The sequence below is a fragment of the Betta splendens genome, chromosome 14, assembly GCF_900634795.4.
Source record: "Betta splendens chromosome 14, fBetSpl5.4, whole genome shotgun sequence".
NCBI classification, from domain to species: Eukaryota; Metazoa; Chordata; class Actinopteri; order Anabantiformes; family Osphronemidae; genus Betta; species Betta splendens.
In genome coordinates this window covers 998,704-1,139,648 of record NC_040894.2, presented here as the reverse complement: position 1 = coordinate 1,139,648, position 140,945 = coordinate 998,704, and the positions used below count along the sequence as shown (strand labels likewise).

Genomic DNA, 140,945 nt, shown 5'->3' with positions numbered 1-140,945 from the left:
GAAGCAAAGAGCTTTTTGTTCTTTTTATTCCAGCTGAGAGCTGGATTTCTAATGTGAAGCTCCTGTTTCATCTTCACGGGCTGTTCTGCAGGAAGGAGGCAGTGACATGCGCCGAGGCTCGAACTCGATTTAAATATCACCACAGCTTTTAGGAGCTTTGTAACCGTCCGTTTGTTATGCGTCTCATGAAACCTGGGTGAAATTCAAGCTTTAACATTTAAAGGACGACAGGTGCTTTCATGTTTGTCCTTAATAATGTTGATAATTACTGTGTTTTAAAAGATTCTTATTGCTTCAGCCTGTGTGTTTGAGTGAAGCACATAAATGCTGCTTTACGTCCACTCCTGCTTCTGATTTCACCTGTTGATCAGTTCAAACCTCTGCAGATTGAATTCCCTGTTTTCTACATTACCATTGTTTTCTGACAAGGACAAGACAAACAGCTGAAGCCGAGGAAATTGCACATTGTGACGTTTAATTTGAAGTCTCCGGCTTCATTCACGGCTGTTTGTTCTGTTGCTCACTTGTTAAAGTCTTAACTCTAATCTGCATATTCCTTCCAGTGCGGTGACGTGCGCTGCCTTTAAATGTCTGGATCGATCGGACGGGAGGGTTCTGACGCTGCGTTCTGTGGTTTCAGGGGCCGAAGGAGCCGTGTTCAGCAAATCTGTGGAGACGCCACACGTGAGGGCGGAGCCGTTCAAAGAGCTGCGGTGAGGCATTCATTCATTCACTCATCCACTCATTCACTCATGCATTTTGAACCTAGATCTTTCTGGACGTCAGGGTCTTTGCTGACGTGCTGCGGCTGCAGTGCAGTAGAGACGCGGTTCACGGAGGCCTCGGCGCTCCCCCGTGGACACGCATCTCACTGACTGCCTGTGTGGGCGCTGGAGGATGTCTCCTCGGTGTAAATGTCTTGTTTATCATCTCTGCTGTCAGATGTGATGACAGTCCATCAGAGCAGAGAGGGAGGGAGAGGAATGTTTATGGAGGTGAGAGAGAAAGACAGCGAAGCAGAGACGGGATGGACTGAAGTCAGAACCACACTCAGGGTTTGCTTGTTTTAGGTCGTCACTTCATTTTGGCCCATTTGACCGCGTGTCGGTTCCGATATAAACGACACCTCCACTCAGGTCAAGGTCGTGATGTGGATCATGACCGTGTGATCCACAACCGCAGGGAAGTGCAGCCTGGACGAGACCTCTTCTGAAGCCAAGGTCACCAACGGGCCCCAGGAAGCTCTTTTATCCACAGCACAAGGAGCCGCTTTGATCTGCAGTGAAGGGGAAGCGGCGCCGAGTAGAAGGAGCATTTAGAAAGACGGGAAGGAGCTGCTAAAAGTACAAAGTGTGCAGATTAAATAACTAGAGGCAGAGAAGTCACGAGTGACAGCGGCAGGACTTGAAAGGACAGTAAAGGATGGGAGAAAACAAAAACAGAATATAATGTAGGGAGGAATGAAAGGAGGAGACAAGTGGGAGCGTGGAGATAATATAAAGGAAGAAAAATGGCTCCATGTGTCAGAGGAGCTCCACAGGAAGTAGGCGTTGGTAGCGAAGGACAAATATCTAATAAGAGTATTTCAGCGGTTTGTGCACAGACTGAGCTGAGATTCATCAATCACTGCTGGTTTCCTTTCAAATCGCACTTCAAACAGTGAAGAGCGACTAAAGAGCGACTAAAGAGCGACTGAAGAGCGGCTCGCGATCGCTGCCGAGCGCCGCCGCCGCTGTGATGTGACGGCTGCTCCTCTTCTGTCTGTGTTGAAGGGGCGTGAGCCCGTCCAGGATCTAATGGGCCCGACCGACCCGCTGGCAGGTAGCGGTCCAGGAGTCAAATCCTGTTTGTGGGCATTGAAGAACCCACACACACGTGCACGTCTGAGAGGAGAACGGACCTGAAGCGAGAACCTGAACCTCTGGCTCAGTTCTGGAGCCGTGTCCAGTGGAGGCGGCCTGAGGTTCCGGACGCTGCTGGACCCGTGCAGGACCTGAGTTCTGTTTGCTGACTGGGACCAGAGGCTCCGTCGTCTTCTGTCCGTTTCTGGCCTTGTTTCACCTCCTTCTCGCCTCGTTTACGCCTCCTCTCACCGTTTCCTGACTCGCGCTCCTGTTTGACCTCATTTTGATTTGATTCTTTGCTCTCTGTTCGACCTTTTTTATTTCATGTATCATTTCATTTAACTGCAGCCGCCATATAAACACTTTGCAGATAAGAACACTTCAACATAAAGGAGGCAGAGAACCCATTCCTAAAAATGATGGAAGCTGGAGTTGGACTGCACCATCACTCGCAGGAAACAAGGAGCGTCAACGCTGATCCTCGTCCTCCTCCTCGCCCTCGTCCTCAACTTCCTCCTCCTCCTTGCCCTCCTCCTTGTCCCTCTCCTCGTCCTTGTCCTCCTTGTCCTCCTCATTCTCCTCCTCGTCTTTCTTGTCATCCTTCTCCTCCTCCTTGTCCTCGTCCTCCTCCTCCTCGTCCGCCTCCTCTTCCTTCTCCTCCTTGTCCTTGTCCTCATTCTCCTCGTCCTCCTTGTCCTCCTCCTCCACCTCCTCCTCCTCCTCCTCCTTGTCCTTATCCTCCTCCTCCTCCTCCTTGTCCTCCTCCTCCTCCTCATCCTCCTCATCCTCCTCCTTGTCCTTATCCTCCTTATCCTCCTCCTCCTCCTCCTTGTCCTCCTCATCCTCCTCCTCCTCGTCCTTATCCTCCTTGTCCTCCTCCTCCTCCTCCTCATCCTCCTCCTCCTCCTCCTTGTCCTCCTCCTCCTCCTCCTCCTCCTCATCCTCCTCCTTGTCCTTATCCTCCTCCTCCTCCTCCTTGTCTTCCTCCTCCTCCTCCTCATCCTCCTCCTTGTCCTCCTCCTCCTCATCCTCCTCCTTGTCCTTATCCTCCTCGTCCTCCTCCTCGTCCTCCTCCTCCTCATCCTTGTCCTCCTCCTCCTCCTCCTCCTCCTCCTCCTCATCCTCCTCCTTGTCCTTATCCTCCTCCTCCTCGTCCTCCTCCTCCTCGTCCTCCTCCTCCACACCTGCAGCTCATCTCACTAACTTAGTGGTGTGTTCTTCACCTGCTGGACCTGTGGAGCGATCAGCTGCGGTGGCGTTGCTCAGATTGCCATTTAACCTGCGATCAGCCCGTTTCAGCGGCTCACAGCTCCTATATGTGTTACACCAAACTACTCTGACCACTGTGTTCACACGGTGCAGGAAACTCAAAGTCAAGGACGAGGAGCAAAAAAGCTGAGAACTTACAAATATCAGACCTCTGACGTGTGAAAAACCTGCAGTCACTTCTGTTGTTATCTGAAAGCAGCAGATATGAGCAGTATGTTATTAACCTTTGATCCCTGTGCTAGATATGAAGTGTTGCCAAGACACAGCAGAGAAAGGATAAGAAAAATAGAAAACAAGAAGAACTGGATGAAACTTTATCGATCGCTGCAGGTAAATGAGGTCACGGCAGCCGAAGAAGTAAAACGTGAAACAGGAAAGAATCAAACTCAGAGGAATGAAAGCAAAGCCGAAGCTCGTGAAGAAACGCAGCGGGTTCAGGTTTGACCAACACATCGGGTCGGGTCTCGCCGCAGACGGGTCGACCCCGTTCCCATGACGACCAGACAGCAGATACAAAGTTGTTTTGCTCAGTATTAAAGATTAATGGGACGTTTTTAGAAACAATTTGTTATTCAAAGCAGACGCGTTAGATTGCTGCCTCTAATGTGACAACGCTTAACGTGAATACTAATGAACAGTGTCAGTTCTATTGATGAAGCCGAAACAAGGAGATGATGAAAGTTCTTCCAGTTTAATTAACATGAATGAATAAAAAAACAACACAATGATGAGGTTTTAGTTTATATGGCTTGAATTAATTATCGTATTTTCACAGAGTTGGGCTCAGCGTTGATCTATTATACAGTTGTAACAATGTAACAGCTGACGATGATTATGTTGATAATACTGATGATGATGATGATGAGGGTGATGGTGATAGTGATGCTGCTGCTGATGTGATGATGGTGATGATGCTGCTGATGCTGATGATGATATTGGTGATGATGAGGATAATGAGGATGATAGTGATAATGCTGACGATGTGATGATGGTGATGATGATGAGGAGGATGACGATGCTGCTGCTGCTGCTGCTGCTGCTGCTGCTGCTGCTGCTGCTGCTGCTGCTGCTGCTGCTGCTGCTGCTGCTGCTGCTGCTGCTGCTGAATTGATGATTCATTGGTGATGATGAGGATGATAGTGATGATGCTGAGGATCATAGTGAGGATGGTGAGGATGATGATGCTGAGGAGGATGATGATGATAAGGAGGAGGAGAAGGAGGATGATGATGATAAGGAGGAGGAGGAGGAGAAGGAGGATGATGATGAGAATGAGGAGGAGGAGGATGATGGTGCTGAGGATGCTGAGGGTGAGGATGATGATGATGATGATGATGATCCATCATGAGAGGCAGCCGATGTCAGCTGATCATGACTCCTCGTCGCGTCCAGCAGCTCCTCCTCCACTCGGCGTCCACTCGGTTCCTTCTTCTGACTCTAGCTTGTAGCACTGTGACAATGTGACAGCCCGCGTCAGCCTTCCATCCTGTGCATGTGGTAACACCCAGACAGTGGCTTGTCTACAAACATCCATGAGACCCGACTAACGATGCCTCTGCCCCCAGGTTGGAGTCTCCCACCCGCTCCCTGATGATGGAGGCTCCTAAAGGCATCCAGATCCTGGCCGAGGCGGGCGACATCCAGGCCATCTGCCGCAACGAGCTGCGCCTGGAGTCCAAGGATGGAGAGGTGCGTTCACGTCGGTCCGGGGGCAGCAAAGTGTGATGCTGCTGAGTGTGTGTCTGAGCCCGTGGACCAGCTCTGTCGGAGCCGAGTGTTTTCCTCCTCTCTTCCTTTGCTTTGCCTCCCACCATCACGCTCTGATTCCTGTTTGAGCCTTAGTTTTCCATTAATCCGTTCTCCTCCCACTTTCCCCTCCCTCTGTTTGTCTTTAACTTTGCTTATTTATCAGTGCTTTTATGTGTTTGCTCATCACGCTGCTTCTTTCTTCCTCTCCTCTCGCTCCTCGTTCCTCCGACCGTCCCCTGATTCGCTACACACATCAGTCCTCACATTCATCACGGTCGGCTGCGCTGATAAAAGGATTTCCCTCCTTAGGTTGCTCCAGTCGTGTCATGTCAGATCTGTTATAATCAAGGAAGGAGGATTAGGGAGAAGAAAGTGTTTAAAAGTTTCCCACAAAAACAGTTTCATACATTAAAACAGCTGATAGGAGACTGATGAGAGAGAGCGAGCGAGAGAGAGAGAGAGAGAGAGAGCGAGAGAGAGAGAGGGAGGTGCCCTTGGATTCAGCCCGGTCCCATTCACAGGAGCCACACTGGGGTCCAGAGCGTGAGGTGTGGTCAGACCCAGTACGGCTTTCCAGCGGTTCCACTCCACCCGCTGCCTCCGGTGCTGGAGGATTTGTCCAGCAGCAGCTGTCTGAGCGTTCCGGGCCATTTGGTTCCGATGCCTCCCCGAGGCGCCTCATAATGGCTCCTTTACCTTTTTACGGCTGGACGGCCCGGTCTGCTCCGGTCCATGTGTGTCAGCGGGAGGCACCAGACGCCCTCGTTCACTTGCTTGTGTTGTTCTCAGTTATTACAGCATCCGTGGTTTTTAAAGATCACAGAATGTGGGTTCTACGGCGTGGAAGTACCGGTTGTGCCTCCTGTCACCAGGCGATAGCTGGCGTCAGATAAAGAGGCTCCTGGTGCGTGTCAGCGGTCCTTCACTGCAGCCCAACACAAACGGAGCTCTTCATGCAGGCTGAGCCTCCTCCCCCCGGCTGCTGTCGGGTCCCAGAGGCCTTATTGTCCAGTTTAGCACAGGAGAGAATTAGGAGCTCAGCTCAGAGAAGCCGGAGAATTTGCTTTGAGAGCAATTACAGACGAGAGTCGTGCGGTTCAGCCGAGGTGAAGATGAAAAGCAGGAGATGAGCTTTTAGTTTGCAAAGACAGAAAATGAGCCAATCTCCGGGTGCAGAGCCATGAATCTATGGAGATTAAACACACAGAGCAGAGCTTTTCTGGACCTGGAGGTGAGTTAAGATGTGGCTGGTTCTGTGCCAAATGTTACACATCCTCCTGAGCGGGCCGGGTCCAGCTGGGCTCGGGCCAAACACATTCATTTACAATCAGTGCAGACAGAACGTCCATTTAGCCCAGACACCAGCAGCAACACAGTGAAGAGTCAAGCAGACGCTCTGTAGTTTACACTGCAGCCACTGGCTCCAGGCTCCAGCCTCCAGCCTCCAGGCTCCACAGCCTCCAGCCTCCAGCCTCCAGGCTCCAGCCTCCCTCCAGGCTCCAGGCTCCAGCCTCCAGGCTCCACAGCCTCCAGCCTCCAGCCTCCAGGCTCCAGCCTCCAGCCTCCAGGCTCCACAGCCTCCAGCCTCCAGCCTCCAGGCTCCAGGCTCCAGCCTCCAGGCTCCAGGCTCCAGCCTCCAGGCTCCAGGCTCCAGCCTCCAGGCTCCAGGCTCTAGGCTCCAGCCTCCAGGCTCCAGCCTCCAGGCTCCAGCCTCCAGGCTCCAGGCTCCAGCCTCCAGCCTCCAGGCTCCACAGCCTCCAGCCTCCAGGCTCCAGCCTCCAGGCTCCAGCCTCCAGCCTCCAGGCTCCAGGCTCCAGCCTCCAGGCTCCAGGCTCCAGCCTCCAGGCTCCAGGCTCTAGGCTCCAGCCTCCAGGCTCCAGCCTCCAGGCTCCAGCCTCCAGGCTCCAGGCTCCAGCCTCCAGCCTCCAGGCTCCACAGCCTCCAGCCTCCAGGCTCCAGCCTCCAGGCTCCAGCCTCCAGCCTCCAGGCTCCACAGCCTCCAGCCTCCAGCCTCCAGGCTCCAGCCTCCAGGCTCCAGGCTCCAGCCTCCAGGCTCCAGGCTCCAGCCTCCAGGCTCCAGCCTCCAGGCTCCAGCCTCCAGGCTCCACAGCCTCCAGCCTCCAGGCTCCAGCCTCCAGGCTCCAGCCTCCAGGCTCCAGCCTCCAGCCTCCAGGCTCGAGGCTCCACAGCCTCCAGCCTCCAGGCTCCAGCCTCCAGGCTCCACAGCCTCCAGGCTCCAGCCTCCAGGCTCCACAGCCTCCAGCCTCCAGGCTCCAGGCTCCAGCCTCCAGCCTCCAGGCTCCACAGCCTCCAGGCTCCACAGCCTCCAGGCTCCACAGCCTCCAGGCTCCACAGCCTCCAGGCTCCAGCCTCCAGCCTCCAGGCTCCAGCCTCCAGGCTCCAGGCTCCAGCCTCCAGGCTCCAGCCTCCAGGCTCCAGGCTCCAGCCTCCAGGCTCGAGGCTCCACAGCCTCCAGCCTCCAGGCTCCAGCCTCCAGCCTCCAGGCTCCAGGCTCCAGGCTCCAGGCTCCAGCCTCCAGGCTCCAGGCTCCAGCCTCCAGGCTCCAGGCTCCAGCCTCCAGGCTCCAGGCTCCAGCCTCCAGCCTCCAGGCTCTAGGCTCCAGCCTCCAGCCTCCAGGCTCGAGGCTCCACAGCCTCCAGGCTCCAGCCTCCAGGCTCCACAGCCTCCAGGCTCCAGCCTCCAGGCTCCACAGCCTCCAGGCTCCAGCCTCCAGGCTCCAGCCTCCAGGCTCCACAGCCTCCAGGCTCCAGCCTCCAGGCTCCAGGCTCTAGGCTCCAGCCTCCAGGCTCGAGGCTCCACAGCCTCCAGCCTCCAGGCTCCAGCCTCCAGGCTCCACAGCCTCCAGGCTCCAGCCTCCAGGCTCCAGGCTCCACAGCCTCCAGGCTCCAGCCTCCAGGCTCCAGGCTCCAGGCTCCAGACTCCAGCCTCCAGGCTCCAGCCTCCAGGCTCCAGCCTCCAGGCTCCAGACTCCAGCCTCCAGACTCCAGCCTCCAGGTTTCCAACCAAAACCCACTTCTCCTCTCTCTCTCTCTCTCTGTCCCCAGATCTCTCTGGACGCTCGGAGGATCCGTCTGATGAGGCTGCCTGAGGGCAAAGCCTCCGCCAGCTCCTCGTCCTCCGGGACCAGGCAGACTGTCTACGAGGTGTGCGTTTGCCCCAACGGGAGGCTCTTCCTGTCCCAGGCCGGAACCGGATCCACCTGCCAGATCAGCAACAGCGTCTGCGTCTAGGACTCTCCGTAGACGCTAGGCTGAAGGAGCAGAAACAGACACATGTGCACCTCGCAGCCTCTAGGACTGGTTCACAGACCGGACCGGGCTGACGGAGACCGACCACACGATACCGAACAATCGCAGGACAGATCACACGTTTACGCAGACGCCAACAGCCAGTGTTCCAATGCAAAATAGATCTTTCCCATCATTTTATACAAATGGGAAAAACCTTTGAAATCAGCGTTTAGTGGATTATGGGAAACTAAATTTCCCCAGTGAGCCACACAAAACCCACTGGGAGCCATTATTAAAGTTAAACTCCACCATTAGAGGCTCGACCTCAGTCACACTGGGAATAAACAGACCAGTACCAGAGGCCCAAACACTCATACATGGTATTTATTGACGTACACACACACACTCACACACACACACACACACACACACACACACACACAGGTGGAAACCGAGGTTCCACCAGAGCAGACACTGATCTGTTCCCTTTCTCCCTCCAGAGCATTCAGTACCAGAACCACTAGGGTGATCACCGGACGCCACGGGCCCCATGGCTGCGTCTTCAGGCCCACTGCCGGCGCCTCATGGGCCGCTGGCACCGGAACTGGAGGCTGAGGATGGTGGCTCTGTCAAAGCAGGGTCCGTCCCTCCAACCCTGCATTCTGCGCCGTCACTGGGCCTGAGTGATGCTTCCTTTCAGACTAGCTGTGCTAACTAGCTATGCTAACTAGCTATGCTAACTAGCTATGCTAACGATGACGACCTCCAGCTAGCGTTTGACTTGACGTCTGACAGCGCCTCCTGCCGTGTTTGCGTCACATCGCGGGTGAAGGTGTCAAACCGGGACCTGCCGCCGGTAAAGGTTCTCGGTTCTCCTCCCTGTTGTGATGTGACGTAGAATCGGCTCCGTCCTCCTGGTCGCCCTACCTGTTTCTTGCACTGCGACGTTCTGAGGAGCCAAGCGCTCTGTTGAAGGAGGGGAACTGTGCCTGTGCCTTATGTCCATGCACTTGTGGCAAGAAGAAGCACATCACAGAGACTTTCTGTCACGTGACCTCTGGTTTCAGTTCACTTTTGTCCGATTCACCTGCTCTTCTGTACGAATGCAAAGACCTTCAGCCGCACTGCGCCGGACGTGGCCGTCCTCGTCTTTGTGTTTGACCACTTCCCTTCTATATTTTGACTGATGCACTGCTAGTTCTTCTTTGTGTGAGCACATATTGTGTGTGGAAGCCTTTGTGTTGCCAGGTCTGACTGCCCTTTGGCCCACGGCCTTCGACCGGCGTCAGTAGCAGGTTCCGCTGCTCCGGCCGTGGGATCCTCTGCTCAGAGGAGGAGGAGCTCGTTACGGAACCGGAACCTTGTTATATCAGAGGCTTTTGGCCAAATAGCCCCCTGCTGTCCCAGACCCCCCCCCCCCCACACACACTCTTACCCAGGATGCATCTGAACGCCGGGTGGGAAACAGCATTTTGTTTTGCTCCACGTTATTAAATCGTCAGGTTCCAACCTCGTCGCTGTGTCTCAGCTTCTGTGTCTGTACATAAAGACAACTTTGAGTAATATTTCACAACAAATTGAAGCTGATCTGATGTATCTGTTTTTCAATACATGTAGAGAGAAATATGTCTTTTTATACGGTTGTAGATGTAAATACTGTACATGAGGCTGGCGAAGCACCAAAACTCAGACGAGGCTTTTTTCTAATGCACATCAGTGTTTTGTACTAAAAGGGCAAAGGAAGCTGCCAGCGCTGGCATGTGGAGCGACGTCTGCCTGTGGAGAACACGCGGCTTTGTTTTCACGCCTCCTCCTCCTGTCGCTGCGTCTCCTGCGGAGCTCAGGTGTGTCACGCACCTGCTGGCTTTGACTTTAGGCTTTTTGTTGTTGTTCTTTCGGGCCCGAGGTCTTTGCATTCTCTTCGAGTGTGTTGTGTGTAGATTTGTGAGCTTTCTTTTTGTTCTTCAGCGCCACAGAACACGTCGAAGGATTCTCACAGAAGCAAACACAGAAACCAAAAGGAAAAAAGCCAGGGAGGAAATAAAACTAGGGGTTGACTAGAAATGAGCAGCTTTTCTAGAGCTGAAGCAGGAAGTGGCACAAATCCACCGAGTTCACAGGGAAACACAGAAACTGATTCAACCTCATGCATCAGTCACAGTGAGAGAACAAACGCATTAACTAACAATTATGCAAATTGCAGACATGACGCTTTGACTCGGTGGACTGTGCTGCCGACCGGGCTGGGCCGGACCGGACCAGACCGGGCCGGGCCGGGCCTTGTGTGCGCTGTGCTTTTTGGTTTGCCGTCTGTCCTCAACGCTTGCATCCTTTCTCCATCTTCAGTCGAAACTGCCGTCCATGGAGGAGTTTTCAGAGATGCCAAAATAAAAGGCGTTGTTCAACCTGGTTGCAGTTTGTATTTGATTCTGATTCTTCCCTGAATAATTCTGCGTATAAAATCAAAATGTAGTTTTGTGGTTCCAAAAAAATAAGACATCACTGACTTCAAAAACACACACGCACACACACAGACACGCACACACGGACACACACGCACGCACACACGCACACACAGACACACACACGGACACACACATCTCATCCTGACTCTTTAGCTTTGTTTACAGTAGCTTCATGTCGCTGACTGACGGAGCGATGAGACAAATGATTCTGCTCTAATGTTATGACATTAATTCAGATTTGTATGATTGACTCCAACTTATTCATCTGTCTTCAAAGACAAAACCATTTTACTGAGAAACTGAAATTATACAAACCTCGGCTCATATTTCTGGGCTAGAGTCAGTTTGCGAGTGACAGTTTCATTTTAAAGATTAAGACCTGTGTGTTCTATTTGATGTTACTCCTGTAGCGGCTTCTGATTGTATCAGTGATGAACAAAGCAAACGTGCATCATCCAGTACCAAGTCACCGCGTTCGCTCTGATCTGATCTGGTCACTGACGTCTTCATCATCTTCACGAGTTCTGTCGTTTGGCTAGAACATGAGTAATCATATGTGTGAAATTGGTTTCCAGAGAAATCCGAAGCTTTTTATTTGTCTTAGAGCATAAAAGCAGTCGACAGGCAAATAAAAAGCACTAAAGCAAACAAAACAGGAATCTGTGCTTTGAAAGGGTTCTACCCTGCAGCTTTTTGTCTGCCATTAATGAGGCCTTTTATTCCAGAGAAGAACGGAGCTGCCTGTTTGGCTTTTAAGACACAAATGCAGAGGGTTATTTAAGTCCAAGACTTTTTGCCTCCGAGTGTGAAATGGAAATCGTACAAGTCCAAATCACTATGGTCACAGGACGCCTTGGAGCTGAGGCAGCGCTTTGGGGACCCACCTGTCACAAGGTCAAACATTCGATTCCTCAGCCAATAGATGAGCACTCAGCACAAAGTCACATTTTCTGAGGGAAGTGTGTCTTCATTCGTCCGTTTTGCTGCGGGTTCATCTGCGCCGGGACTCCTCTTGTTTCAGCCTTATCAGCCCAGTGAACTCGCCCGCCTCCGCGGGTTAAGCCGCGCTCTTTGTTTGGCTTATGATGGCGTCGCAGAGGGAGCGTTTGATCTGGAGGCCTGGAAAATGGGCTTTGGCGAGTCGCCTCATTAGCCAGCGTTGCTCAGAGGAGGCTAAACTTGAGCTACAGATACGCTGCAGCAAATGATAATCTGGTGTCATTAAAGCTCTTGGCCTGTGTCTAATTTGGAGCTGCTTTAGTTCACTCATATTACTGCATGTGAGTGGGACGAGCCGCTAATTGAATTTCATTTCCCCTTATTTTCTTGTCTAAACAATGTTTGACAAAAGCTGGAGGTTACAGCATTTACACAGTGGCACAGTCGTCAAGGTTCGACCTGAAGGTTTTTACCTGAGAGAAGTAATAAATCCATAAAGACCAAACCGCGTCACATAAGCAGCTACTGCAGCAGCATTAGCAGCACAGGTTGCGCTAGCGTAAGCGCTAACAAGTTCTGCCCCGCTGTAACAACAACCAATGTTTTGGTGCGTTTCTCTTCCTAGATGTTTCGCCCTTAACTGTAATAAAGGGTGTTTGTGAGCAGGTTAATCAGGCCTGTTTCTGTGTGTATCATCAGCATAAAAACACACTGATGAGACACACAGAAACAGCAAAAAGGAAGCGAATAGCAGGAGCCAACAGGTCAACAAGCATCTCCTGACTCCAGCATTCAGAACCCCCCCCCACCGGTCGGATCACGAGTCACATTCACACACGGTCAAAGCAGCGTGATGCATTTAGGCACTTTACGAAGTGTGAAGGTCGCGTGAACCTTTGTTTGCAGACGTTACGCGTGACGTCAGAACCTTCAGCTCTGACACTTTGGACTCAGCAGCTTTTTAAAGCCCGTGCAGCTCAAACAGCTCGTTTGCTGATTCTTGCTGACTAAACAGCTGTGAAGCTGCAGCTACTGTAAAACCTGTGAATGCTGCTCATTTTTATGGCCTTTCAGCGACCACAGTTATTTTGAGGGAGGATCGATGGGGCTGTGCTGGACTAATTAGATGTGGCTTTGTGTGTGTCTGTCTAAAGTTAATGGAAGCTGGTCTGTCATAACACACAGTTCTATGGTTGTCTCAGGTCTGATCGTCTAACTGGCCTCTTTTCTGAAGCTTTGCTAATGAACAGGCTGTGATGAGCTTAGGTTGGAAATCCAGCAACCTTGATATATTTTATATGGTATTTTAACTTTAAGTATATTTTAACCTTATACTTTATTGTCTGCAGAGGAAATTCTTGTCCACAAACACTGCACTTGCTGAACAATAGTAGAGATGAAACATCACCATAACAGTAACAAGCGTACGAGAAGTGACAGTAATAACGATGAAGACGACAGCGCGGCATCGCTGATCTGGGTTTGATTTAGTGATTCAGTGACTGAGATGAGGCTTCGTCCAACGCCGGCTCTGCACCTCAGAGTTCAATGTATAATTACATAGAGAGAAGCTTGAGCCCCTCATGTCTCTGCTGCAGTCTCATTGTATTCCCAGATTCAACAGCTGGATCTTCTTGCCTCTTGTGCAGTGACAAACACACTCAACAGACATTTTTCAAACCAGCCCTTTTCAGCTCGAGTGAATGCATCGTTGGACAAGATGCAGAGGCGAAAGACATGTCCAGCGCAGCAGAGAGGGACAAAGAGGCTTTTATTGTGAAGGGACGTCAGCGTTCAGTGTGCACATGCGACATCTGCCATTAAAACACAATGAAGTCTGTGTCTCGTAGACAATAGGGCTCATTACTCGCATCTGTGTGAGTCACTGTAAACGTGTGCGTCTACATTCAAACCTTGTTGAGGGGATTCATGGGGGAGCTGGGCTTTAGGGAAGCACCGGACCGGACCTCCACAGAATCAGAACCAGATGGCCGGACAGACCTGAGCCAAGCTAAGCCAGACAGCACTGAACCGGACAGAACCGAGCCGAGCCGGACAGAACCGAGCCGAGCTGAGCCACCAGCCTGGCACAGAACGAAGCTGCGTTGAGGGAAACGTGGTATAATCTGAATAATTGGTTGGAACTGCAATCACTACTATTATATTTTTAAACTGTGGTGTGTTTTCCCTCATGAACAGAAAAGCTGTTGAGCAAAGTGTGACCACACAAACGAGGACGTGAAATGTGTGAAGGAGCTGTAATAAGCTGTGATCACATGCTCGCTCCCAGCATAATGTGTGAACGTGTGAATGTGCCGTTCCCTTTTAACTTCCTGTCCTCTTCAAAGCCTCATCACCAGCGCTGCAGCGAGAACCCAGCACGTTTTATTAGGAACCATCTAACATCGTTGTTCAGACCGTATTTATTTTAATGGTGCCCTTGAAAAGTCAGTGTCCCGTGAGCGCTTTGGTTCACAGCAGTGAGTCCAGTGGTTAAAGGAGCCCAGACGAAGTCCAAACGACGAGCGCCTCCTCATTCACCGAGTGTGGGTTTGTTTGGACGCAGGACGTTCCCTTCAGAGAACCTGCGCGTCCTGCAGTGAGAACCTCTGCGTGCACAGCGGCTGGTTCTGTTCTGGTGTCTGGGCCCGTCCGTCTGCAGCCGTCAGGCTGGCGGCTCAACCCTCACCCGGCATTAATTGAGTTCACAGGCACATTATGTCGCTGTGGGGAGACAACAAAAGGCAACAAAAACAGGCTTCTCGCCATCATTTGTGTCCCTGCGTCGCCTCCTGACACTGAATAGTAAGAGAATATTAGTGGGAGATTAAGATGAATTTCTGAGGAGTTTATTTTTCCTGCGTCCCACATTTGGACGGACAGACGAGTTTGAGTGTGAGAAGCTGTGGAGGCGTCGATGCAGGCGAACGTTTGGACGAGACGACGGAGCAGGAAATGAGAGGATCTGCTGGAATGGGAGCGTTAATAACTGTCACAGCAGAACCTATTATGGGCCTGGTTCTATGGCCTCCGACCCGCTGCAGCCGCGGGTCCAGCTCATTCTCATCTGCTGCGTTGAGTCCAGCTCACATGCGCTGCCCACAGAGCCGTCAGAACAGCAGCTCCATTAACGTGTAATTAAAGCCGCTCACAGACAGGAAGCAGCGCAAACGGAGGCGCTTGTTCAGAGAGGGGCAATAATTTAGTGCGCACGCACGCACGCACGCACGCACGCACGCACGCACGCACGCACGCACGCACGCACGCACGCGCGGCGATGGAGCTGTTTCCTGTATCAGTGCAGACAGGAACCGGAGGGAAGGCGCTCATGCGTGTAATCGTTAATAAACAGCAGCTCACACACGCCCCCCGCTGTGAGAACGCGTCCGTCGCCACCGCCGGCGCTCCAGCGACGAGCGGACGCGCTCCACCCACACGTTCAGTTCTGCTTGGAACCGGTTCTGGTCCGTTACACCTGCTAATCATTAGGTGCTGGTTTCGAATGCTGCTCCAGTTACTGTTACTGCAATTCTGTGCTTTTTTAACTCGTACGATAGTTTGGGTCAACGTACGATGGCTTTAAAGCGACCTTCCCCATCAGGCATCGGGTTTGCTGTGAGCGGGCCGGTACCTGAGGTCCAGTCCTGCCACGGGCCGGTACCTGAGGTCCAGGCCAGCTGCGGGCCGGTACCTGAGGTCCAGTCCTGCCACGGGCCGGTACCTGAGGTCCAGGCCGGTACCTGAGGTCCAGGCCAGCTGCGGGCCGGTACCTGAGGTCCAGTCCTGCCACGGGCCGGTACCTGAGGTCCAGTCCTGCCACGGGCCGGTACCTGAGGTCCAGGCCAGCTGCGGGCCGGTACCTGAGGTCCAGGCCGGTACCTGAGGTCCAGGCCGGTACCTGAGGTCCAGGCCAGCTGCGGGCCGGTACCTGAGGTCCAGGCCAGTACCTGAGGTCCAGGCCGGTACCTGAGGTCCAGGCCAGTACCTGAGGTCCAGGCCGGTACCTGAGGTCCGGGCCGGTACCTGAGGTCCAGGCCAGTACCTGAGGTCCAGGCCGGTACCTGAGGTCCAGGCCGGTACCTGAGGTCCAGGCCGGTACCTGAGGTCCAGGCCAGCTGCGGGCCGGTACCTGAGGTCCAGTCCTGCCACGGGCCGGTACCTGAGGTCCAGGCCAGCTGCGGGCCGGTACCTGAGGTCCAGGCCGGTACCTGAGGTCCAGGCCGGTACCTGAGGTCCAGGCCAGCTGCGGGCCGGTACCTGAGGTCCAGGCCAGTACCTGAGGTCCAGGCCGGTACCTGAGGTCCAGGCCAGTACCTGAGGTCCGGGCCGGTACCTGAGGTCCAGGCCAGTACCTGAGGTCCAGGCCGGTACCTGAGGTCCAGGCCAGCTGCGGGCCGGTACCTGAGGTCCAGGCCGGTACCTGAGGTCCAGCCCGGCTGCTGGCGGCGGCTCCTGCTCCATCCCAGAACCTGGGCTCAGACCCGGCGTTGAACTGCTTCTGAAAGAGCAGCGGAGTCTCTCTGATCCTCCCCACAGAACCTCAGACAGTGGTGGGTGGATAAGTCACCAGAACCTGGATGTGATTTCATTATAGCGTAATAATCCTTTACAGCTCGTCCCATCCCACACGGCTGTCATCAGCTCAGAGCAGCAATAAATCTAATCAACAAGCGTCTTTGTGCTGAGGAGAGACGCTGAGAAAAACAGCTTTATTTCACCTTTACTGTGTTTTCCACTTGCTTTATGACTTTCCCACTCGGTTTATGTTCCTTTGTCCCGTTCAGGGGATTTGCATTTAGATTTTTCTTTTCTTTTTATCTTTGTTAATCTCATAAAAGACTTTGTTTTCTTGTTTGTTTCTCTTTAACCGACTTCATGCATTCATTAACAGTGACTTTCTCTGTTTTTATTGTGCTCAAAGTGTTTGTTGTTGTATGAATAGTATTTGAAAAAATGGCCTCAGTTTTTAGCTTCAGTTTAAATGACGTGTCCTTCAGGTAAAGCAGACGGAGGCCTGTGAACAGCTGACCTGCCTTTATCTGCTGAATACACTGACATACGTTAGGTTAAAGACAATGCAGTTACTCCACTAAACCAAGAATCCTGGGCCGACCCGACCCAGAACCGCGAGGTACAGTACGTGTCCGTGCAGCCTGGTAACAGAACGCCAATGATGAGCTGTGCTCCCATTGAAATTCTCTGCAGCCTCGTCTGTCTGTGAGAGGATTATAAACGCTTGTCTGAAGTGTCCTTGAGCAAACGCCGAGTCGATGCACCTGTAGACTGTTGACCTCCCTGAGACAAGAGGAGATGAAGGAGAGTGATTTGCTAAATGCATTCAGCTGTGATGCATCGGCCTCATCGAGGTCTTTGTTAGCGAAGGTTGCTGCTTAACTTGATCTAAGCACAAGTGACTTGAATGAATGTTCTTCTCTGCTTTCTTCTGCTCAGCAGCAGATGTCGCAGCGTGAAGGACAGTCCCAGACTGACAAAACCTCATTCACAGACAGCGCTTTTATCTGCTCACACCACTGGTACCGTCCCAACCGGCAGCAGAACCTTCAGCCAGGTTGCTGTTTTTCTACTGGGTTTAGTGGAGCCCACAGGAGGCCTGGCATAGGCCGGCCAATCAGAGCAGAGTGGGCGGGGCTAAGAGTGCTCTTAAAGGGGCAGCAGCTCTAACGAACCTTTTAGCCCCAACACTGAACTGCTGCTGAGTCACATCATGCAGCCGGATTAATAATCGATGGCCTGACTGAGAAAAAGGAAGAGCTGAGGAAGCGCTTCCTCCGCTGAGAAGCTGCGCTGATGCGCTCCTTCCACATTAAAGCAGCGCGCTCTCTATTGTGACTTTGTGAGTGGTATAAATGTGTGTGTGTTTGTTTAAGGCCTGGACTCATATGTGTGGGAATCTGTTCTTTGTTTCACACAACAGCAGCCAACAGAACCAGAACCAGCAAACATAAGGTCATTGTTTGAGAGGAGCCCGGTCTGTAACAGAACCCTGTGAACATCCGCCTCCTCCAAACGCATAAAAACCATAAAAAACAAACTTTCTGCACCTGCAACGCGACACACGCTTTGGATTCGAGGTCTGGAGCCGCAGCTTCGAGCTCCATGAGACGATTCTGTGGCTGACGTTTAGTGAATGTTTGTCTCGAGTGGGTTTTGTAAGTCGACTCCACTAAATGTTCTGGTTCCTGTTCAGCAGCTGCTTGTTGGACCTGACGATGCTGAATCTGCAGCACGTTGTGAAGCTCAGGCTGTAGTTTCACTTCGGTTCTGGTGACGTCTGCGCTCACGGCTGTGAGAACGCTGTTTGTTTCCAGCAGCTCAGGACGTGTGACTCTACGAACAGAGACTGTCTGAACTTTTATCTGCCCGTGGTCTGTTGTCCTATTTGTCGGGTTGCAATTATCACAGCGTTGCTTGTCCAACAAGCGAGAGAACGTCCAGAGAGAACGTCCAGATAGAACGTCCAGAGTGAACGTCCAGAGAGAACGTCCAGAGAGAACGTCCAGATAGAACATCCAGAGTGAACGTCCAGAGAGAACGTCCAAAGTGAACGTCCAGAGAGAACGTCCAGAGAGAACGTCCAGATAGAACGTCCAGAGAGAACGTCCAAAGTGAACATCCAGAGAGAACGTCCAAAGTGAACGTCCAGAGAGAACGTCCAGATAGAACGTCCAGATAGAACGTCCAAAGTGAACATCCAGAGAGAACGTCCAAAGTGAACGTCCAGAGAGAACGTCCAGAGAGAACGTCCAAAGTGAACGTCCAGAGAGAACGTCCAGATAGAACGTCCAGAGAGAACGTCCAGAGAGAACGTCCAGAGAGAACGTCCAAAGTGAACATCCAGAGAGAACGTCCAAAGTGAACGTCCAGAGAGAACGTCCAGATAGAACGTCCAGAGAGAACGTCCAGAGAGAACGTCCAGATAGAACGTCCAGAGAGAACGTCCAAAGTGAACGTCCAGAGAGAACGTCCAGATAGAACGTCCAGAGAGAACGTCCAGATAGAACGTCCAGATAGAACGTCCAGAGAGAACGTCCAAAGTGAACATCCAGAGAGAACGTCCAAAGTGAACGTCCAGAGAGAACGTCCAGATAGAACGTCCAGAGAGAACGTCCAGATAGAACGTCCAGAGAGAACGTCCAAAGTGAACATCCAGAGAGAATGTCCAAAGTGAACGTCCAGAGAGAACGTCCAGAGAGAACGTCCAAAGTGAACGTCCAAAGTGAACGTCCAGAGAGAACATCCAGATAGAACGTCCAGAGAGAACGTCCAAAGTGAACGTCCAGATAGAACGTCCAGATAGAACGTCCAGATAGAACGTCCAGAGAGAATGTCCAGATAGAACGTCCAGAGAGAACGTCCAAATAGAATGTCCAGAGAGAACGTCCAAAGTGAACATCCAGAGAGAACGTCCAAAGTGAACGTCCAGATAGAACGTCCAGAGAGAACGTCCAAAGTGAACATCCAGAGAGAACATCCAAAGTGAACGTCCAGAGAGAACGTCCAGAGAGAACGTCCAGAGAGAACGTCCAGATAGAACGTCCAGAGAGAACGTCCAAAGTGAACATCCAGAGAGAACGTCCAAAGTGAACGTCCAGAGAGAATGTCCAGATAGAACGTCCAGATAGAACGTCCAAAAAGAACGTCCAGAGAGAACGTCTGGACGTTCTCTCTGGACGTTCTCTCTGGACGTTCACTTTAGAACGTCCAGATAGAACGTCCAGAGAGAACGTCCAGAGAGAACGTTCCAGATAGAACGTCCAGAGAGAACGTCCAGAGAGAACGTCCAGATAGAACGTCTAGAGAGAACGTCCAAAGTGAACATCCAGAGAGAACGTCCAAAGTGAACGTCCAGAGAGAACGTCCAGAGAGAACGTCCAAATAGAACGTCCAGAGAGAACGTCCAAAGTGAACGTCCAGAGAGAACGTCCAGATAGAACGTCCAGAGAGAACGTCCAGAGAGAACGTCCAGAGAGAACGTCCAAAGTGAACGTCCAGAGAGAACGTCCAGAGAGAACGTCCGCTCAGACGGATCCATAATTACTGAAAGCACCCAAACAGCTCGTCACCAATGAGTCGCTGTATCGCACCAGTAGACGAACATGCAGGAGGCTTCAGCGTTGATAACTCTCACCACAGACTCACATCACACACTGATGTTGTGTCCACAGGGAGGATGAGGGGCTGCGATGAGCACGGAGCGGGCGCTGAGCAGGAGCGTCCGATGCCGAACAGCTGCACGTTAGACTGAAGCACACGCTCCATCACCGTTACATTAAATCCCAGCTAAAGAGGCTGAGGACGTATTCGTTGTATTTATTTAAATAACGCACACGGCTCCAACCCACCGCGCAGCACGCGGCCCGGCCACGCGCCTGGTTCTGCTTCCAGGGGTCCAGACACGCTCCGCTCCAGACGTTCACAGCTGATGAGGAGCCTGAACGTCTGCTTAACGTATGCGTGAAGAGCAGTCAGACGCAGGAAGAACCCGCCGGCGCCCCTGGTACCGACCCGGTTCCGCTCCGAGAGGAAGAACTGTCGGCGCCAGCGAGGACGGAGGAGGTCATCAGCAAACAAAGCAGCAACAGCACTGCTCATTACTATTCATGGAAGTTGAATGCGGCGACGCTGCCACGAGCTGGTGCCGAACGCTAACAATGGGATGGATTATGGAACCGCAGCATTTTCTACTTTTCAGGGACTGATTGTTCCACATCTGCTGGACACTGACTGGAGTGAAAGCGGAGGAGCTCACATTGTGAATCTCAGCTGTCGGTCAAAGTCTGCACATCCTAAACCTGCCTGGAGTTTTTATCAGTTTGACAGGACTGAGGCGTTTGACCTTTGACCCTGGGTCCAACGTGGCTGAGCTGCTTTAGCTTGTTATCAATGTGTCCCTGTCTGTGACTGCTGTGGTTTCTGGTTCCACTTGTGACAAACAGCAGCATCAGCTCCCAACAACGCGACGCAGCTGCAGGAGACCAGACACGCGATCATGCTCGACCCGATCCGAAGCTCGCGCCGCCGGTCCTCTGACCCGGTCATGACTGAGGGACAGGAAGGAGGAAGTGGACGAAGCTGCTTCTCCTCATCGATGCGGCAGAAACCACAGCGAGCTCCCAGATCGACGCTTTGAAAATAATTCCTGAACCTCCGCACAGAATTCGTCAGTCGTGGTGCATTTTCAGCGAGGAGACGTCAGCATTTTAATGAAATTCCAGAGTGAAAGTGATGCTGAACTGTTCCTAATGATGCGTGCTCGTTTATGCAGCAGAGCATCCTGCCAGAGCCGCTTAATAATTCAGCGACTGACCCAGAATCTCATCTTTATTGTTGAAAAACCTCTGAAGCAGCATTTATTGCATCAAGGGACACAGTCTATTTAGGACTCACTACGGCAAAGTGGCCCAGCGTGACCCACGCGTCAGCGCCAGAGGATCCTGTTAAATAAAACACAGGCCGCCACTAAAAATAATCTCCCACAAACATCCAACACGTACTCGCTTCACGGAAGAAGAACGTTTCACAGGCTCCAGTTTCCACCAATCTTCCCCGTTTTACACGAGCAGAACCAAACGTTGTGAATTATAGATCAGATTCTGTCTCGGTGTCAGTGTGGAGATTCCGCCCCGCGTCTTCCCACAACGGAGCGTGTTGTTTTCTCCAACAGGAAACCGAGGTTGAATGGTCAGAATGTGAGGAGGCCGGCGCCGGTGGACCCGGGGGAGCCCGCTGACAGAGAAGCCTTCTTTCCTTCCTCTTTGAAAAGTTACCAGGCCGGGTTTTGTCTGCTCCTGAATTATTGAAGGCGCTTTCATCCCTGTTGTGTGTGTGAGCTGTCTTCGCTTCGCCACTGTCTGTCTGACCTTGTGGCTCGCAAACATCCACATGCTCAGGATGCCTCAAGGCGACAGGAGCCGGTGCCGTGGCCCCGATGAGGTGGACGCCGTGCTGACGGAGCACGGCACTGGGTTTACACGGCTGGTTCTGACCAGTACCGTGGGAGTGATCCATCTGAGGCTGGTTCTGACCAGTACCGTGAGAGTGATCCACTAGTGGCTGGTTCTGAACAGTACCGTGGGAGTGATCCATCTGAGGCTGGTTCTGACCAGTACCGTGAGAGTGATCCACTAGTGGCTGGTTCTGACCAGTACTGTGGGAGTGATCCATCTGAGGCTGGTTCTGACCAGTGCCATGATAGCGATCCACTGGTGGCTGGTTCTGACCAGTACCGTGAGAGTGATCCATCTGAGGCTGGTTCTGACCAGTGCCATGATAGCGATCCACTGGTGGCTGGTTCTGACCAGTACCGTGGGAGTGATCCATCTGAGGCTGGTTCTGACCAGTACCGTGGGAGTGATCCATCTGAGGCTGGTTCTGACCAGTGCCATGATAGCGATCCACTGGTGGCTGGTTCTGACCAGTGCCATGATAGCGATCCACTGGTGGCTGGTTCTGACCAGTACCGTGAGAGTGATCCACTAGTGACTGGTTCTGAACAGTACCATGGCAGTGATTCGGAACCAGGGAGGTTACGTCACGTAAAGGTTCTGGACTTTGACATGGGGACTGCTTTGAGTTTGGTAATTAGCATCTAACGAGCAGCGTGGTGCCGGCGGAACCAAACACTGTTACCTTTCTGGACCCTGGAATGTGTGAAATGAGGTCAGGAGGCAGCCGTGACCGGTGACACGGAGAGAGTGTTCTGTCTGAACGGGCGCTTCCTGTTAACGTCAGCTGTTCAGGAGACGACGGTCAGACCGTCGTGACCTGAGCCGAACCGTCGTGTTCCGGCGTCTAGACCCGTGACCTTTAGCGACGGCAGAAATAATGAGCAGACTCTCTGTACTGAAGGTAAAAGTGCTGTGACCTTTTGAAGCCACTGTGAAAGGATGAAGTCAAGCTAAAATCTGCACTGGACTCGGATTGAAACAGATTCATGTTTAAGTTATTTTATTGCTGAACTGTGTGTGTGTGTGTGTGTGTGTGTGTGTGTGTGTGTGTGTGTGTGTGTGTGTGTGTGCGTGCGTGCGTGCGTGCGTGCGTGCGTGCGTGCGTGCGTGCGTGCGTGCGTGCGTGCGTGCGTGCGTCCTACCTGTCTCCATTGTCAGATGTGATGTCAGCATCCTCCTTACGTGAGGTATTAGTGTGGACGTGAGGACCAACACTCAGCCTTCAGCCTCCCAACACCGAGACCACAGGAAGAGACGTGACAGATTTCAAAGTAAAGTTGTGGTGAACTTCTAAAAAAAACTGCTGGTGTCCGTCTCGTTCCTGCTAAGAATGCAACTGAGCTGAAGATTGTCCTTGAAAGGTTTGGAGGAGATGGAGAGAGAGAGAGAGAGAGAGAGAGAGAGAGAGAGAGAGAGAGAGAGAGAGAGAGAGAGAGAGAGAGAGAGAGAGAGAGAGAGAGAGAGAGAGAGAGAGAGAGAGAGAGAGAGAGAGAGAGAGAGAGAGCGACAGAAGAGAAACAAGGTCAAGAAGAGGAAGCGAAGTGAAAAACACAGAACTCGAGCAAATCCTTAAACTTTAAAGCAGTGATGAACAGTTAGTGTCCAGTCTAACGAGCACTTTGTTGATTCTTTGACAGTTTAAAGTCAGTGGTGGTTGATCATGTGGGGGAACTGGTCCAAAGCGTCCTTCCTGTTCATCGTGCTGATGGGCTCTGATGTGTTTAGTATCGATCCTCCGTCAGCCGCCGCGGGTGGAGCCTGTCACTGAACCAGGCTCTTATCCCTTCAGTCCGATGGGAGGTGTCAGTTACAACCTCCACACAACTTCATCTTCATCCTGGTCTTTAATCTTCATCATCTTCATCTTCTTACTGGTCTTTAATCTTCATCATCATCTTCTTCCTGGTGTTTAACACCAGGCAAAAGGACGACCCCGTTCAGTGTCTGCTGTTTGGTTCCGCTCCGTCCTCGGCACCGATGCTTCGGGCCGGTGTCTGAGCAGAGCTGATGTCAGAACTGGGCCGTTTGGTTCAGAAGCCCCATCGTTTACTCTCCTCCCTGTTTTCTTGCGTGTCCGGGGTTAAACTGAACGTTGGGTGCAGATGCAGCAGCAGATGTTGATGTGACTGTGGCTGATGCCGCCGTCTGCTGAGCCTCGGCCCGGTCCACTGGACCGTGACGTCCTGCGTCTCCACGTTGCTTTCACAGATATTCCTTGTGACGGCAGCAGAAAATCCTGATTGAACAGATTCGATCTTTGATCTGAGCAACGGCAGCCTTGTCTCCAATTTAAGGCTTTTATTGTTTTGTGCACGTGAAGTTCTTCTGCTATTGATCAACATGGGACGACCGGCTGCTGCATTGAGTGAGGTCGCGTCATGAAAGGGCTGAAATGAAGGGAAGCTGTGACGGATGCATGTGAGCTGAAGGACCAGATGCTCCAGATGCTGAAGGACCAGATGCTCCAGATGCTGAAGGACCAGATGCTCCAGATGCTGAAGGACCAGATGCTCCAGATGCTGAAGGACCAGATGCTCCAGATGCTGAAGGACCAGATGCTCCAGATGCTGAAGGACCAGATGCTCCAAATGCTAAAGAACAAGATGCTCCAGTTGCTGAAGGACCAGATGCTCCAGATGCTGAAGGACCAGATGCTCCAGATGTTCTCCCTGCCTGGTGTCTGTTACTGCGTCTGCTCAGACGCTGCTCTTCAGAAGACGCAGATCTGAGATATTGGTCTGTAACACTTTCACTTCATCCGTCCTGATGCTTGTCTGTTATTTTGGTGAGAAGTTGTTTACTGAGAACCGTCTGAGCTGCTTTAAGCTGCAGCAGATTCTTTTGTGGAGAAGAAACGTCCCAGCTGTCATAAAAGCCGCCTTCAGCAGCTGCGTCAGATTTCTGTCACACACGTCTTTGTGTCAAACCCTCGTTGAGCAGGAACTGCTGTTTGTCTTCAGGACAGCGAGGGACGACGACGTCTGGGGCAGAGACAGTGAGAGAGTCGCACCAGGTCGGATGAGAGGAGGTCGGGTGAGAGGAGGTCGGGTGAGAGGAGGTTGGGTGAGAGGAGGTCGGGTGAGAGGAGGTCGGGTGAGAGGAGGTCGGGGGAGAGGAGGTCGGGTGAGAGGAGGTCGGGTGAGAGGAGGTCGGGTGAGAGGAGGTCGGGTGAGAGGAGGTCGGGTGAGAGGAGGTCGGGTGAGAGAGTTGGACCCAGCTCACACAACAGAGCTGCTGCTTTAATGCTGCCGTCACACTTCATCAGTCCAGCGTTTAAGCTTGGACGAAGTGGCCACAGACGCAGAGCAGCAGAGTGAGTTTCTCAGAGTGACATGTTTAAGGCGCAGATCAATAGTTCACGTTAACATTATTGTGGAAGCGACGAAGCCGGTGGAACCGTTCGTCTCTTACTATCGAGTGGGTTCAGCTTCACTGATGGAGACGACAGCGACGAGGAAAAGCAGCGGTAGCGTCGCTCTCTCCTGCCTTCACACGCCTCAGTCATGCATCAGATCAGAGGCTGTAAACTGTTCCATTCATAGCTGCTCGTTGTCTGATGTTTGGGCTCTCTGGGATTCAAGCTTCGTGCTCATACAGCTTTCATGGTTTACAGCGAGTGCCTGAACTTTGTGTTTGCAGTGTTAAAGCGGAACCTGTTGATTTCTGCTGTCATGCGGCTCCCGACCAGCAGGTGGCAGCACCAACCCTGGTTGTGCTGATTAAGGTGAGGTCACAGGTCACAAACAGGGGAAGAGGAGCAGAGGGGGAGCAGAGGAGGAGCAGAGGAAGAGCAGAGGAGGAGCTGAGGAGGAGCAGAGGAAGAGCAGAGGAAGAGAAGAGAAGGAGCAGAGGAGAAGCGTAGGAAGAGTAGAGGAGGAGCAGAGGAGGAGCAGAGGAAGAGCAGAGGAGGAGTAGAGGAGGAGCAGAGGGGTGAGTGGGAGACAAAGTTGGCGGAGCTCGGAGCCTTGGCAGCTGGAACATGTAGCTGGAACGTGGAGCTGAAGCTGATGTTACTGTACATTTCATGTCCTAAAGGCTTAAAGAGGAGTTTTCTCCAGGTCGCTCCACTAATCATGGCTTTGCAGAATGACTCCTCCCTCAGTCCTGAGTTCAGTCCTGGTTAACGTGTCTCCCTCTAATCTGACGCTTCCTGAAGGGGTTCAGTGATGCTGCTCTGTCTGAGTGCTCGGTGCTGAAGCTGAGGGAGGCGCTGACCTCCCAGCTGCTCTCTGCTGAGGTGACTCCCTCTGGATCAGTCTGTGTTGCACCTGTTGCAGCTCGGGTCCGATCGGCAGCTGGACCCGGTTAGGTTCAGGGTGCGGGAACGCAGCACTTTAATGGTCTGCTTTAATGGTGTGCTGTGGCCGTCCCAGTAGAGGAGCAGGTATCAGACAGCAGCCATGAGCTGCTGGTGGGGGTTGAAAACACCGACCCCTTTACCGCCGCACCTCCTCCTGTTCTGAAACACTCCAGGATGAAGGCTTAGAAACCAAAAGGCACCACAGAGAGCAGGAAGCTTTGTCTGCAAGTCTCCGACGACGTCTCCGAACTGAGACGCTGAGCAGGTCCGGGTTTAAAGCTGGAGCTGAAGGAGGGTTCTCAGCTGGGTTCACTGAAGTTGGTACTTGATTTGTGTTGTTTGTCGTAAACCCAATAGAACCGCTTTACTGGTCACTGCCTGAGTTCACTAACGTCTGACGCTCTGAGGAAGCTGGAACCTAGACTAAACCACTGCACCAGCAGGGAGTTTGCAGTTAAGCAAAATAGGGCAAATTGACTCCCAAGCGGCCAAATGAGCATGAAAACGTGGACTAGAGCCCAGTTCCTGAAAAAGACCTGTGACAGAAACTGAAAAGGCTCAAAATGTGCCTGATGTTCAGTCCCCAGAGATCTGTGTGTCTGGAGGTTGCAGAGATTCTTATTGGTCCTTGAAACAAATGCCGTTCACTCATTGTGTTCTAATTTCACTTCTTGAAGCTCAAAGATGCAAATTCACACCAGAGCAGAAAGGAGCGAGGACAGCTGCTGCAAAAGCCTGTTTCCTCCTCCTCCTCCTCCTCTCTCACTCTCTGAAGTCAAACATGCTGTGTGACACTGTCCATGGGTTGAAGCGCTATAGTAAAGTGGGCTCCAGCGGGACTATATGACGATGTGACTACAGTATGTGACTATGTGACTATGTGACTATGTGACTATGTGACTATGGGACTATGTGATTATGTGATTATGTGACTATGTGACTATGTGACTATGTGACTACGTGACTATGTGACTATGGGACTATGCAACTACGGGACTATGTGACTATGTGACTATGTGACTATGTGACTATGGGACTATGTGACTATGTGACTATGGGACTATGTGACTATGGGACTATGGGACTATGTGACTATGTGACTACAGTATGTGACTATGTGACTATGTGACTATGGGACTATGTGACTATGTGACTATGGGACTATGTGACTATGTGACTATGGGACTATGTGACTATGTGACTATGGGACTATGTGACTATGTGACTATGGGACTAGGGGACTATGTGACTATGTGACTATGTGACTACAGTATGTGACTATGTGACTATGTGACTATGTGACTATGGGACTATGTGACTATGTGACTATGGGGACTATGCAACTACAGGACTATGTGACTATGTGACTATGTGACTATGGGACTATGTGATTATGTGATTATGTGACTATGTGACTATGTGACTATGTGACTACGTGACTATGTGACTATGGGACTATGCAACTACGGGACTATGTGACTATGTGACTATGTGACTATGTGACTATGGGACTATGTGACTATGGGACTATGGGACTATGTGACTATGTGACTACAGTATGTGACTATGTGACTATGTGACTATGGGACTATGTGACTATGTGACTATGTGACTATGGGACTATGTGACTATGTAACTACAGTATGTGACTATGTGACTATGTGACTATGGGACTATGTGACTATGTGACTACAGTATGTGACTATGTGACTATGGGACTATGGGACTATGGGACTATGTGACTATGTGACTATGCAACTACAGGACTATGTGACTATGTGACTATGTGACTACAGTATGTGACTATGTGACTATGTGACTATGTGACTATGCAACTACAGGACTAGGTGACTATGTGACTATGTGACTACAGTATGTGACTATGTGACTATGGGACTATGGGACTATGTGACTATGTGACTATGTGACTATGCAACTACAGGACTATGTGACTATGTGACTATGTGACTACAGTATGTGACTATGTGACTATGGGACTATGTGACTATGTGACTATGTGACTACAGTATGTGACTATGGGACTATGGGACTATGTGACTATATGACTATGTGACTATGCAACTACAGGACTATGTGACTATGTGACTATGTGACTATGTGACTACAGTATGGGACTATGTGACTATGTGACTATGCAACTACAGGACTATGTGACTATGTGACTATGTGACTACAGTATGTGACTATGTGACTATGTGACTATGGGACTATGTGATTATGTGACTATGTGACTATGGGACTATGGGACTATGTGACCATGTGACTATGTGACTATGGGACTATGTGACTATGGGACTATGGGACTATGGGACTATGTGACTATGTGACTATGTGACTATGTGACTATGGGACTATGGGACTATGTGACTATGTGACTATGCAACTACAGGACTATGTGACTATGTGACTATGTGACTATGTGACTACAGTATGTGACTATGTGACTATGCAACTACAGGACTATGTGTCTATCTGACTACAGTATGTGACTATGTGACTATGTGACTATGTGACTATGGGACTATGTGACTATGTGACTATGCAACTACAGGACTATGTGACTATGTGACTATGTGACTACAGTATGTGACTATGTGACTATGGGACTATGGGACTATGTGACTATGTGACTATGTGACTATGTGACTATGCAACTACAGGACTATGTGACTATGTGACTATGTGACTACAGTATGTGACTATGTGACTATGGGACTATGCAACTACGGGACTATGTGACTAAGAGGTGAAGCCTGAAGCCTCCCTCAGCTTCTCTCCTGTCCGTCGGCGCGGCTGCAGCTGCGTTCTCCTGGGAGAAGCCGAGCCACAGTCACAAAGTGGCTGCAGACGTCCAGAGTGGTGTTAAAGGGCAACAGCGGCTTGATCTCTGAGCAGGAGCAGCTTGTTCCCGCTCCACTGGTCCTGGATCAGCAGGTTAACAGCAGCACGGTTCAGTCCATGCAGGCAAAGGTGGGACTGACTCACGCAACGCGTGAGGGCTGAGGGAGAAACCCTTTTAATTGTGTGTCACCTTCAGGCTCTGAGGCGACTCAGCGATTACAGCTGGAACCGCTGAGTCAGCAAACGCAACATATACTGTACGACCTGAGAGTCTGAAGACGAGAGGAACCGAAGGACGAAGGCCAGAAGCCACGACTCAATTATTTCTCCAAAAAGGCCGAGGAGTTTGGATTCTAGACGACGTATTGTGTGACTGTGACTGCACTCAGTGTCCACAGTCCCAGGTCTCTCTTTGTCAATGATGACGACCAGCTCGGTCTGGACTCGAGTTAGCGATTTAACACACCCTCCTTCCAGACGTCCTGAAACGTTCAAACCTGGCAACCGACGCTCATATTCCCGTGGATGTTGGCTGCTTTTAGTTTGTGTCTCTTTGGTCCAGACGGATCCAGACGGTGCCAGGAGGATGAGTCATGATGAGCCTGGCGGTTCTGACTTAAAGGCAGAGCTTCAACAGAACCGAGGCGACGCTCAAGCTGTTCAACGACCTCCGCTCACTGCACTCGGCATCATGTGACCCCCCCCGTGCCCCTCACGTCCACACCCACCTGCATTTTTCATCCCAGCTTTGGGCCCCGACGTGTAGAGAAACACTCATCTCATCACAGACGGAGCTTCAAGACGCTGCAAACAAACGGCCACCACTGTTCAGGGACCCGGTTGCTTCCTGTGTCTTCTGCTCGAAACATCTTCAGATAAATTCATGAGCATTATGTTTAAAGTGTAATGTTGATGCTTCTCTGCACTTCTGTGCAGGCGGACGGCGCTTCGGCTCCTTCTGGCACCGCCGCAGCTCATTATGTGCATCAGAACCGCTGCCGGTGTGGGAACAATGTCAGTCAAATGTTCACTTCTTCATTCGGGGGAGGCTCCATGCATGTATTCATTCGTGGTAAATGAGCAGTGGAGGAGAGCTGCTCCACCGCTGGTCTCTCACATGTTCAGCTCAGCTGTGCCACTTCCTGTCAGCATCACTCATGAGAATTGCCTCCGCCTGCTGTCGGTGTCAGACGCATTATCATTGGTCCGGTATGTTTGATGAGACCACGCCCGATCTCTGTAGTTTAACCTCCAAACCGCAGCTAAGGCTCATGGGAGTCGTACGGTACCTGCTGGAGAATGATCAGGTGATCACGTCATGAGCCACACGTACAGTATCTGACTGTATCCGTGGTTACCGTGCGCCTGCCAGGACACAGGCTTCATCTGCCCCCACGGCTCCGATGTGATGAGCAGATGCTAAATGGCTCTGAGACTCAGTATGTGAGCGTCTGTAGTCACCCTGCGTCCGCTGTGTGCGAGGCCAGTAGCCCATTGGCTGCTCTGTTGTTGAGGAGCGTTTCTGCCTGAGGCCGAAGCCTCGTGGCCCAAAAAGGACTCGTCCTGTCGTCCTGACGAACGTCTGCCTCCAGGTTTGTGTCTGCAGAGAAGCCGGCAGCTGATCCAGGGTCACTCACGTGTGTGTGTGTGTGTGTGTGTGTGTGTGTGTGTGTGTGTGCGTGCGTGCGTGCGCGCATGCGTGCGTGCGTGCGTGCGTGCGTGTGTGTGTCCACGGTGAGACACAAATAATAATGTGGCGAGACAACAGACCGCTGGAAGTCTGCAGGTCAAACACAACCTGTTACTTCTTCTTTGGCTTCAGTCGGATCCTTATCACAGCTTAGCTTGTTATAGCTCTGCTTCTGTCTCATTTACATACAGTATTTGTTCCTAAGTGGTTACAGATGAACCTTCACCCAGTTTAATGAAAAGACTAATAAAATGGTCTCAATGCAGAAAGGGCTCCTTTAAAAGGCAAAGCTTTATGCAAATGACATAATAAATGTGTCCGTGTCCCACAGCGCCCTAATTAGACTGCATATGTTTATTGCTTATGGCTTCAGAGGACAGATGATCATTTCCTATATTGCTGTTTTGTGTTTCTGGATGAGCCACATCGTCAATCTTCAATAATGAGTTTACTCTGATGCCGACAGTCAATTTGTCCGAGGTGCTGCGTGGGGTCGGAAGGTCCTCATTTACCTGGAGGCCGCCGTCTACCTGTCTGAGCCCAGCGGTGCCGCGCCGATTCTCTGTCAGCGCAAACAACAGTTGGCGTCTTTGTGAGACGTCGCCTGAGGCCACACAAACACTCTATCGCTGTCAGGAGACAGTCCCGGCCTCTGTGTGGCTCTAACACATGGAAGCAGAGAGGACTCAGGCCGCTGCATTGACGCCGTCCAGCTGTGAAGCCGCTGATTCATCTTCATGCGCCGTGAACGTGGCTGCTGCTCATGAAGCGGGCTCGTCTCCCCATCACCTGTGCTGGTTTTGGGTCCGGTCGCCCGTCCATCATTGTCCGTCCGCCCGTCTCTGTTTTCTTCCTGTTTATAGTTCATTTTCTGCTCATCTTCCCTTCGCTGCTCTCGCTGCCGCCTTCTCTGACGCCAGAAAACTCGCTCTGGGAAAACACAGCCCTGCTTGTTATTTTACAGCTCTCTAAACTCACTGTGCGTCAGGAATGAAAATCCCAAAATGGAGCAGTGGTGCATTAAAACTGCAGCTTCTCGCAAATTTGATTCAGTGCATTCATAAATCCAGGCATCTTTTGGGATTTATAGGAAAACACGAAGAGCGTATGTTCAGAAAGGTATTTAATGGAAACCTCCTTGTTACACACCCTGTCGCTGTGTGACTAATCACACACAAATGTCTGTAAAATGCAGCTGTAGATCCAGCGCTGAGCTTGTAGTGAACTCGACCTTTGACCCTTGACCCTCTCAGGTCTCACGCGTTCATATTAGAGGTGCGTCTGTAGACGAACGGGCAGGAGGTCCTGATGAGGCTTTGTTTGTTCTTAGCATCTGGTGGCTCCCGATCAACTGCCTCATCCTTCGTTCCTCACATATCTGAGAGCAGCGCTTTGAAAGGTTTCCTAGATGCCTTTTATTAATTCACTAGACAGAAAAATCCACTCCCTTTATTGATCCTAATTTTGAGCTGTGAACCCTGAGGGCCCCTGGGCCCCTGGGCCCCGGAGCTCCCGCGTCTCTAATTTGCTTTATTCTCAGTGTGCTGACAGTGGGATGCGTGAGAGCAGCACAGCTTCACAACTTTATGACAGCTTTATTAAAAACAAAGGCAGATATTCAGCTGAGCTGTGAACGTGTGTGTGCTCAGTAATGATGGGTTTTATGGGCTTGTTGTGGAGTGTGTGCTTGTGCATGGGACGACTGGCTGCAGGCAGAGAGGAGGAGACCAGGGAGCTGCCGGGAGCACCGGCGCTCGGCTGAACCTTCTGAGCCGCTTCAAAAGGGAAACTGCAGATCTACGACTTTTGTTTTAATGGAAACCTGAAGGACCGCGAGCCCAGCAGCTCCTCCCGTCTCTCACACCAAAGCCCTCCGTTAGGCCACATCCAATTTGCAGTTAGGCCATTTTCCATTTGCAGTTAGTTGACTAAATGTTAGACTGAGCGGGTGCTGTGTCTGTGGCGCTTCTCTCTCATGGAGCCGGCGCTCGGTGGCGTTGGAGTCACGCGTTACTGCCCGTCGTGACGCGGCCTCGCTGCGTTCAGGCCGGTGATGAGTCCAGCAGCTGTCATCACGATCACGTCGACTCTTGTGTCAGTAACAAAAGCACCAAAGCTGCAACAACCGGGAGCTTTGTTCTCCTTTAAGCCGCGTGTTTGTTTCTGCCGTCATGAATAGTTTAGTAGCTGGAGCCACTGGAAGCAAGACTTCACAAAGCTTCTGAAGGATCATTAAAAAGAAACAGCAGCACCTTACTGTAAAACCTACGTCACACACACAAGTCACGGCTCTGGTTTTCATCTGATTTACACATAAGGAAACTCGATGTCAGGTCCTAAAGACACAGATTTGAGTGAGTCCTGGTTCAACCAGTCACATCAACTTTATCATAATTCATGTATCTGTAATGACCCAAAGTGGAGGTGTGAACTGTGTGTCTGTGTGTCTGCCTGCCTGCCTGCCTGTCTGTCTGTCTGTCTGTCTGTCTGTCTGTCTGTCTGTCTGTCTGTCTGTCTGTCTGCGTGTGTGTGTGTGTGTGTGTGTCTGTGTGTCTGTCTGTGTGTCTGTCTGTGTGTCTGTCTGTCTGTCTGTCTGTCTGTCTGTCTGTCTGTCTGTCTGTCTGCGTGTGTGTGTGTGTGTGTGTGTCTGTGTGTCTGTCTGTGTGTCTGTCTGTGTGTCTGTCTGTCTGTCTGTCTGTCTGTCTGTCTGTCTGTCTGTCTGTCTGTCTGCCTGTCTGTCTGTCTGTCTGTCTGTCTGTCTGTCTGTCTGTGTGTCTGTCTGCGTGCGTGTGTGTGTGTCTGTCTGTGTGTCTGTCTGTCTGTCTGTCTGTCTGTCTGTCTGTCTGCCTGCCTGTCTGTCTGTCTGTCTGCGTGCGTGCGTGCGTGCGTGCGTGCGTGCGTGCGTGCGTGTGTGCGTGTGTGTGTGTGTGTATGTCTGTCTGTCTGTCTGCCTGTCTGTCTGTCTGTCTGTCTGTCTGCGTGCGTGTGTGTGTGTGTGTCTGTGTGTCTGTCTGTGTGTCTGTCTGTGTGTCTGTCTGTCTGTCTGTCTGTCTGTCTGTCTGTCTGTCTGTCTGCCTGTCTGTCTGTCTGTCTGTCTGTCTGTCTGTCTGCGTGCGTGCGTGCGTGCGTGCGTGCGTGCGTGCGTGTCTGTCTGTCTGTCTGTCTGTCTGTCTGTCTGTCTGTCTGTCTGTCTGCCTGTCTGTCTGTCTGTCTGCCTGTCTGTCTGCCTGTCTGTCTGTCTGCGTGCGTGCGTGCGTGCGTGCGTGCGTGTGTGTGTGTGTGTGTATGTCTGTCTGTCTGCCTGTCTGTCTGTCTGTCTGCCTGTCTGTCTGTCTGTCTGTGCTGGGGTCAGTCATACTGTTGCTCCATCGCAGCCTCTGGGAGTGATTTTAACCTGCGCCTTCGCCTGACGAGTGTTCAGTTCACTTTCAGTGACCCCCGTTCAGAGAAAGACAGAGTTTTATTCAATATTATAAAACTGACAGAACTTCTGACAGTTTGATTGCTGGCATGAAAACATACATCTCATTATGGAGCAACTATTAAAACGTCCAGCTTTGGACGTTTTTATGGATATGTGCGTCACTTTTGAAAAGAAGCCACCATATTCATAATTGCCATCATAATCATCCGTCTCATCGCTGTCGTTGCTGTAATGGATGGTGAAACTCAGCAGAAAATTAGCCTGGACGTAGCCTCCATCTGCTGCAGCCAAAACCCTGATTATCAACATCATCATCATCATCAGTGAATGATGAAAGGCGTTTACAGCTGGACCAGTCTGTCCAGCACAGTGTGTGGACACAGATAGAAGCTACGGACGAGCGTGTATGTGCTCGGCTCAATCACACGAGGTCTGAAGGGAAGTCGGCGAGGGACCGTCATCAGCGGCTGCTTTATTGTCTGTTCTTCGTCCACCACCTCAGGAAAAGTCATATATTTCTATCGTTTGCTCGTAAAGATTTGAATTTATATTTGGGACTTGGAGTCATTCGAAGCAGTGACGTTCAGGCTGAGGGTGTAAAAGCTCCTCTTTTCTCGATGGCAGCTACTTTAGATCCAAATCAATAAGCTGCTTGTGATGAGGCTCCCTCCGCATCTGAACGCATGATTGGACTGAAGCAGCACTTTCTGTCTGTTCCGTCCAGAACCCGGCCTCCGCCTCCGCAGCCCAGACAGCGCCCCACCTCCACCCACGCCAGACGGGGGGTTGGAGGACTCCACTGTGCCGGGTTTGTTCTGTCCAGACTAAAAAAACAGCTTCCTGCAGTGAGATGAGGTCTGATGACACAGCAGAGACGACTGCATCTGTGGACGTGAATCCATCAGCTGTTGTTTTCCGTCAGTCCTCGTTCCTCGTCCACGCTGATGTTGGTGAAGCCCTGCGCCGAAACCCGCACGCAGACTCCACTCAGCACGAGTGGAGGTGTAATGGAAAAATTTTGCCTTGTGCTGTTTCTTATCCAACACACTCGTCATGTGCTGGTTAGGTGCAATACTGAACATTCTTACACAAACAAATAATCTCTTGTGCCCTGACGTACATCAAGTCTAAACATCTGATGTTCCATTTGACTGACTAATAATTTCTGATATATGTTTGTCTTTTACACCCGGACTCTGGCTCCATCCTATCTGACTCCCCACCAGACCCAAGGCTGTTAAAGCAAATGCATCTTGTCTTGGAAGCTCGGTGTTCCTTCCTTTGGATAACAAGACATGACGATGCAGAAGTGAGAAAGCAAACATTCTCACTCACAGCGAGATAAGGTGGCGCAAACAATTCCATTGCTGCAGAGAGACATTCCACCAGAGCCAGAGAAAGGGGTTAAAAGGCAGAAGCAACTTGAGGATCGTGGGCTCTTTGCATCACACCTTCGTGGTGTGTGCACTGATCTCCCCAGCTGGTTTTTGGTTTGTTGATGTGCACGATCAACATCCATGCTTTTTATTTGCTTTCCCCATTATTTTTATTTTCTTTATTATTTCAATAAATCGCACAAAAGGACAACTCTCTCTCATCTACTTCTTTATGGAAAATTTCCACCACAGAAATTGGCGTCTACGAACAGGATCCCGCGGCAGGTCGTCTGGACGGTGTGACCAGGGACGATAGTCCTGAGGACTAGGGTCGCTCAGCCTCCAAACCTCTACAGACATTCAGAGCTGGGAGGACTGCTCACGCGTCTGGATCGCCTCTGACGAGATCCACGAACTCAGATTCAAACTCAAATCCTAATTTGGCTTGGCTCGGTGAGAGAGATTCCTTTTAATTTGGGAAAAAACAAAAAGAAAATATAATTAGGACTAGAGATGATAATATTTCTAAAACAACTATTTGGCTGAAAACATCCAAAATATAATATTAGAAAAAATTATAATTTTAAAATTTAATATTCGGGTAAAATTAATTAGGTCAAAGTCTGCCCTGGTGGTTGAGACGGTGGTTGCTAAGGGTTGGCTCGTGGGACCGAGCTTGTTTCGTCTGTACTGAGGATACAGACCAGTGTGCAGATCTGAGCGCAGTCCAAAGGGTGTGGACAAGGAAATAAAAGACGGCTTCTGTAAGACGGAGCGCGTTTGCAGGGGGAAGTGGTTTTGAGATACGAGGGACCCGGGTCTTAGAGGGGCCTGACGGTGAAGGACCACTTCCGAGAACCCTGTCGCTGATCTGAGCGGTTCCCTTTCTACGGAGACGTCCGTGGAAGAGAAATTTCGAAAAAAGGTTCCGGCCGGAACACAAAAAAGTCTAAGGCAGAAAACCGCCGGGACTCTGAAAGATGGGTTCGGGGCGATCTAAGTCTCCACCACCAGACTGCAGCATTACAAAAGTAAAAGTAATTAAAAGTAAAAGGTAAATATGGTTATTAGTGTGTTTCATGTTTCCATGAGTGGGAAACTGGTTATAGGTTCAAAAGGAGAATTACGTAGTGTAAAAGACATATGCACCTTTAAAAGATTTGAAAAAGCAAAACTATGAAAACTAAAGCCCTAAAAGAAACAAAAGAGAGATGAGAGTAACGGAAAAAAGGAGATAACAACTCTGGGGAAGAATTGTTTGCACTCTGCCACACACACACATACACCACACACACACATATCATGTCAAGATCAAATGCTCCCACTGTTTCTGCTCTCTATTCTAATGCAGAACTGAGCGCGATGAGGGTAAATCCGGATCTGGACTCCTTTCCCACCATCAGCAGAAGAACCGAAGGAGAAGAAGCGCCTGATCAACAACCAGAACAGGGTGGAAGCTCTGACACCACAGCAGCTGGAGGACACAGACCACAGCATGGACGCCTCACAGACTCCCACAACGTCTGCAGCCATCACGTTCTGGGCTCATCAGATGAACCAGCTACTACAAGCGTGTGTGTCTGACAGACACCTGCTTATGACAATCAGCAAAGGAAAACAAGGACAGAGCAACAGCAGAGAAGACGTGCTCTGACACAGACACTGGTTGAAACAACAGGAGAGGCTTCAGACGTGATCGGCCCAAAAGAGCTGCATCTGAGGATCCAGGAAAGGTCTGTCATCGAGGAACAACTGTCCCATTGAAAGGCTTCACCCGCTGGCGCTCACATCAGACTGATGGTTGGGGAAGGAGGAAGGTGACGGTTCCTTTTCACGTGACGTACAAGACGGTACCGCAAACACACACACACACATTCATACACGCAATGAAGAAACACGCTTACAGCTGATACACGCCCAAATTCATGTTCATGCTTATCTGCTCGCAATGAAGAATCGCTTTTTGCTCAAAAAAAAATCCCACAGAGTGATTTTAAAAATATGACAAACAGCTAAATGACAACTGCTGCATGACTTTACAGTCTGATGGGTTTAAACTATTTCAATTTGCAACAAATTCAGTAATAAAATCCTCCATGTTTCTAAAAATACTTGTGCACAATATAGGTTTGTCTGGCCAGACTAGAAGACTATAGGAAAACAAAACAGACTGTAGAAAAAACAAAACCAGACCATAGGAAGACTGAAACTGACTGAAACAGACTATTAATGACTATTAAAGGGAAGACGACTATTAGAGAGAAGTAATAATAATTACTGTACGTACCAGACTATTAAAGAAAAACTAATTCTTTCACTGTCTTGTACAACATCTGACAGCAAGACACCTTAACATTCATTTTTGCTTTCAAACTTGTGCCCAGTTAAATTTTTAGGAAGAGATCTCATCTGTAGTTTAGGTATTTGATTGATTTCCACTCCAGACGGAGTGCAGGTTACATCTACAGACATTCTAAATAATCCCTCTTTTGTTGCTGTTAACTTCAGCTCAGCTGTGCTCTTATCATTGGCTGCTGAGGGGGGGCTGTAACTGAGGCCCTCACACAGGCTGCATCACAGCTTGTTTATGATTTCACACACACACTCAAACTGACCTCAACTTCCCTCTTTTGGGATGAACACAGGTCTGCGCTTGCGATTTCTTTTACTAATGAACAAAAAGATTTTTATTTTTTATTCTACAGTTCCACACGTCCCTCTGTGAAAACATGATGGAGACAGATGGCAGGACGTGGGTCCTTTCGTGAACAGATGTCAACGGGGTGGAGACTGGTGAACGACTTCTGACCCCATGTGACGTATTTACCTACTTTGCATACTTTAGAAAACTTTTTTTTATTCTGCCTGTCATGTGCAGCAAACAGTGAACTGGGTACCTCCACATTCTAATGACACACATTACACGCTTTCGTTTTTATTTTTATTTTTCAGAGGACGCTCTGACCCAACACTCAGCCTTACAGGAAGCCCTGCTTCCCTGTGGCTCACACAGACATGATGTAGGTTCGATCAGAGGATGTGAACCAGTGGTCATCACACCTAAATCTGACCACAGACCATGTAAACAACAACACCCTCTTAAAGGAAGCCATAGATGGTGTTACTGCAGACACCACTAAGCTACTGAAACATTGGATGCTACAGGCCACAAAGAGAGCCTGTTTAAATTACACTTTGTTCAGACAAAGGTTATTTTCTGGGTCATTGTAATTACAGCTGATGGCAAATCCATCTCACCCAACTGAGTTAAAGCAATTTGAAACCTGCCTAAACCGTGCACGTATAAACAGCTGATGTCTTTTCTAGGTCTTTGTTCTTATTGTAGGAACTTCAGTCCTAACTTTACTGTCTTTGAGGCCCCACTCAGGGTTCTGATGCAGACGTCTTCATCGTCCACTTCTTGTCTCACGTGGACGTCTGAGGCTGAACAACGTTCACCGACCTCATGCTTGCTCTTCAGTTGGCTCCTACCTTGGGTCTTCCTGATCTGACCCTACGCGACCTTTCACTCAAACAGTGGATGAGAGATCAGGTTGTACGACTTCTGTTCTTTGTCCTCATACTGTGTCTTTGATTCTTTTGGAAAACATCACATCTTTCTACAGCCCGATGGCTTAGATGCAACACCACTTTGCTCAACATGCTGAACGTTACTATCAAGAGGCCGTCTTGAAGTCTGGCTCTTTGCTAAGACACTACTCTGCTCAGGCTGCAGAGTTGATCACATTGACTGAAGCTAGTAAACGAGCAGAAGGAGAGTCTGTTACCATCTACATGGACTCCACAGACGCTCTGTGGAAGCATAGGAAGCTTTTTTGAAGTCTAATTGCAAACCTATCTCACATCATGATTAGGTTCTGCTTTGCTGGGCGCTGTCCTGCTGCCTACAGCTAATGCTGTTTTTACATCATCAGTGACGACTTTGTTTCTGCCGACATGCAGCTGCAGACGCTGCTGCGAAGGACGACAACCCCTCCCTCTCCTGATCCTCGTTTCCTCTCCTCATCCTTGTTCCCTCTCCAACTCTCTCTATCCTTTCCTTCCTTTCTTCCTCTCTCCCTGTGCTTTAAACATTTTCTACCTCGCAGGAACGCAGACTCTGGCTGACGAATGGTTCCACCTGTAGCCATGGAGTCTGGTTTGGGCCTGATGACACGCCGTACCGCCCAAACACCTTTTTCCCCACAATTCAGATTTCCCAACAGGTGAAAACAGGCAACAGGACCATTACACCATCCAACCAGGGGACTGGGTGATCGTTAAGGAGTTCAGGAGGAAGCACTGGGACTCCAAACGGTGGCGAGGTCCCTTCCAGGTCCTTCTGACGACCCACACGGCTGTGAAGATCACAGAGAGAGTGACTTGGATCCACTCCATCCAGGAAGGTCCCGGATCCAACAGACGACCCTCCATCTACACCACACGAGAAAACCACCACTGACGAAAAGAACTGAGAAGAACGACCCTCGCTGTGCTCACACACGCACTGAGGCGAGGCTGCGTTGACCGTTCAGCTAAAGGTGTGAGCCAAGCGCCGCCTGAAGCTGCGCCGGTGAATCACACTATCAGACCATACATCTACACACACGCTCCTGAGAAAACACACACACGAGCAGCCTTGAGTTGCCGACGCTGGACGACGTGTAGACTCTTCACATCACGGGAGTGACAGTGACTCAGACGACATTGGGAGGAAACCTGGCGGTGATAACGAATCCCAAGTGTCTCTGTGATCAGCTGATCACAACCTGAAGAACCCCAACGAACAATCAATACTTCAACACACAGGTTGGAAACAATCTAACGCTACTGTTCAACAGGAAGAAGCAGATTGTTACGAGACATCAATTGTAAACATGCTTTGTTAGACTTCATTTTATGTTACTCTGATTATTGCCTTTATCACATGATGTTTCTATGTAACTTTGCACACTACTTTTGAATGAGAAAATTTCACATAATTCACAACACTGAGTTTAAATATCCTAAAGTTGACTTGGTGTTTAATTTGCTCACAATCACTTTATTCACTGCTACAATTAGTTCTATCCTTCATCTACAGATGAAAGACAACACAAGCGGAAAAACGCATCATCATTCTGGTTAAATCCCTGAATCTCCTATTCGCTCTAGACGCAAATGTACAATTAAAGATCCGAAAGCATTAAATCTATCTTAAGAATATATGAAACAGAACCCCACCGGAAACGTATGGCTATCATACATTAATTTTCTTTATTACATTACAATTGAATGGCCGTAGACACGTTGTTAGCAGAGAAAAGAGGCGGTTGTGTTGTGTTTGGAGACGCATATTGTACTTACATCCTGAATAACACTGATTCTAATGGTATTGTGGCGAAGGCGCTACACGGCCTTCAAAATCCCAGCTAACTCTGGTATAGGTTCTTCCTCTTGGAATTGGCTAGACGAAATGTCTGGAAAATGGAAATCTGTTCTCATGTCCACAGCTGTTTCCTTTATAATTGAGATGGCTGTGATTCTCTTGTTTGGTTTTTGCGTTATCCCACTGGTTAGAGGTCTCATCATGCGTGCGACCTCAGCAACACTCTCGTATCAAATGACACAATGAACTATGTTCAAAAACCCCAACTCTAATTCACGTAATGACTTTGACGATGGCTATCTGATCACAAAATATAATCTGATACAAATATGATTATGGACTTATTTTCTTCACATGCTCATACAGAGGTTATTCTTGTTTAACTACCCACCAAAACAGCTCCCAACCTTTTATCCCTAAGTTACTTGCATTTTTATGTGAAGGTGTATTTTTGAATTTTGACTTAATACACTTACTGTTTCATTTGTAAGGGTTGTTACTACAAAACGCAATGTTTGAAAAATTTATTATTTTAGTGTTTGATTAATGTGTAATCAAAAGGGGGGAATGTAATGGAAAAATTTTGCCTTGTGCTGTTTCTTATCCAACACACTCGTCATGTGCTGGTTAGGTGCAATACTGAACATTCTTACACAAACAAATAATCTCTTGTGCCCTGACGTACATCAAGTCTAAACATCTGATGTTCCATTTGACTGACTAATAATTTCTGATATATGTTTGTCTTTTACACCCGGACTCTGGCTCCTTCCTATCTGACTCCCCACCAGACCCAAGGCTGTTAAAGCAAATGCATCTTGTCTTGGAAGCTCGGTGTTCCTTCCTTTGGATAACAAGACATGACGATGCAGAAGTGAGAAAGCAAACATTCTCACTCACAGCGAGATAAGGTGGCGCAAACAATTCCATTGCTGCAGAGAGACATTCCACCAGAGCCAGAGAAAGGGGTTAAAAGGCAGAAGCAACTTGAGGATCGTGGGCTCTTTGCATCACACCTTCGTGGTGTGTGCACTGATCTCCCCAGCTGGTTTTTGGTTTGTTGATGTGCACGATCAACATCCATGCTTTTTATTTGCTTTCCCCATTATTTTTATTTTCTTTATTATTTCAATAAATCGCACAAAAGGACAACTCTCTCTCATCTACTTCTTTATGGAAAATTTCCACCACAGAGGTTTCTGGCCTGAACTCGTTTCCAGCGATAACACAGTCTGGTCCTGCGTTTCTGGCTGAAGATGAGGATCGTTGAGGTGAGTCCAGCAGCACATAGCCATCGACCAAGCAGCTTCTCATCACGCAGCACCGCGGCCTCTTAAAACCTCATCTGCCGATGCCGAGACAGACGAGACAGACGAGACGAGACGAGACGAGGCTGAAAGCAATCTGTGCCGGCGAGGAGCGAGCTCAGTGTCCGCGGTCCCAGTCACGCTGGCTTTGAATGGGATTTATTATTCTATTCCATTTGTGCCTGGTGGAAACTTTTCACAAAGTCTGCACTGACATACACAGAAATAATATGAAGATGAACGGGCTCATATCTAAGCTTTCTGCTGCAACTATTGGTTTGAAACCAATAGTTGATGCAGATGAATGAGCGTCACATGGCTTCATGGACGCTGAGGCTGCTTCTCTGCAGGCTCCATCTATTGAAGCTGCCGGTCGAGAGGACCTGTGAGGCGTCTCCTCCCCAACTACGCTGTCTGATGTGTTTGCTGTCCTGCTAAGTTGTGCACTAGGGCCTCATATACCCTGAAAATACAGGTTCTTTCCATTTTAGGGCTGTCGTCACACGCGCAATAGCTGAGCTCCAGATCCTCCAGCAGCTCCTGCCGTCACCACAAGCAGCAGCTGAGAAGCATCCACACGTTTGAGCACTGTCTGAGCCGTGGGAACACATCAGTTCAGTCTATTGTTGTGACTGTGTGTCTAAGAGAGAGCTAAGCAGATTCTACTGTGGTCATTTGCTTTATTGGTAAATTGTGGTACCAGGCTTAAGGTTATAGTGAGTCACTTGTTTTGTAGGTCCACATAAATTTAAGAGCCCACTTTTGCCACCTGTGCAGCAGCAGAGTCCTTTGGCAGTCGTTCAAAGTGTCTGGAACTATTATGAGTCCAAGAAGAGTTCAACAACTAATGGTGTCGCACATGGTTTCAGATGGAACCGGACAGTTAGCGCCTGCATTTGTTTTAGTCTGTGGTGAGAAGAGAAGGGATGAGGCGCCAGCATAGGGATGCTCCTCTGTGCTGCTCCACCCGACATGCTCCACGCTCCCTAACATGCTCCACGCTCCCTAACATCCTCCACGCTCCCTAACTCTGCCTCAACCCGACATGCTCCACGCTCCCTAACTCTGCCTCCACCTGACATGCTCCACGCTCCCTAACATGCTCCACGCTCCCTAACATGCTCCACGCTCCCTAACATCCTCCACGCTCCCTAACTCTGCCTAAACCCGACATGCTCCACGCTCCCTAACTCTGCCTCCACCTGACATGCTCCACGCTCCCTAACATGCTCCACGCTCCCTAACATGCTCCACGCTCCCTAACATCCTCCACGCTCCCTAACTCTGCCTCAACCCGACATGCTCCACGCTCCCTAACTCTGCCTCCACCTGACATGCTCCACGCTCCCTAACATGCTCCACGCTCCCTAACATGCTCCACGCTCCCTAACATGCTCCACGCTCCCTAACTCTGCCTCAACCCGACATGCTCCACGCTCCCTAACTCTGCCTCCACCTGACATGCTCCACGCTCCCTAACATGCTCCACGCTCCCTAACATGCTCCACGCTCCCTAACATCCTCCACGCTCCCTAACTCTGCCTCAACCCGACATGCTCCACGCTCCCTAACTCTGCCTCCACCTGACATGCTCCACGCTCCCTAACTCTGCCTCCACCTGACATGCTCCACGCTCCCTAACCCTGCCTCCACCTGTAAGCTGCTCTGCTGCTCCACGCTCCCTAACCCTGCCTCCACCTGTAAGCCGCTCTGCTGCTCCACGCTCCCTAACCCTGCCTCCACCTGTAAGCCGCTCTGCTGCTCCACGCTCCCTAACCCTGCCTCCACCTGTAAGCCGCTCTGCTGCTCCACGCTCCCTAACCCTGCCTCCACCTGTAAGCCGCTCTGCTGCTCCTCGCTCCCTAACCCTGCCTCCACCTGTAAGCCGCTCTGCTGCTCCTCGCTCCCTAACTCTGCCTCCACCTGACATGCTCCTCGCTCCCTAACCCTGCCTCCACCTGTAAGCCGCTCTGCTGCTCCTCATGCAGCCGTTAGGAGCATGTGGAGGGAAGCTGTGAGGTGCCAACCTCTCTGCACCGGCGCCTCCCAGGCATATTCCTGCACATTCATCATACTTGTCGGATAAAGTGACTGTGATTTAGATCTCCAGCAGTTTCATCTTTCTTCCTCTCAGCTTTTCACATGGAAATGGCTCATTCTCCTCCACCTCGGCCGTCAGCTCTGCAAGAAAAAGACACATTTATCTGTGGAGGACCAAGCTTTCGCTCCCCTATTGCTTCTTGTCAGCTGTTTTTTCTCGTACACACCGGCGCCATCTGACCTGCTTATCCAGCACTATCAGGAGGTGTCACGGCCTGGGAGCAAACTGCTCCTGGCTCAGCTGAAATCCGCTCTACAGTAGGACTGCTTTTAAGCCAGAGAGGAGGAAGGGAAGCAATGTGGGTGAGCCTAACATGAGGGCAGAATGAAACACGAGCAGAGAATAAACGAGGAGAAGATCATAAAAGTTGAACAGACCTGAAATACGGCGCAACGTGGGCGGAGGTTTTGGGGAAAGGGAGTTGGGAAGAAGATAAGTTTGTCGTCTGGGAAGTAGCTGAGGAGGTAAAGCTGCGTCTGTCGGGGGAGATGTGATGGAGATCAGATTGATGATAACCTACAAACACCACAGGGCAAATAAAGCAATGGAGGCTCCGTATCAACAACGATCAGCAACGAGGTGAAGCTGAAGGAAGCGGCAGAAGACGGATGTGTTTGTTGTCACTGCTGCAGAGAACGGACTCCCACCCAACGCCGACCTGACTCTGACCCGACCTCCGCAGGGAGCGAGCGCTGCATGTGCAGGAGGCTGTCAGCAAGCAGCAGGACCGGCTCCACGCAGACCTCGATGATGAATTAATTAATGCTTGCACATTGTCTCCACTTCACATGCGATGTCTCTCATGCATTATTAACAAAGACATGATCTGAATTACAGAGCGTTTGCTGTGTAACTCAGAAGCTGATGAGAACAAATGTGGGCTCCGCTGTCTGCCGCTGGCTGTTTGCTGCTGGTTTTCAAAGAGAGCTCTTCTTCTCACACCTCCGCAGCCGAGCGGCAGGACGTGTGCATCCACCCTCCTTCCACAGCTGCATGCGTTTGCATCTGCAAACAGACAGCAACCATTGTCAGAGAGCACGTTTTCTGAACGCAAGGCCACAAAATGCCCTTCAGCAGCGTCTCCGCTCACATAAACAGCCAACACCATTAAAAGGCCTGCAGCCTGTGCTTGTTTGGTTTTGTCCTTGTACACTATAATTACAAGCACATTTTAATAAAAGTAAAAAGCACATGCATTTAATTAGCACATTTAATTGAATCCATTATTAATATAAATATTTCTTTAATTAACTTTAACACTCCCTTGCTGTCCTTTTGTCTAACACAGAGGGCACCTTTTCTAATTTACTCCAATGGGTTTGAACCATGTAGAGAGTTGGGCAGCTCACATAATAGTTGGGTGAGCTTTAAACACCTGACATCACAGTGATTCAGATTCAAATTAATTTCACCTGCTTGTCAACAAGTGTAATGGCTACAATTCTTTGTTTTTAAAAGAACCCTCAGCTACATATTAAGGTTTTCAGGATCACTTACTCACCTTTGTGACTTTAGCCTAAAAGCTGACTGGAAAACCTGAATGAAGAGTGATTCATTCATTCATTCATTCATTCTACTTTTACACAACAGCGGGAACAGATTGACGTAAGGGAGCAAACAGGAAAGACAAACAAGAGAACTGTTATTGCAGATAATCTCATGTTAATAAAATATCTGTGCTTTTTCATTTCCCCCCAAAAGTTCTCACTTACAGAACCTTTCTCATCTACGTACCTGCAGACGACTTTCCAGACTTCGTCTCCACTTTCGAAAATGCTGATAAAATGGTCTCTGCTCACATCTTGTCCCCTAAAATGTCTGTGACACATAATGTTGCCCTTACTCTCCTTTCACACATTGTCCTCACTCTCCTAATATTGGCAATTTTCAAAATTGTCACTTCCCCTTAAACTTAAACCTTTTTGTGCATCAAATCTTTTTGATTTGTTCTAACTTTAAAAGTCTGAAAGTCGAGTGGACAAACTGATGACAGATCAATACTAGCACATTTCTAAAACAAGATTTATTCTCTGTGTGTGTGTGTGTGTGTGTGTGTGTGTGTGTGTGTGTGTGTGTGTGTGTGTGTGTGTGTGTGCGTTTCAAACTCTAAGCATGAACAATTTTTTTTTCGAATACAACCTCATCCACTTGAAACAGAAATGATGGTGCAGTGGCTGATGTTAAACAATTGTCATGATTTAAGTTTGACCGATGTGTGAAGTTTGTTAGTATTTAGTATTAAGCCTTTGACAAATCTCGGTCCCTCACATCACCGTGACCAATCTTGACCAATTAAACTGGTGGAATACAGGTGTGGGCGGGGCTAACCTCGGACACGTTTGTGTGCACGCTTACGTTTTGAATGTATTTCGAGTAAGATACAAATGTGAAAGGTTAAAGTCCAGTATCATTTAGCAAAAGAGACATTGCATTTATAAAACCATGCGTTGAAAAAAATAGTTTAACAAAGCAAAACAAAGTATTAGCTAACATAGCCTAGCTAGCTAGCTAGCAAGCTAGCGGCAGCAGCGTTGTTTCTATGACGGTGGAGTGTGTGAACATCCAGTGCGTTAAAGCTTCTACCAACAAGTTCCAGCGCATTTAAGGTAAGAACACAAACGTCTCGGCTCATAGACCGTTGATAAAGATTAAGTCGTTTCTAGATTAACTACTAAGCTGTGTGTTCCGTGTTAAGGACTGAGCTTGATTTGCTCATTTGACAACATCAAACAACATAAATTCCCCTCGGCCTCATTCTGGGGACTCTCAGCTTCAGCCTTAATGCGATTCCTTCCCATCTTTCTTTTTAGACCCATTGACTTTCTGTCATTTTGACGTCCTCTGTCGCGCCTCTTGTCTCTGTCCATTCCAGTCCTTTCAGACGCTCCACGGGGCACCAGGACACGTGTCCGTCATCTAGTTCTCTCTCACTTCCAGCGAACGGCTCCAATTTTCTGTTTTTACTCTTAGTTTTTTTTGGAAAATGCATTCTGCCAAATGTCACCATTATTCTCCCACCGCCTCCACCCGAAGGCGACCGATTTGATTCGAATCATGCCCACTGGGCAGAGCAGGGCACGATTGAGGTCTCAGGGCCAAATAAACAGCTGACTCTGTGAAAGTAGTGTCCCAGTGTCCAGTGAAGTGACAGATGACTTCATTTATTTTACACCTGCAGACACACAGAGCAATAAACACCCTCTGCACCAGTACACCATTTTACCACAGCACCAAAAGCTAAACATCCATAGGGATTGGTTTCATTAAGGAGAAGATGATTTCAGCAAATTATTAACACTATTACAGTTATTACTACCACTGTGATTTATTGTTTCTAAAAGAAGATGTTGGTAAATTAATACAAGAATATGACATTGACACTAGCAAATATTGAGATCATTCTTGTTTAAAATCATTACTGTCTTTCCTCCTTTTTAACATGTCTAAAAGGTATCAGCAAACTAATAGAATGAGGGTCAGTTTTCTGCTGTAGATGTTGAAGCCCAGTGCAATCCACAGGTCTGCGTTGTGATGTAGTGTCAGTCTCCAGCCACTAGGTGTCGTGTTACAGGCAGGGAACACGAGTGAGTGAGTGAAATGCTAATAGACGTAATCTTTTAGGTATATTTGTTATGGCTTGTACATTTGATACAATTATTTAAGTTCCGTCTGGGAACAATGAGTCCATATTTGGGGCTTTTACTTGAGCTGTTGAGGGTTTTCTAGATATAACATTGCTTTTTAAACTCTTGACAAGCAAGGTGATCATTTCCTTTCAAGTACTTTTGGTTGATGTGGTTTTGTTATTATTTGATGTAAACAGAGCAAATCTATCTCATAGTATCGTGTTGTAGCCGTTGACCTGAAATGCTATGAACTGGATGCAGACTACTTTACCACAGTGTAGCGTAGTGCAGCTCGCCCAGAAGAGGAGCCTCAGCTCACACTTCCAGCTTCACTCAAGACTTTTGTTGTTCACTCTATTGATTCTTTGATGTTTGGTTGATGGAACGTTCTGTCGGTCTTGGTCAGCGTTTTTCACAATGCTGACAATGTGCCAGTTATTTCCACCTGCTTCAAGCTGCAACATTCTTCTCTTTAGATTTCCAGCCAAGATGAGAAAAGTAGATCTTTGTCATTGTTTAAAACACAATGGAAAACCGGGCACCTCTAGAATGTGTGCAAAATATATACAGTATGAATATAAAATATAGACACGAGTAACATTGACTTAAATACGAATGAAGGTAATGAAAGGCAGCAGCTACTGGTTGAAACACAAGCGAACGGTGCACAGGTCTAACCTGAGTCCACGCGGTCGAGAGCCTTAAGGAGCCGCTGACCGGTTTCTGCTGGGGCCTGAAGACGCCCAGTTCAGAGCTGAAACTGGACGTTCTGTTGGATTCAGCAACCGCTAAACCTTCAAAGCCGTGTCTCTGTTACTTTACTGGTCTCACCACATTGTATGTCATGGTTCACAGCACGCGGGTCCAAATTCTTGCACTGATGTTAGTTTATAGAAATCATTATGTTTTACTGAACCTTAAGTAAATATTTAAATATGAGCAGAATAGCGGTCATAGTCAACTGTGTGATCTGATGTGATTGGTTCAAATAATTATATCCCTCCATTCAACCTTTTTGTGTTGATGTAAAACTAATCTTCATTGTGTAGAAACAAATGTTGTTTAACACACTGAGGAAGAGCCTCACACTCAAAGCTAGCTGAGACCACGTCCCAGCTCGTCGGTCTGCATGAACCCAGCCTTCTTGCTCACACCTAGCAGCTTTCTTAACTTTTGGCTCCGCAGGCTTTGTCTGCTGCTTTAATCGCTTGGTTCCGCTGCGTCTCTGCTAGCGCAGCGGTAGCCTACATACACCATCTCTAATTCCTCAGCCTTTAGCATGTTGGCCTTATTTTGCTGTTAAAAGTTGATTTTTATGGCAAAATGTTGCAGTTTATGCTTTTGATCCTGTTTTTTACACATAAAGTAGGACAGTAAACACTGCTGGCTGCTCCAATAATGCATATTTTGTATGTCTACTTCTATGAGACAGATGTTGAAGAGGCTCACTTTTGTACGCTGCTGATTATAGAACCTACAATCCCTGGCAGTGCTGTTTGTGATCCTTCTTTAGGTTTTTGATTAGCCTGTAGCTAATGAACCTAATATGACACTTTGAATTCTCCTCCCACAGTTCTCTCTCTCTCTTGCTCGCCTTCCTTCCTTCCTTCCTTCCTTCCTTCCTTCCTTCCTTCCTTCCTTCCTTCCTTCCTTCCTTCCTTCCTTCCTTCCTTCCTTCCTTCCTTCTATTCATCTCTCCATCCGTCTGTGTTTGCCACCTCTACCTCATCATTTCGTCTCCTATGGCCTCTCTGCTCATACCTTTAATGTCATGATCTTTAGCAGTCAATGATTTTCAATAGCGAAAGGTGGCCTGACCTTTTCGTCAAAGCCTCCGTTCTGAACCTTCCTAATACAAGGAGGCAGATTGTTATAAGAATCGGGTTCCTGGGCTGGTCTCTGAGGCCTGAAGGCTGTGCACTGTACACAAAAAGTGCTTTATTTTATCAGGTGAACTATACATGTATGATGGGTAAAAGTCAGGTGATAGTTAAGACTCCTGCTTGATTTCACCTTGCGAGTCATCATCAATCAAACGCAAACATTTAAAATTGAATTTTGTTAATTGCAGCTTTACGAGCAGCTGTCAGACAGAGGATCTGTTGTTCTGGTAATGCAGGATAAATGAGATTAAAGGGGCTTCAGGTAAAGTCACATGTCCTGGTCAGGATCAGTGAGCAGCTCCTTAGGTTTTTACATAATACTTTAGAAAGAAGCAGCCCTGCTTCATCTTGCTTTCAATAAATGGACAGTACCAGCTCCTACAGTGGTAAAAGCCTGAGCTCATGTGAATGCAGGACCAACCTTCAACATGTTTTTTTTTTACTGATTTCTTGTAATACCTTTAAGCTAGTTCTGTATTAGGTAATATCACCTGACATTTACCTGGGGCCATAAATATTACCTGAAGCCATTAGCTTGCAAAGCTGTTGGTTTTAGGACAAGAAGACGTGTTCCTAAATCGGATCTTATTTCACTGTTAATGGATATTTATTTTTCCAGCCATTATCACTTGACTTAAAGAGTTTTGAACTTCTGGTATTTGCAAACTGTATCGATTCATTAGCAGTGCGTGAGGCTCCACAGTATTAGGTCTGACATTAAAGGCAAATGTCAGAGGGATTACAGGCTTCCAATGAAGGTTCTGGCTCACTGTGGCCATTAGGATCAAAATAAATGTACCTTTTGTTCCACAGAGCCGGACACTTTGCTTTGTCTCACGACTCTCACTGAGGATCAGTATTTTTACTGTCACAATGGATTTTGACAGTGATATCATTTCACAATTTCTAATCTTTATTAGCCTAATCTGTAATTTTCACCATTGTTAAAATATTGGGTTAGGTTTGATCTAATACAAACCCTAATAAAAATGTTACTGTCTGTATTTAATAATCTAATGTTATCAACCCAAGCTTAAAGCAGCTTTCGCCCGTATTGTCAGACTCATGAGGGAAAACGGATTCAGATGATCCGGAGGTATTTTTTTATTAAGTCAGCTGGAAATTACACCATAATTCTTGTGTTTCATAGTAGCCATGTAGACACGTACAGAGACTTCTCTGAATGTGTGCAACTAGCAAACTGTTTGGGTGCTTCTGTTGCTACTAGCTGCATTTGTGTCCTTGACAGTGTGTTTCCCCTGTGGATTTAGTTTTTGGACCTGCTGAAGGCCTGTCCAGTAGCTTTTCTATCCCACAGTACTGTATTATTGGGAGTGCACTGTGCCGTATCTTGCCCTACCACGTTGGCTGGTTATCTACTTTCCTGACATCAAAGATTTGAATCCAGTGTAACTGCTGTGAATCCAGGCTGACTTCATCTGCTTTCCACTAGGGAGATAAAACAACAATCTTTTCTGTGCCCGTTTCCAGTGTAGAGGAGATGATTGTTTGATATTTGAAGTTTTTCCTTTTATTGGTGTAGTGGGCAGGAGAAAGCGTTGAGTCAGGCACAGGCTGACGGTAATGATGAGTAAAGAGAAAAAGGAACGCCCAGAGAGAGAGCGAGAGAGCGAGAGAGCGAGAGAGAGAGAGAGGTGTAAGGAGAGATGGAGTAGAGGAGATTGAGCTGATCCCAGTTTGTATATTGTTGTGTGCAGAACCTCTAAGAACCTGATGGACTGTAGGAGATGGAACTGGACCTTATGCTTAGGTGAATATTCAGCATACTCCCCACTAACTCCTCAGATGTGGATTGAAGCAGTTATATGTTATATGAAGTTATATGAAGCAGTTCTTGTTCTTCCGTCACCAGCTGTTGCTACTGTTGCTGTTGCTTTATGACATGAGATCATCCCATAACTCCTGAATCAACACAGACTTCCCACATGCTCAGTGCTCAGCTCTTTTTAATACCCATCTCAGTAGGTGTTCCTATTGATCTGCATCTGATGCCCCATCAAGCCTGTGCAGGTGGGATAGATGTGACCTGGATGTTAGAATGGTGAGGGTCAGGTGGCAGTCAAGCAGTCTGTGTAAGGGAGGCAGGCAGTCACACAGCCGCTCTGGAAGGTCCACTTAGTCACATGGATTTCCTGAGCAGGCGAAGAGGGCGGAGTGGCCTCAACGGCGCATCTGTAAGAGGCTGCATGGTCCTGCAGCGTTCTGGGCGGGTCCTTCCTGTGGCCCCAGCACCGTGGCCAAACAGGACGGCTCAAACAATGCCACACGGAAGGGACTGATGTGTGTTCATTTGACGCTGATACTGACACAGCTGTTCAGATCCTACATGTCCAACAGTAAAATAAGAAACACACAAAGCTGCTGTTTTGTGCTTTTCACTAAGTTAAACTGGCCTTTTCTTTTCACTGTGTAACTGTAAACAGGCTGTAAAAGTTTGAGATTGGAATTCAAAGTTTATTGTAAAGCAGTAAATACTATACAGCATCCAGTGTATTTAAATTTTACTGGGTTTAGTTTCTTAATTGGATCTTTCTGTTGTAAAACTGTGGATTTAATCACACAGATGTTGAGTGGTTTCATTCCAAAAAGTGAATCTGTAAATTAATCTAAATATTCTCATAAAGCCTCCACTTGTTCTCCCTCTGTCATGAAACTCTTGCTGCTGAAGTACCTATTGTACCTATTTTACATGTGGGTTTTATTTTATCTTCTCCCCTTCGAGCTCATCCTTTCTTGTACTTCTGCTGTCTTCGAGGTATTGGACCGGTCCAGAACCGTGGCGGTTGTGACACTTTGGCTAATGAGCCGGTTTATTCATTCACTTTCATTAATGATGATTTGTTAATGTCTTTTCCTGGTGCTACTCTTAAGTGGAAATGGCATTTCCAGAGAAGCTTTTACTCTCGGTTTGATGGTAGTATTTAAGCAGTGCCTTCCTGCAGAATGAGCAGTGGCTGGACACAATCACACACAGGTCGGCCATCTTGGCCCTGTTCAGGAAATGATGGTGGTGGTTTTATAAACTGCCACTGTCAGTTACAGTGAAATGGACAGTTTCCACTTGAATTGACTTTTGCTAAACTGTGCTTATTTACTCATAAATAACTTGCTGATGGCTAAGAAATGGCCAAACTGCTTCCTGTACTGTGGTACGTCTTTGTAAATAGGAGATCTTAGATCAGTGCAGATATTTTGAGGACTTTTTGGTGGTTGGATTTGGTTTAAGGTAAAGCTTTCTCCTCATCTGTTTTGTCTTTCACCTTCAGTGGTTCCAATACAAAGTATGTTTATTTCTGATGCAATGCTCCTATATTTAATTACCTATCGTTTACTCTAAAACCTAATTCCTCATGCACTGAGTTGAGACAGGATGGAGCCATTCTGGCTCTAGTCATGGACGTAGACACTTTACCACCGGCCTCCTGATGGTGCTTACAGGGCGTTGGGAGCAATAACTGGCCAAAGCCTGGTAAGAGCAGGCCTGGACACGGTGCCAGGGTTGTGCTGACCCTTGGCCGTGTCCTTGAGTTTCCGTCCACTGCCAGAAAACACTCAACAGAGATGGAATTCAGCCTTGCAGTGACTACTTCAGGCATGTTTAATGCAGTTTTTATGTTTTTACCACAGTTGAACAACAACAATCTCTTAAGGAATATCCTTTGACCACAAGTGTCTGGACACCAACCATCGCACTGGCTCTAACAAAAGTGTCATAATTGGAGGATTTCCCCCTTGGTGCCTTCAGTATTTAAATACTGGCCTCTGGTTTACTGTAATATTTCATTTTTTCTAGAGGATGAGACCTACTTGGTTAACAAACAACTGCAGATTTTCACATTTCCTGAGTCACTCCTGTAGCTGACTATGTATCAATAATCAAAATATGCCTGAAGATGGTTATGTTCTGGGTTTAGCATAAGCATAAGGATGGATCTGGATGATAACAAGGTGGGAAAAAAGAGAGACATCAATCAAAAATCCCCAAGCAGCAAGTTGTGCTTGTTATACGACCAACATTAAAGATATCGATGAAGGGACATTTTATAAGAAATTAGCCAGTTACAATACACCATGTTATCTTCATTTTATTTTCTCTCTCTTTCTTTCAATTTGTATTAGTCTGCGTTAATACCAAGTTGAAAAGACATCAAGTCTGCTGTGTTGGTTTGAGGCTGTGTAGTACTCACACATTTTGAGCTGTTATTACTCTTCTACCCTTTTAGATTCCACATAAGTGGTAATAAAGAGCAGCTTTAATCTGATTGTTGTTGAAACGTTAGCAGGAATGACGGCCTGTGAAACTTGGCACAAATCCCCAGGGAGTCGATCCTACTTCAGCTGCCTTGAAGGGAAATGTGAGTGAAATTACCAACCAAGAACAGCAAAGAAGGTCTGAAACAGATCATCTCGTAGTCTGGATCCCTGCTGTGTCATTTAGACTGAAGCGTCCTTGTTTTAGGTTTATATGAATGTACTACTACAGTATCAACAGCTGTATTCCTGCTGTGCACGTTCCAAGTACATATGAACAGGCTGAGACACACACACACACACACACACACACACACACACACACACACACACACACACACACACACACACACACACACACACACACACACACACACACACACAGCCACTCCCATCCGCTGGGTGTATTGTTAGATTCTTCCCCCTTTGATGCCTGTAAGGCTCCTGCTTGGGAAAAGGAAGTGCAGTGTTGTGCAGCCTTTATACGCAGCTGAGAGAGAGCAGCTTTTTGTTGCTGTGGCGGTGGAGGTCAGGCCCTGAGCTCGGCCGTAATCCTGATTTCTACACTCAACATCTTGTCGGCTCCAGAGACCGGATGCCTTCCCCATGCGTGACTTTGGAGCGGCGACTTGAATAAGTGCATGATAATGGTGATTATAATGTGGTGCTTCCATCAGTGGAGCTGCTGTGCGTTCTGCAAAAGTGTGCATCACCAGATTCCTTTACTTACACGTGAAGATCCAGCAGAAGGAGCAGCATCACCTCATTATCTGAGAATGTGACTGTTTGCGTTGCTACGGTGCTGTGGCCTCAGCTCCTCCGTGGTCATGGCGTCCTGTCTTAAAGTGTACTGTAATGAGCCAGCCATGAGTAGATCTGTGATCATGGGGGAACCAGTTTCCCAAAAGCTAACAGTAATAGTAATGTAACACTTTTTAGTTAGATTTTTTCCTTCTGCTTGAGTCCAATGTTGTTAAGTGACTTTATATATCACTCACATCACTTCTCTGTTCCTTTTTAATTTTTTCCACGTCTGTGCTTCTCTTGCTCTGTGACTCTTGACCGACTGTGGAAAAAGTCCCATTGTTGTTTACGTACTCCCATTCTCTCCTCCTCCACTTGTGAATTCATGTAGTGAATCATGCCCACTGCTCTCCTCTCTCCCTCTGAGGGAGTTATTCACATTTAAAAGCCCATAATCAAACACCTACTCGTTAAGGGGAAGGCCATTAACGCTAATGGTGTACCTTGGACTGCGCTGAGATGAAACCTTGAAGAACTACAGACTATTAGGGCACAGCAAGGACTTTATCTTTTCTCCACTTCAGTCATTCAGTCACAAAAGTGTCTTAGATTTGATCTGAAGTGTATTTTTTAAAAGGAAGTACTGGAACTCCAACGTGAAGAAAAATCTTGTCAGGCATGTCCTCACTCTATTCTATTTGTAATTGAGACATCCGTTGGTCTGAGAGAAGGAGGGTTTTGAATTTCACCGTCAGTATAACTACAGTCCCCATTACTTACTCTGGGAATATTGCATTTTACCAATTTAGAGTAAAAGAATCAAACGTGCTGGCAGCACGTACCTTTCCACTCCACTAACCCATGCTGATTTACGGACAGAAAGGAAAGTACTTTTACTCTCCTGAAACAGGCATTCATTGGCCTGAAGTGTTTCCCTTGGGTTATTTTTAGGAGACCCTCCCAGCTGAGTTCACATGGTCTGGGCCGGTGGGAGGGGGGAGGGAGGGGAGCCAGCGCCAGTGTCTTCATTGACATGATGCCCAATATAAGCAGCTCTGCAGGACGCTAACGCTACACTGGATTTATGACGTCTCACTTTGGACATCACTGTTTTTTGCCTGTATCTGCAACAGTTCTCAAGCGTAACATGGAAGTTTGCTGAAGTTCTCTACTGCCAAGACTTTACAACTCAAGAGCATGTTGATCACAAGTATGTTGGTTTTCAGTTGCAAATCGCAGGCTGGGAAAAATCAGAAACTCTGTTTTCTTTGTTATATCTGTGGACAATTAGTTCTTCGTAACATTTAAGGAGTTGAGGACTGAAAACTATTGGGTATCTGGTTGATCAGAAAGAATATAGTAATCTGGTGTCACTGAATAACGATTCCTTTCTACACATTTTGGTTTAAATATTTAATCAACAGTGTGGTCCTAGTTTCACGAGGCAAAAAGTATTTTGAAGTAGTCTGGTATCAACTGAAAGTCCTTTATTGTTAGCAGGCCGTGGGCCTGAAAACATCATGAGCACCGCTGGAAACTCTAGTAGAATAAAAGCTTCTCCTCAGAGAAAAGGCGTAGGGATCCTCAGAATGTGTGGGATGTGATGTGAATTTGTGGGGAGGACAGAACCTGAAATATATACTTGTCTGTGACATAAGCACTGTTGATAAGAGGTAACATCAAGTGTACAACATGTATTTGTGTTTCAAAAAGTACATTGACTGAGTTTACAGATTCTCACAGCAACCGGACTGATGACGTGTGAAAACATCTAAAAGTGCTAAAAGAATGTTGTCATTAATAATAATATATGAGTGAAGCCTTTGTCTTCACAAACATCTTTAAATCTGTGGCATTAGAGCCCATTTGCTCATTCTGGGCTCTCTTTGTGTTTGTTTGTCTAAATAGTTAATGAGCTGCAGTGGTTTCTATCAAAATGCTCAAGTGGCTCATTTACTATGAAAACTTTAAACAGCATAAAGTTTTCAGATGTGTTGCAGTCCAAACTTAGTCGACCTATAGAGTGATTAATAATTAATAATAAAGCGTCAGAGGCGTCCACGGTTTACAAAGAACCCAGTCATGTTGCTCCGCTTCATGAATGGTTCTGTGTCCGTGACGTCATGATCTCCTGCCTCCGCTTAGAAAGGTGTGGAACGGTCTCCGCCTCCCTCCGTCAGATACAGAGCTGCTGACTGTGTCCTGGTACCTGAGGGACAGATATGAGCGTGATATCGATCTTTTCATCTAAAACCCAGAGTAAGCACATTTCCTTGACTGTTAGACTAATCCTTTAAGCATATTATATCAATATTTTCATCAAATGATTTACTGAAATCCTGTGAAATCCAGTTCTAATCCTTAGCGCCACAGACTCAGGACTATAAGTTGTGTTTACATTACTCTGAAATACATCAGCGAAGCCGATGCAGCTGCCATTGTCCTTTCAGGTTTCCCATTGGAAGCACTTGTCACTCATAGTCATGCAAGTTGTGTACTTTGATGTGACGCCTGTGCTAAAAGTGAAGCCCAGTGTGCTCATTTTGTCTATTTCCTACTACAGCGCCCACAGTCAAGAGAAGGACTAATTGATTCTTGCTGGACCTGGAGCAGAGACCGCGCACTGACGGCCCAGCTGTTTATATGATTAAATATAACCATGCCACAGACACAAGTAGTAGCTGCTTGCAGGGTTGGCTTGGTTTGGACACAAACCACCTCCTCCTCGTTGTGTCGCTGGTGTCGTGCAGTATGTGTGTCCAGTTTGCTTCATGGTAACTGGAGAATGCTCATCACACCCGTAAACCTCCTGACAGACAGTGTCGTTAGCAACCGAGGGCAGCAGTGCACAGGAATCTACTGTAAGTGTGCATGAGGTGGTTGTGGTTGTACCTGCAGCTGAGGGGGAGCCGGGTGAAACAGCTTTTGTATTAGGTTTATATAACATCAGTCTATTAGAAGACTTGAAATAAATAAGGAAAAAGCTAATGTATGAAACTGGACGTCATGTGCCTGCATGCGCACTGTGCCTTGAACAGATATTTGATCTAATGTTTTCAAATGGCTCCTGTTTGTTGGAACTAATTCCAGTCGTGGTCTTTCAATGGCAAATAAAGACGAACATGTTGGAAACCTGGTCGGACGAGGATGTCTTGACGAAGCCAGTAATAATTAACTAACGAGAATATGCTGTAATACTTCGTCTGCTGTGTGGACTTAACGGATTTGGACTTTATTTCTTACATGTAATGATTTTTCAGTAGCTCTAAGCGCTGAAGCCCGCTGGGATTTAATAACGTAATGAACTGGTTCAGATCTGTGCAGCCTCTTTTTTTTTTACGCTTTGAGAGGACTTGCTTTCTTTGCTGCAGGGCATATTATCACCACCTACAGTCACGTGTGGTGTTTTAGGTTGACTGGGGTTTTGCAGCTCTTGACTCCTTCACCTTTACCTTCTAGGCCTGTTGCGTTGCCTGCTCGGTTCCTAGAAAAATAATGCATCTGAATATTGCTGCCCGTAACACATGCACACAGGGAGTTAATAAAGGTTTAGTGTTCACCTCCTCCGCCTTTTGTGGCGTGGAAGTCTCAAACTCAAGGTCACTGTGTTGATGGGGGAATACATCAGAGATCCAGCTAAGAGGACGGGCGCTTTCATTGTGATTTTGACAGCTGACACGCTCAGATGTTCCGCCACACATCTACAAGCAGAACTTGGAGCAGGCTTTATGCTCCAGCAGCCACGTAGATGCTTAGTGAGGCATAACACCAATGTAAACGTCAGTTGGATCTTGGACTGTTCAGAAACATGGCAGACTGTGTGACGTAAGAGCGGAGGTCTGGCTTGTTCTGCAGATTTGGTTGGAAACACAGGGAAAGGCTGATCAGACGTGTGAATGGAGGGTTTGACAACATCACAATGAGCTGAACTGTCTTGCTCTTCGTTCATCTCTAATGAAGTAATAGACTTGTCATTTGTTAACTAGTCAGTTGTCAGCTAAAATAAATGTATTCATGAGCTATGAATGAGACAAAGGTTCCATGAATGTCTCAGGCGTTTATTCAGGCTTCCCTTTGTGACTACACACCAGTAATTGTATGTTTTACACGGCTGTATCTCTTTTTTTCCTGTCACTTGAATGAGAAACGGCTGAAAAGCTGCTGCTGCTGAATGACGCTCTCTCATACAGACAGACTGAAATTAGATTCACTATGAAAGGAGTTAAAGTTGCATATGTGTCTATGAGAAATGGATATGTTTCCATTTGACGTCTTCGGCCTTGTTTTTTCAGGAAACGTCTCACACCTTTCATGGTGGAGTCTATTATATTGGTTTCTACTGACTGCCTGTAAATTTGATACAATTTCTCAATAATCCAATATTTCTTTCTGTAGAGGGACGTTCTACTGTGTGCGGGCATCGTTGGTTAAACGGGTTGATCTGTCTGTTGCAGGTCACAGAACAAAGTGCAGGTCATTCAAGCTGTGAGCCATGAGCAGACTCAATGAACTCAATGAACTCATCACACACAAACAGGTTTCGTGAGTGTATTAAAATCACTTTACTCATAGATGAGACGCCTTAATGTGAAGCCAATGCAGCAGGAAGTCCGATGTTCCTGTTTGTGCACAAATGCTTTTAAATCTCTGGAATTCCTCAGCTCACAGTCATCCTCTTATTGACATTCAAATAATTACTGACTCACAATGGCATTTCAGATCACCAGCCCTTGAGGATAATGTTGCCTGAGACGAATACATAGCGTAATAAAGGAACATTGAATCCATGTCTTGTTATGTCCTTCTCTATTTTAAGCCATTTTTACTTGATGTAATTTGTGGTGATTGTGGTGACACAAAAACTTGAAATCCTAAATTACACAAATTTATGGTAAACAGTTGTTCTCTTAAGGCAGAGCTTTGGAGTCCAGACAAGCATAAACAGCGAAAGAGGGACGGTCCAATGAGCATGTACGCCGTCCAGCTTCCTGGCGCTCGCGGGGCGGAGTCGCCCTAATCACGCTCGCATCTCTCATCGGAGCCCGGAGGGGCCCAATCACTTCCTCAGAAACAAAGTCATGCCGGGCTCATACTCAAACAGGAGCGCGTAGATACCATCACTTACGTAAACGCTGAGGCGAGTGGATGTGGCAGCTGAAACATGCAGGAAGATTATTGTTGTTCTGACTGGACCCTGACGGGTTTCATAATTAGGTAATAGAGGGAATGGCTTCATTCTTTACTGGTTTGTCAGAGAACAGGGCATTTCAGGTTTTTGTTTGAGTCTAAATCACAAAGATCATTTAAATATGACAACATAAAATGTGCATGTGTCAACAGTACATTTCTAACACGATGGTGTTAGAGCCTCAAACATTAAACAACAGAAGCTTGTTCCCTTAAAGCAGGAGATTAAAGTTATTTTAGTAAAACATTCCTTGAAAAACAGCAGCTTGTTGGAGTGTTTTCAGTGTGATGGTGAAGTAATGGATCAGGACAGTGGTAGCAGTGAAAGTCCACTCAGACAGAAGACCCCTGCTGAGCAGAGACGCTCAATGCCACGTCTCCATCACCACCTGCGGATCAGCATCTTATGTGAAGGGTCAGCGTGACTGCCTGTTTCTCCCACTCTTTCTTTTTGGTTTCTTTCTTGTCTCTGCTCTGTCTTTGTGATGATTTCCACGTTTTCTGTGTTTACATATCTGTGGCATCTGCTCTGTGTCGCTGGTTTCTGACCCTCAGGGAGTCTGAAGCAGCGAGACCACATCATAAACTGAGTTTCCATGCTGCTGTCAAGTGAATTTTATCCAGACTTTTGAAAAGTCACAAAAGATAGAATGTGAATTAGCTGCGTTTCCCCAACCGCCCGACGAGGAGCGTTTAAAGAGCCGATCCGTCATGGGCGAAGCGCTGCTGTTGTTCTTCATTGTCGGCCGGTGTCGGCCATATTTCATGCCCGCTGAATGTGAAAACACGAAATGCCCTTGGCGGCATCCTAGGAGCGACAGGCTTCGTGGTCACGGAGAGAGCGTGTTTTTCAGAGAGGGCTGCGGTGGACTGATATTTAGAAACCTCACAAAATCCAAATCCTCTTCAGAGTTGTGCAGTCAGACGGAGAAAGGGATTTCTGCTGCTCCACATCGTGTAAACCTCCTGAATCAACGAAACATTATTACAGTGTTTCTGTGTGTTATCTGCAACCAGCACAGACAGACGCCGTGTTTAAAATGGGTGTGTTGACCTCAAAGCCTCCGTCTCATCGGCTGCATGTCATTTCCATGGGTGCTGTGTGACCTGTTGGGTTGTTCTGCTCCTTCATGCCTGAGAACAAACTCAAAGGGAGGAATGCAGATAGAAGGAAGATGAAGAGGATGGAGGAATGGAAAACCCCCTCTTCGCTCTCAGAAGCACTCTTTCCCATTCTCGGCCAATTAGCAGTAATTAAAATTGCCTCCTCCAAGAGTCGGAGATAATTAATAGCCTGGATGTGCTTTCAGTTTTTCTCCCTTAGTGTTTCTCTTTTTTAAACAAATGCAAATGTAATTACGCTTCATAAACAGACTAATTAAATGCAAATATTTGCCCTTTTAAAGTGGGCGGAGCATGAAATCATTATAATTGAATCAAATGTGTTTATCGTCCCGCTGTGTTTGTAGAGATTGAAGCCAAGGAGGCCTGTGATTGGCTACAAGCAGCCGGCTTCCCACAGTACGTGCAGTTATTCAAAGGTAAATAGGAGCTCTGTTGATGTAAAATGGAGCCGCACTGGATCCAAACCATGTCACCTTCCCTGGGTTCTGTGTCAGACTGCAGGTTTCCCATTGATATTGAGTGGGCCAAACGCGATCACCACTTCCTGGATACAGATGCCCTGGATTCCATGTGCAGGTAACTGACTTTCATGACTTTGGGTTGTTGTGTAAAATTGTCCTGTAGTGTACGTAGGTAAAGTGGATTATTTTACTGTACAGTTCTCTGGATCTACTGTAACCACTGCGCTTTCCTCTTTTAGGAGGTTAATCACTTTAAACAAATGTGTGTCTATGAGGCTGGAGCTGAGGAGATCAAAACGCAGGGGGAGCTCAAACTCTCACACAGCTGGAGTCGATGGGGAGCTTCATCATCAGGTCTGCCCGTCAGCTTGATTTTGACTGATCTCAACAGATCGAGGCTCCTCTTCCTCAATAGTCTCTTTTTAGACCAACGGGAAGTCCCACAGTAGAAAGGATGAATCAAGCTCCACTTCTAAAGAAGGAGCATCATTACCCTCATTGGGCTGACAGCCAGTCTGAGTTTATTTGTGCATACACTGGTTTTCTGAGCTTTTGTGTGAACCTTTCTGCTTCTTCAGGGAGATGACTTTGAGGAAGATTTCTGTGCCATCAGCCCCAACTGGACCTATGACAGGCGGACTTGTCGATGGAGACGCCTCGAGTCCTCCGTGGACATTTATTGCTTGTCGGACAGCGCCTCCGAACCTCAGGACGGGTCTGTACGTGATGTCAGTGACCGCCATGAGGTCTGTTCTGTCCACAGCTCCTGCAGCACTGACAGCGACAGGCACAATGGACCCGGCAGGATCGATCAAGAACCTGCTCGCGTCGTAGTCACTGCTGCCGGCACCGCAGATGACCAAGAGACCAGCAGGAGCTCCTCACGCTGCTCCTCCACAAACAAGACCCCCTCCCTGGACAGCTCGTTCAGTGGACCCCCGTCCCCTGGGGGCAGCGGTGAAGGCTCGTCCACTGTGAGTCTGGAAGCTGAGAGCTGCTCCTCAGGCAAATCGCCTAGAAGGAAGTGTACCACTCTGTTGAGGAAGACGGAGAAACTAAAGCTGAGGGGCTCAACTGGACCTTTCCCGTCTGGTCAGACGGACAGCAGTCGGATCCAGCATGTTATCAGCCGACCAGTTCTAATCCAAGAGGACAGGTTGGAGAGGCCACGGTGCCTGTCAAGGTGAGGCCTGGTCCCTAAAGGAAGTTCTGTCCAACTGGATCAGAAACTATATGTAACCATAGGACGCCTCAGTTGGCAGGGTCATCCTAGCAGCCCGGCACCTTCCTCACCCTCATCTCCTCCCACCACCAGCAGCAGCAGCAGCAGCGCCGTCAGCACACCCAGCCCTGTCGCCAGAGTTAGGAGTAAGTGCAAACGCACCAGTAGAGGCAGAACGAGCCGGGACAACCAGAACCACACTGGGACAGAGGTCAGAAACTGAAGGCTCTCTGGTTTAAGTTGTGACTTTACCTGTACCTGCCATTACATCAAAGCAACAGCCCAATCAAACCCATCCCTTTCTTCATATCTTCTTCCAGACTTACAGAAACCAAATCAACAACAGCAACCGCAGCCATGAGAACGTGCTCTTCCAGCTTCCTGACGGACACAAAGCAGGGACCTTCCCCACCTCCCTTGCACACAAACACCAGGTCATGACTGCCATTATTGATGACACGTCTGTCAACTGGAGCACTGGGAGCTTCCACGGTTGTGGAGGGCGGAGCAGTTGCCGTCACGGCACACCTGACGGCGCCGGGGTTCCCAGCCCGGTTCTGCTGGATCACCGGCTGAGCATTTATGACAATGTCCCCGGCAAGCAGCCCTTATCTGACAGTGAAGGTGGCAGCGACACCGAGCCAGTGGGCGAGGAGTCGGAGGTAGGTCAAAGGGCTGTTTCTCCACGTTCTAGTTCCATATCCACTTTTCTTCCCCGTCTGTTGTAGAACCTGAAACGTACGTCACATCTGTCAAATATATAAGAAAGAAGCACCTCTGTCTCTTTCTTTGCTATTTTCTACTATAAAAGGCTTAAATCTTCACAGTCTTTTCCCACGCTGTAAAAACACTAGTAAGTCAATCAAGGGTATTGACTTTTCATATGCAGCTTCTTAGAATTCTGCTCATCCGTCATCTTCCACATCTGACATGGGTCCCTTTGATCCTGCCGTTGTTCTATCCAAAGTAGAGAAGGTGCCATTTGTGGCAGAAAGATGCTGCAGTGTTTGTATGGCCTCTGGATTGGTTTTGATCTAGGATTTTCTTCATTGTCATGTTTCACTTCAAGACGCCGTTGGGAGATGAAGATGTTTTCTCAGCTCTGGACAACGTCTTAGAGAGGATTAGCAACCTCCAGCAGCTGGTCAAAACCTGGTCAGAAAACCTCTTTGAAGACGACTCTCAGAAAAGCTCCTCGTCGTCCGAAGACTCCCCCTCCCCCTGCCCGTCCTCTCCCAGCCACATCCACCTGGAGGCACAGCACCCGGAGGCGATGGAGGCGATGGAGGCGATGGAGGCGATGGAGGAGATGGAGGCGATGGAGGAGATGGAGGAGATGGAGGCGATGGAGGAGGCAGAAAGCTGTGGCAAAGTTCCAGCCAGTGAAGCAGAGCCAACGAGAGCACCGAAACCGAGGAGCAGGTGAGACACAGAACTAACTAGTACAATGTTATTTATGACTCTCTGCCCATAAGAACCAACATCTGCTCCGTTTCGTGTGCCAGATTTTCATTTAAACAGATAGAATGTGTAGTTTAATAATATCTTCTGAAGCCAAAGCCAAATGTACCTCATCCTCAGTAATGCACTTCAGTCTCACTAGTTACTGTATGTGTGTTCTCATGTGGTCCAGCAAACAGAACCTGCCCTGTGCGGCTGCCAGTCCAGGACTAGAGAACCAGTCCGTCTCCCAGTTTTCTCTGCTGCAGAAGCTCTCCCTGCTCAAGCTCACGGCTCTGATGGACAAATACTCCCCGTGCAGCAAGCAGGGCTGGAGCTGGTGAGGAGGCGCGGCCTGTGGGAGTCTGGGGGTGGTTTGATGCTTGAAAACAAATGGCCGGCTTGTAGGAAGGTGATGAATACGCTTTAAACAACAGGATGCTCTTGTCCACATTCCTGGAGAATGCGCTGTGGAGGGCAGGTGGGCGGGCAGAGGGTAAATATTTCAGGCCTCCTGTTTGGAGAGCTCATTCATTATTCATGGCTTAGACGCAGCCTTACCCTGCTTAAAAAACAGAGCAGCAACGTGTTTGAGGGGAATAAAACATCTGCCAATAAAGAAGCAGGAAGCGCTGCAGCCGCCCCACCTATTCCTTGTGCTTCCTGCTTCCTCGGGTCATTTCATGCTCGTTCTCACTCTCACATTTCATCGATCACGATGATCACAATCACGGTTCAGTTCAGGCTTTTTAGCTACATTTTAAAGCTCTAACTATTAATTTACATTTTAAATCACGACTGTAGATGTGATCAGGGCCCTTTGTTCAGACTGAAAATGGGATCTGATTTCACCGCACTGACACGTCTATAAGAGTCTGTAATTAAGACTACGACACAATATTCTCTTGTTTTTTATGCCTTCATGCTTTTTTTCTTCCTTTGTGCTTTACATCAGGATTTCTGCTCATTTCAAAGTTGTGAATGAAACAACACATTTGAGCTTGAAATACTAATTCTCAGTATTGTATAGTCTCATTATTACGAAGTTTTGAAAAACATCAGTTTGCGGCGAGTTTTTTGGTTTGATATTCTTTCCTCTCACTTCTTCCAGGGAAAGAGATTTGTTTGTGAATCTCATCTCACCAAGATTTCTTTGGTTCTTAACCATTTCCCCAAATTCCAATCAGCATTTCTTCTGTTCGTTTTGGCGCCTTGTCTTTGTCGTCACATTAATGTCAGTGTGTTTATTCACATCAAGCTAAATTTATATAGTTAAATGCATTAATCTTTGAGTTGTCTTCTTGTTGACTTCGTCGTTTTCACGTTGCTTTCGAAACTGCCTTGAGAAAAAAAAAAAATATATATATATATATATAGTAAGAAGTAAGAAGCCCACAGTTCACCTGCTTTAGTCCAGTCTAAAATGCAGCCTTCCATTAATATATATTATATTAATATATAATAAAGTAAGTCTTACACATTGCAGTAAAAGCTACAATGGTCCAGAAAATTAAGCATTTGCTGAACTTCACTAATTGTCACATTGTCACCTGAGTGAATTGCTGATGCCAGAATCAGTAGCTGATATTTTGAACCACAAGAGCTGATGGTGCAATGAGAGCTAAGAAACATCATTTCTCTTGTGACTCATCATCACTTAGGATGATGAGTCATGTTGAGGCGAGGCTTTCGTTACTGATTGCTGGAGCACTTTGGATTCCTGTTTCATCCAGAGTGCACTCAGCTCTCAGAGCTAAAAGTATATGTGCAGCGTTTCCTTTTTCTCTTAAACTCAGAAAACTCGTGGCTCGTACATGAACAATCCATAAAAAAAATTAATTTCCACAGCGTTCCCCTTGATGCCTGTCAATACTGCTTGAATGCTGCATAAAGGTTAGTCCCATGTGGAGGCTAATGTACGCTCTGCTTTCTGTAGGACTGTCCCTAAACCTCTGGGAAAAGCTGAGGTAATGGAGGTCAAAGGTCGGCGGGTGTTCGGGGTTCCTCTACTTCTAAATGTCCAGCAGACAGGAGAAGCGCTTCCTCCCAGCATCCTCAGAGCTCTGCTCTATCTGAGGACCCAGTGCCTGGACCAGGTGATCACATCAAATGGGATGTCTATGCCTAAATGCTTACTAAACTAAGCCAAATTAATCTATTGCTTCCTCCCAGGTTGGTCTTTTTCGAAAGTCGGGACTGAAATCTCGTATCCGGCGTCTCCGTGAGTTGGTGGAGTCGGACCCTGACGGCGTTTCATATGAGGGTCAGTCTGCCTTCGACGTAGCCGACATGGTGAAGCAGTACTTCAGAGATCTGCCTGAGCCCATCTTCACCAGCAAACTTTACGAGTCCTTTCTTCACATCTACCAATGTGAGTGTCTTCCAGCTTTAAATGCAACATTGATTTATGTGCTTTCATTTACTCGCATGACAAATTGAGCTAAGCACCAGAGAGCCCAATAAAAAGGTTTCAATTAGGTTAAGTTCAAACAGCTAATGTAGAAAAACACAGATGTGCCAGTGTTGAGTAGCAGTATTATTTGTGGACTTATTACATATCTCACACATTGAGCTGCTGGTGTTGGGTTGCTAATGTCACACACTGACAGCAAGCGCTTTTATTTATAGATCAAGTTTAATACAAAACTGCAGGTTACTTTTTGCTTGCAAACACAGCTTTTAATGTTGATGAACATGGATTTTATTTTCCAGATAACATCAATAATGATGAATAATCTTTGTCTGCAGATTTTCCAAAGGACCAGCAGCTGGTTGCGGTTCAGGCGGCCATCTTGCTGCTTCCTGATGAGAACAGAGAGGCTCTGCGCTCACTCTTCTTCCTCCTGTGGGACGTGGTGGCCTGCGTGGAGGAGAACCAGATGACTCCCACCAACATCGCCGTCTGCCTGGCACCATCGCTTTTCCATCTGAATACTGTGAAGAGAGACACCAAGGCAGCGAGGTGAGCTCTGACACTGATTTAGCAGTTCAAATGAGCAACAATGTAGCAGAGAGGAGTTGAACCAGCATCCTCCTCTCAGCTACAGCATGTAGGGGGTCCAGCTCCACCCCCAGAACAGAACCAGTCCTCCTGATCACTTTGTCCAGTCTGTTACTGTCTGCTGCATTCATGCTGCTGCTCCACAGACCACAGCCTAAAACACTGGACCCACAGGCTCATCATGGAGCTGCAGATATTAATGACGCAGTCCATGGTGATGTGCATGTGTTTCCTTCCTGCTTTTCTCTATTCCTCATTGTTGTTCCCATTCTTCCAGCTTCTCACTTGACATCAGCTCTGGATCACATCCACACAGTCTGTTTCCCTGTAATGAAAAGCTGTCAGAGCACGTTACGTAACCTCCACATGGTCTCACTCCCTCATATCAAAGAGATGTTTTAAAGCCCTGCAGAGCGAAGCGGACAGGGGGCAGGAAGGAGATCTGAACGATTGTCCTATGAGCTTATTACAGGGCCTCGTCGCATCAGCTGGTGCTGTTTTCACTGCATCTATACATGAATGCATCCCTCAGCAAACAGTGGCGCTGGTCTTAATGAAGCTAGATATTAAATCCACACCAACACAGACCATGAAGAGACCAAAGTCTCCCGTCACTAATGAGGTTAATCTTCATGTTTAATGATGATCTGCTTGCCTTCACTTGTCTGTTCTGCTCCTGTACTTTTCTCCACCTCTTCCTTTTCTCTCTCTCCTTGCTGACAAGTCACTGGATGGAAATGACACAATCAGCGCTTTGTGCTTTCCATCTTCCTGGAGTCCCAGCACATCACAAATGTCACACACTGCCATGGAAACAATAACTTGGAAAATTGAGCTTTCTGCTGTTCTCTCAAACATTTGAAGTCTCATCTGTCTTTTGGATTTTTGCTTCACTGCTCCGACTGAGACTCAACCACCCATCAGTTAACAAGCCTCCATGTCTTATCCCACATTTCGTTTGGTGGTTAATTCAGTGTTTGCTAATTCACCACAAATTAAAGCAACATACACAAAACACCCAATCTTTCAGAAAACCCACAAACGTGAAAACCTTTAAAAACAACCTGAATCTGTCAGTTGCTGCAACTGTTGCAATGCGGCTGATTCCTGCCTGACAACAGGCGCTGTGAAGCCCACACATGCCTCACATCCTGTTGGTCTGTGACATAATAAACCCTGTTCTGTAGGTCGAGTCACAGGAAGTACAGCCTGGGCCGCCCAGACCAGCGCCACCTGAGTGAGAACCTGGCTGCGACTCAGGGCCTGGCCAACATGATCACCGAGGCTCAGAGACTCTTCCAAGTAAGCAGCTCCACTGAACTCCACAGCACAATCTACCTCCGCTTCTATTACACAACCAATGTAAATCACCTGTTTCCTGTAGCTTCCTGAATTTTGGCCTGGTCAGAGCTGCGCTGTGGAAGGAGGCGGCCCAGGCTCACAGGACCCCCCTCAGACCGGCGGTGCAGCCGACGTGGACCAAGAGGAGAGAAGGTCCGAGCTGCAGACAAGCACCCAGCGGCTCCTCAAGGAGGCCAGCGAGAGGAGCCGAGGCTGGCAGAGCCGCCCAGCTCCAGAACACGTAGAGCTGGCCTTCAAGAAGGTGAGAGTAGGTTACAACTACACAGACCGTAGCTGCTCTGTGGCCACTTGGCGAGGGTCTATGTGGGCTGCTCCCCAGCTGCACGACGGATGTCCGCTCTGGATGTGGCGCGGGTCCGTGGAGGTGGACGCCTCCCACCAGGAGCTGCTGCACCGGCTGCTGAGGGAGCAGGAGCTGTGGGTGAGAAACCTGCGTCAGGCCGCTGTGGTCCAGACGTTGGCCACAAACACCGAGGTCCATGTCCTCAGGAGCCACGGCCACGACCTGGACCCCCGACCTCCACAGGAGCACCTGCTGCTCAGGTAAGGAGCCGAGGCGTCGCTGGGCCGTAGCACAGTCAGCCAAAGCCAAGCAGACACACAGAAGCCCTCTAAATTCTCAGGACCTGGCAGGCGGAGCCGTCCTCCGGGCCGCTCTACCTGTCGTCCGTGTCCACGCACCATCCCCAGGTGCCGGTGGAGGGGGTCCGGGTCCACGTGCACTCCTGTCTCTACCTGCTGGAGCCCACGGGGGCCAGGAAGACGCTACTGACGCATCTGTGTCGCACAGACACCCGGTAAGAAAAGCATGTCAGTGGATTAATGTACTGGATGGAGTGACGCTGTAGAGACGTACCTGCACCCAACGACCTGTGTTCTGGCGTCCAGGGACCGGTCGCTGGAGTGGCACTGCAGAGTGAGCGGACGCCGCCTGGCCTCCGGCCTGTTGGCGATCAGAGACTCCTTCCGACCAGACTGCAAGGAGACAAAGATATGAGGCAGCGGAGGCGCTGCTCAGTGTGACTGAAGTGGAGCTGGAGGGAGGGGGTGAGGAGGGGGCTCAGCCTCCGTCCATCGGCTCTGCTGCAGCTGCCGCCTGCACCGTTGCTGTTTACACCCAACAGCAAACCCACAAGCTTTGGAAAGTATTTCCTGTAGCGAGAGAAGAAGAGAGGGCAGAGCGCTTTGGAGTCTGACGCTGTGACAGCAGCTCACAGACACAAACCCAAGCCCTGCTGCATCCTGCTGACGTCTACCTCTCCACAGGACACCACAGACCAAGAGCTGCGTCCTGGCTCCGTGACGGACGAGCAGACGAGTCCCTGCATTTTAACATCAGTATTTATTCTCCAGCCTCCTGTGATGATGATGTAGTAAAGCAGGTCTGTTCGCTGCCCTGCTGCGAGAACATGTACAACTCAAACATTGCAAAACATTAAAAGCACATTAAGTTAAACATATTAAATATTGCTCTTTCAGATCCTGTTTGTGTGGAAACTAAAGCTGTCAGAGGCGTCAGAGGGAAAACCGATAGGAAACCTTTTAGCACTAAGAGCAAACAGAGTAGAGAGCGGTGAAGATCAGGTTCACTGACGATTAATACATCTGAACACACTCCAAAAACAACACTCACCTTCTGGGCCCAGGCTCTCGTCTCCCACTTGGGTCTAATTCACATATTTGTGTATCTCATTGATTCATCTCAGATGAGATAGTTGCTGATAAACACAGAGGCACTAAGAGCGAAGACAGAAGCTACACGAGGTAAAAATACCCCTAGTGAGGACATCGTGCTGCAGCTAAACAGGATTTTAAAGACGAATAATTTATGCAGATTACACAGAAGAGAACCGCAGACGAGCCTGAAGGCAGCGTTCGCTGTCTGCTCCTCCCATATGCTGCTGGAGTCTTGGAGTGGTTCCGACAACAGATCCCGACCGTTAGTTTTCTGTTTGAGTGTCAGGGTTCAACGTCCATGGACGGTTCGGTTCATTATATACGTCACATGACGTTTGACTTCTAAAACAATCACATCCTCCACTACAAGTTTTCAAGCTCTCCATGAATCAGTACCGTGTGGAGGTTTTCTAGAAGCAGAACAAACCTGCTACGAAAACGTTCACAAGCACTTTGATTCCTTTGATGGCATTTACTTGGATAATAATGTCGCCTGCAGAGACTCGTTAAATCCAGCAGATGCCGCTGTGAGACCAACAGACGCGCAGCTGGGACTTTTAATTTGAAGGAACTGGGCGACGGAGCGTGAAGCGTCACCCTCCTCCAATCCAGCTCAGACACCAGAGGGAGCGAGTGTCCACGGCCGCAGCAGCACCTTTAACCCCAGAAGAATACAACACTGAGCTCGGTGAATAATTCATCAGCGCTGTGGGCGCCATTACCTGAGCAGAGGATGTTCAGGGTGACTGCTGGGTCGCACGCACGCTTTGACTGGTGGTGTTTCATATCTGCGAGCACAACCATGCGCAGACTTCACAGGCTTCCAGGCTGTGTGACGTATAATTAACATCGCAAATGGGTTTGTTGCCGTTTCTGCAAATGAAGTGAATCTTAGGCAGCAAATTAGCGTCAAAGGCACAGGTTTTCCTTTAGACAGCACACGGGAAGAAATGAGAGCTGAAACAAGCAGACTGTGGTCCAAAAAACATACTCATCCACGTTGTGCTGCTGCTTCTCGGTTTAGACAGAACGGAGGAAGCAGCGCTCATTCACTTATTTATCGCGTCCAGGCAGCATCAGTTACTGAAGACAGTGATTCAAAACGTGGAGCTTCTGCTTTAATGATCAACAAGACAAAGAATTCAGGCTTTGAATTTTTAGATTTACCAAATTAAACTGACTTAAAAAGACAGAGTGGATGATGAGATTCTTTAATAAAAAAAACATCATTCACATTAGAAGTTAAACAGCTCTTGATGTTTTTCCTTCCACGTTGGATTTATTCTATTCTCTTTTCAAGTCCGGTCAGTTTTGGCTGTGACGTGTTTACCGTCGCCTCCCGACGCCGTGGATCCTCACATCCTCTGGACCGGGTTGATGCCCAGGATGTCAAAGCCTTGGGCCATGATGGCAGCCGTGGCCTCGCAGAGCAGCATCCTCCACATGTTCACCTTCACCACCTCACCTGGAAACAGAACAGGTCAGAGGCCAATCACACGACGGCAGCCGACGCCGCGGCACCAAATCGACAGCTGATGGCTGCATGTTTACAAGACGACGCTGCTGCTGTTAGCGAAGCTTAAAGGAGAAACGAGCTGAGCAGGTGTTTCAGCCAAGAACGGCGCTGGTGAAGGATTTACCCGTCTTGCGGTCCTTCTCCACGCAGTAGCAGCTGTCGTAGAACTCGGTGAAGGTGGTGGCGAGCTCGTACAGGTAGTCGCAGAGCGTGTGGAGCAGCAGGTCGTCCAGGATCTTCTGCAGGATCTCAGGAAAGCGCAGGATGCACTTGCCCAGCTTCCACTCCTTGTCGTGGTCCAGGAGAACCTCCGTGGTCTCCGCCGCTTTCCTCAGCGCCGCCTCATCGATGTTGGCCAGACGAGCGATGGACCTGCGGGGAAACACGTTCATGTTTAAACAGCACTAAGACGGTTGAATCCACGTTCAACGAGGGAGGGGCTCTGCTGCTCACAGTCATTACACATCTGACTCTCTAACGCCTCCAGGAGCGGGTCTAATCTGAACAAGCACCCGAAGGAGCTGCTCAGGCTGCAGCAACGAAGCAGACTGTTCTGACCACAGGTGTGAGAGGAGCTCAGTGAACCTCAGCGAGGTTCCGTTTCCGTGGAGTCGTCAACATCATTCAACAAGAACCATCAAACCTAATTCAAGCAGTTTTTAACAGCGGCCTTAAAAGAAGGACTTCTGTGAACGTTCCAGCATGAATCAGAATGTTTCACTGCATCATCACTGCACATAATGTGAGGCAGTGGGAGCTTCAGGACGCTGCAGGACACGGTCGGATGGGAGCGTTTCCCTGAACCCAAAGAAAGGCAACGGAACCAAACTGATTTGGAGCCGCCCACAGCAGCACTGACTGGGCCCTGCGTGAACGCTCACCTGATGCGGGTGTAGGCGTAGAGGAGGTACGCCGCCGTGTTGCCCCTGTCGTCCAGCATCTTGTCAAAGGAGAAGACGTAGTCGTTGATGCGGTTGTGGGACAGGTCGGCGTACTTGACGCAGCCAAAGGCGACGGACCTCTGGGCTTTGGTCAGCTCCTCTGGACTCAGGACCTGAAACAGTTTCACCACATCTCAGTCCTTGGTACGAGGCTTCTGATCCTTCATGGTTCTCCCTCAACACTGGTAAATGTTCTGCAGGCAACATGTCACCCCCCAATAATGAATGGGACATACAGCATGAAGACTGAATTAAGGTGCAAACGTTGGGTCCTCAAATTTCAGCAGCACAAATAATCATCCCATGGAGCAACCAGGTGCATCAGGCTGCTGCCAAGTTTGGCTTCAGTCAAAACTAAAAGGAGCGATAAGCCGATGTCTAGTCTAGACAACGGGGAAACCAGGACAAGACAGGAAAGACCAGAACCACAACACAGAAATAAAAAGGTCAGGAGAAGAGCAGCGTTTAAGCAGCGAAGGCCAAGCTCGGGTTTGTTTAACGAGGCAGCGTTAGCAGATGCTAGACGTGGGCGCCGACCCAGAGAGACGAGTGCCGGGTCAGAACCGAGCCGGCGCCGGCCTCACCACAGCCCTCTCAGCACTGAAATGACTGGAAGCAGTGGCTGTTCGCGCCGCAGCTAGCGCTCCAGGTCCAAACCACCTGCATCAGACGCGAATGACAGCCCCGGTACTGAAAACACACTTGGTGGATCAGGACCGAGCTTAGGAGGTGCAGTGGAGCAGCAGGAGGAGGTTTGGGACATGTGGTTCAGGTTAGTGACACTGAGTGTTAGTCGAGGCACAAGCGGGAGCCCAACACCACAGACAGAGAGCCTCACGCAGCAGCAGCGTTGCTCACCTTGTCCCGCTCCTTCTCCTGCAGCTTGTCCATGGACCTCTTCAGCCCCTCCTCCAGCAGGTCCATCAGCCTCACCGTGTCTCCAGACCGAGTCTTGAACTTCTTCCTGAGCAGGGAAACAAACCATTACATGCTGCTCATCACGAGTCTGGAGCAGCGGGTCGGGTCGGGTCGGGTCGGGTCGGGCCGGCTCCGCCCCCTGGGTCGCTGCAGGTTGGATCTGAGCCACCGACTCGGGCCGTCCACACAGCCATAACCACAGCTTACTGTAGGAGCAAGTACAACCTCAAGAGCTCAAGTGGGAACACGAGAAGCTGAAGATTTATTTTCTGTGGCTGAATAAACAAATTAAACTGTTTAAGCCTAAATCTAATTCAATTTCTGTCTGAACTAAACCTTCCTGTAGTTCTGTTTGAGTCACCGCAAAATGCAAATCAGCGTGTTTCCATTTCAGGCACGTTGAGCACGTTTGTGGTTCTGCAGAGACTGATATGACTGGATACAGGCACCCATCAGCTCACGTCACAGTGGATCACACTGCTCGTGGTTGGACGTCAGTCCTTCAACACGTCGGGTTCTGTCAGCTAGTGGCCTTCAAACGGTTTCCTGGTGTAAACTAAAGTTCAGCGAGTCTCACTGACGCCAGATATTGATCACTCACTTGTCCTCCCCCAGCACCACTCCAAAGCCGGCGTGCTCCACCCGGGTCACCTGAGGATCGTACCAGCCAATCAGCTGAGCTGCAGCAAACACCACTTGGAAGTGAGTTCCCTGAAAAGCACCGTGGAAATGAATGTGAGCAGCTGCACATCAGAGTTGAGAGCTGCGAAAAAGACAAAGCCGGAGCGAGTGAATCAGGGAGGCACCGAGCAGCACTGAGCGCGTGTCAGGACAGAGTGGGGTCCAGTATTTCAGCGTGAGCCCTCCCTGTGCTGCTGCGTTCGTCTCATTATCGGTCAAACCTCCACCCAGGAGATGTGCAGATCTGGACCTCACTGGCGCCCAGAACCGCTCCGCTCGTCCCTCAGGTCGAGGTAGACGCTTTGGTTAAAACCATTCTAAAAGTGGTGCTGGTAACTTCAACACTTGTGTGTTAATGACTCCTGGATAAAAGTCGAAGCACGTCGACCTATGACTGATTCTGCAAATGCACCCAGCGCAGGTGAAACTATAACTCCTCGTCTTCTTGCTGCAGCTAATCAAAGACGCCGTTGCCATGGTAACGGTGGCTCCCAGTAAATTAGGTTTTAGATGGCAGCTTTTAGTTTCTCCTGCTTCAGGTTGAAGTCTGTCTTCATAATAACCCATCTAACATTTTAAAGCCCAGCCGGCTGCCTGTGACACACAGTGACTCCTGACAGATCTCAGCCTCCAGTGAGAAAAGCAGCAAAATAAGGATTTTTAAAGATTAATTACAGTGATTTATTGTAAGTACTGGTCTGAAAGTGGCAAGTCTCTCATGAGGATGGTCTGTATCTCCAGTAAACCGGACGATTATTCATCTGAAGGTTCTCTTGGAGGAAAAGTTCTGCTTGTAAATTAAATGAAAGAACTTTAGTCTCAAACTGATGGAGAAAAATACCTTTTAAAAACCTACAAATCAGGAAAAGGGACGTTTCGATTTTAGCTTCTGACAGTTGTGTCATCTCTGTCGTACCTGCCCGCTGTCTGTGACGTAGATGATGATGTCGGCTTTCTCATCATAGATGCGCTGACGCAGGGCTGCGAGGTCCGACGTGTCGTAGGTGTATCCACCATCCGACTTCACAACGGTGAGAGGGATGGACTGACCCGGGACGAAGAGGAGCTTACGGCCTTCGTCCAGCTCAAGCAGACCTAAGGAGACAGAGCAGGAAAATAGAAAGTGATGAAAACGTGTGGTCTCAAAAGGACGGTGGTGCGATTAGAGGGGGAACAAGCAGGAAGAGAAGAGAAAAGAAAAAGGAGGAAGCCACCAGAGTGTGAAAATAAAATAGGACAAACTGCAAAAAACAAAAAAACTTTCACTAGACACCACTGCCCCCTAGAGGTCAGTGTGTGTGAGTGCAGAGTTCAAGTTACGACAAATTCTTCTGTTGTTACAGAAATTGTATGTGTGACTTGAGCTTCCAGAGACACATTACAGTTGAGGAGAACCACAAAATCCCTGTTTAAAGTAATGCGTTCGCACCGACCTCTCTCCTCTAACTCCTTCACCACCTCCATCATCATTTCCTGGTAGAACGACTCCCCTCTCTCGATGATCTGGATGCCCAGGCAGTCGTAAACCTTCTGAAACTCTGACACACAAACAGAAAAAAGTGATTTTAGCTCCAAGTTCAGCGCACGGCTCTGGATCTTCTGCTGGTTTTAACAGTTTTAGGTCCCTGAATGGGACAGTGCACAGTGTACTAATAATGTGTCCATACCTTTCCTGGACACGTCACAGATGAGGTTCCAGCCTTTGATGAAGTCGGGTTCTTTGCTCTGCAGCTTGACGACACACTGATACGCTCTCTTCTTGAAGTCTTCGTCCTCATCAAAGCGCTTCTTCGACTCCTATCGGAGGAAAGAAGAGAAAATGAGGCAAAGGTTAAACAAAAGCACAGAGACAGTGGAGTGTGACTGAGCCACATAAAACGGACTTTGTAGAACGCCTGCAGGTCCTGGATGGGTGGGGAGACAGTCAGGTAGTCTGGGAACTTGTCCTGCAGGTGAGCGATCAGCATTCCGAACTGCGTGCCCCAGTCTCCCACGTGGTTCAGCCTGTGAAGAGCAGGAGCGGCGTTGCAATGCTACCACGCGTTAGTGGGTGTTTGAGTGAGGAGCTGCTGATCTGACCTGACCTGACAACGTCGTAGCCCAAAAACTCAAACAACCGACTCATGCTGTCGCCGATGATGGTGGAGCGCAGGTGACCCACGTGCATCTCTTTGGCAATGTTGGGAGAAGAGAAATCCACGACCACCTGAGCAGCGAAGCAACACAGAAGAGTGGGTTGACCGAACAGTAACGCTTCTCTGCTCGGGTCCCAAACTGCGTTTTTGGAGAAACAAACCCTCTTCCTGGAGGCCAGTGGAGGAGGCTGCACTCCGTTGATCAGCAGGTTAGTCAACAGTTTGGACACAAACGTCCTCTTCAGGTGGATGTTGATGAACCCTGCAGTGAGAAAAGACAAATGATGATAGCGTCATCAGACAGCAGAAAAGGGGCCCCGTGATACTTGGGACAGAGTGACGGCATTTCACAGGTTTGAACTGGCTGTTTAAACTCGGACACTTCAGTCACAGTCTCGAGACCACCGTCATATGAACGTCATCCAGTCGAGGCACCGGCAGAGGTTTGTACCTGGTCCTGCGATTTCAGTTTTCTCCACAAGTTCATTGTCTGGAAGGTTCTGGACGATCTTCTCTGCAATTTCCCTCGGGTTGACTTTGATTCCTTTTGCTTTGAGCATCTGAAGCACAGAAACGTCAGGGACTATTCTGTTTCGTCCTGGTGCTCACATGCACCGTACAGGAGGCACACACTGACCTGGGCCATGGCCATAGCGCTGTTGCACTGGTAGTCTCCAAACTTGGCCTGCTGGTTCGGCGTGACGGCCAGCGGAGGGTTGTCCAGCTCAGGGCAAGAAGCTCGAATGGCCTCTCCAAACACCTCCTGAAGACGCTGGTTGATGTTCATCATGGATTTAGGGCACCGAGCGCTCTCTTCCTGGAGACTCTGAGGACACAACGCATCAGAGGTAGAACTAATTAGTGGCGTCGTCATTCAGTCGGTCCGTGTAGCTGCAGAACCAGAACCAGAACCAGAAGCGGAGCTGCAGTCACTCACCCTCTTCAGAATGTTGAGGCGATACTTCAGCCTGGCGTTTTCCTCCCGAAGCTCATCCAGACGTTGTGTGGAGCTCAGGTTCTGTGGGTTCTTCAGACTCTCGATCTCAGCAGAGAGACTCTGAATCTCGTGCTCCTACAGCCCAGAAAACGCTCTAATGAGTGGGTGGCGTTCGTCTGACCCCGATGCAGGTGCTTGATCCCAACTACATATCTCACAGCTCTTATCTAAATGTTTATGGCTTCATCTGATTATTAACTTGTTGTTACAAAGGTCAAGGAAATACGGAACCTGCTGGCAAATGTTCAAAGTTGTATTTAAAGAGAAAGTGAAATGCAGTTACAGTCAGTCAGGGGTAAACGTGTCTGTACCTAACGCGACCTCGGTCCATCAATGTAACACTAATAGATTTGATTCATCCGACACCTGCAACAAAACATGTGCTGTATATTCCTGATCAGTACTGATGATTAACACGTGTGATGCTTTAATCGGATCACACATCGGACCATTAATCGGAGTTCGACACAGACCTAAACGCCATCGCTTAGTATGAATCAGACGTTTCTTGCTAGCGTCGTGATAACGTGTTGCCAGTGAGGGACACTTTACAGTGAAAGACGCGGCTCCACATTAAAGCACATCTGTTAAATCACAGGCGGACACATGATGACGGGTTCACGTCTCGTGTTGCTACCGACACCGCTAGTTCTGGTAACAGGAACGCTAATTAGCCCCTCGCGCCCCGCAGACGCAGCCGACCTGCTGTTGCAGCCGGGCGGTGTAGTCGCTCACAGGGTCGCCCATCTTTTTGCCGGACAGTTGCGGAAACTCGTGGCTGATGAAACACTGCGAGAATGGGAACAAGTTTCCAACTTTCAAGCGCATTTCCGGTTCTGCTTCTTCGTTGTATTGAATAGTGGGTCTGAAAAGGACTCGCGCGCTCATACCGCCACCCAGTGGACGACGGCGCGTGGCGTCGCTACGTTCTATTGTGAATATGACAAAACCATTGTAGAAATACCGCCACTAGAAAAACACGACCAACAATTATTTAAAATGGACAAAAACGGCGGCGCAAGTAAAAAAAATACTTATGTACCAAAAACACAATCTTCATGACAAACAAGCAACACGCAATAATGAAAAGAAGAACTTTTTTTTTTATTTCTTGTGAAACTACAAAACTTAGTTTGTTTTTTGTGCTGGTGAAATATTTACAACTCTGGTCGACAGTACAGTGTCTGAGAATAAAATTCACAGCTTTTCAGGATTCTCGCAATAAAAAGAAAAACAGGAAAAGCAACACCCAAATCATAAAACTGCAATAAATACATGCTGTAGGTTTTTTTTTTATAGCCTCCTTAAACGTTACCAGGTTCATCACCAGGTTCATCACCAGTCGTAATACAGTCATTAAAATAATAAAAAGAAAACAAGAATCAGACAAGAAATAAAATGCAGCTGAACTTCAGAAACAAGAATTACATCACAACCTACATGATGAAAGAAGAATCATTTGTGACTAAAAGCATTTCTTTATTCTGATCGCGACTCATAGTAAAAAAAAAAACTCATCCAGATGTTACAAGTTTGAGCATCCGTTTGCTCAGTGGACTTAACAGTCGGTACCGTTCGTCTCTAACCTTTATACCTTTAGAAGGAAAACACACAAACACAACTAGATGTTTACGCTTAACGCAAACGTTTCCAGCATCTCCCAGATCAGACAATGGAGGTAGGACAGAACCTGAACCAACCCACACACGGTCCAAAGGCACATTCTCACATTCAGCAGAACCGCCGCTCACACCGCTTCATTCTGTGACCTCACACCTGTACGTGGCTCATCCATGTGCAACTGTATTAGCTCCAAACCTCTTCCTGCGAGCGCTCGTCACTCGCTGCTCCTCCAGCAGGGGGCGCTACAGGCGGTCTCCACTGGATGAGCCAGTCACAACTTCACCGTTCGGAAACATTCAGAGACTTACAGAATTTGCTTTAGAACCTCTGAGCGACGGCAAAGGACATCAAGGAAACAAGGGAAGTCGGGCCAGATGGAGGACACACTGGTTCTGACACTTCAACACAGGTGAGATGGAATAAGAACCACCAAGGGCGAGTTCCACAGCTGCTCACAAAGACGAGAAACCTCCCACTTCAAGGTCTGAAGCCCGTTCATGAATCAAGTTGCTATGGAAACGGTTACGTGTCCATGATGTCAAACCACATAAACGCCATCACCATCCGTAAACTATCATCATGAAAAGATAGAACCTGGTGAGAGAGGGGGAAGGCGGCGAGTTCACACTAACCAGAGATCCACTTGATCCAACAAAGAGGTGAAAGAACAACATTAAAATAATAAGAGGAAGAAAAGGAAAGATTTCAACCAGCCAATGAACGAGCGGCCGTCTCGTAACAGGGGAGTTCACCAGTAAGAGATTCACAGTGTGTGTGAGTGTGTGTGTGTGTGTTCACAATCATCATTTGCTTTAACAATCATTCCAGTACAAAGTTCACCTTCTCTACTTTAAAAACATCAACTTTCTCTTTTTTTAGAAACACTTTTCTCAAGTTTCTTAAAGTGCAGACTATCCGATCGACTACCTGAGTGTTAGTGCTGCTTCTACACCTGGCTGAGTGTGTGCGTGTGACAGGTGACGGACATCGAGACCACTCGTTCTGCTTTACAGTTACATGAGAGGAGGCGCGTCGGACCAGGCGCTGAGCTGTGCTCCAGGCTTCTCTCTTACAGACGGTGCAGTGCTTTGTGCGACGCTGCTGATGACACGGACCAACCCGAGCTCAGAGCTGTTCTCTGCTTCATCAACGCGACGGAACCAAACGGGACAATTTGACCCTGTCCAGTGCATCGGCTGCATCAGAAACGATGTGCCCTAAACTTCAGCAAACATGATGAAGCATGAAGCAAATGCACGGAGGTTGTGGATTCTTCTGGAGGAGGAGACGCAATAAACAAACCATTTAAAACTCTGACTGGATTTCACAAACGCATCATTAAGTGTCTGTGGAGGAGACGCTGGCTCAGCCCGAGTTCCCGTAGGACCTGTGTCTGTTTGTGCTTTCTTTTGTCCAGTTGTGTGGTTCTAGTAGGAAACACGTCGCACACGTGCAGCTGTGTGATTATGATCTGGAATGATTTTAGAAACCTACCAGCTACAAACAGCCTGTTAGTAACAGAAACACAGTGATATAATGATACAAAAGTCCTAGAGGCGCTAGCTCTAATTAACACTATCCACGTTAGAAATGCTGAGCTCAAATATTTCTTCATGGTTTTAACTTTTTTCCCCATTAAACATGTGATTTTTATAAATTCTTCATTTCACCGCAAAAGGTTTGCTTCATGTGTGAGGGACCTGCAGGGTGAGACTCGGAGGGAGCTCTGAAATGTCTACACGTCGTCGGCGGGCAGGTTGGGGATGCTGGACTTGGCCCGTGTGAAGAACGCCATCTTCTCCCTGAAACACAAGGATTCTACGTCTGAGACGCAGGACGTATTCAACTGCCACACGCTTGATGTGCGTTCGGCCGAGCTCTCACCTGAACGTCTGAACCTCAGGGACCTCCTTGCGGCTCTGGCCCCGGATCTTGTGGACGTCCTTGGCTGCCGCCCTCATCATCTTCTCCACCCGTTTCTCCTGCAACTGCTCCTGCTGAGTCTGAACAGGAGGACACGTGGCATCAGGTGCTGAAGGACCGGGACCAGCGTGAGCCGACGGGGCGGTCCTTCACCTGCTTCTCTGCCTGCTTGAGGAGGAGGCGGAAGCGCTCGTCCTCCTGGACCCAAGCGGGCAGCTCTCTCTGGCCCTGCTGACGCGCCTTCTCCAGCTGAGCCTTGAGCTCCCGCAGCACCTGCAGCTCCTGCGTCAGCCGCGCCTGCCGCGTGCGGGACACCTGCAGGTCCAACTCCAGGTCCAGGGAGGTCCGCAGTAAACCGTCCAGGCCTTTCACCTGCACCGGAGGCTAAAGGGTAGAGGAGCAAGGACGCCGTTGGAACAAACCCTGCAGGACGACCGATGAAATGGAAGTCTGCGCCTTCAGCCCATTGACGAAATCACACGATACGAGTTACGTAACGAACGACTCCGTGTCTTCAGGTTGAGGCGTTTACCTGAGCGTTCACAGTAACTCTCCAGTCTCCAGCTGCTCCTAAGCCTCAGGAGGCCACTGAGCAAAGCTCTGCTGCCTCGTTTTAAATTGATAGAAGCAGGAAAGTGTCAGAGCTGCATTAAACATTCAGATGCGTATTAAATATTAAAAATCACTTCACTGGGAGTCGTTCTGCGCCTTTAAGACTTAAAACATGCAAATAAGCTCTTTGTCTTTTCGGTCCCCATAGAGACAAAGAGACACCGATCCGTCTGCGGCATCGACGAGGCTTCAGCAGCGGCAGCATCCATTACATGTTAGCATAATATTATGAGAGGATATAAACAACTATTTATGATGTAATGATAGATATTTACTTACTAGATGTGCATTTTAAATGTTTTAAGGTCTTTATCACACGACACGGTCGCTATAGCAGAACCTGAGCCTCCTCAGTGGGATCCCCTGCTCTACTACTGATTATTCCTTCAAAGCAATCAGCCCCACCTGCTAATTATCTTCTAAAACCCCAAAGTCTGATGATGGTGTTGAGAAACACACAACACATCATGTTTGCTTCGTCAACCCTGGAGACATTATAGTCTTGAGTGAGTCGACGGCTGTGAAGTGGCTCGTACCTTCTTCATGCGCATGCTGCGTCTCTCGGAGGCATTTCTGACGAACGGAGACTTCTTGGAGAGGGTGGAGCTGTCGCTGTCACTGCGGTTGATCTGGAACAAAGAGAAGGTGTTATAAAAAACCAGACCTGAAGCTGTGTTCAGGTCTAGACGGCCTGGTTTCTGTTACCCGGCAGATGTACTGGCTCTGAGGCCCCGGGGAGAAGGTCTTGGAGCGGATGATGGTGTTCCCTCTCATAAAAGGGTTCTGCTGCCGAACGTCGGGCCGCCGCTCTTTGGGCCGAACAACAGAGCAGTGATGGGACGGCGGCAGGTTGTCCATGCTCGTCTCCTTGTTCACCTGGTTGTCATAACGACAAAGAGCCAAGCACAGCAGCATAAATGTTCAACTTCTAATCTAAAGCCAAACTAAACTTTTAAAACCTTTAAAGTTTAACTGAACAAAGAGTGTAGTTTAGATACAAAATGCCTTGTTTAACAGAAAAGCTCCATCTCAGAACCTCTTTCATGATGGAGTTTTCACTGCCTGACTGTAGCCGCACTGAACTGTCACTCTTAACTCATCCTCCATCAGTTGTACCTTCTCTGTGATAACTGCTGTTACAGGAGGAGGGGGTTCGCTGGCCTTCTCCTCCTCCGCTTCACATTGGCTACTGTCTGGATAAAACTCCTCGTCCTCCTGGAGAGGCCCCGCCCCCTCGACGCTGTCGGCATCAGCATAGATGTTGGCCTCCAGGGGGACGGCAAGCCTGAAAACCAACAAGATTCACTGACTTCAAGATTCACATGTTTTTAGAAGGTTCTGAGAAAAATACAGCTAAACAAACTGTTCAGATGTGAGACCCAAAACAAAGACCATGTTCATTCACTCACCATGAGTCTTCCTCAGGAGCCTCGACGCTGCCTGACACACAAGTCTGAAACAAACATTAAACCCTTCAGTACTGATCTGTAGCAGGCCAACGTAATAATAATTCCTGCTATGTCGATCACTCCTGACCTGCTCAGAGTCTGCTGCTCCACTCTCCTGGTTGATCTCAGCCATGCAGGTGTGACTCAGGAGGTTGTACCACTTGGTGCATCTCTCCTCCGAACAGCTGATGTCAGCCAGACTGATCTGAGCTCCTGCCTGGTAAGGGAAAAAAGATGGTAAAATACGCAGCTCACTAAACCTGCTTCACCTCCAATTAGCCCAACGTTATACTAAACTGTTTATATGATGTTTAAAGAGCAATAATTCAAACTCTGCTGACCAGGCACTGCTCGTGGCCCAACTTGCTGCTGCAGCAGACGTCCACCCTCAACGTCTTCTGCCGCAGAGCATTGTGGGATATCTGCATGCCGAACACCTCGTTGACCTCCACGGCGTCCTGAGGCAGGGAGCCGCGTGTCCGGAAGAGGCAGCAGGAGGCTTCCAGGCAGGGCAGCACCACCACGCGCACATGACTGCAGGACACAGGGCATCCATGAGGAGCACGACAGGGGCCGGGTTACGGGTTCGCGTCTCATAAGCTCACACTGGTTAACGAGGGAGAAGACGTACATTTTGTGGTCGGCCAGCAGACAGAGGGCGCTGCAGTTGGTCAGCTGCATGACGTAGATGGTGAAGCGCTGGTCTCTGGACTCGTAGCGAAAGCTGAGCTGCACCTGAGAGCAGCCCGGCGCCAGCCTCTCCTCGTAGGAGCCCGGGTGGAGGTCTGCAGGGAGGCCTGGCCTGGAGGAGGACGACGCTCAGAGTGGGCTTTTTGGCTAATTTATGTGAAACCAAAGCACGCGTGAATTTAGAAACAATTTGTACCTGCGCTCGGACGGTTCATAGACTCCACTATCGCCTGCTACAGACTCATCAGACACAGCAGAGGTCACACCGCTCTTCTTTGGACCTGCTCCCACTCCCCGCAGCTGTGGAGCTGAGTCTGAAGACAGAGGACAACAGAACCAGCCACAGGTGATAAATAAATGGATTAATGACACATCTGCCGCTGGCCACTTGGCCCAGATTTAGCTTCAAATCAGAACCTGGTCAACGTAGAAAGAAACGACGAGCGGCACAAAGACCTGCACCACCCTTTGAATGTGCAGCCGTCGTCTGAGAGCGTGTGCTGAGATGAACAACATTCAGATTTTCTGGTTCCTTTACTCTGTACCCACACTGTGGTAACATCAGCCCCGGCTGCAGAGAAGGAGAGTGAACCAGACACCAGACACCACGTCCACCTTTCACCCGTGGCTGCAACAGGAACCGGGCCCATTCACCTGGAGTGGGCTCGCAGCCCGGTTCACTGCAACGCTCTCAGACATTAAACGCATTGTGATTCTATCCACTGAGAATACCTCAGTGGTAAGTCTGCCGAGTCCAGGCCTCCTGAACCTTCCAGTCAGCACATTAAGCGTTTTCAGTTGCAATGGAAACCAGCAATAATGCCTTCATAATTAGTAACAGTACAAACAGGAAGCGCTCACAGCTCTGATCTTAACTGCCTGCCTCAGCTTCATACTCAAGCTATGAACACATAAATGCAAACATTTGCAACCGTGAGCTCTCACTGCACACACGTCTATATCCAGCAGCTGTAATCCAAGCCTTCCCCACCCTCACCTCCCACCAGCAGTCAGGTTTCACACACACTATTACGTTTCTCCTCACACACATTCCTGGTATCCTGCTCTTCTAATACAGACCACACACCACATACAGTGTTATATCATCGAACGCAGCCTTGTCTCACTCCACTACCAGACTCAGCTAATTGCAGGTAATTCATCACAGTTATTGGTCTGATGTTATTAGCTCAGAGCAGCGCTTCAGTCGTTCCAGCCCCCACAAGTCTCCGCGATGCAAAAATCGCTTTATTGCAGTGGAGATGTGACAAGATCGCTCTGAAATCAAGACTTTCAAAGACTCTGGCTTTTAGTTTAGTTTGCAGGAAAAAACAGTCAGCACCCAGCAGCAGTAAAAAGATGGAGGTTCATTACCAACACAGTTCTACTTGGTCATAGTTGAGACCCTCAAATTGTCATTTCTAGGGTAAAGGTTAACAGTTTTGAGAAGGATAAAGGAATAAAAGTTTCCTGTTCACCTTTGACCTCTTCGCTCAGTGTAGTGTTGAGGTTCTGCTTCTCCTCTAGCCCACCTGGACCCCCATGCTGCTCCTGAGTGGCTCGGCTCAGTTCCAGCTCAGCTAGTCTGTTATGGAGCTCCAGGTCAAGGTCCAGTCCACCAGAACCCGTCTGGCCCATAAACGTCTCACCAGACAGAAAGCTAGTGTCTGTGACAAGGGGTGAGCACGGTGGAGACAACGAGGACAGGGACGACCGCGGGGACAAGGAGCTCATAGAGCGAGGCGTTTCAGACAGTCTGAGGGCCTGGACCCGGGCCGACCCGGACTCCACTCCCACACCACCAGCTCCACTAACCCCTACGGTTTTGCCATCAGGCCTCCCAGAGTCTCCTCCTGCACAGCCTGTCACGACCTCATGTTCATGTATGGTGGTGATGGAGCTGGAGGGGCGATAGCCTCCCTGGCCGCCCTCCTGCAGGAGGCTGTCCAGCTTGTTCTGGAAGTCCGGGTCGGCCAGCTCGGGCTGCTCCAGGTAGATGTCGGTGAAGCTGAGTGAGGAGGTGGAGCCCAGGCTAGACGTAGTGGCCAGTGAGCCTCGGCTGGATGTCAGCGAACCTCGACTGCTGCCGGACGAACAGGACAAGGTGCTGGCCGACAAGCTGGACGAGACAGAGACAAAACAGTGAGGAGAAGCAGACGTGTCAGCAGGGTTCCCTGTGTCACCTCCTCATGTCATAGGTTAAACTGAGCAAGTCTGCCACTAAAGGACTTTGTTTAAATACATATATACTGTATATATACACACACATTATAATGTTGAATGGATAAATTATTAACACCCACAGCGAAGAAACGGTGGCTTGGACAAAGAAGAGCATCACCACTGCTGAGCAGAGCTAGCAGCAGAGCTAGCAGCAGAGCTAGCAGCAGAGCTAGCAGCAGCGCTAGCAGCAGCGCTAGCAGCAGCGCTAGCAGCAGCGCTAGCAGCCGCCCTGCAGGCAGAGACGCACGGCGTCCCATCTTCATGTCTCTACTTGTACAAAGCGGACACGGCTGGGTTTGTGCGTTCTTCTCAGCAGGACATGATGAGCATGTTGTCGGCCGGCGTATGAGGCGATGCTCAACCCTCTCACATCATCATGGATGATGCAGCTCTTACAGCAGCTTTGCGTCATCTCTTACAGATATCATTGTGAGGGTTTTCAACAATGTGAGCTGCAAAATTTGTTTTGCAATGAAATCAGTAAGATGATGAGAACAAAGAGGCTTTCATCCTCAGAAAACCTTTGCTATTATGTGTTCAATATTTTATTAAAACCAAATTTTTCAAGCTCCCCCTTTAAAGTTCTGATGTTTTAAATTGATTAAATCACTGATCATCAGTGAACCTGCAGAAGAAAATTCTCCTCATTTTTGGGCTGAGGAGAGTCAGACGAGAATGCACAGCTATATTTTATATATATATATATATATATATATATATATATATATATATATATATATATATATATATATATATATATATATATATATATATATATATATATATATATACCCAAGGTGTAGACTGTGCAATACATAACTGCAGGGTGTAAAATGCTGGCAGGCAAAGCATACATGGAACGCCATAACCAAGTGGCTGGCATAGTATACAGGAACATCTGCGCGGAGTATGGACTGGAAACCCCAAGGTCAAAGTGGGAAACACCTCCCAAGGTGGTAGAGAACGAGCGAGCCAAGATCCTGTGGGACTTCCAGATCCAGACTGACAGAATGGTAATGGCGAACCAACCAGACATTGTGGTGGTGGACAAAGAGCAGAGGAAAGCCGTAGTGGTGGATGTGGCAATACCAAGCGATGGCAACATCAGGAAAAAGGAACATGAGAAACTAGAGAAATACCAAGGGCTCAGAGAAGAACTGGAGAAGGCTTGGAAGGTGAAGGCCACAGTGGTGCCTGTGGTGATTGGAGCACTGGGGGCAGTGACCCCCAAACTGGAGGAGTGGCTACGACAGATCCCTGGAAAAACATCCGAAATCTCAGTCCAGAAAAGTGCAGTCCTAGGAACAGCAAGGATACTGCGCAGAACCCTCAAGCTCCCTGGCCTCTGGTAGAGGACCCGAGCTTGGAAAGTGGATGAGACCACCCGCGGAGGGTGAGAATAGAGAGTGTATATAGACAGCGTGGATTAAAGCCCCGGTGCCTAAAGCTGATGGACAAACCTTTTGAGTTGCGTGTGTAGCGACGTCGCCAGTCGAACCATCTCCTCCAGCTCTCTGACCAGCTTGTTCCTCTTGCAGTGGAGTCGCAGCCTGAAGTGACAAAACAAAAGTCACTTTTATTATGTTAAGTTAAGTGACCGGACCGAGTCTCTTATTTAAACTGAGGGGATGAACTCGGCCAACGCTGCGGGTGAGACAGAACAAAGGTCCGCTAACATGATACTACGCCTGCGAAGCGGCAGCACGTCTTGTGCTTTGTGTTGAGGTGACACTGCTCACGTGTCAGAATTAGTTTTGTTTGGAGGAAATCGGCAGAAGCAGATGAACAGCGGAGTTCTTTGATCGGGTGCAGGCGGCTGCTGGTGCGTGTGCTCGTATTACTCTGGCTGTTTGACTCATTCTCAGAGGCTCGTGCCGTGGGGACGCTGAGCATCAATGTCACAATCAGAAGATGAAAAGATGAAATTAGGCGTCTTGTATTTGTTTAAATCCCAGTAAACTGCTACAAAGCTTGTTCAGCATTTCGGTCTCATAGGCTCATGTTTCTTAAAGTTAGTTTGCTTAAAGCTGCTGCTTGTAGCAAAACATAACTTCATATGTGAACCTGGAGCTCTGAGGCATCTTCAGCTCTACTCAATATTAAATGATGCTGGGTCTAAGGGGCCTGGTTTATGAGACTGTCATGTGAGGTTGAGTTGGAGCCTAGGCTTTGGATGGTTGGGAGGCGGTGACACGTCTCGCTGCTCCTTTCCACCGTAGTGCTCGTTATTTCCTGCAGCTCTGAGCTGCTGCCAGTCTCGCCGTCAGGTTTGGGCCTAATTATCCGACTGCTCGCTTTTAGACTGTCTTTTTGGAAAGTTACATTTGGCTTAAATGTGTATCTATTCTAGAATAAAATATAAATAAACAGCAACATGCAAGTAGAAAATGACTTTGTCTCATCACAACTTTGTGTTCCAACCTCCACCCAAGTGGACGCACCACTGGCCAGACTACACAAAAACATCTGCATGGCTGAGCAGGGCAAGACTTTGTTAAACCCAAGGCTCCTGACTCCAAGTCAGTGAATTTGACATTTGGAAGCTGAGTGCCTATCATTGTGTCGGTGTGTGTACGGGTGCATAGCTGGACTACAGGAGGATTCTTTTGTAACCGGGCTGCAGAGAGATTCTCAGGTTACAGGAACAAGAGATGGGATACAAAGACAGACTGAGCTCAGGTAGAGTCTGACCTGAACCCAAAACAACAAGAGCCCTGTCAGAGACGGAACGAGAGAAAGACGGGGGGGGGGAGGAGGAAGGTGGGAGGCAGGAGGGGAACGGCTCAAGTTTGCTGCCTACTGCTATTAAGGGAAAGAGATAGAGCGCAGGAATTTAGGGGAACAAGAGCAGCAAAAGCCCTGAATCAGGATGAAAACCTATTTATATCTACAAATCAGTCTGAAATGTATCATATGAAATCCTTAACAAGGCACAGACAATCACTGTCATCAACCGACCAAAGTAACCTGGTTAAAGCGCTCACTCACAGGTGGTTTATAAGAAAAGACATCAGGCCAGTTCAAGAAGGACAATATTCTGCCGTCCCAAACAAAAAGTGAGCCAGAGGAGAACCGAGAGAAAGAAGTCTATTATATTTATCTCTAATAATCAGTCTTTAGAGGGACAAGGACGACTACAGTTACAGCCAGTCATCGTCCGTGGTAATTAGCTACTGGTGCAGCTGTGAAGGGATGTGGCTGGTAGCAATGCAAAGGAGCTAAAGCTGCATAAAGTCTCACTGATGAGTTATATGACAGCTGCTTTGTGTTCATACAGTCACTGCAGCTGCAGCACACCAGCGCTCACCTCTCCGTCAGGGCCTTGCTCTGGTTGTCTCTGGCCGCCTGCAGGTCCCGTTCCAGACGTTTCTTCTCAGACTCCAGCTTCTCTGCATCGTTGGGCTCCAGGCGTTGGCGCGGGCTGACGTACTGAAGCTCCTTCAGCAGCTCCTCCTTCTCGTTGATGAGGATGAGCCGGTCTCGCTCGGGGTCCAGCAGCCCGGGCCATGCCTCGCTGTCCAGTTTGGCAATCTGCACCTCGATGGTGGCGATCCTGAGAGTGGAAAGCAGAAGTGAGTGAGCACGGTCCAAATCTAGAGTACATGAAGAGAATGCATCTAGTCTGGATTTACCATCACACTAACTCAGCTGGGATTCAAGCCATCAATAATTAACTAAACTCCAAAGACAAATCTGCAGAATTAAACAATGCTGCTAGTAGCACCTTGCAATCTGTGAAGTTAATGTTTTGCTCAAATGCTAAACTCTCTGCTAATGACACAGGCTCGTGGGAGCCACAGTAAAGCACTGTCAATGTCCACAGTCAGAAGGACTCCTTCAATCAAGGTCTCTGTGTCCAAAGAGCAACCCAGCGTCTGCAGATCTTTAACGAACATTCAGGTTCTAGGAGACACACGTCTCCATAAATGAACAGACAAAGGAACATCTACCTTCTCTTGGCCTCTTCGTACTTCAGACTCAGACGAACCTTCTCTGCCAGTTTGTTGTTGCTAGTCATGAACTGATACAAAACAATACCATTAACACACACTTGAATAGTGGCCCAGGTGCAGATTAACAGGTCTGACTGTAGCATGTAACTTTGTGAGTCCTTTGCTAATGCTCTGGGAACTCACCTCAGCAGAGATGTCCGTTTGCGAGCCAGCGTCGGAGTAGAGCCGAGGGATGGACAGCTCCGAGTTGGCGAGCGAAGGACTACTGCCCCACAGCTCCTGCTGAGAGCCTGAGTCCAGCTGAAAGCCGTCCTTCAACACGGCCAGTTTCTGAAGGAGCAAAGCAGAAACAAGGAGATGAGTCACAACAAATCATCTGCACAGAGAAACTGGGACACTGCAGCAGAAACCAAACCGATGCGTTTAAAGACAGGACAATAAAACAGTGTCAGAATGTAAACTAGAAAAACAGCAGCAGCAGCAGCAGCATCGGCCGCCGCCGTGAGCTCGAGTGCAGTAATCATTTGATCTTAACAGCCGTGAGGAATATCTTTTATGGCCGTGCGGTTCATTTGACGCTCACCGCGGAATGCGTCTGATCTTCACATAAGATGGGTCAGAAAATGAAGGTGCTGCATCGGTTTGATGATGCAGCACCTTCAGCTTTTATGTTTCTTTCAGCATGGAGCCGTGAGCTGCCCGGTGCTTTGCAGCTAGTTGACACACAGTGAATCCAAACAGGATGTGCTCAGGGATCATCCCCTCAGTTGCAGCAGCTGCATCATTTTGTGACCTAGATTGACGTTACACGCACATTTGTAAATCATGGGTTTGAATCAAGGCCAGGACTTTGTCTCTGCGCTGCAATCATTTCATCTCCATTCCATCTAGAAGCGTAAAGGAAACGCTTCCACACATCAGGACCAAACACCGCCCATTCAAAAATCATTATTTAAAATCTTTGTCTGCTACAATATGATGCTCATCAAAGATTCTCCTTAAACAAGGTGACATCATTTTGGTCAAACCACTAATCAAACACAGCAAATCAAATAGCACGGTATTAGATAAGTTTTATTATATGTTGCCTAATTATATCAGCTCCTAACTACGACTGCTCTCTCTCCTCGTCTTCGTCTACATGACTTTGAACGATGAGTAGGTAAAACAGAGCTCAGTGGGACCAACACATGCTCATACCTGCTGCACACGCACCAACAGACTGAACTGGCAGCTGCAGACAGAAGACGGATGGAGGGGAGAGACAGGCAGGCAGAGAACACATTTCCTCCCTGTTCCTCTGAACCCATGAGCCAAATGAATCTGCAGCCAGAATTTCCTGATGTGTTTGTATGTATTGTCAACAATCACGCACTGTGATGTAATTATTCTACAGTTTCTGGGGGAGACGTGAGGCAGAACCTATTTGCTGCAACAATTAATCCTGACTCAGATATAGAGCGACAGCACTGAGCCAGTGATCCATTACATACAGACAGCACTTCTTAAAATCAGCTCATGTCCAACAATTTATCATCTTTTTCATCGGTTTGTGGGATGTTAGTTTATTTCATAGGTCATTGTTATTAGCATATTTGGGACGGTTACTGATAAACACCAACAAAGTCTGATACCACAGAGCTCAAAGTGACAATGTCTGATAAACAACAGAAGCATTTACCTGAAATATTAGAACTCAGACCAAAGCTGAAACATACTCCTGCCATCAGCCAGACTGTTTTTACTTTCTTCCAGAATCTCATCTGAAATCGATGGTGGAGCTTCCCCAGAGAGCGTCATCACAGCAGCCGAGACACGGCACTAAAACACCACCTGCCTCCTGCGGCATCAGCGCCTCTGAGCCACTAAATCTCTTTAAGTACATCTGGCTCTTTTTACCTCTCAGCAAAATAACGTGAGTTATCTGATGTCCTCAGACTTAAAGTGAGACTTCAGTGCTATAAAGAGGTTTTCAGGTACGTGGCACACCTTGTGATGTGCCTGAGTTCACTCTTATTCATGATGGTTCTAAACATCATGATGACACTTTGCTCTGATTTCTGACACATCACTGTTTCACAGTTTCTTTTGTTCATGCCTTCAGCAGATTCCTGTGTCTGGACTGGAAATACTGACATGATTAAAGTAAATTAAGTAGTTTTTAGTAGTTTTAAGCCACATAGTCATTAAACAAGTCATTCATTCTAGCACAGTGCTTTCATGGAGATAAAACAGCACTTAAAAACCTTGAGAATGTGAATGAGAGCTCGATGTGTCCTAACACTTAGAATATACTGGGCAACTTCTAGTGGATGAGTCCTAATAAAAAGGGAGAATGCAGGACACAAACCTACATTTGGATCTCGCAGTGTCCAGTGTTGGTTAATGCAGTATTGACTTGCTGCTGAAAAGCCTGGATGTTCTTATTATCGTACATTTGCCTTTAATTCCGTATGTGATGAACTACGTTTTACCTGCATGAGCTCCTGTTTCTCCTTCTCCCCAGAGCTGATGGCATCTCGGATAGAGCGGACCTCGCTGAGAATGGCCTGCGCCTCCTGCAGCTTGTAGCCACACGGGCTGTTGGACACCTTCTGGTCGATCCTGGAGGTCAGGAGGAGGGACAATCAGCGACAGAGAAGGAGAGACACATCAGCAGAATGTACGCAAGTGTTCATCCCACAGGAGGCAGCAGTCGAGTCAGAGTTGGTTCTGGAGGCCACAGATGAACATCTCTATAAAACAGATGCTGATGAACACCTGCGAGTTCACAAAGCCACTGGCCACCACTGAAAGTCAGCAGTTTACAGTTTTTCTGTCCACTTCAATATTTGGCTTAAAGGCCCCAGTGGAGACGTGTGAAACTGCATCTGAACTTGTCCAACACCTGAAAAAAGACATTTCCCCCAGTTCATGTGACGGAGCCATTGTTTTCTGCATAATATGACTTCAGAAATGTACAAAGCTCCGGTCCAGCTCCTCCCCGGCTGAGGTGACCTCCATCCAGACGAGGCGAGCTCACCTTCGGTGGTGTACACGTTGAGCTGGCCTCACACTAAGCTGGATAAATTTGAATATCCATCTTTTTCTCACCACACTAGACTCAAATCCACACTAAACCTTTAAACTGAGCTCGGCAACCAAAGCTTTGCAGATTAAACTGTAACATGACAACCTCGTGTTTTAGTCTGACAGGTGCCGACAGGTTCAGTCTTTAAACATGAGGAGGTTCACATCAACACTGAAGAAAATGATTCCTTATTTGACTGAATTGCTTCAGTTCATTCACTAAAGCATGAATTTAGTCCACATGCAGCATAAGCAGCAGATGTTTGTTCAGCTCTGAACCTTAAGGCACCGTTGCATCCTGCTCTTGTAAAACTGTGTAGGCTGTAGGGAGAGACAGAGATGGCGCTGCAGCAGCTATGCAGCTATGTAAAGCCTGTCAGGCAAATCATGCATGCATGAGAATAACAGGTCCTTCCACATTCTTCAGAGAGGGAACAGGGGGAGGAGGTTCTGACAGAGAGAGAGAGAGAAAACAAGGTACCGAAAGAATGAGGAAGTTAGGACCAGAGGGAGGAGGGAGAAGCAGCAATCCTACAAGTTCTCAAACATGGACCTTTGTAAAAACAGTGTTATGAACCTTTAAAAATGTTTTCTAGCAAATAGGAACTAAGTGTATGCTCACACTACTAACTAGTGTTTTATCACAAGCGCCTGATATACAGACACAAGGTCCTAGATACCAAAACACCAAACGTATATGTTTGATGACACCGGCCTCAAAGCGTCAAACACCAGGTGACGGATCTCAGAGTTAGCTCTTATTGTCCGAAGGAGCCGCTCAGACCGTCACTGCTCGAGTCCAGCTTTAGACCACTGGTCGTAGCGTAATGTTCAGAAACAACGACACAGGAATTCAGAAAAAGGAAAATATGAGGTTCCTGCTTTCCAGCGCTGTTAATCATCTGATGACCCCTCGTGTGGGTCCTAACCCCAGGGTAGGAAACCACTGGTCTGAAAAAAATGACTGTGTTTTCATCCCTGTTACAATAACTGAACTAAAGGAGCTCAGCCACAAACTGTGGTGCTCATAGTGTAGCTGCAGGTGGTGCAGAGTGTTATGGTCCCAGCAGAAAACGCTCTCCTGTGCTGGTATTTAGTGAAATCTTATCAGGAGCTGAGTGCGTTGCTGCATTCCAGTCTAAGCTTATTTGTAATTGTGCAGTTGGCGGTTGCTGAATGCCGTCTGATGACTGTAACAGGAGAGGAAAGTCACAGCGGAATGCGGTCCAGCCGCCCTTTAGTCCTCCTGACACTCTCCCTGGCAGCGTGAGGCCAACGCAGCCACATTCCTGATTGGCCCAACGCTGACCGACGGCGGAGCATTTGATGATTTACTAATCTCGTCGTGGTCTAAAGTGTTTCCCTTCAAATCACTTCGTCAGCTATTGTTCCACCTGTGTGTTTACAGAGGTGTTAGTGTTTAATGATCAGATGGAATGTGCGATAATGCCGAGCAATAACTGCAGCGATAAGAAGGCGTTTACTGCGAGTCGGTTTGTGCAACACTTTCACATTAAGGTTCAGGCTCTTGAATTTGGCCCGTTAAGCAGGTCAAATTCCAAGAACAACAACATAAAGTCTCGACTTCTCGTCTTTACTAAACAACAGGCTTCCTGTGATTCCTGATGACTTTGAGTAGTGTGAGGCAATGCCAACGCTCATGACAAAACCTAGGGACAGAGCTAAGAATCAAGCATCTTCGGCTTCTTGAATTGGATTGAAAATAATGAGCATGAATTAGTCATTTGAGGAAATAATGTTAAGATTACATCATTAATCAATAAATATCATTAATCAATAAATATTAAATGGCACTGCATTAACCACTGAGTTCTTACTGCACCAACCACCTCCAAAGATTATTAGTAAAGTCCATGAAGAGGACTAACAGCAGCCTAGAGCCTGAGGAGTCAGCCGTCAACAAATACCTTGCAGAAATTAGTCAGGGCGGATGAGGCACTGGAAAGTGTCCAGACAGTAAGAGTTCAAACTCCCCTCTGGCCAGAGGCAGTTGCACCAAAATGAATCACTTACTTTTTGAGCGTTTCAAAGCCTTGTTCTTTGTACTGCAGCTCCTGCTTCATACAGGCCAGGTCCCGCTTTAGTTTATTCACCTGAGACGGATACAGAGAAAAGCTGTTAGGTCTATCAAACCCAACACCAACCACTTCTCCCACAGCCAGTAGTGATGAGAAGTTTGGCTCTTCTCAGAGAACCGGCTCTTTTGGCTCAGCTCCTGAGCGGATCTTAATTCAGAATTTTTTTGTAGGCCTTTTTCTTTACCATAACTTCGCAAAAATTAATGGTTTGTGGAGTGGTTTTATGAGAGGCCTCATTTTGTGCATTTATTCTGTTACCAAACCATTCTTTTGGTTAATATTTGAATCAAACATTTTATTACGCAAAGCTGCAAATAACTCCACAGAACAGAACTAGAACCAAACTCAAATGGTAAATGGTCCACATTCTGGGAGTTCCTCTCACATTCACACACTGATGCCAGCAGCTGCCATGCAAGGCGCTAGCAAGGCGCTAGCAAGGCGCTAGCTTGAAACACCAGGAGCAACCTGGGGATCAGTGTCTTGCCCAAGGACACTTCAACATATCAATTATGGCAGCGAAAGGGGAATACCTGGGAGCGGGCTCTCACTCGATGCGACCCGGCTCTCGGTGATGTGTCCTGAGCAAAAGGATCGGCTCTAAAAGGCCAGATTCGACCAACTACAGGAAGAAGTGTTTCTGCTGGTGTGATGTGAGTGAACGAGACTCCTACCCGGCTTTTGGCTGTGGCGATTTCTGCTTTTAGGATGTCTGGGTCATACTTGCTTGAAGAGGATGATCGGGAATTTACTGCACATATAAAAAGAAAATAATGTTTTCCATTTGAAAAAAAGACTAAAAGGTAACTCAGACAATCCATCTTAAAATTAAAAGGTCCACACAGCACAACTCACAGCTCGTCTGTGACGTGGACTTGTCTCTCCACGCGTCGTTGAGCTGCCGATACTCCTGCTGCGCCAGACGCAGCCTCTGCTCCTTCACCTGGTAGATCTCCTTCTGGGCGCTGAGTGCATCCCGGGCCACAGACAGGTAGTCCCGCAGCATGGCCTCCTGCTCCCGCTGCCACTGGGCACGCGGGTCCTCCAGCTGGGTGCTCTCTGGGGAAGAGGTCGAGCAGCAGGGTCACCTGGATGCCAGCTGTTACGTTGTCCTGAGCTGCAGTGGAAGTGAGTGGACCGAGGCAGACGCACTTACTGGTGTTATGGTCGACATAGTAGGCGCCGACGACGGGATCGTACGCCTCCTCCCAACCAACCGGCAGCTCATCCCCGATGCAGTCGGCAAAAGTCAAAGGCTTCGTCTGCCTAAAAAAAATAAAAGGTGATCGATGCGATCCTGGGAGACAGAGATACCAAACAGTAGCTGTGTTTGTGCACAGCGGCATCACAGCGTTTTCAGGCCCATCATCACATGTTACGTAAATTAGCATTTTATTATATGGTAGCCACTACACTATCCACCTGCAGCCGATCATCACCCAAACCAGCTGACTCTAATTCTATGCACTTGATGATTTTCGGTGATGCTCATTCTGCGATTTAGCTTAATATATGTTTCTTTTGCCCCCGTGTCAGGTACGGACCACAATGAGCCCAGACTCCCAGCAGAAACCTGTGCTCGCTCCTGCTCAGCAAAGCGACGGAGGAGCTGTGCTCATTGTGTTCGTCTACAATCTGCTTGAGCGGGAGGAGGCAGAGTATGTGGGGGGGGGGGTGTTGGCGGGTGTTTCACTGAGTCCTCTATTCGTCTCTAAGAGGGGAAGAAGAAAAGGGGGGGCTGGCCACAATAGGAGGAAACCGACCCGTGGCATTCCACAAGCAGCGCTGACGCATCGCCTGGAGGTTTCTGGGGCAACCCGTGGTCCTGCAGCAGCCTCACACAGGCACAACTCTACACTCACTGCCTCCATTCATTCAGCAAATCTCACACCGTCATCACATCTGCTGTAACATGATTATTCACTTATTCTTCTGTGTTCCATAAACGTCATACCTTTACATGCATGGATGGTATTGAGGTTAAGCGTAAGTATCACGTGAGACTGGCCGGTACAGTGTAAGCTACGCAGAGCTTCATCTCTTAAAAGGACACCTGAGCGGAGGTTGCGATCATTCCAGTCGCTCCCATGTGCGTTGTTGTAATTCCCTTTAACAAGCGTGTGAACCACTCTCATCGATTTCATCATGAGACAACAAACAGCGGAGTAAAGAGCCAGACTCGTCCGCAGCTGCTTGTGTTTCATGACTGCTGATACACAAACGCAGAGCAGCAGTTCGCTGCTGAAGGGAGAAACTGAACTGGGTCCTTTTTCAGCCGATGAATAATGAACGGGGCGGGAGAAGACCCTCAGCGCCGCTCTAAATTTAGCTTGTGCCAACGGGTCCCAGAAAAAGCAGACTGGTTGGCTGCTCAGGTCCACATCCCATTATGTGCTCCTGTCTCTCCTCTACCCTCTAATCTGAGGACCTGAGCTCGTCAATCACGTGACCGTCGCTCATTTAACAGCCACTTGTGACGTTTCTCACATAGCTTCGGCCGAGCCCCCACACACCGAACAGGCAGCACCTGCATTTCAAGTACATTTTTCTACATAATAAACTTGTGTCTGTTGCTAAAGGAAGGTTTTGTCAGCAGACAACTGAGACATCGCGTTTGGGATCAACCGCCACCATGAAGACAATGCACCAGTGGATTAATCCCATTCCAAGTGTTTCATCATACAAACACAGAAGGTTAGTTCACAGCAGGGTTATCGTCATAAAAGGTTAGTCACAGACCAGAGCTGAAAACTGTGGTTCGCATAAGTACTAACATGACTAATTAATACATTAGAGTTCATAGATTGTGTCACATGGTGGTCTGTGTGTTTTAAGAAGCTTATCCTCGACTAGTCCCTCTAGTCCAACGCTGACCTGCAGGGTATTAATGACGGCCCCGTATCGGCCGCTACACTTGACATCACAGCAAATGGAGCACACACCTCCACGGCTTTTTACATAGCAAGGTAAACAGATAGGCCGGGCCTCTAACGCAAACTGACAAAGCATGTGGCCAAGTGCAAACACACAGAGGCGGCTGCATAGCTGAACGGTGAGTCAGCCAGCAGCCAGAGAGTGTTCATTCAGAGCGGCACACGCATTCCTGGCGTTGAGTTACGAGGGCCCAAACTACACTTCATAAAAGCTCAAGGTCCAGCTGGAAAACAATCACACAACACCTCCACTTCTCCAGGACCTATCTGACAAAGAACCCAAATAAAATGAGAATTTATCAGAAAAGCAAACAAGACACTGACTTCTGTTCCTGCACATTAGGCCTCTGGCAGCAGTGATGGTGCGCTATCTGCTAGATAAGAGTCCTTTCACCTGACAATATACATTCAGTGCGTCAATAAGTGCTGGATGCAAGATATCTCACTCTGGAGCCGATAAACACGGCCAGGCAGATGCCTTTTTCTGAGAACCATGGACTTACACACGTATATTAGAATTATTAATATGCTGAGTGAGCAAAGACTAAAGAACCTAGAACTAATAATTTTAGAAATGGCAGCACACACTCAACAGCTGCAGACAGACTGCGATGGGAGGGTTTAACAAGACTCTAGCAGGAAATTCAAAGTGGAATGGTCAATGAATTTGAAGTTGGTTCCCATTCAAAAGAACCTGTCTGCAATGAGCCGTGGTCTGAAACGTTTCGTTTAGAAAACATTGTGTGCTGATCTGAACTGTGGTCACACATTCAGTTTCCTGCAGGAACAGGTTAAGACAAGACTCAGGATGATAATGCACAAGCGGCCACACATACGACTGCTGCTTCCGCTGCGTCATAACGGTCCTGTGAGTCTCACCCAGGTCTGCAGCACTCGGCCTATAAACCGAGCTGCTCTAACGTGTAAATGTGAGGTTGAGTTTGTACCATGTCACCAACCCAGCGACCGTCTGAGTCCGACGGCCCAAAGAGAAGCAGCTACTTTTCCAATGTGCCGTTGTGTTCTAAATTAGAAGTACAGTGCAGCTGTGACTGATCCAGGCTGTTAACGGGTTGCAGGGCCTCACGCTGCACTTTGACCTCGTGCACCTTGGCAGGCAGTGAAAGGCGTTTCAGATGAATCGGCCTTTGGTGGGCGAGCCTGCGGCTGCTCCATCCTTCACGTTGTGTGTTTTAGGAATGTGTGCCTCGTTTTTTTCATTAGCTTTGTTTGGGGAATGTTGTTCCCTCTCACTTCACGGACTGGAGGTGCATAAAGCAACTAGAGGAGTTTCACCTTCATTGTACCTGAGCTGCAGGGTCAGAGCGAGTTCTCACCAACAGACTCATAACTAGTGCACATCTGTTTGCAGCAGTCGCACAACAAACACTTCTAAAAAGTATTTTTTGTCTGTTAATTCATTTACCTGGCAGAAATTAGGTTACATAGCAAAATTAGCAGACTTTAAGCTAACGATATACATTTACGCTTTACACAAAACTAACACAAACACATATTTGAATGCAGACAAACAGTATCTACAAGACGAGCCGGCGACGCGTCGATCACGCTCAGGTCTGACAGTTAATGCAGAGTAACAGGACTTCTGGCACCTTCTGTATTCACCATTATGAGTTCCCTGGTGACGAGCTGCTGCTGTTGTATTTTTGACCAGCCTGGTCTGTGTGTTATAGATCGCTTTCTGGTTTATTCTTCTCAACAGCTAAAATCCAAAGCTACCTGAAAACCAACCAATGGTCTGAGTACAACACGTCCGTCCCATGTCACGACTTCTCTGTAGTCTAACTTGAGGTGTTCATGCCACACATGTAAACCTGGTCACATCCTCAGATCCTGAACTAAACTCTCTTCATTGTAAGAAACACAAAACAGCCCAACTGCCTAGATATAAACGCAAAGTTGTGCATGATGATGAATGCAGCAAATATCATAGAGCTTTTAGAAGAATAACCTCTGCTCAGTTAAACTGTCCCTCTGTAAAATAGCAGAACAAATGTACGTAGACATGAGGTTCTGTGTTCACGCAGTCTCACAGAAAAGACAAAAACAAGCCCTAAGCCTCCAGAATTCCAGACATAAGCCATTAAAGGGATTTGCTATCAAAGTCTGAGGGGTTTTAAGTAACTAATGATGAAAAGCGAGTCAGCATGAAAGTCCCCCCCGGCCGTCGCTACAGGTGGGGTTGTGTTGTGTTGTGTTTTGTTGCCTGCTTGGTGATTTGGTGGTGTTGGACCCATTTCTATCGGACAGAGGGGAAAGGCACGCCTCCACACTCCATTTACTAATTAGAGGAATGCAAACGAGCAGGATGCTCCTGGGAGTGAGGCGGCGAAGCACAGCTCTGGCTTTCAGCTTCCACGTCTACCTGGAGCAGAGACGAGACAGAGCGTGTTCTGTGCAGCATCTCCTTCAGTGGAGACGAGCAGTGTGTCGAATGCACTGGCACATTCACAAACCCCTCAAATCTTTGTTTAATGCAACATAATGCTGAATATTTTCATTTTAAATACTGCATGAATAAAAAGGTTTGTTGTTTCTCATTAACGCTGACAGAGATGCTGACTTGTAGCTGAATGGTGACGTCTAATGTAACAGGGAAGGCACAAAGTATATTTTAATTTATTGAGGTTATTTCAACAGACATTTTCAAATCTTAAGAGTCAGCCATGATTTTACACATGCCCAAAACAACCTAAAAATAAATATTAGTAGTGAGCATCGCTGAGACGTTTTCACCCACCAAAGCATGAAAGCAATCTGAACTATTTATCACCCCAAGAAGTCGTGATTCAGTTTGTCGCCTCGCTGCAGCAGAGTCCAACTCAGCCTCAAGGTCGGAGTCTGTGTTTTAATGAAAAATTAGCTGCAGCTGCGTGACTAAGAGGCTGATGCAGCCACGTGTGCTGCTCCTGCCAACAAGGTTTTCTCTCGGCGCCTCCCACGTCACCCGGTCCCACGCTCCACATTATCACCGGGTGTAAACATGCTGCTGGTTCATCCAGCATCAAGATCGCGACGAATCTCCCAGCAGCTGATCACATGTGGTTTTACTATTGACACCAGCGCATAACACGTCACAGCTCTGAGCCCGTACCACTGTCTGATCACTGGGACGAGACAAAGCGACGGCCCTCAGGTGCAGCACCTACCTGCACACACACACACCTGCTGTGAGCTGGAATCAGCTCAGTGTGTGTGTGTGTGTGTGTGTGTGTGTGGATCAGCTGACACTCCTACCTGTCTCTGGGGTCGATCCAGCTGGTGCACTGGTTAATGTGGTCAATGTAATAGACTTTGCCATCAAAGTCTCTGGCTTCCTCCCAACCTTCGGGTAGTGGCAACTCCTTCCTCGGCATGTCAGGCGAGTCTCCATGTAATTAAGTCCTCTCTATTCAAAATCACAACCAAGAGAAACCATCGCTTTTCTCTGTCATCATCTCCAGCACCACCGAAAAACAACGCAGTTACTTCACAAACTCCAGGAGTGACGCGGCTCCAATTAGGCCATAATAAGAATGATAATAATCCACAAGGAGATAAGCAGCGATGGTGAAGGGAGGCTGTGGTGGACGGACCGGCTCCAGCAGGCTGCCCCTGAAACTGGGTCGTTCCCAGACGTGAGCGCCTTTTTCCAACTTTCTCAGCTTTGGAAAAAGTTGGAGGCGCCAAGTAAACTGCGATTACCCCCAGGTCGGATAGCGCTGCTCTGGTGCTGTCGGTGCTGCTCGGGTTCGGTAGAAACAGGCAAGGCGAACTCAAAGCGTGAACAGCGGGGGCGGCGTGTCCGCGGTTCCGACGCCTCACGCCGGGCTCGCTGCTCCGTCCTCCCGTCGCCCACAGGCCACCATGTTAGCAGCGGTAACCGATGCTAGCCGCCAGCCGCGGGGACCGACACTCCGAACACCGCCGGGAGCGAGAAGAAGACACGAAGCCCGCGGCTGTTCGCGTCCACTAAATCCGCCGGAGCGCGTCCGTTACCGCCTTAAAAGACCCATTGAAAGACGGACGAGAGTGGCGGCGGCAAAGTATTCCCTCGGTCCCTGGGAGTTCGGCCGGTCGACGGCTGTCACCCAAACACACTCACTGCAGCGGTTCCGGCTGGCGTTTCAAAATAAAACTTGCGCTGGCAACTTGAGCCAGCAAAATAAGACTTCCGGTGTCTTTGGTCAAACGTAAATAGTTAATTTCTACATTTATAAACGTACATTTTGAGTCGCTAAAGAGGTGTGTAACATCAGTGTTCCTAATACAAACTCCAGAGACCAGGTGGGACACACACACACACACACACACACACACACACACACACACACACACACACACACACACACACACATTTTGTGATGTTTCATTTATAAAACACTCGCTATTTTTCCTGTACAATCACAGATGCTCCAGTTTTCAGTAGTGTGTAGTTTTATCACTGACAGTCGGAGACAATAACGTGTTTCTTTATTCTTTAAAGCCGCCGTTTGTTGTTTTTGTCTGACCATGTCGTTGGTTTATTGTTGATCAGTTCTTTTAGTTTAAATCTTTTGATTCATTTTTGTTCATTTTGGTGATTGGCCTGTTGTCTGATGCACACGCAGACCCACAGCGCCCCCTGCTGGATTCTTCCGTCCTGCTCATCCTGTGAGGAGCCACTGAGCGAAGTAAAGCGCAGAAGGTCCCCTGAGATCAGAGGATTGCTGTAATTTCATACGAATAAACACAATTCAGTTAAATTGAATTAATTAGTAATTAAGCCAGCTGTCGTTTTGCTGTCACTGACCAACTAGCTTTAAAGCCTTCATCATCTGCTCACGCTGCACATCAGCACAGGCGTCATGTTCGCTCTGTGATGAGGTGAGATACAGTCACAAGAAAACACAATGTCCCCTTTTGAAATGTCTGGCTTCCAGTGGGGACCACGCAGACGCAGATGCCTGTATTCATTCGTCTTACTCACATACAACCTCCTCTCCGGTTGTCTGCACCGATCACACTGCAGAATAAAAACAAGCAACTGAGCAAGCAACTTAAGAATGTCTTCTTAATGTCTTATTATCTGCAGAGTACATTTAACTATTTTAGGTGTTCACTAATTGTACATAAATCTTACAAACAAAACAAGACATTAAAATATAAATAATGTGCAAATACATAAATCAAAGCAGTTAGTGGTTAGTTGAGAGCATTTAAATCACCTGCTCCTCCATGAATTCTGAACCTGCTGAGACAAAGCGAACTCAACTACCACCTCCACCCGCAGATGGAGCTCCACCCCGAGAGAGCGGTGGAGAAGCCAGCGAGCGCGCGCACAAACACGCGCGTCGTCAAAAACAAAGAAAAAGCTCGACTTGTGTTTAAATTGACAGTGAAGCTGATCCAAATCTGCTGTTTCAGCTGATTCTCTACAAACAGTCACAAACTGACGGGCGCGAAGCTTCTGGTGCGTTCAAACATGTCGGAATTTTGATACTTTATCGCTCAAGCGGGGTGGCAAGCGACGCTTTTGCTGCGACAGTCTGTAATATTCCATAGCATTTAACAGTATCTTTACTAAACCATAATATTACTTCCATCTCCATCTGTCACATTTATAACAACACTTCTCTATCGCCTCTTTGGCTTCATCGCTGGAATAAATCCCGTATAAGACGATGAACAAAAGGGCATTTCTTGTTTTCCATTGTTGTTCTGCCTGATTAGCAGTAAATGCAGCTGAGTCTCAACGCTAGAAGTGTGCTTTCACGCGAGAAGGGGCGTTTACGAGCTGCTCTAAACGCAGCTTCTTTTTTTTGCTTCTTATCGAAACAAAAACACGCGGACGGCGCTGGGTCACACGCAGCGGATCCACGCAGCGAGGAGGAAGCAGCTGTCGGCCCGTCGGCGTCCACGAAGCGCTCGCTCCACATATGGTTCTCCTCCGGCACATCTCCATCGCCCTGACCGCCGCCGTGGCCGCCCTGGGCTCCGCGCTCTTCATCGCCTTGAACTACTTCTACAAGAGGCGAATATGGTCCCCGCAGGCGGAATACTGCACCATCAAGGAGGTGGGAGCGACTGCTGCCGTCTTTGGGTTACTGTGTGTTAAAGTGTTTAACACGGGTCAGTCTGTGGTTGCAGATGACTGATGAGGTTGATGGATAGTAATGACCGAGTAGCAGCTGTTAGTGTAGAAGAGGAGGAAGGTAAGGCTGACAGGAACCAGTGAAACCCAATATGTCCCACTGAACAGCACCAGGAGAACGGTGGTAGACCCAGGAGAACGGTGGTAGAACCAGGAGAACGGTGGTAGAACCAGGAGAACGGTGGTAGAACCAGGAGAACGGTGGTAGAACCAGGAGAACGGTGGTAGAACCAGGAGAATGATTGTAGACCCAGGACAACGATTGTAGAACCAGGAGAATGATTGTAGACCCAGGAGAACGATTGTAGAACCAGGAGAACGATTGTAGAACCAGGAGAATGAGAACAATTGTAGAACCAGGAGAACAATTGTAGAACCAGGAGAACGATTGTAGACCCAGGAGAATGAGAACAATTGTAGAACCAGGAGAACAATTGTAGAACCGGGAGAACGATTGTAGAACCAGGAGAATGAGAACAATTGTAGAACCAGGAGAACGATTGTAGACCCAGGAGAACAATTGTAGAACCAGGAGAACAATTGTAGAACCAGGAGAACGGTGGTAGAACCAGGACAACGATTGTAGAACCAGGAGAACGGTGGTAGAACCAGGAGAACGGAGGTAGAACCAGGACAAAGATTGTAGAACCAGGAGAACGGTGGTAGAACCAGGAGAACGGTGGTAGAACCAGGAGAATGATTGTAGACCCAGGACAACGATTGTAGAACCAGGAGAATGATTGTAGACCCAGGAGAACAATTGTAGAACCAGGAGAACGATTGTAGACCCAGGAGAATGAGAACAATTGTAGAACCAGGAGAACAATTGTAGAACCGGGAGAACGATTGTAGAACCAGGAGAATGAGAACAATTGTAGAACCAGGAGAACGATTGTAGAACCAGGAGAACGATTGTAGACCCAGGAGAACGATTGTAGAACCAGGAGAACGATTGTAGAACCAGGGGAATGAGAACGATTGTAGAACCAGGAGAACGATTGTAGAACCAGGAGAACGATTGTAGAACCAGGAGAACGATTGTAGAACCAGGAGAATGATTGTAGACCCAGGAGAACGATTGTAGACCCAGGAGAATGAGAACAATTGTAGAACCAGGAGAACGATTGTAGACCCAGGAGAATGAGAACAATTGTAGAACCAGGAGAACAATTGTAGAACTGGGAGAACGATTGTAGAACCAGGAGAATGAGAACAATTGTAGAACCAGGAGAACAATTGTAGAACCAGGAGAACGATTGTAGAACCAGGAGAACAATTGTAGAACCAGGAGAACAATTGTAGAACCAGGAGAACAATTGTAGAACCAGGAGAATGAGAACGATTGTAGAACCAGGAGAACGATTGTAGAACCAGGAGAATGATTGTAGACCCAGGAGAACGATTGTAGACCCAGGAGAATGAGAACAATTGTAGAACCAGGAGAACAATTGTAGAACTGGGAGAACGATTGTAGAACCAGGAGAATGAGAACAATTGTAGAACCAGGAGAACAATTGTAGAACCAGGAGAACGATTGTAGAACCAGGAGAATGAGAACGATTGTAGACCCAGGAGAATGAGAACAATTGTAGAACCAGGAGAACGATTGTATAACCAGGAGAACGGTTGTAGAACCAGGAGAACGATTGTAGACCCAGGAGAACGATTGTAGACCCAGGACAACGATTGTAGACCCAGGAGAACGATTGTAGAACCAGGAGAATGAGAACGATTGTAGACCCAGGAGAATGAGAACAATTGTAGAACCAGGAGAACGATTGTAGAACCAGGAGAACGGTGGTAGAACCAGGAGAACGGTGGTAGAACCAGGAGAATGATTGTAGACCCAGGACAACGATTGTAGAACCAGGAGAATGATTGTAGACCCAGGAGAACAATTGTAGAACCAGGAGAACGATTGTAGACCCAGGAGAATGAGAACAATTGTAGAACCAGGAGAACAATTGTAGAACCGGGAGAACGATTGTAGAACCAGGAGAATGAGAACAATTGTAGAACCAGGAGAACGATTGTAGAACCAGGAGAACGATTGTAGACCCAGGAGAACGATTGTAGAACCAGGAGAACGATTGTAGAACCAGGGGAATGAGAACGATTGTAGAACCAGGAGAACGATTGTAGAACCAGGAGAACGATTGTAGAACCAGGAGAACGATTGTAGAACCAGGAGAATGATTGTAGACCCAGGAGAACGATTGTAGACCCAGGAGAATGAGAACAATTGTAGAACCAGGAGAACGATTGTAGACCCAGGAGAATGAGAACAATTGTAGAACCAGGAGAACAATTGTAGAACTGGGAGAACGATTGTAGAACCAGGAGAATGAGAACAATTGTAGAACCAGGAGAACAATTGTAGAACCAGGAGAACGATTGTAGAACCAGGAGAACAATTGTAGAACCAGGAGAACAATTGTAGAACCAGGAGAACAATTGTAGAACCAGGAGAATGAGAACGATTGTAGAACCAGGAGAACGATTGTAGAACCAGGAGAATGATTGTAGACCCAGGAGAACGATTGTAGACCCAGGAGAATGAGAACAATTGTAGAACCAGGAGAACAATTGTAGAACTGGGAGAACGATTGTAGAACCAGGAGAATGAGAACAATTGTAGAACCAGGAGAACAATTGTAGAACCAGGAGAACGATTGTAGAACCAGGAGAATGAGAACGATTGTAGACCCAGGAGAATGAGAACAATTGTAGAACCAGGAGAACGATTGTATAACCAGGAGAACGGTTGTAGAACCAGGAGAACGATTGTAGACCCAGGAGAACGATTGTAGACCCAGGACAACGATTGTAGACCCAGGAGAACGATTGTAGAACCAGGAGAATGAGAACGATTGTAGACCCAGGAGAATGAGAACAATTGTAGAACCAGGAGAACGATTGTAGAACCAGGAGAACGGTTGTAGAACCAGGAGAACAGTGGTAGAACCAGGAGAACAATTGTAGAACCAGGAGAACGATTGTAGAACCAGGAGAATGAGAACAATTGTAGAACCAGGAGAACGATTGTAGACCCAGGAGAATGAGAACGATTGTAGAACCAGGAGAACGATTGTAGAACCAGGAGAACGATTGTAGACCCAGGAGAACAATTGTAGAACCAGGAGAACGATTGTAGACCCAGGAGAATGAGAACGATTGTAGAACCAGGAGAACGATTGTAGACCCAGGAGAACGATTGTAGACCCAGGAGAATGAGAACAATTGTAGAACCAGGAGAACGATTGTAGAACCAGGAGAATGAGAACGATTGTAGACCCAGGAGAATGAGAACAATTGTAGAACCAGGAGAACGATTGTAGAACCAGGAGAACGATGGTAGACCCAGGAGAACGGTGGTAGAACCAGGAGAACGGTGGTAGAACCAGGACAACGATTGTAGAACCAGGAGAACGGTGGTAGAACCAGGAGAACGGTGGTAGAACCAGGAGAACGATGGTAGACCCAGGAGAACGGTGGTAGAACCAGGAGAACGATGGTAGACCCAGGAGAACGGTGGTAGAACCAGGAGAACGGTGGTAGAACCAGGACAACGATTGTAGAACCAGGAGAACGGTGGTAGAACCAGGAGAACGGTGGTAGAACCAGGACAAGGATTGTAGAACCAGGAGAACGGTGGTAGAACCAGGAGAACTGTGGTAGAACCAGGACAACGATTGTAGAACCAGGAGAACGGTGGTAGAACCAGGAGAACTGTGGTAGAACCAGGAGAACGGTGGTAGACCCAGGAGAACGGTGGTAGAACCAGGAGAACGGTGGTAGAACCAGGACAACGATTGTAGAACCAGGAGAACGGTGGTAGAACCAGGAGAACGGTGGTAGAACCAGGAGAACGGTGGTAGAACCAGGACAAAGATTGTAGAACCAGGAGAACGGTGGTAGAACCAGGAGAACGGTGGTAGAACCAGGAGAATGATTGTAGACCCAGGACAACGATTGTAGAACCAGGAGAATGATTGTAGACCCAGGAGAACGATTGTAGAACCAGGAGAACGATTGTAGAACCAGGAGAATGAGAACAATTGTAGAACCAGGAGAACGATTGTAGAACCAGGAGAATGATTGTAGACCCAGGAGAACGATTGTAGACCCAGGAGAATGAGAACAATTGTAGAACCAGGAGAACGATTGTAGACCCAGGAGAATGAGAACAATTGTAGAACCAGGAGAACAATTGTAGAACCGGGAGAACGATTGTAGAACCAGGAGAATGAGAACAATTGTAGAACCAGGAGAACGATTGTAGAACCAGGAGAACGATTGTAGACCCAGAAGAACGATTGTAGAACCAGGAGAACGATTGTAGAACCAGGGGAATGAGAACGATTGTAGAACCAGGAGAACGATTGTAGAACCAGGAGAACGATTGTAGACCCAGGAGAATGAGAACAATTGTAGAACCAGGAGAACGATTGTAGACCCAGGAGAATGAGAACAATTGTAGAACCAGGAGAACGATTGTAGAACTGGGAGAACGATTGTAGAACCAGGAGAATGAGAACAACTGTAGAACCAGGAGAACAATTGTAGAACCAGGAGAACGATTGTAGAACCAGGAGAATGAGAACGATTGTAGACCCAGGAGAATGAGAACAATTGTAGAACCAGGAGAACGATTGTAGAACCAGGAGAACGGTTGTAGAACCAGGAGAACAGTTGTAGAACGAGGAGAACGATTGTAGACCCAGGAGAACGGTGGTAGAACCAGGAGAACGGTGGTAGAACCAGGAGAATGAGAACGATTGTAGACCCAGGAGAACGATTGTAGAACCAGGCTCAGGGCGGCCATGCGCCTCCACCCGTTGGGATGAAGGGATGGAGAGGAGAGAAACCAAAAGACGTATGTAAATTCTAATAGGATTTTCACGTAAATGTGGGCGATGTAGACGCATTTTCACTTCGTGGATCCTGTATTTTCTCATTCGTCTGTGAAACCAGGCTTTAACTGGTCTCAGGAGACGCTCGCGGCCGTGTCTTATGGCGGCGGACGCATCTCCACAGCTGCAGACTGAACTTGTTGAGCACATTCATTGGTCTTTGCACGTCTGCGCCTCTTTCCTCTTCCACCAGTAGCAGCTGTAACAGGCTGCTCAGCCGCCTTTGGATCCTGTTGTCAGAGTCTGTCTTAAACCTTGTCATCCTGGGACCCACGTTCTCTGTAATTAAGGCTCCGGTGGAGGTGACAAACGGATTGACCGTGACCTGAGGGGCTCCAGGTGGGAAACAGCAGCGGAACACTGAGAACGGGGTTCTGGGTCAGCTTGGCTGTTGGTCCAACACTGGTATTTGTGTGCAGTGTGGGCCGGAGGAGCTCCAGCAGTAGAACCTTCCGCCCTGGTTCCTTATGTGTGTAGGTTTTTAGCCCAGAGCAGCAGCTCATTGCAGTCTCACGAGGACTGGGACCAGGAGGGTCCAGACCCAGACGAGCACTGGTCCCATCAAGTCCAGTCCAGCAGCACTGTTTCCTGCACGAAGCAGCTGATGAGAGAAATGCCCCAGAACCAGAAGAGAACCAGGTTTTGGTGCAATGCGTTGAGGGTTGAGGACACAGGAGTCGTGCGATGCTTTTATGTGAAATCTGTGGATTTTTGCCACTCGCGTCCACAGCTTCACTGTCTGACTTGCTGATGGCTGAGATTGTGGCACTGCTCTCTCTCGCTCTCTCTCTCTCTCTCTCGCTCGCCCGCTCAGTGACTCTTCATGCAGGCAGGTTGGCTTTAGTGTTTCCATCCTGTTGCCAAGTTCTGCTTGGCTGGAGTGTCCTTGAGCAAGACGTTAAATCCCTGTCGGATCTGAAGCTGAGCCGAGCTTTTTTCCCAGTGGCTCAGAGCAACTACAGAATCACTGCGTAGGACTTTTAATGAGACGCGTCTGGACCGACGGGATCCGTCTGTCAAGTGTCCGATTCCACAAAGGGATCGATGCGAATCGTGTCCGATCCGTTTGCCAACAGATGCAGAACAAGGCTGGAGAGTGAGTTGGGTAAAAAGATTCATGTTTCCGCTGTTGCCTAATGAGACGACTGGTGCCCAGAACAAGTGAGCAAGAATTGATCACTTTGCACAAAGTCCGTGCTGATCGTGCTAAAAAGATCAGGCCTCAGGAACGAGCTGCTCCGAGGTTCGACCCGGAGGCGGATCCGATCGGATCCTGTGCTGGTTCCTCCCCTTAACACGGTGCCTCTAACGCTTCCAGCTGCTGCTGCGATGCAGAAGCCGACTCTCTGCAGAGCAGCAGCATGAACGGAGCCCAGGGTCGCACCCGTTTGGACCTCAGCGCCGGCCTGTCAGAGCAGCCCGGTGACTCGTCCGCGTCCAGCTCAGTGTCGCCTCCCGTGTTTCGCAGGAGCTGATTCTCCTTCCTGAAGGTTAAGGAGCTCTGTCTCCACGTCCAGACGTCAGTGTGAGACTTCATGCTGCGCGATCGGCCGCCGTCAGGGTTCTGTTTCTGTGGGTTCTACATGTCTGATCATTTCCGTCATCTACAGGAGGAGGAGGAACGTGGGAAGAGGCAGGTTCTGGTCCTGGGTCTGGACGGAGCCGGGAAGAGCAGCATGCTCCAAGGCCTGAGTCCAGGGGCGCCGGCGGCCAAGAGGCGCGACTGCCGGCCCACGCGCGGCTTCAACTTCATCAGCCTGGACGGCCCGGCCTGTCAGCTGGACTTCCTGGAGAGTAAGCTGCCTGTGTGCCTGAGCGTCGCACTGCAGACCGCAGTCCACGCGTCCTTATGTGGTTCCTCAGGTATCACCAAGTGTTTGTTTCATCCAACGTTCACGGTGGAGAGCTTAAGGTGTGAGTCGGACAGAACGGCCAGAACCCGGAGCTCGGGGGGGTTCCACCTACGCTCATCAGTGAGGCGGCTCCATGAAAGCTGGAAGGTCCAGTTAGGTTCGGTTCTGTTTGCGCACGCATGAACTCTGCATATTCTGATTCCAGTGGCGCCTCGGCGCGTGCTATAAATAGCGCGGTGCCTTTCATTCATCCGGGCTGAGGGCTGAGAACGGGTGGATGCCTTCAGAGGAGCGTGAGCTGATTCATTCATGATCTCCACGCACAAACCTGAGCCTGTGAAGAATCTGCTCCTCGTTCCTGAAGGCGAGTGGAGCCGCCGGCACCGGCCAGCGGGTCGGAACCGGGAGCTGCACCGGGCGCTTCGGCGTGACGCTGGGAAATCCAGCTAAAAACCTTCTAGATTTCACAAAGCAGATCCGTTTACTCAGGGTTTAAGATGAGATTAGAGTTTCCCCATTCAGTATTAGGACATGCTACTATTGCACTGAACAGCCTGTACCGGCTCTGAGCAGCATTATGCTGCAGGTATTACAGCGTCGTCAGGTTTACTTTCATCTAGTTTACAAAAGCAGCTCCTGAGCAAAAGACGAAACCTATTCGTATTTATTCATTTGCCCAATTTGTAAATACAAGTTGATGCGTTCGCCTTTTTAAATTAAAAAGTAATGAGCCTCGAACACCAAATGTCCTGTGACTGAGACTGTGGAGTCTCTCTGGGTGCGACCTGCAGCAGCCTCTAGATAATGGGATGAAACTAACGGTGGAGGAGCAACGTCACATAGGCTCCGGGATCGGAGGTCGGGAGGAAACGTCATCCAGGCCTGAGTCAGGCCTGCGTCGAAGGTGGAGCATAGACAGGTTCTCTGCCGCTACATCACCACCCTGTTACCTAGCAACACCGTCCATTAAGTCCAGCACTAATGAATTCCTGCAGTGCGGTGCCGAATGTAGACGCGCCACGAGTCCAGGTCACCTCTCATGCACATTGGCATTGTGGGTAATAAGAGCCTCTGGTACTATGGAGCTTTTCCTCCACTGAAGATGTGAAGGGAATCGGCCGAGACCGTGTGGAGCGATCCAAAGAATGAAAGTAAGAAAAACAGAAGAAAAATGTGAGCCGGCGTCGCCCGGAGCCCTCGCATCAAGGTCAACTGGGCAGAAAGACCAGGAAACCCTGAAGCCAACGCAGGGATGATGATGATGATGAGGATGATAATGACGATGATGATGAAGATTACAATGATAATATTGATGATGATGATGATGATGATGATGATGATGGCGATGATATTGATGAAGATGATGCTGACGATGACAACGATTATGATGATGACGTTGATGATGATGACGATGATGATGATGACAACAATGATGATAATGACAATGATGATGATGCTGACGATGACAACGATGATGATGATGACAACAATGATGATAATGACAATGATGATGATGCTGACGATGACAACGATTATGATGATGATGATGATGATGATGATGACAATGATGATGATGACGATGACAACGACGACGATGATAATGATGATGGTGATGGTGATGGTGACGATGACAACGATTATGATGATGACGTTGCTGATGATGCTGACGATGACAACGATGATGATGATGATGACAATGATGATGGTCCAGACACAACAGGCTTTCTCTATGGACGCTAGGTGACTCCAGCCTGACAAATAAATGTCTGGGGAGAAAAGAGAGGAGAAGCTGCTGCTCCTTGTTGCTCAGAGCTTTGCTGATGTGTGATGTCTGGAGGTGGAAAAATTAATCAGACTAATTCACTGTAATCTACAGAAAATGTGTTTTACTAGAAGGAACATGGTTGATTCTTCACTGAGAGACGTGATGTCACATGGTTTCTGCTCTGGTTCTGAGTGAACGCGTCACTGCTCGGTTGGGAAACGCTCTTATGTAAAGCGCCTGAAGCAGGAAACCAGCTTTAGCAGCTGAGGAGGTTCGTTTGGTACCAAATCCCACTGACCAGAGGACGAGGGCGCAGGTTGGAGCTTCAGATTAGGAACGAGCGTCTCTGATGCGTGATCCACTCATTTATCTAGTTTGTGTCTGTTATGGGAAAAAATGTGTCTTCCTTATTTCTATGCAGTTATTATATGATTTATGACTATGTTCTGTTTTGTCTTACTGTATGTATTTTCACCTACATTGTTCAATGGTTGTCTCTGCCTGATAGACTCTCAACTCTAGCTCTAAACCCAAGGTCAGGGAGTTGTGTCTCTGTCTGTTGAGACTTGGTGCTCCTTTCTCACAGATAGTTGGACGTCAGCGATGCAGGTGTGAGAAAGTAAAAATCTTCACACACACTGCGACAGGGAGGAGATGGTGCATGTCATTTGATTGGGTTAGAAACACATTCCACCCTAGTCGGACAGAGAAGCTAAAAGGCAGAAGCAACTTGAGGATCGTGGGCTCTTTGCATCACACCTTCGTGGTGTGTGCACTGATCTCCCCAGCTGGTTTTTGGTTTGTTGATGTGCACGATCAACATCCATGCTTTTTATTTGCTTTCCCCATTATTTTTATTTTCTTTATTATTTCAATAAATCGCACAAAAGGACAACTCTCTCATCTGCTTCTTTATGGAAAATTTCCACCACAGTGTCACAGCAGGAAGTCTGAACGCCCATGTTGTGTGTGCTGCAGTTGGCGGCAGGGAGGACCTGCGGCGGTACTGGTCCGACTACCTGAGGCGGACTCACGTTCTGGTGTACGTGGTGGACTCCTCGGACCGGAACCGGCTCCCGCTGGCGAAGGCCGAGCTGCACCGACTGCTGAGGGTGGAGCCGCAGCTGCCCGTGGTGGTGCTGGGAAACAAGCAGGTAACGAAGCTCTTCATCACCATCGTCATCAGTACCGGAACCATCCTTATGGCACACGTGTAGCTTTCATGTCTCTCATTAAACCTGAGTGGTGCGTTTTTAATGGGACGCTGAGTGATGAGGTCAGCGTCTCTTCATTAGTGCAGATCAGGTAGAAAACACGCTCACGCAGGTGAATGGAAGCGGTGACGCCGGCTCCCACGGCGCCGCTCCCACGGGTCGGCTCCGTGTGGGAGGCCGGCGCTCCCCCGCTGAAGCTTTTACTGTGGAGTCAGAGAGAAACACGCACATGGACCCGATGGCGCTCATTTCTCATTTACTGGAGTCAAACCCACGTATATTCACTCAGGAGGCGGTGGCGGTTTCACGTCGGCTCTTTTGCTTTAGAACCCAGGCTGCAGGAACCGCTAAGCGCTCTGTTTTGCAGGACAAGCCCAACGCTGTGACCGTGGCAGAGCTGCATGAAGCCCTGTCGCTGGACTCGGTGAGCGACGATCGGAAGCTGTTCCTCCTGGCGGCCCAGCTGGGCGCCGACGGGGCCCTGAGGACGGCCTGCTGGGGCCTGGACGCCTTCCAGGACCTGCTGCTGCAGCTCGTCTGATCCGTGAGGGGGCATCCTCCTCCTCCTCCGAGCACCGGCTGGTTAGAGGCAGAGGAGGTGTGTGCCACGTTTTAGAGAAAGGCTACTTTGAATCCATCCTGCTCCTGTTTTGTCTTACTCACCGGAGAAGAGGAGCAGAGTGAGGAGGACGATACCAGAGGGACGAGGCTTTGTTCACGGATCCATGAGTCACAGTAATAAAGATCACCTGTGACTCAGCCTGTGAAGCAGCCTTAACGTGGGCCTGTTCCAGGGTTATTCACGCATGTAGATCACTGTATATAAAACGGAGGTGCATCCATGGACAGGTTTTACTGGCTGTGCCATGTTGTGTCGGGGGTTGCCAGGTTGGAGGATTCATCCAGCTTTAACTCCTACACGGAGGCTTTTCTGAGATTTAGGAGACGCTTTGTAGGAATTTAAAGGGACTTCAGGACATTTTGAAAGAAAAAGTTTCTTCTGCATTTTATGATTTGTCTTCAGGTTTAGATCTGAAGACACGAATGCCAGCGGTCAAACGTCAGCCTGTATCTCGATCGGCTTGATAAATGTATGTTGAGCAGCGCAGCCGCTTTTCTGGGCTCTGATCAGAAGTCTGACCTCAGTCCAGCTCATCACTCGATCGAGTCCAGCTGATCTCAGATCAGGACGCGTCTCCTGAGAATCACTTTGATGAATGGAAGGTTTGTGGAAGTAGCTGCTGGTTCCACCGACATGTTTGTGCAGCAGTGTTTGCTTTTATTCCATTTGATGTCTTGAAGCTCTGCACTAGTGTTTTCACAGTGAGCAAAGCTGCTGCTGTTGAACCACTCAGTCCGTGCTTGTCTTGGTTTTTCTTCATAAAGACATTCTACTATGGAGTCTGTGTTTTTTCTCCAAACAGCCAATGATGGCGTCGCTGTTACCAGTATACATGTACAGGTTGTTCAAAGGAACATGTTCTGATGGCAAACACACAATCATTCTCTTTGGTTCAATCACGTCTCGCGCTCTTTGTTATGAGTCTTTATCCACTTGTTTCTATCTAGTTACTAAAGTCTGGTTTTGAGCTGAGCTGAATAAATCCCAGGGTGTGGTTTCGTCCTCTGTGTTTTACAGTCTTACAGCTCACAACCAGCTAACATTCCTGCCATACCTGCAGCCCTGGCTTTGCAAACACCTCCCTCCTGCGCTCGTCGAGGATGTTTTCTCCAAGGCAGGACGTGTGACTCATCAGGAACTTTGCCCAGAGGAACGAGGCTGTAAATGATTGACCGCATCCAATAAGGTCACAATGAGCTGAATGCTCAAGAATCAAGGCCTGGAAGAAACCAAGCAACACCTTGGTCAACGGCCCACAGACATTTAAAGACTCCGTCTGAAACTTAAATGTAAATTGACTTCTCTCCATGTCCAGATGCGTCCACCGTTCATTCACGCCTTCGGTGTCTGATCTTTGTGTTTCATTCATTCCTTATGCAAAAGCTTCCAGCTGCTTGATGTCACTGGTTACTAACTTTTAATGCTATTATATTTTTTTGAATTTTGACTTTTCTTCCAAAACAAGGATGATTTGCCGTCCTAAAGTGTCAGCTGCTCAGCATTCAACACCATCATTTCCTGTGGTGGGTTTCATCTCCGTTAGACATGAAACCCACCACAGGAGCGAGGTGAACGTCTTGGCCTCGTGGTGCAGTGAGAATCGTGGTGGACGACAGAACTCACACCGACCACACCCGCCTCACGGCCGGCGGTGCTGCTGAGGAGCAGGTGAGCAGCACCAGGTTCCAGGAGGGCCCAGCGGTGTCTTTACTTCCCCCGTAACCTTAACAGAGCCAGGGCCCCCTCCATCATGTGCACCTCCTGCAGGGGTTCCGTCAGAGGCTGCAGCGCCACCTGCAGGAAAACACAAAAACTGAGAGGATCACAGCCCCCTTCATAAACTCTAGAACCCGCACCTCACTCGGTCCTCCACATTTCAGGGACCCACCCTGCCCATCGCCTCTTCAGCCTCAGGGAGCAGCCTCAAAGCCAGGACCAGCTTCATCCTTCAGGCTGAGGAGGCAGAATTCCCTGCCTGCTTTGCCCCATCTCCCCCTGGATCTATTAACACAAAGACCCCCCACTACCTCACACATACACGCAACCACTCCAGTCTCCTCATTTCCCTGCACAGACTCACTTTACAGCAGCCCATAAGCTGGAGAAGACACTTTAAACCTTTATTGTCTTATGTCTGTCCTTTATGTAGAAGTGACTTTAATGGCTTTCTATTATATTCTATTGTTGTACAGGTTTAGAGTTGCGTATGTCTGGTACACAATGTCTGGAACATAGGGTTAACTGACAATGAAGCAGATTTGTTCTCCCGATGCTGATGCAGCTCGGTTGCCTTCATTTGTTGCTCAGCATCCTCAACTGAACAAAATTCTTTTGTTTTTTTGTCTGTGCCTGACATTGTGGTCTTTCCCCAGCTTCTGTTTGTCTTTTATCCTTTAATCATAGTGATGATTTTATAAAAAGATAAAAGTCAAAACACTGTAAAAGCTTTTTAAATGGGTTTATATGTTCGTCCTGTTTATCCAACTCAACCTTCAGTATGAATCTAACGCAGTCTAAACACGCTGTGTCAAGTAAAAACCATCAAGCGCCCACGTCTGCTTCTGGAGTTCATAGCTGCGTAGTAGTAACTGATGCCTCTGACTGCAAATACGAGTATTACAACAAGCACGTCTTATTTCTGTGACATCTTTACTGTGGAATAAACAGGTCTGACACCGCTGCGCAGCGGCAGCAGCCGGCGTGTTTTAGTTTGAAGGTCACTGTGACCTCACATCTGCTCTATTTGTTAACGCTGCCTGAATGTTCTGATGAGAGATGACCGCTAGTGAAAGCAGGTGTGAATGTGAACAGTTGGTTGAAAAGAGCCCAAACACGATGCAAATAAAACTGTAATATTAGATTTAATGAGAATAAAATGAGCAGTAAATGAGGGTTACCTCACTTCGTTTACATCAGATTATTTCTATGAATGTATCGACACTTGCTGGTTCCAACGTCTGCAGTGGAAAGTGATGCAGTCAGGCCTCAACACGCCTGAAGCACTCGTGGACGAGGGGAAGCACCAGAGCAGGAGGGAAACTCTCCAGCTGTGCAGACACAAAATCAGTCACATTTGACATTTACACCAGAAGTGATCGGTCAGGAAAAGTTCCTGAGGTTCTTGATGAGAACTGACAACAGCGAGAGAGAAATGTCCCAGAGAGGCGGCGCTGGTCTCTCCAAACCCCTGGACGCCACCACGTACTCTCACTTAATATTCTAGTCCCCGCGTTCTGCGTTCCTGGCCCAGCCTGCGACAGCCTGAGGGCCGGGGCTCCACTCCTGCTGCCACGTCCAGGGCGGAGCCAGCGGCGCGTCTACTGGAGCGGCGGCGCCGGCGCCGGCGCAGCCAGCGAGCTCACAAAGCGGCTGTAGTGCTCCGGGTGGAAGCGTTTGTACTCGTTGATTTTCCTCTTGATCTGCTTGGGTGTGTCCTGGTAGTAGTTCTTCTCATCTCTGGCCATCGCCTGCAGAGAGGAGGAAACAGGAAAGTCAGCTCGAAGCTACGAGCCCATCAATATTACATGGTAATAACAGTTCACCCGTCGCCTGCTGCTGATCAGCGACAGTTATTTAGAGGCAAAGTCTGGGGACACAAAAGGATATTTTATTTGTAGTATGAAGGACGACACTGTCTCCTCTCTTGACACAACCCCATTTAAAGCAAGTGTTGGAAATCAATTTGAACACATCTTCTTTCTGACGAGAGGCCGAGCAGCATTCAGTCGCTGCGCTGAGCATAAACACGCTGGCAGCCCTTTGTCTGCTGTGCACTCGCCCGTCTCTTCAATCTAAAGCCATGAGGCAAACACGAAGAGCCAGCAGCTGTGCAGGGAAATCATGGCACTAACACTGCATTTGCTCTTCTGCTCAACAGCTCACTCCTCAAGAAAACCAACCAGCAGATCACAGTCACCATGGAAAACAAAATGAGGCTGAGCACGTTGCAACCAAGGTTGTCACATTAATCCATCACTCGATATTATTGGCCTGTCTTCACAATTCATGTCATCAAGAGAAAAACAAATTGGACAAACCCTGAAATCTGATTAAAATCTAACTTTTGCACTCTCACCATCACCATTTTCAGAGTCCGACTTGAGTTATAATGTGTTAGAACGTCCGAGCCTGGTACCTTGTAGTCGTCGTTGTGTTCTCGGATCATGTACTGAGCGTACTGGATCAGGTCGGAGGACAACGTCTTTGGGACTTGGAGCGGACGACTGGCTTCTTCCTCCAGCTCTGCTCAAAACCACACGAACAAGGAAACATTAGAGCTGGAGACACATTGAGTTTCTTTATCTTAAAAGTCTTCAAAGATTAATTGAACAAAAAAAGGGCCAGTATCTGAAAGTCCCTTTGCAAACCTCATTTACATTTGTAAGAGTAAAAACAGCACACGAACAGGATAAACTGAAGGCTGAAGGTCACAGGTCAGCAGCTACTGGGTCTGTATCACAGCCTGAAGCTAATGTTCCAGATTCCTCACAAAGCTCTTTGTTAAAGGAGATGTTCTTCTGGATTGTATTATAATCATCTGAGACATGACTGAACATAAAGATTAACTAAATCCCAGAATACACAATGGTTCACATGTACGTCACAACTAAAACATGATGCTGCTGGAAGTAACACACCTGCAGCCACGTTTCAAAGCAGCGCACAAACAGGTGAAACACACTCACGGTTCAGAACGTAGGGCTTGGTCACAATGTTGGCCGGAGATTTGGTCTCTGCGTCTTTACTGAGGAGCTGGACATGAACAGACACATCATGATCAGTGCGTGACCCTGTCTGATGTAGCTGGAAAACAAACTGCATCACATGAGAGGAAGCAGAAACAGGAACCGGTCTGTCTGAAGACTGAAAAGCCACCACATCCATTCAGTATTAGAGCATAAAACGCATGCCTCATTTAACACGTTATGACTGGAACCTTTTCAGCTGCATGAAATAAACATCTCATTGCTGAGAAACTGACCCAGTGTCCTTCTGAGTTACACAGAAAACTCTTCCAGGAAGAAAACTGTCCCTGTTATCCACGAAGAACCGTGAACTCACAGCTGGAAGGACCTGGGATCCAGACGCGTTTCTGTGGACTCCTGTCTTCACCCACAGCCCAGAGTTCCACAGGCGGGCGACTTGGTGCCCAACACTCACATTCGTTAGTTGTCTGTGCCTGTGTTCGCTGTGATATACAGGCGACTTTTCCTGCTTACAATAGATGCCAGTTGTTAAAGCCAGTCACAGTCATTATCAGCTGATCTCACTAAGATCGGCCGCAAAATACTTGACTCTGTGTGATGTCATACAGACGGCCGTCTCCAACCTGCAGCCCACACATTGTGGCGCTTTCTTTATGATCTGCTGTGATTTTAATCACACCAGCATCGACAAGTCACTTCCTACATTCACCCAGTTTGTGAGCTGTCCCACCAGAGGTGAGAAGACACTGGACCTGATGTACACTAATGTTTAGGATGTCTACTCTTCCACTGGCCCCCTCCCCCCTCTGGGAAAGTCGGATCACAATTTGATTCATCTGCTGCCACAACACACACCTCAGGTTCAAAGGCAGCCGCCACCATTAAAACCGTTAAAAGGTGGACAGATGACGACCGCGTTGCTCTGCAGAGCGTCTTTGAAGACACTGACTGGGAGGCTCTCTGTGAACCTCATGGGGAGGACATTAATGGACTGACAGACTCAGAGCAGACTCTACCTGCTCAGGAGACTGAGTGTTTTGGAGTGAGGGGCCACTCCTGAAGACCTTCTATGACTCTGGAGGCATCATCATCGTGTACGTGTGGTCTGATGGAGCAGCAGCATCACAGTGATGACAGGAAGAGACTGGACCGGGTCATCAACAAGTCCAGCTCTGTCCTGGGCTGCACTCTGGACACGGTGCAGGAGGTGGTGAAAGGAGGGTCCTGGCTGAACCCACATCCATCCTGGACCAGGACTCACTGTCTGCTCTGGAGCAGCTTCAGTAGCAGACTGATTCATCCTCACTGTGTGAAGGAGAGATATCGCAGATCCTTCCTATCTGCTGCTGTCAGACTGTACAATCAGAACTGTTAACTACCTCCCACTACATTCACTTACCCACTGCATCAGTGGTTATGTAGTAATCACCTCCTTCAATATTTGTGCAAACTCTGTGCATCATTATATAATTATTAAATGTTTACACAATATGCAACAACTTTTCTGAGCAACATTTGTGCAAACCGGTGCAAGATTTAAATTTACACACTGTGCAATAACCCTTCCAATGACCTCATACTCACGCCGCTGTACTGTACTGCGTTGTACTGTGCAAACACAAACTTCAATTCCCACACTGTGAGTGTGTAGATGCGTTAGCATTCTTACTTTAAGCTCCCTACCTCCTTGTGTGTACCTCCAACTGTGACAGTGATCAAAGTGTGGAAAACATTTTCCCTCTGGGATTAATGATGTGTTTTGAATCTTGAAATCTGTCGCCCCCTCCTGACTCAAACAGAAACTACAAGAAATGTAAAAATCCTAGATAATAACTACATTAATGCACTTGAGTCACTGGCGGAATGATGAATTGGTCTTAATGCTGTTTTACGACCTGGAAGAGTTTCAGGTTCTGCCCCTACACATTATTCTCATCCTAACAGGTTTAAACCAAAACATCAGCCGGGACTCACCGTCTGTTTCTTCAACGGCAGAGCGCGATTTGGATCAGCTGTCAGGCCCATCTCCCGAAAGTTCCGGGACAAAGACTTCTTGTTGTCCCAGGCATTTCGGATGTGTTCACTAGGAAACAAGAGACGAGTCGCTGTTTTAGAATAACGCAAAAACACACACTGACGTAAGTATTCGTCTCAGTGAAGGAGTTGATGTTATGAGAAATCACCGCCGCTGGAAGCAGCTCGTGTTTATCTGCACCAAACGGCACCAGGTGTGTACTGAACATGAGGTTCCTGACAACAAACATGCCCCCAGTTCGCTCCCACTGTTGCTAGCTAACATGCTAATCTTACCTTTCTATCCTCGGGTTGTTCTTCTTAATTAGCTTCTTCTTCAGCTTCTTTCGGTCCTGGTTATAGTTGAACTTCTGCCTCATCTTCGACCTCCTGACTTTCACCATTTCTGAAGATTCTACTTTGTTTTCGCAGCTCAGTAAAACGAGCGAGGAAGCACCAACGTGCTGCAGGGTCCGGAAACACGTGTTTGTGTCACATGACCACAGACCACGCCCGTTTTCACCTTTGACCTTTAGTATGCGCACGTCTACAAAAACAAAAGTAGAAATTGAATGACGTTTATACACATGTTTTAAAATGAAAAGCAATTTTACTGACCTATAGCTAGCAGTTTTACAGTTTTTCATTCATGCTGGCTTTAAATCAAACTATTATTATTATTATTATTATTATTTTAATTGTGTATCATGGCACCCAGTACTTCCCAGCTCAGCAGCAAATATTATCAATGACGATCTCCTTTAGAACGTCATCACGCTGCAGTTTTCCTCTAGATGTCAGTATAAGTCAGTAAAACATGATGTTCATTGGTTTGTCTGAGTCCAGACTTTATTAAAGAGGTGGAGTCTGAAAACATCACAGATAATCAGTGAGGGATGAATACTGATCAGCAGCTGTAATGGCACCGCGTGGGCTGCTGCACTCCGTCTCCAGAAGCGGTGGATGAACTTTTAATGCATCACTGGGCTTTCAGTGACCTTTTTCAGGAGAGACGCCTTGGACAAAGAAGCTGGCGTGATTTTTAGTTTAATTACACATTTTTTAGTTCATGGACTTTTATATTTTAAAGAGAGCTCCAGGTAATAATTCAATTGGTAAGATAATCAGTCGATTCCATAGGATTTGTAAATAACAGGAGGATTTTGTACTAAATCTAGTTGGAAGTGTGTTTCAATGTAATCACAGCTGCACAAATCAAAACTGTGACTGGATAATTTGTTCTGTCTTTGGAATTAAAAATAAAGACAGAAGTTACACATATGGTAGATTTCTCTGCAGTATCAACAAAATACAATAACGGTCTCCCTTACTTTGACTCAGTCCTTTACATGATGTGTGACTGATGTAACTACTTTATTAAGTACTTGTACAGTCCAATCCAATCCAATCCAGAACAGAACCTCTGGCATTGACAAGGTTGTGATGCCTCAACCGTACAACGTTTGAGCTGAGCTCAAGCACGGACTGACCCTGACTGACCTGTGGACCTGACGGAGCGGACGGTCTCTGGAAACGCCGTCAGAGTGAGACGTCTGTCGTCTCTATCCTCTGTGTTTCATTAAACAGCTTTCTCGCCACTCTTTCTCTTCCTTCTCTGTGACAGCAGCGTCAGGGCGGAGAGATGGGGGAGGAGGTGGAGGAAGAGGAGGGGAAAGAGGTGAGGAGGGTGCGGACCGGACTGCACCAGCGGAGCGCTGGGAGGAGGTTCTGGACGGAGTGAAGTGAAGTGAAGGCGCCGTAGGGGACCAGGAGCCGGTCATCATGGAGCTGGAGAACATCGTGGCCAACACGGTGCTGCTGAAAGCACGGGAAGGTAAGGATGGAGCCCCGGGCCCGGTTCCGACGGCACCGCAGCGGCGTGTGGAGGCATGCGCCGAATCGGGGACAGGACAGGACGGGTCAGTGCACGTACCTCTGGCCAGCGCTCGAACCTTCTGATTTGAAATCTGAAAGGAGCAGCCGAGAATACGCCACCGTTACCGCGGAGGCTTCGGCGACCGAACTCCGTTCACAAGTTTGTTCGTTGAAAGTTTCAGTTCGTGGTCCGAAGCTCGCGCAGATGCCGCTACCGCCCTAAAACCCTCTGCCGACTTCGGAACAAACCACGCTGAGTTCGGCGTGGGCCCGACTGTGATCGGAGCTCTGCGACACCGACCCGCGCCCGCCTCGTTGACGCGCTCCACCAGTTATAACAGCGGACCGGTTCGGCCACACGTTCTGGGAAGGCTGCTTTGGGCACTTGGGTGTTGGGTTCAGTGACGTATTATCTGTTGGTTTGTGTCGAGTCAAACGCGCGGCGGTCACATCGACCTGTCACGCATTTCCGTGTTGTAGCGAGCGCCGCGTGCAGCCGAACGACACCGCTTCTGCCGCTCCGCGCGCAAGAGCGGCAGATTTCCAAAGAGTTCGGAGACGCGGAGTCCACGAAAAGCCCAGCGGCCCGGAAGCGCCTGCCGCTGGGCTTTTCGTCGGGCTTCCCTCGCTGAGGTTGCAGCATCGTCCTGTCGTTGTGAAACAGGATGTGCAGCGCAGCAGCTGTGCCGCGCTGAGGTTGAGCACGGCTTCCTCTTACTGAGTCCCTGCAGGTGGGCACGTGCGCTGGCCCGCACCAATCACGGCTCAGTCTGCACACTCAGCAGGTAGCGTCGTTTGAGTGGACGTTAAGCGACTGATAACCTGTCAGACGGACACGGGGTGAGTGTGTGATCGCTCAGATCACAGAGTGTCTGCAGTTCAACCCTTGTGCAGCAGAAGTGCCCCTGAGCCAGGCATCACACCTAGCAGCCCTTGACCTCTGACCTGGGAGCCTGGAGCTCGTTAAAGGCGTTAGTCTAGCCCTCGGACAGAGCTCCGGTCATTTGCTAATGTGCAAATGTTACACGTTTAAGTTTGAAGGTGGAGTCAAACAGGCAGCGAGGCCGATGCAAAGTGAAGTGGAACGTGGTTCCATTCAGCCTGAAGGCTGCTTTGCATCAGGACCGTGGCTGCTTCCTGGTCGAACCTACAAGCTGCAGAAGAAGAAAAGCTGAAGAATGCGGTCTGAAAGTCTTTATCAGGTCGGAACAGTTTAGACTCACGAGCTACGACGTCATCTGTAGGGACCCAGTCATTAGACGGGGACTGGGCTCCAGACTGGCATCGCTGGTATGTCACGTATGTTACAGTTATCTGAAGCCGGACCACAACCTTTTCACTGAGCCTCACTGTTTGTTTAAACCAAACTTAAGCCAGATGCTTTGTTTGCAGCTTAAATCCAGTGTTTGGGACCGGATGCTGTCGATCCCCAGAGCTGCATGACCTGCTAATCATTTACTTCACTTCCTGTCAGCTGATCACTTGCAGCACTGCAGCATCAGAGACACTTCTCTGATGCTGCAGGAAGCGTGGTCCAGGAGCTGGAGGATGACGAAGACGAAGATGAAGGCGGCGAAGGTGAAAACAAAGGCGAAAATGAAGACAGCGAAGGCGCAAAAGATGTCGAAAGCGGAGGCGAACCTGTGCTCCGGCGTCTCCTCGCTCATGGACTGTGCTAATGGTTGTTTGGGAAAAGCAGCTGTTTCTCGGGGGTTCAGGAGCTGCTCTGCGTTATTGCGCTACAGTAATTAGTGGAACGGAACAGAAGCGAGCAGCAAAGAAGAAACAAGCAAACGTGGAGAACGCGACAGAGGCTCATCTGATCTGAGCTTTTATTTCAGCCTTGAATCTCGTGCCACTTCCTGTGGGCAGTCACACGCAGGTTCCAGACGAAGCTGTGTGGAGAATGTGTAACTTTGTGAACGTTCTCTGTAGATTCATGAGGAGCAGAACAAACATCTTCCTGTTGGGATCTTTCTCTAAATGGGATTTTTAACACCTGACTGAATTATTGCTGAGCTTCTGTCCTACAAGTGGAACTTGGGGACGATTGCTCTGCTTTTGTGAGCTGGTGACTGGTAACTGATGAATGGTGACTGATGACTGGTGACTGGTGAGTGATGGCTGGTAACTGGTGACTGGTAACTGATTAATGGTGACTGATGACTGGTGACTGGTGAGTGATGGCTGGTAACTGGTGACTGGTAACTGATGAATGGTGACTGGTAACTGGTGACTGGTAACTGATAAATGGTGACTGGTGACTGGTAACTGATGAATGGTGACTGGTAACTGATGAATGGTGACTGATGACTGGTGACTGGTGAGTGATGGCTGGTAACTGGTGACTGGTAACTGATGAATGGTGACTGGTGACTGGTAACTGGTGACTGGTAACTGATAAATGGTGACTGGTGACTGGTAACTGGTGACTGGTAACTGATGAATGGTGACTGGTACCTGGTGACTGGTAACTGGTAACTGATGACTGGTGACTGATGACTGGTGACTGGTAACTAATGACTGGTAACTGGTGACTGATGACTGGTGAGTGATGGCTGGTAACTGGTGACTGGTAACTGGTAACTGATGAATGGTGACTGGTAACTGGTAACTTGTGACTGGTGACTGGTAACTGGTAACTAATGACTGGTAACTGGTGACTGATGAATGATGCCTGGTGAGTGATGGCTGGTAACTGGTGACTGATGAATGATGACTGGTAACTATGGACTGGTGACTGGTAGCTGGTGACTGATGAATGATGACTGGTAACTATGGACTGGTAACTGGTGACTGATGAATGATGACTGGTGAGTGATGGCTGGTAACTGGTGACTGATGAATGATGACTGGTAACTATGGACTGGTGACTGGTAGCTGGTGACTGATGAATGATGACTGGTAACTATGGACTGGTAACTGGTGACTGATGAATGATGACTGGTGAGTGATGGCTGGTAACTGGTGACTGATGACTGGTAACTGGTGACTGATGACTGGTGACTGATGACTGGTAACTGATGACTGGTAACTAATGACTGGTGACTGGTAACTAATGACTGGTGACTGGTAACTGGTGACTGGTAACTGATAAATGGTAACTGGTAACTGATGACTGGTGACTGATGACTGGTGACTGGTAACTAATGACTGGTAACTGGTGACTGGTAGTGCTCTGGTTAAAGCTAAGTTAAAGCACAACGCTAAACGTTCGATGACTGTGGATCCTAGAGTGACATATTCTATTACAGCGATGGGGAAAACGCTCCCTCGGCTTCTGTTGGTTCCTCTCCGTAACTCTTATTTAACATCCATCTTTGTGGCTGGAGGAATCCTGGTGAAGTGAGCGCTGATGCTGATGATACGGTGATGTCTGGAGCCCTGGCTTCATGGAGAGCGTCAGACGGACGCAGCAGTGACCTTTATGACCTGAACGAAGCGCAGATGCAGTAATCAGCCTCGTGTCTCAACTCCTTCCTTCCTTTTGCTGCCATCAGTGAAATGAGGTCGTTTGAGATCCTCACAAACCAAACCACTTGTTCACATTGCATCTATAGCAACAACGTGTCTGCAGATTATTTGAATAGCAAATCCTGAAGCAGGTCGAGGACTTTCTCCACGTCAGGACCGGAGGATTCTCTGCATCCGACTTAACCTTCTGCTGCTGAGAGGCTTCAGCTGCAGTTTGTGTAGAGCTGAATGAAACACAAACCATGAATGAGCCTGACTTCTTCCGGTTCTGTCGGCCCGGCAGCACCTGAATGCATCGTCTTCCACTTCATTGTGTTTTAGAGTTAATTATCTAGAGTAAATCTACTGTAACTCCAACACGAGCTGCTCAGATAAACTGGTAGAATATGACGTCTGTTCTTATCTGTTGAACCTTTTGGTTTTCCTCAACTCGAGCTGCTTCGCGTCACTCGTATGAACAGAACTTGCAGAGACTTGAAGCGTCGTAATGTCAGCAGACGTCATGTTGGCTCTTGTTGTGTTGAATGAAGCTGCACCTGAAACTGCTCTGGCATGTTCCAGGGGCTGGAGCCAGAGTGGAGGTTCCTCTGGTTTGGGTCTGAAGCGTTAACATGGTTCTGACATGGTTCTGACACGGTTCTGACCCAAAGCCACGGAGGAATCCAGCACTGACTGTGGATGTTTGTTCTCTGCTGCGTCTGTAGAATGGGAGCAGGTGAGTGGCAGGTGATGAGTGGCACCAGGCTGACCCTAACCCTAACCCTACGCGGGTTCAGCCTCAGAACTGGAAGAAACTGAACCTGCAGAACAAAGCCGCCCTGAGAGCGGTGACCTTTGCGTAGCTGCCGCGTTGGCGCATTTGAAGCTAACGTTCTTCTTCTTTTCACTGTCCTCGTCTGACGTTAAACACATGAACACGTGCACACACACGAGACGGAACCTGAATAAACGCGGTTTGGCCTCGGTTTTACATCCAGCGGCTTCTTCCACATCCTGGTGCTTTGTCTTAAAGCTGAACCGAGTCATTCTGAACCAAACCGGTTTGTTTTGCAGGAGGCGGCGGGAATCGAAAAGGAAAGAGCAAGAAATGGAAGCAGATGCTGCAATTCCCGCACATAAGTCTGTGTGAGGAGCTGCGACAAAGCACAGGTGAGAGCACAACCCGGCTTTCATCTCACTGACCTACAGTAAAAGCCATGCTTTGATCCACATTCACGCGGCCGTATCCATGGCAACTGTGAGCAGCTCTTCAGCCAATCCTTTAGAGTGACCGGCGCTCCAGCTCATCTGGACCTTTGATTTAAGGTCTGGATGAGAAGAACCACACTGACGGAACTTCCTTTTCTCGTTCTCGTTCTCTCAACTTGTTCCTTCTGTTGCGACCTGCTGATTCAGGAACCTTCATATTGCGTTGGCTCTTGTCACTGAGAACCCTGTTCTCTGGATTTTTCGTAGTCCAAAGCCTGTGCAGTGCAGGCGGCGCTGGTGGAGTCCAGGAATAGTTGCACACTGGGCTCCAGACAAAGCTCCCACCCTCTGCAGTGTCAGTGAATGCAACCCCGCTTCAAGCAGCTCCAGCTTCTATTCCTTTCTCTGTACCTGACAGAAACCAAGCTGCTCCCACAGTTTCCACGTGTGGAGCAGCACCGAACCATGTCATCAGACTCGGAATGGGTTTAGGAGGAATCTGCTTGTGCTTCTGTGTGTGACGATGGGCGGTGACGCGAGGCACAGACACGATGTGTGTTACTGAAATGAAACCACCATCTTCTCAGAGCCTCTGCCTTCACACAGGAAGTGAAGCTCCGTCCATCAGATGCTCGTGTTGCTGTCATGGCCGTCAGCGTTCACAGCAAACACAGGAGGGAGGCTGTTGGGTTAATGCAGCTGCAGCCGCTGGATCCGACCCGAAGCCTGTCTGAGCAGCAGCGCTGCCTCCAGGTGCTCCTCACCTTCAGCCTGGATGTTGCAATGAGCTGCTCTGGTTACAAACGGAGCAAACACCCTCTGAGTTTCCACAAAAACAGGTTTTGGAGACAAGTGATTCAGAGACTGAACCTCCTCGTGCACCGGGTTCCTGAATCACTGCAGTGCTTCGCGTCTGCTGTGGATTCAGCTCCTTTCAGGAGACCAGTAAATGCTGGAGCCAACGTTAGCTAACTGCAGCTAGCTGTTAGCTCACGGCAGCTAACGTTAGCTCACGGCAGCTAGCCGTTAGTTCACGGCAGCTAACGTTAGCTCACGGCAGCTAACGTTAGCTCACGGCAGCTAGCGTCTCCTTTTAACGCTCATTTCTCTGCTGTAACTCTTCCACTAACGCCTCCTTTAGTTTCTCTGGATTCAGCTTTTTGTAGCTGAAAAAGGAGCATCTCACTGAGCAAACGGCCCATTCAGCACTGGTTGATCTGGGCCTTCGTGCAGAAGGTACTGAAGGAGAAGATGGCTGATCGGCCTGAAGCGCAGATCAAAGCGCGATAACTCTGACTGGTGGAAAAAAAGAATCGCGCACAAATGTCTCCACGGAGGAAACTGTGGCTGTGTGGAAAGAGGAAGCAGGCTGCACCTCTGATGCCTCCACAGATGCTGCTGATGTCCGTCTGTCTGTCGCATTCAGACAGACGGACATCAGCAGGTTCAGGCTTAAAGGCTCGTTATCTCTGACTCTGCATCAGGAAACGACAATTGTTCTGCTCCATTTTCGCAGCCGTGCACAGATTGTGGTCGCCTGCGTCGTCTCAGAGCGGCAGGAAGTCGCGCTCGGTGACGCAGGCGCTGAGTGCTCAGAGGAGGAGGATCCCGCAGGGTTCTGCCCCGGCCCGTTCTGGGACAGAGCGGCTCCACTTGACGGCCATGAAAGCGGCGCCGCTCCTTTGTTTGTCTGTTTCCGCTGGGATCCGCATCCACACAGTTCTGCCGTGACCTTGTGAACCGCACACAGGCCCTTTGTTTCCCCTTGTTCGTGCCTTTAATTACATTATTAACAGCTGCTCAGCTGCGGACGGTGAGGCCGCTCCTCAGCTCCGCCAGCCGGTCCAGCTCGACGTGAAGCGGTGCCGGTCATCTGGTTAATTTGCTGAACCGCAGTTCTGATCCGTTTACTGGAGGACAGAGGTCGCTGAAGGTCTCCACGTCCCGATGGCTGCAAATCAGTGGAGCTGAGTTTAGTCGTACTGGGAAGCAGAAGGGTTCTGTTCCCGTTGGACCGGGTCAGAGTAAACGCTGGGCTCGGGTGAGAAAGGTGGTGAACCATGTGACACCAGCTGAAAACCACCCACATTCATGAAGCCCGTCTTCCCATTCACAGCGTCAGCACTGACGCGACGAGCTCTGACTCTGTGTTTGAATCATTGGACCAACAGCTTTTAAACAAGTTGTGGACTTTCACATCCTGATTTAGTTCTGATCAGACGGATCAGGAGCTCCCTGCTGAGCCAAAGCATTCTGCACGTCAAATGAAGCTGCATGAGTCTGATACAACACGCGCTGAGAGGAAAACAAGGTTCACCGCTGACACCCAGTAAGTAAAAGAGCAGCTCAGCGATGATGCGAGTGGGAGGAAGTCCTGAGAAACACGCTGCCGTCGACTTCCTCGTTTGTCAGAAAGAGGCTGCGCTTCACTCGTCTCCTCGTCTGCAGTCGAGAACCGCATCACCGCAAACCGTGCACAGCGCTCACATGCAGCTTCGCCGACCTCAGCTTGAAATCAGAACACGTGTAACCTGCTCCTTCTGTCTTGTGTGAATAGAAAAGCTGCAGGTGAACGTTCAGTCATAAATTAAGATCCATTCATTCTGCTTTATTCGCATCGTCTTTGCTTCATGGACAAACCACCTTCAAACCTGTCCTTCCTGCAAAGACTCATGGGAAACTCGGCCAGTGAACTGGTTTCAGATCAGTAGTCAAATACCTACAGAACCCATCCATCCATCCATCCATCCATCCATCCATCCATCCATCCATCCATCCATCCATCCATCCATCCATCCATCCATCCATCCATCCATCCATCCATCCATCTGTCAGCCCCTCCATCCATCCATCCATCCATCCATCTGTCAGCCCCTCCATCCATCCATCCATCCATCCATCCATCCATCCATCCATCCATCCATCCATCCATCCATCCATCCATCTGTCAGCCCCTCCATCCATCCATCCATCCATCCATCCATCCATCCATCCATCCATCCATCTGTCAGCCCCTCCATCCATCCATCCATCCATCTGTCAGCCCCTCCATCCATCCATCCATCCATCCATCCATCCATCCATCCATCCATCTGTCAGCCCCTCCATCCATCCATCCATCCATCCATCCATCCATCCATCCATCCATCCATCCATCCATCCATCCATCTGTCAGCCCCTCCATCCATCCATCCATCCATCCATCCATCCATCCATCTGTCAGCCCCTCCATCCATACATCCATCCAACCCTTTATCCGGGTCCGGGTTGCAGCAGTCTGAGCAAAGAGCTCCAGACTTCCCTCTCTCCGGAGGTCTCACTTCCTGCAGGTCTTCCGGTGGGACGTGGGCGCTCCCAGGCCCCTCCAGGTGGTAGAACGCTAACTGCAGAACACCTATCACTTCTCTTCCCCGTGTTCTCTGCTAATCTGTCCCCGACTTCACACCTGCTGCCGCGTTCCTGAGCTCAGCGTCCTGCTCCGAGACTGCGCCTGCAGGAAATTCACTGCACAAGAAGAGTGAAGGGTGTCCGACGCTGCTTTCAGGGTTCCACACTGCCGGTTCCGACCCGTCACAGCGGCTTCATTTCTCTCCATGTTTCTACCACTCTACAGTTAAAACGGAACATTGCTAAAAGGTTAACGTCAGAACCACTCGGCTTCACGTCAGGCACGGCTGCTCACAGCTTTGCAGGTGAGTGTCGGACGTCCCTGCTTTGCATTTACAGGTGCAGCGCAGCAACAAAGAGCGCCGTCACTGCACCAGAGCGCCGCTTTGCATCCGAGAGCTGAAACACCGAGGGCCAAAGACAGAAGAACAGAACACAACAGTGAACTTGGCTTCGGCTGCTCGTTCCAGTGTCGGAGAGAGGCCGACGCCGGACCCGGCGCTGCTCGTGTCATTGTTGGGTCCATGTACAGAACGGCGTGTTCTGCACCATCCTGGGATCCTTTCATTATGTCAGAAGGTCCAGTGATCCACAGAACCAACAGTCGATGCAGACACTCACTGTAATCGTGGTAATTAGTTGTCTTGCTCCGTGGTGGGGTTTGTACCGTGCTGCCTCTTGGTGACTCACTCTGTTGTTCCTGCTTCGACGTCATTCACCGCCTGGGTCCATGTAGGAGGAACTGGGCCGACCCGGAGGCAGATGCAGGTGCCCCGGTCGGTGCAGCCTCATTTAGTGGAGCCACTGTTCCTGTAGGAACCCAGGATGGGAGCTCCGAGGTCCGTCACAGGTTGACGGATCCGCTCTGACACGGAGCAACATGTGATTGTGTTTGTTCTGAGCTCGACGTCAGCCCGTCACACTGCTCGTATCACAGGCACAAACCAGTGCAAGGAAGTGGAGCCTGGGTCCAGACGCCACATCTCATTCAAACACGGCCGGTCGTCACTTATTGCTTCTTTGAGCACAGACTCTCGCTGCTTCTCTCACAACAAAAAACTAAAACATTTGTTTGTGCGCAAAACGTCCTGTGCTGCTTTGCATCCACTAAAGAAACACATGCAAATCCACATGCCCTTTGTTTTGTACTGAAGCACAGTTGAAGCAGGTGACGGACTTATGGCAGAGGTGACAGACCATTATCGGATAGGTGATATAAGGTTAATGGACAGGTGACAGAGGGTTAATGGACTGGTAAAAGAAACAAAGCAAACAAAGCAGTTTACTTGGTTTTAGTTAAACCAACTGGTTTTAATCTTTAAATAAATGTGTTTTTCTTTAGTCAAAGTAGATGTCTGACATCTACATAGAATAGTGTTTCCATTTCAGGATCTGTGTAACTTGTGTAATGTATTTGGAACCTGAGCTGGAAAATGAAACGTCTTCCTGGAGTTATTATTGCAGATCAATGCAAATGTTATGTTGAGTGGGTGGAGCAGCAGCAGCAGTGTAGCCTCCGTCGCTACGTGAGCAGCGGGTCTGACAGTGATGGTGCTTCAACTCGCTGGGCTGATGATGTGGACCTGTGGCCGTCATCACAGGTTCTGGTTCCTCTCAGCCCGTTTGGAGGCTGACTTGAATTTGCTTTGAAAGTGAAAAAAAGGCAGGTTCCGTCGAAGGCTAACAAAGGTCAGCCAGGTAAAGAGGCTAACGTCGGCTAACATAGGTAGCATAGGCTAACAAGCGATAATATTCAGTCCATTCTAGGTCAGGACCTCGTGTACGTCACGCCAACGGACTCATCTGAGCTCCAGAACAAATGAACCTCCCAGTAAAGAACAAGGCGCTGACCTGGCGGATCCTCGGCCTCCAGCTTCCCTTTACTCACGTCCGCCACAGTCACTGCTGCTTCCTTCCTCTGCTCTTTTCTAACTGTTCTGTGTATTTCATGTCTTGTGTTTGGGTTCAGTGTTCAGCGTGACCGCAGCAGTGAAGCTTTCAGAGTAAAAGTCTTCCTCTTTACATGAGACAGGGTGAAAACCTGGGTCAGTAACGTGCGTGGCCTTGGCTTTGTCTCCGCAGAGAAAGACTACAGCAGCCTGTGTGAGCGGCAGCCCATCGGACGGCTGCTGTTCCGACAGTTCTGTGAGACCCGGCCCGAGCTGAGGTGCTGTGTCAAGTTCCTGGATGCTGTGGTAAGAAGAGCCCGTGTGTGCGTGCGTGTACGGCCTGGTTCCTGTTTTAACACAGTGTCGCTTGCATAAGATCATGCTCTGGGGTAAAAATGTCAATCTGATACGAAACTGACGAAAGTCCTCAGGCTTTAGAGAACCTTTGGAGAACCTGTAGAGAACCTGAATATGCTGTCCACCTCATTCATCGGTACCTGAACGCCTCATCAGCCTTTGCTCTGCTCACGTCCGTCCTGACCCAAATGCTCAGAGGACGAGTCGGCCTCTAGAGGAGCCTGTACTTCACCTCTACACCAGCGTCTGTTCACAGACCACACGGGTTCTTTAGATCAATGGAGGTTTGTTGTTGTCCTGCAGCGCCGTCTGTGCAGGAGCTCCCTCTGTGCACGGCTGCTTCCCTGAAAGCTCTTTTTCAGGTGCTGGATCTCCTGTTGGGTTCTCGCAGATCAGGACGTGAACCTTCACGCGCTTGTCGGCCGATCCGTCTCCGTGACGACTGGCTGTGCTCACTGGAGGAATGTTTTGTTGTTTGGACGTGTGTGGTCTCACAGAAGCTGTAGGTAACCATGGTTACCAGAACGCGGCGGCGGCGTGACGAGCCCCACCCCCGCTCGGTGCTGTTCAGGCCTAGTGGTGGAACAGGCTGAACCGAGCCTCTGGGTGATGGGCCGAGGCTGAGCAGCCCGGTGCCCTGGTCCGATGGGTCGGTGTCGTTCCGTACCAACACACGGAAGGTTTGTCAGCTGATTCCCATTCAGATGGGCTCCAGTCTGACCCGTGGAACCATTATGTTCTCCTCTGCTTCCTGTCTCCTCTCTGAGATGGAGATGGAAAATGAGATTCGAGCCGTCTCTGCTGTCACTTAGCGTCCGTTTACAGAGGAAGCACTTTGGAGTTTTCCAGTCATGCTCGTTTCACTGCACATCATTCACATTTGATGGGGATGCGAGGAAGAGCAGATACGATCAATGGCAGATCTGCTGTAAGCGGAGCCGACACCAGAGAGCGACCCGGACCAGAGCCGCTCGGTTCCACCGTGGTTCCAGCGAGTTGAAAAGCCTCAGTGTGATGAACGTTAATATTTCATCAGGGGACGGACGCACATGCACGCACGCATGCGCACGCACATGCACATACACACACGCAGACAACACACACACACAACGCACGCACGCAACGCACACACACATGCATGTACACACGCACACATGCACGAACGCACACATGCACACACATGCACATACACACACACACAATGCACACACGCATGCACACGCACACAACACACACACATGCGCACACACACACAACACACACATGCACACGCACGCACGCAGACACACCCACACATGCGCACGCACACACAGACACACACATGCACACACACGCAAAACACACACACACGCACGCACATACACACGCACACAACACACACACACACACACACACAAGCTGCTGTGATGAAACCAGCATCTGTTGTGAAAGCACTCGAAGCGTTTCGAAACCGCACTGACTTTTCTGTCGGTGATGCTGTAGCTGTGGATACGGGTTTAACGCAGCTTCATGTCTTATTTACTTTCCTCTTATCGAGCAGAGAAGTTAAATTTGACCACACAAAGAAAAGTGTTGTCATGTTTTTTGTTGACTTGTGTGCGTTAACCTTCTGGATGTGTCCTCAGGCCGAGTACGAGGTGACGCCTGATGAGAAGAGGAAGGAGGGCGGACAGGAGCTCATCAACAAGTTCTTCAACCCAAAGGTACCAGCACGTTCTGGCCTCAGACCGAGCTGCTTCCACATCACGAGGCTCAGAGGGAACCGCTCCCATGATGGAGATGCAAATAACCAGACTCACAAAGACCGCTGAATGACTACACAAACACTGAGCGGGCAGTGCACGTGCTGCTCCATCCTGCTTCCCTCAGGGACCACCCGCTTCGGATGTTATCAGCCATTACGAATGGGCTGATCAGAACTTATCAGCGCATTAGAATGGGCCAGTAGGTGCCTGCTCTGCCTCCTCGCGAACAGCTAACAGCTAGCTAAGTTGCTATGTTAAGCAGCTTTAGAGGTTATTGTGGTTAGGGTTAGGGCTGGATAACGGGTGGGGGGGTTCAGGTTACAGTTAGCTAACACAACACCGCTAGCTACTTGCTAAGTTATGCTCGCTAATAAATCAAAATCCAAAACTTCGATCTTCCCGTCGGAACAACAACCGCTCAACAGCGCCCCTACTGACTCTGCTGGTTAAATCATCCGAGCCGTGATCAACCTTACGGATCATTGACAACGATCTACCGCACCTATTCACCACTGCCAGCAGGTAGATGGGCACCTACCAGCTCATACGTATGGGCTGATAACCACTGATAATGACCATTGAATGGCGTGATAACGTCCGAAGCCGCTCCAGGGACTCACCGTCTCTTCTAGCCCTGACGTTGTCCTTGTCTCTGCAGTCTGAAGACCACGTGCCTGAGGTGGAGGAGGCCATGATGGCCCAGTGCACAGAGAAGCTGCAGCAGGAGGCCTGTAAGGAGCTGTTCAAGGACTGCACCAAGTAAGGTCACAGCCACTCGCTGAGCTGGGTTACGACAGGTCACCTCCATCAGAACCAGCGCCGATGGGAGGAAAATTGCTGCTCACATTTGTCTGTGAGCTGCTTGTTCCACCGTTAAGAATTGAACCACTTCATCAAACATGTGGCACAGGGCAAACGCCTGAACTGTCGCGCTCAGGATCTGGTGAGTCACAAGGGTCCAACAGATGAGTCATGAGTCACTGCGGCTTCACTTCAGGAGGCGCTGGTGTAAAAGTCAGTGAATTTACTGTTGGTAAATCTGTAACAAGGCTTTCATTCAGGTTCACAATCACACTAAACGCTTGCACATACGATGAATTAGAATTCATACAGAGACACGTCAGCACGGCGCCTGCGAAAGGATCGCACAAAGTCATGAAGACCAAACGCCCTGAAAGGCTTTTGCGTTTTTTGTATTTGTTTGCAGTATTTCTAAGTTATAATATTTGTACTTATAAAACTGCATTATTGTTTTGGGCCAAAATGGTTCAAATCCCCCAGAATCGCTGCCAGTTGTAATAACCTTCAGCCTCGTGACGCTAAAGGCTGTTTATGAGCTGAACCGGCCAGAAATGACCCACGAGCTTCAGGTCTCAGTTTTGTAACCACTTATAGCTCCAGCATTTCCCAAATGAGGAAGTTCACTGTGTGACAACTGACCGAGGTTTTCATATCATACTGGTTATAAATATAAAATATTGGATATTATGTTAATGTGACACAGGTGTTTTTCATTCAAGACTAAGAAAATAAGCTAAACCTTTGAGCAGAAGAGAGGTTCGGGGTGGAGGAAGACCCACGGATCTAATGAGGAAGAGTCTCATCCCATAAACTCAAGCATTGTGTAACATCCTCTAACGGTTCTGCTCGTGTTTGTTGCGTCAGGCAGCTCAACAACAAGCTGCTTCTGCTGGATGCAGCGCCAAGCTTGTTTTCCTGAACCCGGTCTAAAACCTCAAAAGTGAACTAAGTCTCAGACGCCGCAGTAACTTTAGTCTCATTTCTGCACGTTTGCCTTCGCTGCTCATGTTCTTCCAGTTGTTTGGGCGGTGACGTGGCGGCCTCTCTTTTCCAGATTGATCCACGACTACCTGAGCATGGCGCCCTTCGCCGACTACCTCGACAGCATGTACTACAACAGGTTCCTCCAGTGGAAATGGCTGGAGAGGTAACGTGAAGGTTCTTCTCTGCTTCCTCCTCTAACGTACACGCCTCTTCACACACAAACGCACCACTTCAAAGCTGCCTGGAGCTGCTTCACGGTGGTTCTGTCAGACTTAGACTCCACCACAGGACCAGTAGCAACATGCACGAGTTGCTTCACTCCTTCCTCACGAGGGCGAGAATCAAAGGCCAGAAAAGGCTAATAGATTGGTTAAGTTTCAGCAGGAGGTGCAGCAGGTAATTCAGGTTCCAGTCTGGTTCCAGTCAGAGCAGCCTGTGGGAATGGGCTCTGCCCTGATCACTGGGCCTGGGTGACGGCCCGGCTTTGGTTCTGCCCCGCGCTCACATGCACCTTTACTCACAGACCAACAGGCCGCGCTGGAAGCTTCCTGACTCCAGCTATAAAAGCTCGTCATTGGATTCAGAGCCACAGAGTAATGGGCCCATCAGCCAGAGGTTCTAGCTGGGTCGGGCCTTCACGTCGGGTCACCGAGGTCACAAGGACACAGCATCTGCTTCTTAACCTCCGACTGGACATTTGTCTGCGATGAACCTTGGAACCTGCTGTTTCTTTAACCTAGAGCGATTCAGCTGCTGTTTGTTCTTTCACTCCTCGGCGCGGAGCCTGTACAGATTTCTGGTTTAATCGCTGGAATGAGGAGGTTTCATGCAGTTTCCACTCAGCTGCAGGAACAGGGACAGCAGCATCTGTGTTTATGAGCCGGTAAGTGGATCGGTCCGACGGGAGCAGGAACCGACCCGCTGGTGTTTGTGATGAATCCTCCTGGTGTCGCTTTTAGAGGCGTCAGCCACTGTCACGTGGCGTTTTCACATTCATTCTCATTACTTTATTTGTTCTCTTCACAAGCATTTAGTCACATTGGCACTGTTTAATAATTGATTTAAAGTCATAATCTACCTTACTTTTACTGATGATATGCTAACGTGATGTTAATTTAACCACAGCTCCATGTTCTGTTAATGTGTTCTGTTTCCTTCAGATCTTTACTGTTTGGATGCTAAATTATTGAAGCCTTGGACATGTCATAGTTTTAATAATGACTTCCTCCGTCCAACAGGCAACCGGTGACAAAGAATACCTTCAGGCAGTACAGAGTTCTGGGCAAAGGAGGCTTTGGAGAGGTGGGCACGAAATGTTATAAATGAATATTCAATCAGATCGGCTTGTGAAACTTCATCACTGTTCAGCTCCAGGTCACTTCCTGTTTTGACTGCTGATCATTAGTTGATCATTAGATCCGTAGTTACTGTAGGTTTCGTCTCAGTGACCTCTAGTGGCCTTTAGAATGAAAGCAGGATGAGCACAGAGTCCACCTCCTCCTCTCCGTCTCAACAACCTCAAACAGTGGCCTGGTCCAGTTCAGACTGGGTTCATCGTCACAAAGCGCTGGCTGGACGGCCGCCGGCCCAGTCTCCTGGTCCTGTAGCCGAGGCGAACCAAGCGTGGCGCCGTTGAGCCACGAGGCTGAGGAGCCGCCGGCCTCCGAGCTCCCGCTGGCTCCGGTCCAACCACTGCTCTGGGAGCTGGACTCCATCGGATTCGCTGTTTGCTGGTGTTTAATGGTGACTCGGGTGTTCGTCCGGGCGTTGCGTATCTCTTCTGGCCGCTGTCATGTTACTCACAGCTGAAGCGAGTCTCACCGCGGCTCCTTTAAAGGGGGATTTCACCCCTTCCACCACTGAATAACGTCTCTGTGCTGCAGCTCGGCCGATGAGAAAAGACCTTTGATAGAGATTTTAGAACAGTTTTAATGGACGCACATCACATGACATCACATTAGCAACATGTGAATCAACGCTGCCTCTCGCTGGAAACAGGGATTTTTCTTACCAAATATTAGAAGTGGATCACGAGCGTCTGCCTTAAGAGGCTCTTTGATGTCGTGTGTACGTCATGTGCTCCTGATTGTTGCCGTCTGAATAGAAAGCTGTGATGTGAAGGCTTTACGATGACTAGGTGACGATTAGAGGCAGTTTATCTGACTGAGAAGCTGCTTTCAGCCCATAGATCCAGGTTGGGCCGATTCAGAGGCCCGAAGCTGCAGCAGCAGAACCAGGCTCTGGGTCGGGTTCTGGGGTGAACGCTCTGCTTGGCTCGTCTGCAGGTGTGTGCTTGTCAGGTACGAGCCACGGGGAAGATGTACGCCTGCAAGAAGCTGGAGAAGAAGCGCATAAAGAAGAGGAAGGGCGAGTCCATGGCCCTGAACGAGAAGCAGATTCTGGAGAAGGTCAACAGCAGATTTGTGGTAGGTTCTTCAGCTTATTGTCGGTTCGGTGCAGAATCAGATCGGCTTGTGAAACAGATGGGTTTTGGATCCATTTCAGCACAAACTGCTTCCAGTGCCATTAGCTTGGTGTGCGCTTCTGATTTGGACTCTGCAGGTCAGCTTAGCGTACGCCTACGAGACGAAGGACGCCTTGTGCCTGGTGCTGACGCTCATGAATGGAGGAGACCTGAAGTTTCACATCTACCACATGGGCGAAGCCGGCTTCGACGAGCGGAGAGCCGTGTTCTACACCGCAGAGATCTGCTGCGGCCTGGAGGACCTGCACCGAGAACGGATCGTCTACCGGTGGGTGAGCCCTGGACCTGAGCTGCTTCATGGCCTCGGTTCTGCCTCTGACTCTGACTCTGACTCTGACTCGTCTCTGTCTGCGACTCACAGGGACCTGAAGCCAGAGAACATCCTGCTGGACGACCACGGTCAGTAGCAGCAGCTCATCTGTGTCTGTAGCGCGAAGCCAGAGGTGGATGAGCAGCATCCTCCCATTCACAATGAAGCGTTTCACTGCGGACAAGAACCAATGTCCAAATTGATTGTTAGCATCAACGAGTTGCATGCAGTGAAACAAATGTCCTTTACATCAACAGCGGCGGCTGATTTAGTTTGAATAAAAGCACAAAGTGCTTTAAGCTTTTTTAAGAGCCTCGTGGTGAGGGTGCGTTTCTGTGGGGAGACACTAGGGGGAGCTCTAATCGCAGCCCTGAAACCCAGACACCGGAGGCCGCAGCCGATGCAGGCTCTGCATGTGACCTCCACGCGTCTGCAGGATGTCAATGTGACTCATGGTGTGTGTGCTTTAAGGCCACATCAGGATATCGGACCTGGGTCTAGCAGTTCACGTGCCAGAGGGACAGACCATCAAGGGACGTGTGGGGACAGTGGGATACATGGGTGAGTGACCTCTGGGTGACGAGTTCAGACCTCCAGCTCAAACCATTGCTCACTCCACCCGTCCTGCAGCTCCGGAGGTGGTGAAAAACGAGCGCTACACCTTCAGCCCCGACTGGTGGGCGCTGGGCTGCCTGCTGTATGAGATGATCGAAGGCCAGTCGCCCTTCCAGCAGAGGAAGAAGAAGATCAAGCGGGAGGAGGTGGAGCGGCTGGTGAGGGAGGTGGAGGAGGACTACTCCAGCACGTTCTCCGAGGACGCCAAGTCCCTCTGCAAAATGGTGGGTGGGTGCCGTCTGCGCAGCCCAGGGTCCCACACTTCCAGACCACACCTGTGCTTACTCTTCCTGCAGCTTCTGGCCAAGGAGCCCACAGAGCGGCTGGGCTGCCAGGGCGGAGGAGCCTCCGAGGTCAAAGCGCATCCCATCTTCCGCTCAATAAACTTCAAACGCCTGGAGGCAGGAATGCTGCAGACGCCCTTCATCCCCGACGTAAGTAGGAACCAGGATGTGCAGGTTCAGGACGCTCAGAACAGCCTGATGAAGCAGTGCCGGTGTTTCCTGTCCCACAGCCTCAGGCCATCTACTGTAAAGATGTGCTGGACATCGAGCAGTTCTCCACAGTTAAGGGTGTGGAGCTGGAGCCCAAAGACGAGTACTTCTACAGCAAGGTGTCCACGGGCAGCGTTCCCATCCCCTGGCAGCATGAGGTGGGCGCCAGCACGAGGCCGAGGCTCCATCCACACGTCCACCAGTAAAGAGCTGTGACCTTCTCTCCTGCAGATGATCGAGACGGACTGTTTTGCAGAACTCAACGTGTTCTACCAGGACGGTGCCGTTCCTCCGGACCTGGACTGGAGGGGGCAGCCGTCCCCTCCGCCCAAGCAGGGCCTCCTGCAGCGGCTCTTTGGCAGACAGGTTGGTGGAACCGTTCTCCGTGAGAACCACGTGAGAATGTTCATTTATTTAGTGTTTTAGTCCTACATCAACTTTTCTAAAT

The 140,945-nt window shown here is 48.8% G+C and overlaps 7 protein-coding genes across 22 annotated transcripts in view; 4 read left to right on the top strand and 3 right to left on the bottom strand.

The window, feature by feature from the left end:
- sgcd (sarcoglycan, delta (dystrophin-associated glycoprotein)) overlaps positions 1–10,522 on the top strand; it is a 97,827-nt gene extending 87,305 nt beyond the window's left edge. For all 4 annotated transcript variants that reach the window (XM_029173727.3, XM_029173726.3, XM_055502134.1 and 1 more), the window contains 3 exons: positions 641–713; positions 4,679–4,802; positions 7,928–10,522. In XM_029173727.3, the coding sequence (XP_029029560.1) occupies positions 641–713; positions 4,679–4,802; positions 7,928–8,113 (383 nt within the window). In that variant the 3' untranslated portion in view covers positions 8,114–10,522. The remainder of the gene's footprint in view (positions 1–640; positions 714–4,678; positions 4,803–7,927) is intronic.
- A 23,917-nt stretch (positions 10,523–34,439) lies between these two features.
- On the top strand, positions 34,440–69,714 carry si:dkeyp-23e4.3 (rho GTPase-activating protein 7). 9 transcript variants are annotated; one of them, XM_029173698.3, is made up of 17 exons: positions 34,440–34,763; positions 41,701–41,776; positions 61,095–61,166; positions 61,245–61,326; positions 61,451–61,565; positions 61,790–62,394; positions 62,467–62,644; positions 62,754–63,095; positions 63,503–63,855; positions 64,067–64,213; positions 65,810–65,969; positions 66,046–66,244; positions 66,622–66,835; positions 68,062–68,176; positions 68,259–68,779; positions 68,860–69,033; positions 69,125–69,714. In XM_029173698.3, exons 4-17 carry the CDS (start codon positions 61,319–61,321, stop codon positions 69,231–69,233), a joined length of 3,240 nt encoding a protein of 1,079 aa, XP_029029531.1. In that variant the 5' UTR covers positions 34,440–34,763; positions 41,701–41,776; positions 61,095–61,166; positions 61,245–61,318; the 3' UTR covers positions 69,234–69,714. The 9 variants fall into 9 exon arrangements, with proteins under 9 accessions (XP_029029531.1, XP_055358093.1, XP_029029527.1 ...); XM_055502118.1 differs by lacking the exons at positions 34,440–34,763; positions 41,701–41,776 and adding exons at positions 46,052–46,519; positions 51,141–51,193 and having other exon boundaries at positions 68,870–69,033; XM_029173694.3 differs by lacking the exons at positions 34,440–34,763; positions 41,701–41,776 and adding exons at positions 46,059–46,519; positions 51,141–51,193 and having other exon boundaries at positions 62,530–62,644.
- A 1,295-nt stretch (positions 69,715–71,009) lies between these two features.
- Positions 71,010–78,091, bottom strand: rars1 (arginyl-tRNA synthetase 1). 3 transcript variants are annotated; one of them, XM_029173705.3, is made up of 15 exons: positions 77,804–78,091; positions 77,042–77,176; positions 76,742–76,930; positions 76,556–76,664; positions 76,266–76,366; positions 76,054–76,175; positions 75,853–75,973; positions 75,637–75,766; positions 75,403–75,507; positions 74,886–75,064; positions 73,890–73,999; positions 73,229–73,334; positions 72,311–72,483; positions 71,554–71,801; positions 71,010–71,378 (listed from the first exon to the last, which is right to left on the bottom strand). In XM_029173705.3, the coding sequence occupies exons 1-15, from the start codon at positions 77,987–77,989 to the stop codon at positions 71,269–71,271; spliced, it is 2,124 nt and encodes a 707-aa protein (XP_029029538.3). In that variant the 5' UTR covers positions 77,990–78,091; the 3' UTR covers positions 71,010–71,268. The 3 variants fall into 3 exon arrangements, with proteins under 3 accessions (XP_029029538.3, XP_040929800.1, XP_055358097.1); XM_041073866.2 differs by having other exon boundaries at positions 76,742–76,958; positions 77,804–78,087; XM_055502122.1 differs by lacking the exon at positions 77,804–78,091 and adding an exon at positions 77,575–77,593.
- A 336-nt stretch (positions 78,092–78,427) lies between these two features.
- wwc1 (WW and C2 domain containing 1) lies at positions 78,428–101,802 on the bottom strand. The gene is made up of 22 exons (XM_029173701.3): positions 100,933–101,802; positions 95,898–96,007; positions 95,597–95,800; positions 95,416–95,492; positions 94,677–94,756; positions 92,048–92,177; positions 89,757–89,903; positions 89,571–89,641; positions 88,928–89,173; positions 87,081–87,170; positions 84,876–85,516; positions 83,594–83,711; positions 83,339–83,509; positions 83,049–83,241; positions 82,796–82,924; positions 82,669–82,712; positions 82,376–82,544; positions 81,965–82,135; positions 81,796–81,888; positions 80,801–81,031; positions 80,609–80,727; positions 78,428–80,526 (listed from the first exon to the last, which is right to left on the bottom strand). The coding sequence occupies exons 1-22, from the start codon at positions 101,049–101,051 to the stop codon at positions 80,460–80,462; spliced, it is 3,420 nt and encodes a 1,139-aa protein (XP_029029534.1). The 5' UTR covers positions 101,052–101,802; the 3' UTR covers positions 78,428–80,459.
- A 1,758-nt stretch (positions 101,803–103,560) lies between these two features.
- On the top strand, positions 103,561–114,951 carry arl10 (ADP-ribosylation factor-like 10). The gene is made up of 4 exons (XM_029173740.3): positions 103,561–103,730; positions 110,331–110,514; positions 113,317–113,492; positions 113,920–114,951. The coding sequence occupies exons 1-4, from the start codon at positions 103,593–103,595 to the stop codon at positions 114,091–114,093; spliced, it is 672 nt and encodes a 223-aa protein (XP_029029573.1). The 5' UTR covers positions 103,561–103,592; the 3' UTR covers positions 114,094–114,951.
- Positions 114,952–117,016: 2,065 nt separating this feature from the next.
- Positions 117,017–121,401, bottom strand: nop16 (NOP16 nucleolar protein homolog (yeast)). The gene is made up of 5 exons (XM_029173747.3): positions 121,191–121,401; positions 120,855–120,963; positions 118,860–118,926; positions 118,310–118,416; positions 117,017–117,641 (listed from the first exon to the last, which is right to left on the bottom strand). The coding sequence occupies exons 1-5, from the start codon at positions 121,295–121,297 to the stop codon at positions 117,492–117,494; spliced, it is 540 nt and encodes a 179-aa protein (XP_029029580.1). The 5' UTR covers positions 121,298–121,401; the 3' UTR covers positions 117,017–117,491.
- A 1,102-nt stretch (positions 121,402–122,503) lies between these two features.
- The window catches only part of grk6 (G protein-coupled receptor kinase 6), a 19,749-nt gene continuing 1,307 nt past the window's right edge, over positions 122,504–140,945 (top strand). Inside the window, exons 1-15 of one of the 3 annotated variants that reach the window (XM_055502124.1) lie at positions 122,504–122,727; positions 127,296–127,391; positions 132,900–133,012; positions 134,689–134,766; positions 135,467–135,567; positions 136,664–136,756; positions 137,832–137,895; positions 138,879–139,019; positions 139,156–139,346; positions 139,440–139,477; positions 139,860–139,949; positions 140,019–140,227; positions 140,300–140,437; positions 140,518–140,655; positions 140,729–140,863. In XM_055502124.1, the coding sequence (XP_055358099.1) occupies positions 122,676–122,727; positions 127,296–127,391; positions 132,900–133,012; positions 134,689–134,766; positions 135,467–135,567; positions 136,664–136,756; positions 137,832–137,895; positions 138,879–139,019; positions 139,156–139,346; positions 139,440–139,477; positions 139,860–139,949; positions 140,019–140,227; positions 140,300–140,437; positions 140,518–140,655; positions 140,729–140,863 (1,677 nt within the window). In that variant the 5' untranslated portion in view covers positions 122,504–122,675. Of the gene's footprint in view, positions 122,813–127,295; positions 127,392–132,899; positions 133,013–134,688; positions 134,767–135,466; positions 135,568–136,663; positions 136,757–137,831; positions 137,896–138,878; positions 139,020–139,155; positions 139,347–139,439; positions 139,478–139,859; positions 139,950–140,018; positions 140,228–140,299; positions 140,438–140,517; positions 140,656–140,728; positions 140,864–140,945 lie in introns of those variants that run through there. The other 2 variants (XM_055502123.1, XM_055502125.1) reach the window with 2 other exon arrangements.

Bases quoted from the DNA above. Each gene is read 5' to 3' on its own strand.
- si:dkeyp-23e4.3 (XM_029173691.3), top strand. From the start codon at position 51,157: ATGGACTGTAGGAGATGGAACTGGACCTTATGCTTAG. The intron at 51,194-61,094 runs GTGAATATTCAG...CTGTGTTTGTAG, and splicing joins GAACTGGACCTTATGCTTAG to AGATTGAAGCCAAGGAGGCC. The intron at 61,327-61,450 runs GTAACTGACTTT...TTCCTCTTTTAG, and splicing joins GCCCTGGATTCCATGTGCAG to GAGGTTAATCACTTTAAACA.
- rars1 (XM_029173705.3), bottom strand. From the start codon at position 77,989: ATGAGCGCGCGAGTCCTTTTCAGACCCACTATTCAATACAACGAAGAA. The intron at 75,767-75,852 runs GTCCGTTTTATG...TTCCTCCGATAG, and splicing joins ACCTGCAGGCGTTCTACAAA to GAGTCGAAGAAGCGCTTTGA. The intron at 71,379-71,553 runs GTAAATCCTTCA...TTCTGTTTCCAG, and splicing joins GGAGAAGGACCGCAAGACGG to GTGAGGTGGTGAAGGTGAAC.
- wwc1 (XM_029173701.3), bottom strand. From the start codon at position 101,051: ATGCCGAGGAAGGAGTTGCCACTACCCGAAGGTTGGGAGGAAGCCAGA. The intron at 95,801-95,897 runs GTAAGTGCGTCT...CCTCTTCCCCAG, and splicing joins CTATGTCGACCATAACACCA to AGAGCACCCAGCTGGAGGAC. The intron at 87,171-88,927 runs GTGAGCGCTGGT...TTGTCACTTCAG, and splicing joins AGCAAGGCCCTGACGGAGAG to GCTGCGACTCCACTGCAAGA.
- arl10 (XM_029173740.3), top strand. From the start codon at position 103,593: ATGGTTCTCCTCCGGCACATCTCCATCGCCCTGACCGCCGCCGTGGCC. The intron at 103,731-110,330 runs GTGGGAGCGACT...CGTCATCTACAG, and splicing joins AATACTGCACCATCAAGGAG to GAGGAGGAGGAACGTGGGAA. The intron at 113,493-113,919 runs GTAACGAAGCTC...TCTGTTTTGCAG, and splicing joins TGGTGCTGGGAAACAAGCAG to GACAAGCCCAACGCTGTGAC.
- nop16 (XM_029173747.3), bottom strand. From the start codon at position 121,297: ATGGTGAAAGTCAGGAGGTCGAAGATGAGGCAGAAGTTCAACTATAAC. The intron at 120,964-121,190 runs GTAAGATTAGCA...CTTGTTTCCTAG, and splicing joins AACAACCCGAGGATAGAAAG to TGAACACATCCGAAATGCCT. The intron at 117,642-118,309 runs GTACCAGGCTCG...TCCTCTCTGCAG, and splicing joins AACACAACGACGACTACAAG to GCGATGGCCAGAGATGAGAA.